Source organism: Notechis scutatus, chromosome 3 (genome assembly GCF_049901735.1).
Source record: "Notechis scutatus isolate UNSWTSFEM ecotype Mainland chromosome 3, rNotScu1.2, whole genome shotgun sequence".
Lineage (NCBI taxonomy): Eukaryota > Metazoa > Chordata > Lepidosauria > Squamata > Elapidae > Notechis > Notechis scutatus.
The window spans coordinates 33,136-174,874 of NC_142011.1; the positions used below are offsets into that span (position 1 = coordinate 33,136).

A 141,739-nucleotide genomic window follows, 5' to 3' on the forward strand; every position below is an offset into this window, starting at 1 on the left:
TCATTCATGGAATCCTTCCTAAACTCTATTAGTTTGTTAGAAGTCAGCTCTCTTAAAGTCTAAGGCACTAGTTTGATTTTGTTGAATTGCTTGTGCCTGCATTATGTTGAATATGCCATGGTCACTTTCTCCCAAAGTTCCCACAACTTGGTCATTCTTTTTATTTATTTATTTAGAATAGAGTAGAATTCTTTGTTGGCCAAATATGATTGGACACACAAGGAATTTTGTCTTGTGCATATGCTCTCAGTGTACATAAAGAAAATATAAAATATATTCATCAAGAATCATAAGATACAACACTTAGTGATTGTCATAGGTTATTAGGGTACTAATAAGCAATCAAAGCATACTAGGAAACAAATAAAACAATATAAATTGTAAAGATAAACAACAAGGTTATACCGTCATAAGTGGGAAGAGATAGGTACTAGGAAGGATGAAAGGAATAATAGTAATACAGTCTTAGTAAATAAGTTGACAGTGTTGTGGGAATTAGTTGTTTAGCAGAGTGATGGCGTTCGGGGAAAAACTGTCCTTATGTCCAGTTGTTCTGGTGTGCAGTGCTCTATAGCCTCATTCTGAGGGTAGGAGTTGAACGCGGACTGACAGCTGGGAGCGAGTTCCTCTCGAGAAGACTGACTGTGCTTGTGCCTGCCGATTGGGGCGTGCTGGGCTAATTGGTTGTGGCAGATAATTGGGGCAGGGCACATCGGGTGCATAAAGGTGGTGGGCCAGGCTAGTGATTAGCCCCAACTTTAATCTCTGTTGACTTTCATTGTCTAGCAGCTGGTCAGTTAAGTACCGGCACACATTTCCCCTTCCCGCTTCCTCTTCCCTGCCTGGGGGGGCTGTCCGGCCTTCCTTTCCCGCTTCATAGTCTTGGATGTGGGGAATGAAGGTGCCAGGCTGCTACGTCCTTTCTGCCACTTTTGATTTTGGGGGGGAGGCTTTTATGCCCTTTTCATTGTTACTCTCGCAGTTTCTGCTATTGAGCTCCTGTGCCCAGCCATCCGGGGTCCAGCCCCCTCTTTTTCGGGCCTATTCCAACCTTTTCGCAGGTTCCCTATGGGTCAGCGTTAACCCTAATCCTTGAAAACAAGGCACTTCTATCCAGGGTCATAAACGTTGCTTGAGCTCAACGGGTTGCCCGTAGGAACAAAGGGGCCCCTGGCATGCTCCGAACTGCTTTTAGCTGGGACCGGCCGGCGACTAGAGAAGAAACCCCCGAAACGGGTCTCTTGATTAGAGATAAGCTGCACCCAAGGGGCAGAGGAAAAGGCCCTCCTTTCGGGCGCCTCGGGTAGACCGTGACGGCCGAGCGTCCTCAGCCAACGAGGCAAACCGGGCGACGGGGAACATGAAGGAAAACCTGGATGGGGCTTCGCAGGCGACCCTCCCTGGACCTGCGCGCGCTACGTTGAGCCGGGAAAAGGGCGATGGGCGCGCGCCGGACAAGGCCCCGCGGGAAACGAGTCTCTCGGCGGGAAAGGGGGAGGGCGCAAGGGAGGCCGCGAGAGGGCGGCGCGGGGGGAGGGCAGAAGCAGGAGGAACGACACTCGCCCGCACCTTCCCCGGCGGCTCTGGTATGGGGGCGGGGCGGAGGGGGAAGGAGCACCCGCCTAACGCCGGAGGGCCCAAATTTCCCTCCTCCGCAGGTCCCGCCCCTTCCGCTTCCGCTCGGCCCCGCCCCTCGCGCGCGCGTCTCTACGGAGCCTCGGCAGGACCTTCGCGGTCAAGATGGCGGCCCCGGCTGCTGCTATGACTCCCGCCGCCGGCGGCTCCTCTTTGGCCGGGACGGGCGGCGGCAGCGGCAGCAACGGGGCTGGCATGGAGGTGGACGCGGCGGGTAAGGAGAGGCCGGGCCCCGGCGGGGGCGGGGGCGCGATCACCCCTCTTGACTGCGCGCCCTCTTTCCTCCCCCCGCAGCGGCGCCGGCGGTGATGGCCTCGGGCGTGACGGGCAGCGTGTCGGTGGCGTTGCACCCGCTGGTCATCCTTAACATCAGCGACCACTGGATCCGGATGCGCTCGCAGGAGGGCCGCCCCGTCCAAGGTGAGCGGGGCTGGGAGTGGTCGGGGCGGAGGGAAGCCGGGCGGGCGGAGACTCCCCCCCCCCTGACGCCCCCCGGCCCCGCTTTCGCCAGTGATCGGGGCGCTGATCGGCTGCCAGGAGGGCCGCAACATCGAGGTGATGAACTCCTTTGAGCTGCTGTCCCACTCCGTGGAGGAGAATGTGGTGATCGACAAGGAGTACTACTACACCAAGGAGGAGCAGTGTAAGCCGGGCGGGTGAGGGGACGGGGCAGCTGCCGGTGGCGTTGGAGGCCCGTCTGAGCTGCCTTCCTCTCCCCCGCAGTTAAGCAAGTGTTCAAGGATCTGGAGTTCCTGGGCTGGTACACCACCGGAGGCCCCCCGGATCAGTCTGACATCCACGTCCACAAACAGGCGAGTCAGTCGGAGGGAGCGGGGGTGGGTGGGTGACAGGAGGGGTGGCCCTCCGTGTCGGGCAGGACCCTCACGCATGCCATTCTCTACCCAGGTTTGTGAGATCATTGAAAGCCCCCTGTTCCTCAAGCTGAACCCCATGACCAAGCACACGGACGTGAGTACTTACTTCTCTGTCCTGCCCATCGGAAACCTTCAGTGACTGCGTCTCCGTGCTGAGCTCAGTGGTGAGCTGTGTGCACTCTCTCTTCCCTTAGCTGCCTGTCAGTGTCTTTGAGTCTGTGATTGACATCATCAACGGAGAGGTAATATTCGCTGCAACTTCTACTGCCTGTCCCTTTTGGTGTTCCTGGAGCTCCGGAGTTCTGGGAAGCCACACATTGTGTTCTGTGAGCTGCTTTCAAGCTGAGGGATCCCGAGGGCATTCTTGTACAGCCCGACCATAAGTCGGCTTTTGTGTCATCATCTGGAAACCCTTCTTAATTCTTCTGTTTCAAGGCCACCATGTTATTTGCTGAGCTGACATACACGCTGGCCACAGAGGAGGCCGAGCGCATCGGAGTCGATCACGTGGCACGGATGACGGCAACAGGCAGCGGGGAAAACTCCACAGGTGATGTAGGGTGCTGAGGATTGGCGTGTGGGAATAAGCTTCCTGTAGTTGTTGCTGGATATGGATAAGGTTTGGCTGGGAGAGATGGGTATAACTTACCACCAATATCATGGCGTAGACATGGGCTGTCTCTACTGCATTTAAGCTCTTTGGACATTTCAGGTTTCCAGGTCTCTGTTAGGAGCAGAGCTCTGAGCTTTTCTACTTGTTTCTCCTTGATAGTTGCTGAGCACCTCATCGCACAGCACAGTGCCATAAAAATGCTTCACAGCCGTGTCAAACTTATTTTGGAATATGTTAAAGCTTCCGAAGCAGGTGAGGTGGAGCTGTAGAAATGTGACAGACAAGCCTAACTGTTAACCCCAGATCTGACCTGGCTAGTGTTTATCTCCCAATGCATTTCATTCCTGTGCAGGTGAGATACCATTCAACCATGAGATTCTGCGAGAAGCCTATGCCCTTTGCCACTGCCTACCTGTGCTGAGCACTGACAAATTCAAGACAGATTTTTACGATGTGAGTTCTCAGGAGGGGAAGAGCTACAGCTTGCAGCCGAATAAATGCGGAATGGAGTTGTTGCAGGGGAGGAAAGGGGACTGTTCTCCACACAGAAAAGCTGCCATGCTCAAGGCAGGCACACATGGTACACGGAGCAGCCAACCAAGTGAAACAGAGGCAGCAAAAAGGATTCCCAAATTTTCCTAAAGCAGATGGCGCCAGAATTTCCCACAGTGGTTTCAGGGCTGAGGGCAGTACCCACTCTGACCTCTCCCCACTTTCTGATGCCTATTTTGTCTCCCGTCTAGCAATGCAACGATGTGGGCCTCATGACCTATCTGGGCACCATCACCAAGACCTGCAACACCATGAACCAGTTTGTGAACAAGTTCAACATCCTCTATGACCGCCAGAGCATTGGGCGCCGCATGCGAGGACTTTTCTTCTAAGATTTGGTGCTCCCTAATAAAGTGATTGTGCTGTTTGTGTTTTCAGCACAATGCTGACTTGTGCTTTTTGTATCCCTTTTCTGTGCCTAGCGTTTCACAGCGAGGAAGAAACCAAATGCACAAGAATCAGATGAGAGAGAATGTTTCAGGTTTCATAAAATTTAGTGTGGCTTCCAAATCGTAGGTAATAATTGTTAGTCTGCTAGGATCCACTCAGGCTTAGTTCTGGATACTTTAAACAGCAAGAATCAGAAGCTGGAAGGACTCCAGAGGAAGCAGCAACAAGCAAAGGATTAAAAACTGGCCTTCGTGCAAAGGTTGAAGGAGCTGTGCTCTTTCCCAATTAAATATTAGGAAAATCTTCCTGTGTACAAGAGTGAACCTAGTTGTTCAAGTAAGCATGTGTATGCGTGTTCATTTCCTTCATTGGATGCACTAGGTGGAATCTATATAGCTGTCTGGCAAGGATAACGTGTACTGAGGCAGGATTAACTCAGCCCTTTCCAAATTTGATAATTTAATTGTATTTAACTTGAAAGCATATTCTCCCTTCGGAAAGACTTGGGGAGGGAAACTCATTGACTTCTGTTGCAAAAAAATAATTTATAAAGCTCGTGTATAAAATGTATAAACTTGCATGACTAGATTTGGTACCAAATCTACTTCTGTGGGTACCAGATGTACTTCTATAGCAATAGCACTTAGACTTATATACTGCTTCATAGTGCTTTACAGCCCCTCTCTAAGCAGCTTAGCATCTTGCCCCTCCACAAAACAACCTGGGTCCTCATTTTACCGACCTCGGAAGGATGGGAGGCCATCCTTGAGCCAGCCAGGAGCAAACTCTGGACAGTGGGCAGAATTAGCCTGCAATACTGCATTCTAACCACTGCACCACCCAGCTTGCTCAAGTTTAGTATTCTTTGCACTGCACAGCCCAGCAGTCTCTTTTGTAGCAATCCTATTTCCCAACACCTTGGTGGTTGTTGCTGGGCTAAGCATACCTCGCTTGGTGCACAATTTCCCAAGGGATCCATTTCACCTGGGTCACCCACTCACAGCTTTTGCTTTGCGTTCTCCCCTCCACCCACCCACCGAGGTTTTTTTGCAGGTCGCTGACATCAGACTCCACAGCACTTACAACACGGTGCAGTTACCAGTTTTATCACTTGTCACCCTGAGCGTATGCAACAGCTATCTTCCCTAAGCCACGGCTAAAGAAAAGATACCCCCCCAAACACAGTCAATTTATTGAAAACAACATTCCATAAAGTGTTTATTGAGGATAATAGCTTCAATATAAGAAGAGCCACAGCCGTTGCCACCACTGATCAAATAAAAGTCAGGCGGGTCTTTTTCTGGTTCACCTGCCAGATGTTGAGTTCCTCGTATTCGCTGAGAGCGGCCTGGAACTGGGCGGGGGTGAAGCCCTTCGACACGCAGTGCTGTTCGGCCTCCGCCAGCTGGACCGAGTGAGCCCCTCCAGGGGGAACCAGTTCTCGGATGGCTGCAAAAATCAATTCGGAGGGACGTTGCATCCTGTGGGAGTGAAAGAAAAAGGTGCTCTTGAATCCCCCTCCTCCCCAAGCAGCAGATGAGCAGGAATTTTAGAGAGCAAAGCCCACCCACCCCTCACCTGTTGGGTTGCCCCCTGTCTACCAACAGGGAATCTTTGGACATCTCCATCAGGCGCATTGCTTCGTTGACATCTTCCTTCTCAACCATGTCCACGCGCCTCAGGCGGGCCTAAGTGGGGGAAGGAATTGGAGCACTGTCCATCAGAGTCCAGTTTCACCAAGACGGCACCAATGGTTCAGATAAACACCTCATCATTGTCCCACTAGGGCACCAGGTCATTTCAGCTCACCACTAGGCATTATTCCATTATTCCCCAGGGCTGCTGCATCCCCACCGTTTCAGCCCACCATGGGTACTCCTTGAGATCCAGTCTGTCCACATCACCCCACAAGCTCTTTTCTGAAACGGAGAGCCCCCCCCTGCCCCTTCCTTTTCTCCACTTTGCTCACCAGGGCAGTGGCCAGGCGGAGGATCCCCAGCAAGGTGCGGGCTGAGGTGTAGGTGGTATCCTTGTTGGCCCGGGCCTCCTTCCGCATCTCCACATAGGCCGCCGTGATATAATCGGCCAGGGCTTCGGGCACCGCCGGCTGCTTTCGCTTGCAGGTGGCAATGTATCGCCTGTGGAGGGAGCAAGGGGAACGAACCTCACCTGCCTGGGGAAATGCCAGGCAGGCACAGTTCACCATTACGCCCCCAAGTCATCTGGCCACAAGAACCTCTGGGAAAGCAAGGCTTCCCCTGCTCACCTCATCAGGCCCATGTCGAGCTGGTATTGGCAAGGCGGCTGCCGGCTGTGCTGGTGTACATAAGTGATGTGCTGGGCCAGGCTGTGGGAAACACACCCCTTAGCAAAGCAGAGGGATTGGGGGGTGGGGGGGATCCACCCTCACCCCCACCAAGAGCCGCAAGGGTTGCTGGAGTGGCTAGCAACTCCCTCCTTTCTCTCACCGTAGGTCGTTGTCCCTGTCAGGCCTATCCTGGATCAGCCAAAGTAGGTCAAAGCGGGAGAGCAGCGCTGCAGGCAGCTGGATATTCTGCTCCAAGCTGCGCTTGGGGTTATACCGCCCGTAGGCAGGGTTAGCAGCTGCCAAGATGGCACAACGGGCATTCAGTGTGGTCAGGATGCCTGCCTTGGCGATGGAAAGGGTTTGCTGCTCCATTACTTCGTGGATAGCTGTGCGGTCTGATTCCAGCATCTTATCGAACTCATCGATGCAACAGACCCCCTGGTCAGCCAACACCAAGGCTCCACCTTCCAGGGTCAGCTCCCCCGTCAGCGGGTCGCGCAGGACAGCAGCAGTCAGTCCCACCCCGGAGGACCCTCGGCCGGTGGTATATTGACCTGCAGCAATGGGGCAGAGAGATTTTCACAACAGCCCTGCCCAGGGAGGGAATCACCTCAGTTCCTCCCACTCCTGCTGCAGCCATGAGGCTGAGCAAGGTTGCTTTCTTTTTAGCCCCTCTCCCCCCAGGGACCTCCAAAGGGACCTGGCTGGCCACTTGAGGCATCTGGGTCCTGGATACGCATGTGCACTTGATGATTTGGGTTCATTTTCCTTCAAAATTCCCCCAGTGGCCCTTCCTCCCTGACCGAAGCGAAGCGGCTGGCTCCTGATAACCCTAGTGGGTAGCCACCCAGGGGCCGCAGTCGCCAGCAGGCCAGCTTTGCCACAGAAGGCAATCAGCCAGCAGATCCCCTCTCCTCATCAGACTCACTGCGTGGGGCTAGGCGGGTGATATAAGACAGCAGCTGAGATTTGGCCACGCCAGGATCTCCCATGAGGCAAATGTTGATGTTCCCTAGGTAAAGCACAGAGGGACCCCGTTATTGGACCCAAGCCTCCGTCACGTTTTGGGAACGCTAACCCTGATGACAAAGCTAAAGGTCATCAGGGGTGGGAAAGACAGGAAAGGTGCCGGAGGGCAGTGAAGCAGGGTGGGCTCCCTAGGCACAGAACCTACCCCGGATCTTCATGCCCCGTGGATTCTGGTCCACGCCGCCCACCAGCAGCAGGAGCAGGGCCTTTTTCACGTCCTCGTGGCCATAGATCTCAGGGGCGATGGAACCTGCCAGCTTGTCGTAAAAATCCTCCTCTGTAAGAAGCAGATGGCCGTGTGTGGAGGAGGTGCACACAGCCACCGACACAAGAGGGAGAAATTACTCTTCCGGAGGATCGGCCTTGCAAAAGCAGCTCAGCAGGTGACGAAGCAACGAGGGTCCGACCTCCGGGGAAGGCAAACACCCCAGACACTCCCAAAGCAGCCGTTACAAGAGCACAGCTCCCGGCTGGGGCTGGAAGTCTTCAGGATGCGACGAAGACTATTCCTAGCAGTGCGACTCGCTCAAGGACAATAGGCAGACCGCAGGCCACCAAAGGCACCGCCTCTCCTTTGGGAGGCTTTCAAAGTCCAGCCTTCACAGCGCAAGCAGTGCTCAATTTACAACTATTTGGTTAGGGACTGTTCAAAGTTACACCATCACTGCAAAAATGAACTTACGACCGTTTTTCACAGGTCCCTGTGGTTGCGTGGTCCCCCTTTGCCAGCTCCTGACCAGCAAAGTCAATGGAGAAGCCAGATTTATTTAACATGTTTTACTAACTTAGTGATAGTGATTCACTTAACAACCGTGGCAAGAAAGGTTGTAAATGCACTTAACAGCCGTGTCACTTAGTAACAGAAATTTTGGGCTCAACTGTGGTCATAAACTGAGGACTGCCTGTATGGCCAAGCAGACAATAGAAGAGTTCAGGAGACAAAATGTGGATATACTTCAACAGTTCATTCAGTTGGGATCAAAAGCAGAAACAAGGTTCCCTCAGGTGCTACACGGCAGGGCTAGATATTGGGCTACGCTAGCCAAGATGTTAGGCTATGACCCGGGAAGACCACGGTCAGCCCCCGAAGCCAGCCAGCCTCTGTCAGCCCAACCAATCTCACAAGGTTAGTTGTTATTGCGGCAGAAAATTGTATGTATGCATAGTGAAATGGGTTCTTCCTGAAAGGAAGAATATGCAACTAGCAAGCATGTATAAAAAACATCAGTTTGAACTACAGAAGAAGTGAGAGCCACACACCTTTTCTTCTTTGGGAGAAAAAAGGTTTTCGTTTCTTTTTCTTCTCGGGGAGGAAGAAATAACAAAACACAACAACCTACCTGTAATCTGCCGCAATTCTTCTTCGGTGAGTTCTGCTTCTCCCAACTCCTCCTGATCACTCTTGCTCATGCAAATTATGTGGTGGGCCTCCAAGTACGTGTCGGAGAGAAGGCCCTGGGGCACACAGCAAGTGACACGCTTAGCTCGGAGCCTGGACCCCTGCGCTGTCCCCCCGAGTCCCAACTGAGCTCCCACCTGCAAGAGCTGCCGGAAGCCAGTCTGCCGCACAGGAAGAAAGATGCCGGTGACGCTAACATGGTCCCCTGGCTGCACAAGGCGTGTGTTCTCGCCTTGCGCACTAACACTGATGGAGCGTGGCAAGTTCCCCACTGGCACTTGGTCACTCTGTAAGCAATAAACCCCGCAAAAAGCATAAGGTCCCCATCCCTGAAATTTATTCACCCCCCAAAATCTCCCATCGATGTCCGTTGCCATCGTGGTAAATGAAAAGCAAAGAAAGGAGCAACCCAGAAAAAAACCACCCAACTAGTCTGGCCATCCATCCTCTCCCGACTCACATGCTCCTGGATTTTCAGCTCCTGATATCTGATGAACTTGGACCCTCTGCTCTGCAGGTAGAGGCGGCCGCCAGCTCGGTTGGTCTGGCACTCCCGGCTGGGGCACATCAGCAGAGGCATGAAGCTGGAGGACTGGATCTGGGGGGAGAGCAAAGTAGAGGAGGAGGGGGAGCAGGCGGAGGGAAACCCCCGGGATCCCCCAAGGCAAAGGCCGGGCCTCCCACTCACCGGCTGGTAGGTCTCGGCACCGCACTGGTCGCAGCTGTAGGTGGCCACCACCATGCGAGGCTTCACTTCGGAGACTCGGGTGACAATGCCCCGGACTGTCACCAGCTTCCCGATGGAATCCGCCTTCACTTCCCGGATCACGCGGGGCTTGGCGGCCGACGGCGCTTTGAAGTACAGCTCGCTGCCAGACCAAGCGGACGGCGGGGAGTCTCGCGCCCTCCTTCTCCCCGCTCCCCACCCGGAGTCCCACGGGGGCGCCCCTCCCCCTCCCTCCGGGGCAGGCGGCCACTCACAATCGGCGCAGAAGCTCCGCCGGGAAGCGGTTCTGCGGGTCGCGCTGCTGCCCGGGCTCCTCCCGCGCCCGCCCCTCCATCAGCAGCCGGTGCTCCAGGTAGACGTCCAGCGCGTCCCGCGGCGCCACCTGCCAGAAGCGGGGGAAGGTTAGCGGGGAGGGGCCCATCGGGGCCGGACCTCCCCGCCTCCCCCCGTCCCTCTCCCGACCTGGCGCCGGCGGAAGCGCGGTAGGAGCTCCCAGACGGCATCGGCGAAGAGGCGCTCGTAGCGCTTGGCATTCTCGCAGGCGGCGTCCAGCAGCGCCGGGTCCTCCTCGGCCACGTCGTCCAGCTCCACGTAGAGGGCCACCTGCTCGCGGTGCGCCAGTCGCTCCTGCGGGGACCCAGCCCGTGAGGGAGGAAGGTACGGGGGCCGCTGCCCCCGCTCCCCCGGCGGCCGCCCTCCTCCCCGCCGCTCACCAGCTGCTCCCGGTAGGGGAAGGCCTTGCCCGGGCCCTGCCGCCGGAAGCCCTCCAGGAACGCCTGCGCCCTCGCTGCGGGGAAAGGGGAGAGCGGTCAGCCAGGCCGGCGGAGGGAGGGAGGCCGCCCCCGTCGCCCGCTCCACTTCCCTCCGTCCCTCACCGAGCTCCTCTGCGTAGTCCCGGCCTTTGCCCGCCATGGCGCTTCCCGCTCGACTTCCCGCCGCCTCAGAAATGGCGCCAAAGCGGCTCGCCCCGCCCCGCGAGCCCGCCCGCCCAATCCCCGCTCCCGCCGCCCCCGCCCTCCCGGATGTCCGGATGCGGGGGAGGGAAGAAGAGAAGGGGCGCGTGCGCAGTGCCGAGGCGGCTTCCCGGGAAGATGCTGCGGCAGCTGTTCGTGCTCTCGTCCAAGGGCGACCGGCTCCTCTACAAGGACCGTATCCGACGGAGTGGGAGGAGGGAGCGGGGGGGCTTGGGTCGGCTGCACCGGGTGGCCCTTAACCGACTCCCCGCAGTCCGCGGCGACGGGAGCGCCGACCTGGTGGAGACCTTCGCGCGGAGGATCGCGGCGCTGCCAGCCGACCAAGCGCCGGTCTTCATGGTACGGGGCTGGGCGAGGCTGGGGGTCCCTCCGCCACACACACCCCGCGCCTCCCCGCTCACCGCCCGTGTCTCGCCCTGTAGGAGGCCTGCCCGGGGCTCCACTTCGCCCACGTGCGCCACGCGGGGCTGTACTTCGTGGGCACCCTCCGGCCCGACGCCTCCCCTTCGTGGCCGTGGAGTTCCTCGCCAGGTAGGCGCGCCAGGTGGGCGGGCGGGCGGGGGGGCGGGCGGAGGCTGAGTCCTTCTGCGGCCCTTGCAGGCTGGTGGCGCTCCTGCGGGACTACTGCGGCCGCCTGGACGAGAAGACCGTCGGCCTCAACTTCGCCCTCATCTCCGAAGTGCTGGACGAGCTGCTGGTGGGTCGCCAGGGCGGTGTAGGGGGATTGGGCGCTGCGTCTCACCCCCACGCGGCTGACCCTCCCCGCCGCCCCTCTAGGATTACGGTTACATCCAGACCACCGCCCCGGACGTCCTGAAGAGCTTCATCCAGATGGACCCGGTGCTCAGCCAGCCCTTCAGCCTCTTTGACCTCAGCACGGTGGGCTTGGTGAGTGGGAATCCAGGGATGGGTCACACTCAGTCTGCCATCCGCTAGCTCTAGTCTCACTGGTTCGGTTAAGTGAGTGGCATAGGCTCCTCCCAGCAGGGAACACTTGTTCGAACCTGATCGGGTGCGCTAGCTTTTTTGCTCTGATCCTCAGTTTTAGGACCATGGTTAGGTTGATCAGGTACCTGGTGCAGCCGGAATCTATCAGGGCTTGGAAAGTTCCATTGTTTCCTGTTTTGGGGGCTGTAAGCCATATTGGGAAGACAAAAGGGGGAATCGGTCCACTCACCATTGGGTCGTTTTCGCCCTTGTCCTCGCTGTCATAAGAATCCGGCAACTGGTCATCATTGTCCAGGGTTCCTCCCCCTTCAGCTGGATGGAGAGGTACCTCTGCAGCCTGAAGGGCCTTCTGGGATGCGTTGGTGGCACGTCTGGGGCCTCGTTCAGGAACTGGCCTGGGTGGTGGTTTCGGCCTTGGTTTTAAATCTGGGGTTGCACACACTGCTGCCATGTGCCCTACCCCCCACATCGGTAGCATTTAACGGGCTTCAGGAGAGGGTTGGTTTTGGGGCAGATCGTGGTGCTGTGTTGTGTCATCGGCTTGGTGGCCCCTGGTCTGGTTGCCCTCTGTAAACCTGTGCTTGAGGTGGCTGACCTTCCTCCGGGCTCTAGTTCCCACAGGAGGAGGGGGCTGCCTGCTGTGTGGGAGAGGCACCGGTTGCTGCTGTGGGCTCTTTTTTCTTCTGCTGGGTAGAGAAGGAGGGCTGTGATCTTGCCTGCTTCTCACTTCAGAAGGCTCTGTGGAAACTCCTCTCTGTGGGAACTAGAGCGCTAGATGTCAGGGCTCCGGCAGTTACCCCCCCATTTAAATCATGACTCTCGAGCCAAGCTTCCAAAACTTCAAAAGGATTTATTGGGAGTTAAAATGTCCGGCACTGCCTGGGTGTAGCTGACTCTGAGACACATAATTCATCATCACCCTTGACCTTGGTTTTCCCCCGCCCCTCTGGATGTTTCATAATTCATATTCCCCAATGGGACACATCCATAGCCCAGAGTCATCAATCATGCCCTCTAGTTAGAATTTTGCACAGCAGAAACTTCAGTCACCTAGTTAGTATCTTTGAAAACATTTATGGAATGCAGTTTTGGTTTGCAAGCTGCCGCACTGCTCCCCCCTCCCTTTCTGTTGGCAACTCTAAAAAGACCATAGAAATATTTTTATGAGTTGACAGGAGGCTTCCTGCTCAAACTACCGATTTTCCCTGGGAGGAAGCAAATTGGGGGTGCAAGTCCAGCCTTGGCTTTTGGCCGGTGTGACCTTGTTTTGTCTGGAGTGACCCTCCTCCATTTATGCACACACAAACTTGGAGGTACAGTCATGTGAAAAAAGAAAGCATGCCTGCTTTGAGTTTTATGGTTTTAGTATCCAAGACATACTAGCCAAAATCACCTGGTCCTTAACCATTCTTAAAAGTATGCAAAAAACCTCGGGTGAACAATACATGACACATTACACCATGCCATCGTTTATTTTACAAAAAAAAAAAAAAAGCCAAAATGGAGAAGCCGTGTGGGAAACTTAAGTACACCCCATACTTCTTCCATAGGTATGTTAAAGAGGCTAAGTAGCTACTAATCAAGTACCTTGATCATCTGATCGCCAGCCAGTGTGACTCCCTCTATAAAAACCAAAGTTTTAGGAGTTTGTTGATCTCCAGCATTAAGGTCTGTCTTAACGCAGTGCCAAAGAGAAAGGACATCAACAATGACCTCAGAAAAGCAATTTTGGCTGCCCATCAACCTGGGAAGGATTATAAGGCCATTTCCAAACAATTTAAAGTTCTTCATTTTACAGCGAGGAAGATTATTCTCAAGTGGAAAACATTCAAGATAGTTGCCAGTCTTCCCTGGAGTGTATGTCCCAGCAAGTTCACCCCAAGGTCAGACTGTGCAATCAGAGAAATTGCAAAAAAAATCCTAGAGTTACTCTACAGACTGCAATTCGCATGTTAAATGTTGAAGTTGATGATAGTACAATTAGAACAAGACTGAGCAAATATGGTTTGTTTGGAAGGAAGCCTTGCCAGGAGAAAGCCGCCTCTTTCTGGAAAGAACATGGTAGCACGGCTTAGATTTGCAAAGTTGCATCTGAACACATCACAAGACTGTCCTTTGGACAGACAAGATCAAACTGGAAATATTTGGCCATAATGCACATTGCCACACAGCATATCAGCACAAACATCTCGTGCAGAGGACTGCTGATTTGGCCTTGTTTTGCAGCCACAGGACCTGGGCATCTTGCAGTCATTGAGTAATGAAGAGTCAAAATGCGAGGCTGTTTGTCCGACAGCTTAAGCTTGGCTGACATTGGATCATGCAAAAAGACGATGATCCCAAGCACACCAGCAAATCTACAACAGTTGGACTGAAAAAGAATCAAAGTGTTGCAATGACCCGGACGCATCGCAATTGAAATGCTGTGGTGGGCCTCAAGAGAGCTGTGATTGAACCAATACCCACAAACCTCTGACATGAAGCCATGTTGTAAAGAGGAGGCCAAAATTCTCCCGATGATGTGGGAGGTTGATAAAATCATACCAAAAACGATTACTTTAAAGTATTGCTGATAAAGGTGGATCTACAAACTATTGAATCATAAGGTGCATTTAGTTTTTCCACACATGGCTTCTGCATTTTGGCTTTCTTTTTGTAAAATAAATCATGACATGTTGTAATATGCGTTCTTCATTTGAAGTTGTATTTACCTACTTCTAAAAACTCCTATGCCAGACAATTTTTTCTATGCCCCAATATGTAAAACCATAGTAGTCAAAAGGGGGGAAAGGGGTGTGTGCTTTCTTTTTCACGTGACTAGGTGTGAAGAGGGTCCCACTTCGTCAGACAACCTTCTCGGGTTCTTCAGACGGTCAGCAAACATGCTGCTCAAGGCACCTGCGTTGTTTTCATACTGTCCCATTGAAGGCAGAGGTTGGACCTGGTCTTACCTTGTGCTCTTGCTCATTGATCCCAAGCTGTGGAAATGCACTTCCTTAGTAGTTACGTAGACCCATGTTTTCCTGCTCTCAGTAAGGAAGCCAGCAGTTTCTTCAGTCAAGCCATTGGAGGCATTCTGATTAACTACGTTCCTTCTATTGTGAGTGATTTATAGTTTTAGATTGGCAGCTGTTTTGGTAGGTAGAAGAAAGGGGTGGCTACTTCGGAACACACCGGACTCTTAAGTTGCCTTCTCAGGCTTCCTGTTACAGGTAGTCTTCAACTTATAACCACAATTGAGCCCAAAATTTCTGTTGCCAAGTGAGTCATTTGTTAACTGAGTTCTGCTCCATTTTACAACCTTTCTTGCCACAGTATTAAGTGAATCACTGTGGTTGTTAAGTTAGTTACACGGTTGTTGACTCTAGCTTTGCTCGTCAGAAGGTTGCAAGAGGTCATCACGTAACCCCCAGGACTCGGCAACCTTCATAAAGGGGTCAATTGCCAAGCTTCTGAATTTTGATCATGTGACCGTGGGGGTGGGGATGCTGCAACATTGTGGCCATAAGTCACTTTTTTCAATGCAGTTATAACTTTGGCTGGTCATTAAATGAACTGTTGTATGTCAAGGACTACCTGCAATTCTTCTTCCTCCCAAAGCCCATCTCTGAGATGCTGATTATAGAGTGTACGATGCAGTTTTTCCAGTTCATTCATAGTACCGTTTAAGGAAACAGGTTTGTTTTTCATTCTAGGATCCAGGGAAGTCCCATCATAAATTCGATACGCTTGGCCCTATCAACTTTAGATATTCTTTGTATGCTGCCCCCATTCTTAATATTTTTTCTGTCTCATGACCACATTTCTATTGTTTTATATGGTTGCAGTTTGGGGCAGATACGCAACAGAGCAGAGTGGCACCCAGTTGTGCAGCTGCTCGTCCAATCCTGTCACTGCGGGGAGAGCAGGTAAGATTACTCCACCCTTGATCTTCCAGTTCCCAGTCTGTGGTCAGCTCCATGAAGCCCCCAAAGGAGTTGATTGAAGGTGGCCCTGGCCAGTCTGTGTGGTGGGTTAGGGTGGAAGAGAAAAAGTTGAATCCAAGTCCCCAAAGGCCCACAAAAAGGGTGAAAAGGTGAACTTATTTCATTTATTTTTAAACTAATTTGGAGGCATCTTTGCCTCATCTCGGATGTCTCAACAATGCCGAATGTGGCCCTTGTCCTGTAAGTGCTTCACAGAATCAGAAGTTCTTCAGAAAAGAATGACTCCATCATCAGATCTCCTGATGAGAGATGGTGATCCATGCGATCGGTTTAGAGACCAAACCCAAAATCACCAGAAATGGATTCACCCACTCTGTTGGATCAATGCATCCTTGAGCAGCAATTTTGGTGACGGCAGCTTCATAGTTTGCCTCACGTGGGCAGAGCAACGAGTCCCCTGGAAATGGTGGTGGTGACCTGGCCTTGGGCCCCTAAATGCGAAAGGGTTGCTGCCCTGGTTTGGAGAATTATTGGAACAGTGCCTTTCTCTGCCCCCAGGTTTCACAGCCTGAAGTTTTCCTGGATGTGGTGGAACGACTCACAGTCATCATCGCTGCCAATGTGAGTCAAAGTGCCGGAGAGTACCTGGTTTCCTTTAAAATTTGAGGTCCCACTCAGGACAGAGAGGTTGAGGTGCTCATTTTTTTCCTTTTCTAGGGCACTCCCATGAAAACTGACGTCCAAGGGGAAATACGGCTCAAGAGCTTCTTTCCTGGTTGCTCTGGTGGGTGGAGGCCGCTCGTATGTATGAACTGCCTTCTGGAGGCCCAACGCAAAACAGGGAAATCGTTGCTTTTGGTCCCGGGTGGTGCCTCAGTAAGCGCAGAAGGAAGCACCGGATTCCAGGGCATTGGCACCTGGTTTAGAATTTCTGGATCAGATAATCGAAGAGGGCGTACACGGGAAAGATGCCAGGATAATTACAATAATTGGAATTTGTTAATGAAAATCCAGTACTTTCAGTACTGGGACTAAGAGAAAAGAGGGAAATCGGGCTTAAAGCAGGGAGTTTGTTACCTCGTAGCTTGTGATGGTAAATAGAAAAAAAACCACCCAGTTTGTCTATACAGCTAATAGACCCCCTTCCTAATCTTTGGGGGCATTCTTGAGAAAGATGGGGAGCCTCCTGGAGGAACACAAGTAGCCCCCCGGCAGCTTAGGGCATTGCACAAAAGAGGTCTCTAGAGATGCTGCCTGGCAAGGAAGGGCTTGGAGGAAGGCCTGGGATGAGGAGAGAGTCGGAAGGGTGGCAGAGCTCATTGGGCCACTCTTTCCCTTTCCAGAGATGCGGATTGGCCTGCCGGAGGAGTTCTGCGTGGGCAAGAAGGAGCTTCGAGGTGTGTACCCCCTTCGTTGTGGCCAAATTGCAATGACACAAGTTATTCCCTCATCAGCATCAGGGTGAATCTTTGCCCTGAAGGGTCCTGGCTATTTTGGGTGAAACTAATCTTCCCAAGGTGGCGGCATCAGCATCAGCACCTCTGTGAGATGCAACTTTGCAATGGGCTACAAAAGGAGGCTCTCCTCCTGGGAGCCGTTGCCCATTCTTCCTCCCTCTTGCCTGAGCTGTGGTGGCAGCATTCCTCCCCCCCTCCCCCAAAGCCACTCAGGCAACCTGCCGCAGTTGTGGTCAGCCAGCCGCTCTTGCTCTCCAGTTGAGGCATAACGCTGCTGCTGCTGAGGTGCCTCCCCCAGGTGACTGGACGGCTGGCTATCAGCCATCTTACCCAAAGGGGCCTTGCGCCCACCCACCTTGACTGGTCTTTCACTTCCAGGTTATGGCACGGCTGTCCGCGTGGATGAGTGTTCCTTCCACAGTTCCGTTAAACTGGATGAATTTGAGGGCAGCCGCATCCTCCGTGTCAGCCCCAGCCAAGGGGAGGTAATTGGGCCGTTGGTCTGAGCTCCGAGCTTGGCAGTTTGTTGCAAACGTTTCATCACCATTCGAGGAGACATCCTCCTCAGTGCGTTTTGAATTGTGCCAGCCTGTCAGTCAGAGCACTCTGTCTTTAAGTACCTTTTTATGTGATGTACATTAGTGTGGATGTTGTTTGCTACTTCTGAGTCAAGGGTCTGACTTCGGACTGTTTGATTGGCTGGCTGTTGTTACTGAGGAGGCATGGTCTGGTTTTAAGTACCTTCTATGTGATGTAAACTAGTGGTGTACTTATATTCAAATACATTTCAAGGGGAGATAAAGGCAGGGTAGGGACAGGTCTGCACGGCTGAAAGAGTAGATAGTATCATGAGTTAATCCTGAGTATCTCTGATCTGGCTGGGTGAAAGTATCTACCTACTGGGCGTTTTGTTGGGTTATGTCTCATGGGCCAACTCCAGATGGGGACACCCATACCTTTCCAGGTGCCCCTCATCTTTAGCCTTGCTGGCTGGAGCAGTTGTGCAGCTGTGTGCACCTTCATTGCAACCCTGTAATAGTCTGATCGGTTTCCTCAGCCGATCATCCACCAGTCACCCATCCTGGCTGTTTTGGCGCTTGGCGGGTAAGCCAGGACTTGAGTTCTAATCCTCTACTGGAAAACAAAAACCAACAAGTGATTTTAAAAAAATTTATCACATTTTTGAACCGCCCATCTCCCTCAGAGAGAGACTCCGGGCTGTGTACAATGCTAAAATATAAAAATATATAAGAATTAAAATTGAGAAGGAAGCGAGGATGCTTTAAACACTGTTAAAATTAGTTAAAAGAGCTAAGGAAGCGCTCTTGGGAAAGGAATAGGATTATTCTCATTCAAGGCCACTGTTGAGATCAGTACAGGAGATGAAGGGTGGGCTGTTAGCAATCGGCCTGCACCAGGGACTGGCGGTGAGGCAAAAGCCACCAGAACCAGAACGAGCCTGGTCAACCGTGTCACAGAGACACCACCGTGGCTGCCTTCCCCAGGATACGGCATTCTGGGGGAGATCCAGTCTGGGCCACTCGCTGCAGTCCCAAAGGTGCCTTTCAAAAGGCAACTGGACTTACAAAGGAGAACGTTCGTAGCTCAGAGTTGAAATGAGAGGCCCCCAGTGCTTGGTGGTTTTCTTGCAGGTGTTTCATTACCTAAACTAGGTAATGCCATCAACACTGAGGATGCTACCTAGTTTGGGTAATGAAACACCTGCTAGAACACAGCCAAGCACAGAGAGCACCGAAGACCCTCCCACCCCCCCAGCTGGACATTCTTGGTTTTTCCTTGAAGACGTTTTGCTTCTCATCCAAGAAGCTTCTTCAGTGAGGCCACTTGGGGATTTATCGGCATCCTCGGGGCACCTGAACCAAAGTGCCAGTGGGCATGGAGCTTTCCTGGGGCTGCTGACAGGACAGTGTTGTAGACAGGAGATACAGGGACGGCCATATCCCTCCCCCTCTGTTGAGAGGGGGCTGCTCAGTCTTAACATAGGTGGCCTCTTTGACCCCTCTTTCAAGCTTGATGGCTGGCAAAAAATCTACTACTTAACTATTTCGTTTGAATGTTAAGTAGCAAGCTCGTCTGGTGTTTTTCTGGCTCTAATCTCCAGAAGATAGTTCTTGACCTGCACAGCGGCTCCTCTGTACACCGACCTCCCCTGCCTTTCTTCCTAGACTGCATGTCCCAGGCTCCTTCAGGTGGCCTCCAAGGCCCAAGGCTGCTGTCCTCTGAGCTGCCCCCCCCCCACCTGGCAACAGGCTTTTGGAAATGGGGTGCTCAGAATTGTACGTACCTGCTACATATCCACGGGGGTCAAAGTCTCCCGCAAAAATGTGAAATTCCACAAAAACCTGTCCCATTGTGCAGCTGGGCCCAGAGGTTCTCTGTGCTCCCGAGGTGCCTTGGCCATCCTGCTGGGATGAGACTGCCAAGGCCAAACACAAGCGCTCTACCGTCTCCCACAGCAAACGCAGGAACAGCAGCAGCAGCAAAAGTCTTAATGTCATTTTTGCAACCACCCCCATGAAGCCTAAATCGACCAATGTTAAAACCCGCCTGTATTCCGTCATGTAGACATTGGGGTTTCGTGGATGTCTTTATACAGTCTTACTTTCCATGCAATCCACGGCTGGGTTAACTCTCCTGGCGGGCGTCTCCCACTGTTTAACTTGTGTTCAGCCTTTCTCAAGGCTTACTAGTTGCAGTTTTAGTGTTGAAATACCACATGAACTGGATGGCTGGTAAAATTCAAATAGCAGCCATGCTTGTCCCAAGGTGTTTTTCCAAGAGGCAACCGAACTTCCTGGTTTTTCTTTGAAGAAGCTTCTTGGATGAGAAGCGAAACGTCTTCAAAGAAAAACCAGAAAGTCCAATTGCCTCTTGAAAAGCACCTCTGGGACAGCCATCACCTGGAGGACAGAGAAGCTCCACAGACCATTATCATGCTTGCTTTTTAAACATTCCTTGGGAACTGTCTTAAATTACCTTAGGTCCTTAAAATCTTTAAAAAAAAATTTTTTTTTGAGCAGCTGACTCTGATGCAATACCAGCTGGCCGATGACAGCCCTGCAGCCCTGCCCTTCCACCTGTTTCCCACCATTCAGCACGGCTCCTGTGGCCGGTGAGTGGGCAGCATGCTCTCTCATCTGCAGGGCTTCTTCTCAAAAGGCCACGCCAGTGGGGGGCTCATCACACCTACTCATCCTTTTCTTTCCCCCCCTTGGCAGGGTGCAGGTTTATCTCAAGCTTCGCTGTGACTTGTTTCCCAAAAGGTGAGAAGCCCTTTATTGCCTTCTGAGTGGGGAGCAGACTTAAGCCTCTTCCTCTCAGCTTAACCGCCTCAATTTTTATAGCCATGCGGTCAACCTTCATATCCACCTGCCTGTGCCCAAAACTACGCTAAGGTGAGTTAGCCATCGGCCTGCTGTTCTGCAAGGGGGTTGGTGGGGGAGAGGGGAGACTCTGCCGGATCTTCTGGTCTTCCTTTACAGCTTTTCTCAAGAGTTGAGCAGTCCTGAGCAGACGGCCATCTTGCAGCCCGCCACCAAGTCTATTGAGTGGATTGTCCCCGAATGCAAGGTGGCTCCCAACTCTCTGCCCTGTTTAAGGTAAAGAGCAGCACAAGCCTCTGTCCCATGGGGGGGAGGGGAGGAGGTGCTGCAGCCACGGTTCTGAGGCTTCCTTGGCCGGGCACCCCCTCCTTGTCCTGAGGCCGTCCAATCTCTCCTTCGGCAGCTGGAGGTTCCAGGGCTCACCCAGGCAGGGCTACGTGAGCTCGGCCCTGTCAACCTGTCTTTTGAGATGCCAGCCCACACCTGCTCTGGGCTGCAGATCCGCTTCCTGCGCTTCACAGGACCAGAGCCTACTCTTCCTCACCGGTGGGTGAGGTACGTGACTCACAGTGAGTCCTATGTGATCCGACTCAGTGCAGAATAGACTACCTCCTTGTTACTCCAAATTAAACAGCTTTATTTTTTAACTAGCAAGTTTTAACAGTCAAAGCCACAAAAACCAGGGAGCATCCTGCGTGCCCCCCACTAAACAGAGTGCAAACCAAGGAAGGAAGCAAATTCCGCACAGCAGGAGCGAAACCGGCCCCAAACCTTCTCCTCTGGGAATGTGCAGCGCACCCCACGCTCTCCCAGGGCTGGGCGGGAGGGAGACCTCTGGGAAAGAAGAGCTTCAGGAAACCTGCAGGGGGGAGAGGAAGACCAATAAGAGCCTTTCCATGCCACTAAATTCCGAGGCTCTGAGGAGGCCTCAAGGATGCTCTGGGCAGCACCCAAACTCCCCCTTGGCCACCAGTGCTGGAAAGCAGCCTCCTCTCCACCATCCGGGCCGGCCTTTTATGACAGACGGACAAGAAACGCTGCCTTGACCTAGCCAAGTTACCCCTGGAAAAGGATCCCATCGCCCACTTCTCAGATTTATGCACATTTCGTATCTGTTCTGTAGTCAGCCACACGGGTGGCCATCACGATATCCTGCAGACGATGAGTTCCACAGGTTAATCGTGATGCATTGAAAGGATTGCTGTTTTTCTGCCAGTTTTAAAATCCTTTCCCCACAGCTGCTCTGCATGCTGCTTATGTACCTTCACAGGGAGCTCCTATTGTAACCTTTTCTCACGGAAGAACAAACTCCCACTCCTGGCTGTTCTCTGGCTCTACGATCAGCTGCAGCCTGTGAAGACAAAAATCCAAGGCAGGCTTGAGGACCAGGCCTCCAATGGCCGGAGAGGACCAGCCCCCCCCCAGGCCAAATTTTTCCCCTCTCGGTGGCTGTTCTGCAGTTGCCCCAACCCCACCGATTGGCTTGGCAGCACAAAAAGCACACCGGGCTTTGGGTGCCGCAGCCTCGGCAGCTGGGCTCTTTCCCACAGAAGCGTGCTGCTCTCCAGCTCCGTGCCCTTATTTTCTGTGGCCGGGAACCTTCCTCTTTTGTTTCTTTTGGGGTGGGGTGGGGTGGGCGAGGGCTAGGACTGTGCACAGGCAGTACCTCTGAGGGCAAAATTAGCCTTGTTTTATTGGGGGGGCTGCTGGGAGAAAAGCCACCACTAGAACCTCAGAGAGATCAGAGTGTCACTTCCTAAGCCTGAATGGAAGTGCAACTGTGCACATGCCCTCTTTATCCAAGGAGCTGGAAGGAGCAGCCAAAACCCGCCACCCCCTTTCATCAAGAGCCCACCCAGAAAACTGGGCCAAGCACCTCCCAGCATTTTCAGCGTTTTAAACGTTCTCTGGAGTTTCAGCAAGCCAGAAGGCAGAAGCTCTAAAAATCAACCAGCGGTTCCTTGCTTTCCAAAAGTAGTTACTGAGGGTGTTATTTTTTTTTGGGGGGGGGGGGGATGCGCTCTCAGTGGGCTCACCTACAAACTTCTCTATAAAATGCTCTCTTCTTTTGGTACAAGCTGCTCATCTGCTCAGGGCTGCACCCATGCTGGCAGTTTCCTAGTAGTCAGTCTACAAGCTCCGTGCACAAGTTAAAGGGGGAGGGGGGGCTAGCTAGGCCAGTGTCCCCCGTCCCCCCTCAGCACTGGCTGGGACTGGCCACACAGAAGGGAGCAAAGCAGTGCCTCCCAATCCCCCACACCTGCTCCAGCAAGACAGCCATGGTCGGGCATGAAAAAACGCCAGGATGGATCCCCCAGGCCTGCTAGAGGTCATCCATGAGAGTCACCAGGGTCCTGAATACTTTCTGCATGCACTGTACATGGCCGCCCCGCTTAGCATCTTCCCCGAAGGAAGGAAGGTGGCCTGGAGGACTGCAGGGCCTGGGGCTGGGAGGGGGAGGGACTGGGAGCCCACCTTCCTCTGCTCTGGGAGGTGGGGGGTGTCCAATGAGTCAGAGCTCCAAGGGAAGAGGCTTGGGAGGGGGGCGGCAACAACAAAGGCTGCTGTTCAAGCAGGAATTGTGAGTCCAGGAGGAGCTCCCTCCACAACCCCACATGCTGTGACAGGAATCGGACCACTAGCCAGGTACTAAGCTGCTTAGCGGGGCTGATGTGGGCAGGAAGGGCAAAATCAGCCTGCAGCAGCACATAGCAAAGCCTCCACCTCTGTCCTCACAGGACGGAGGTCTACTCTCGCGCCCTTGGGGAGGGAAGCCCCCCCCCCCGGCCCCACACAGAGGTCAAAAATGCTGCCAAGGGCCCTCTGTTTGAGCCCCAGGAGAGAGCAACCTCACTGCCTGGGTGAGGTCACCGGGGCAGCTTGAGCCCCAGGAGTCCCTCTCAGCCGCTGGCACCTCACCTCTGGGCAAACTCAGCTTCACTGCCTGAGCTCTCCTCTCCCAGGGGAGGCCCCATCAGCTGGCGCTTGGCCCTCAGGGTGGTAGACGTCAGCAGGGGGGTCTGCAGGCGGCTTCCGGAGGCGAGGCTGCTGCTGCTGCTGCTGTGCTCGGAGGATCCTGGCAAAGCAGGACGAGAGACTTACTGGTTTCCGCCCTCAGCTCTCCAGGGGTGCAATGGATTCTCTTCCCTACAGAGCATTTGCTGCCCAGCCAGCGTATGGGAATTGGATAGAATGCATCATGGTAAATGTAGTCAAGGTATCCTGGGAAATGTAGTCCATGTCATGTGACCACATCTGTAATCCTAACTGGTCACTAAATTGACCCTCGATGGGTTGGGGGAGTTTTCCTCACTCTTGGCTGAGCCCACGGACTCGTGGTAACTGTTCTACTTCTATCGTTACAAGATGGGAGAAAAAAGGATAGGAGATAAACCATCTTTTTACCTTCAAGACAGATATACAAAGGATTGGTCATAAAGAACTTTGTCACAAATGTGAGTTATGAGGGTACCTGATGAACCAATAAATGTACTTTGTTACGGATGTCTTGTTGAGTTTATCTATCTGCTTCTGTACAGAAGACAAATCCACCACTGTACAGAATACAGAACAGTAAAAAGATTTAATTTGAAGTCCCGAAGCCATCAGTATAAAGACAGTTAATTTGAATTTGTGATAAAGCAAAGTAATATTGAAGCCAGGAGTGAATATGCAATGTTAATCTAAGCCTGCTTTTCTCATCGTCTCTCTCTCTGTGAGCATTGGAACTCTATGTGCTGGTTGGATGGTGGGAGGGGTTGGAATTCCCCACATGCTAGAAACAGAGAACTTTCTGAACGCAGAGTTGAAAACCAGTCATGCACCCACCCACCCTCGTCTCTGCTCAATTTGTCTTCCTGTTATCTCAAAGACTCCATTTGCATAACAAGGAGTCAGATATTTCCCAGCTTTCAAAGGAAAATTGAACCTCTGTCTTTAAACCTTCTACAAATGCAGTGAGAGACTGAGAAATCATTCCTCTGCTCATCTGGAAGGTGGGCAAAGCAATAAAGAGGCCAGGGTTATAAAAATTCCTCCGGCCAGAGCCATCTCCAGAGCAATGGTCACATTCCAGGGGGTTGTTCAAGGCACCAGCACCACAGGCTCATCCCATTTACTTTTGCACCAGAGCGGGGCAAGGGGCTCAATGGCGCTGAATGCAGTGGCGGCAGCACATTGGGAAAGTCACTCTGGCTTTGCTCTACTTTCCCAAAGTGCTGCCACTGTCGCAGTCTGTCTGCCTGCCTGCCTTTCTGTCTACCTACCTATCCATCCATCCAAAAGGTCTATGTCTGTCTGTCTGCCTGCCTACCTGCCTGCCTGCCTTTCTGTCTACCTACCTATCCATCCAAAAGGTCTCTGTCTGTCTGTCCTCCTGTCTGCCTGCCTACCTACCAATATACGAGGCTATCCACAAAATAGATTACGTTTTCATCTGTAGCAAGAAGGGGCGGAGCTAGCGTGGCTATCTTTGGTCTGTGCGTCCGCCATTTCTCAGTCTGCATCTAGTTGTGCTAGTGGGAGGTTCGTATCGTTTCCCGTTATTTCACAGCAAACGTTTGAAATGTGTGCTGAAATTGAAAATCCCTTTTTGCTACAGACGAAAACGTAATCTATTTTGTGGATAGCCCTCCTATCTACCTACCTACCTACCTACCTGTATCTGTCTATCTATCTATCCATCCATCCATCCATCCATGTTTGAAGCGTCGGCCCCGCAGGCACTTTGGGAAAATAGAGTAAAGCCAGTCTGGGAGGGAGGGAGGGGGAGGAGGGAGAGAGAGAGAGAGAGAGAGAGAGAAACCTGATGCATCTGATTGAAATGAGGCCTAGTTTAGAATGAGGCCCTTTTCCACACTGAAACATCTTTGGCTTCTATTAAAGGTTTTGTGGACAAAACATGGTCAAGACTATCAGGAAACTCTCACATTTTGTTGAGGCTTTAAACAGGATACATTGGATCAGATCTCTAAAAACCCTAAAAATTACTTTTCCCCAATGTATTACAGTGCCAATTCTGAAGGCAAAACCAAAATGTACTGGTAAATTACAAGGAGAACATACGCACACACACACACACCCTCCCTTCTAACCCTGCTGGAGCAGGTGATTGGACTAGAATAGATAACTCATTATCTTTCTCCTCCCTCCCTCCTCCTTTATTTCTTTTTCTTTCTGTCCCTTCCTTCCATCCCCCCCTTTCTTTATCCCCTTTTCTTTCTTTCCCCTTTCTCTTTCTTTTCTTCTCTCTCTCTCTCTCTCTCTCTCCCTCTCCCTCCCTCTCTCTCTTTCCCTCTCTCAGGCTCACCCAATTGACTTGACTTGCTTGGGCAGGTCCCTCCAATGCAGTGGGCTCAATGGGGTGGACCTGTGGGGCCGGCACCTAGAACGCGGCAGTGTCGGCATGTTTGAAAAGTAGAGCAAAGCCAGAGGTCAGTAATTTTTGCTGCAAAGAATCACAAAAGCTTCTGGGCTGTGCACAAGAAGGGACACACATGTCAAAGCAATTCAGTGACATAAAATAATGAGATACAAATAAAACAGATCAATAAGAATCGGCAAAGCATCTCTGATTAGATTTTATTCACTGTTAGAATCTAATCAGAGATGCTTTGCCGATTCTAGTGCAATGACGTGCTCCAGCAGGGTTAGAAGGGAGTGTGTCACGTGTATGTGTGTGCATGGCTGTCAAAACTCAGCAATATGTTCCAACGGATCAGAACCCTGCAGATCATGCGACAAGGTCTATTCCTGCATCCCAGTTATCAACTTCTACCTGGCTCAGGGCCCCCGAGTTCTTGTGGCGTACAGACGCTTTGAAGCCAGAAAAATCCAATTTGTATTAACTCCTAGATCCAGATAATGATGGCAACATTCGACCCTTAACCAAGAAGGTAGGACCAATCGTCCCTCCGGTTGTCTGCCTAGCAACGACCTTCCAACGCGAGAAGATAGGCCCCTTAAAACCCACTTGCTTTGAACGCTTCTCCTGATGGAAACCTCTCGTACCGGGAATAACCCTGCTCATCCGCATAGCCGTCCAGCTCCTCGGTCATCGGAAAGGCTTCAAGTCATACTTCCCAGACCACTGCACTCATGCTGAGAGACGAATATTGAGAAATGTGCAACAAGACACATATCCATCGGAATACAGATGCCTGGGTGCAGGGAAGCCCATACCACAATCCAGTCCACTTCTGAGACTGAACCCTTACCTCGATGAACAGGAGGTACTGTGAGTAGGAGGTCGCCTACACAAAGCAGAAATGGACTCACCCAGTAAGCACCCCATCATCCTTTTGGCTAACCATCATGTAACTAGGCCAGGGGTGGGCAAACTTTTGGCTCGGGGCCGCATTGACTTTTAAAATTTGACAGACGGGCCAGGTCAGCACAAGATTTTTGGGAATCGCCCCCCACCCTTCCCCCTTCTCCTCCTTCCCCTCCCCTCGGAGGCCCCCTGAGTCAGGAGTTGCTACCACCAGCGCGGCTCCAGTCCCGCGTGCCTCGGGAAGGGAAAGGCAAAAAGGAAGAGCCGCGGCAGTGCTTTGCAATGGGAGCAGCGGCACCGGAGGCTCAGGCTCAGCGGCTCCTGGTTTTGCCTTTTCCTTCCCAAGGCAACGGGACTGGAGCTGCGCGGAGCTGCGCCGGCGGTAGCAACTCCTGACAGCCCCAGCCGGACACCTGAGCGGAGCCGGGCGAAACTGCCTGTTGCTGCTGCCGGAGCACCGCGGTCGCCTCCTCCAAGCAGCCCGCCCGCCTGCCGGGCTTCCCCCTACGCCGCGCGGCTCGGGGCCAGGCGCGGCGCCCGCGGAGTTAAAGGAAGCCGAAAGTTGCTGGGAAGTTGCTCGGGTGCTGGGAGCAGGCTTTTAAAGTGCCGCCGAGCAGGACCGCCCGAGCCGGGAAACGGGGCACCAAGGCAGGGCAAGGCTCCACCAGCAGCGGCCTAGCTTTAGGTGGCTCCAAGCAGCCCGCCCGCCCACCGGGTGGAACCCTTCCCGCTCCTTGGCGGGAAGACGCTCCAGCCTGCAAGCTTTGCCTTTGCAAAGTTTAAGCCTGGAAGCCCCGGAAAAAAAGGGGATCGGCGGGGACTCACCTTCGGAGAGGTCGCACTTGAAGGTGATTTGAACTCCCAGCCGAGGCCTTTGCAAATTTCTTTTCTTTCCTACCCCTAGATCGCTCCGCACTGTTTTGCAGCTTTGGGGGCCCACGCGGCACAGGGCAATACGCCACGCCCAGCGACTTTTTTTCAGGGCGGGCTGGATTGGACAGACCAATGGCAGCGATTTTTTTTGCAGGGGCGGGCCGCATTGGACAGACCAACGGGCCGGATGTGGCCCCGGGCCGTGGTTGCCCACCCCTGAACTAGGCTGTTAGTACACCACCACCACGAACTAATCCATCATGAAGGTCGCCATTTCACAGAAGGTGCCCTCAGAGCGAGTGGACTCTGGATCGTAGGCACCAAACGATGTATTACAACTGTTCTGCAGTCTTGCTTCCATTGTTGCAAGCAACGAGGCCAGACTCAACAACAGATGAAGGCTGACCTACCACCCGAGTGCCTGAGCTCCGAACCACCGTTCACCAATGTAGGCCTCGATGTATTTGGCCCTTGGTCTGTGTATGCCTGATGGACCAGGGGCAGTCAAGCTAACAGCAAACGATGGGCAGTACTCTTCACATGCCTCAGTATTTGAGCGGTCCATATTGAAGTTGTTAGGGATAACATTGTTTTACCCTAACTGTTTTGGGTAAAGATAATAAAATGATGAATCATGGTTTGTCAGATAAAGTGTATGTGACTTTAAGCTAAAGGAATGTAATTAAGGGTGCAGCTGTAAAAGTACTATATAAGCAGCAAGGCACTCTCTGGCTCTTACTGGCTGGCTTATTGAAGACTGCGTTCTTGCTGGATCAGGGAGGAGAAGAAGTGTTGGATTACTTTGAAGATATTTCTCAACGGAGAGAAGATAAGTTTTGGACAGATTTATTATATGTGTACTGACACTGGCTATTCGACACGGACTTTGCAATTAGAGTATCCTCGACAAGACTTGACTGAATTTGGTATTTGACTAATGGACTGTTTATAATGACTATGCTATAATTCTTAAATGGAATAAATTATAATTTTTGATAGCACAAGCGTATCTGTATTTTTACTGCGTGTTAACTAGAAAACTTATCTCACACATTTACCTGTCTTCCTATCTGACTTCGCTGCACGTTCTGTTTAGTTTGTTTTCCTTAACACCCGTTGGGGAATCCAGGCTTAACACTGGTTATGGGCCCAGAGAGACTGCAAAGTCAGTTTAACTAGGATAAAAACAGGTTTATGTAAAAAGTGAGATTTTGTGTTGTTACACGTTACAGTAAACAGACAGCTGTGTTTTATCAATTATAGTTTTATATCCATATAGTGAAACATGGCACAAGTCAGTCTACAAAGTTTGTCCCTTATATCCAAGCTGGATGGAACAAACTATGTTTCATGGTCTATGAAATGTAGTCTACTTCTACGAAGAGAAGGTCTGTGGAACATAATTGAAAACCCACCAAACGTAGAAGAATGGGATCCTGAAGATGAGGAAGATAGTCAAAAGATAAAAGAATTTAAAGAGAAAAATGAACAAGCACTTTGTATCATAGGTCTAACTTTAACTGATCAGCAGCTTGTTCATATACACGGAGAGCAAACTGCAGTTGGGTGTTGGCAAAAACTGAGGAGGATTTATGTTCGAGATAACGTTGGTGCTCACATAAATCTAACACGGAAGCTTTTCCACACGTATCTCCAAAAGAATGGTGATATGCTGAGTCATTTGAACACTATGAAAAGCATTTTTCAAGAACTTCATGAGAAGGAGTTAATTTTCTCTGAGCTACACCAGGTCTACATAATTCTATCTTCATTAGACGAAAGTTTTGATGACTACGTAACTTCCCTTGAAATATTGCCTAAAGAAAGCCTAACTTTAACTGATATCACTGGCAGATTGATTGAAGAGGCCAGAAGAAGGCTTGAAAGAGATCAGTTAAGGAGGGAGCAACCTCAAAAGGAAAATAATGAATCTCCTACTGCATACACAATTAAAAAGTGTTTTAATTGTGGGGGGAGAGGACATTTTGCAAGATTTTGTAAGAAGCCAAAGCGCCAGAATGCAAGCCAGAATGCTGTAAGCCATCAAAGAAGAAATAAGAATTATGAATTAGCAATGTATAGTAATGGAGTTGTAAAAAATAATTTATGGGTGGTTGACAGTGGTGCGTCCCACTGTATTACAAATGATAACAAAATATTTGTAAAAATGTCCATGAGTTCACAACATATCTCATTAGCAAACGGATGGAAAATGAAGGCAAAAGGTCAAGGTATAGCTCATTGTTCTAGTATAAATGAGAACATAAAAATGTTATATGTACCTCAACTTAAATTTAATTTGCTTTCAGTTAGAATGTTGGTTAGATTAGGATACATAATTACCTTTAAGGGAGATACTTGTTTAATTGAAAAAGAAGGTAAGAAAATTACTGCATCTTTAAGAGGTGACTTATATGTGTTAAATGATAATGGTTTAGAGGTGGCTAACACAATTTATGATAATAAGAAAACTCATAATGAATGTATTCACTTGTTACACCGAAGGTTAGGTCATTTAAATTTTAAAATGATTAAGAGAACTGTTCAACTATCTAAAGGAATAAATTTGAAACCTTGTAATAAGTATTTGCAATGTTCTGCTTGTAATCAAAACAAAAGCAAAGTTATACCGGCAAATAGAGTTGATGGATTTACTACCAAAGAGCCTTTAGAGGTAGTATTTGCCGATATAATAGGTCCTAAAAAGCCAAGTGTAGGTGGTGCTAGATACATATTAAGCATAATGGACCACTATTCTAGGTATGGTTTCTGTTTTCTAATGAAGAGAAAAACTGAAACGTATACAAATTTCTTTAATTGGTTAAAATTTGCAGAGAGGAAAACTAAAAAGAAATTAGTAACTCTTATAACAGATAATGGTGCGGAATTTACAAATAATAAATTCCAGAGTAGACTTAGAATGGCAGGTATTCAACATAAAAAGTCTGCACCATATAGGCCTCAACATAATGCATTTATAGAGAGACGAGGCCAAACACTGCAATCAATGGGAAGGACAATGTTATCTGATTCTGGATTACCTGACAATTTGTGGGGAGAAGCTATAATGTGTGGGAACCATATATTAAACAATGTTGTTAATTCAACAAAAGGTGAATTACCATTCACTCTGTGGCATGGTAGGAAACCTGATTTGAGTTATATTCACACATTTGTTGCACCAGCATGGGTGCATATCCCTACACAACTCAGGCACAAAGGACAACATAGAGCTAAAAGATTAATTTTTGTTGGATATCAAGCAAACCATAGATCTTATAGATTCTGGGAACCAGGTACATCTAGAGTATACTGCAGTGCTAGTGCACAATTCCTAGAACATATAGGATGGAATAGATTAGAGCAAGATTCAGATAATGATGTTATTATAGAACCCTATAAGAGGCAGAAAGAAAATACTAGTTATAAGAAAAGTCCAATTAAAGAAGAAGTCCATGAAGAGCAAATAGAACCAGATCAAGAGGAAATAAGTGATCAAGAAGAGATAGATAGTCAAGAACAGGAAATAAAGGAAAGCCCACCTGTAAGTCCTGTTATACCTAGACGTACAACGCGTATAACTAAACCACCTGATAGATATCAGGCAAGTATTGTTTGCCAAGTAAATAAAGTTCCTACTAGCATAGATGAACTTAAGATGTATCCTGCTAAGGATCAGGAGAATTGGCAAAAGGCAATGGAAAAAGAGTTAAATTCATTAAAGGAAATGAAGGTTTATGAAGAAACCAAATTACCTCCAGGAGAAAAATCCATTGGATGAAAATGGATATTTAAAGTAAAGACTGGAAATAATGGGAAAGTAATTTATAAAGCTAGATTAGTAGCACAAGGATTTAACCAAAATGTATTTGATTATGATGAGGTATTTGCACCAAATCTTAAGGCTACAACTTTAAGAGCAGCTTTAGTATGGGCAGCTAAGAATAATTATATTGTTAACCATTTAGACGTAGAAACTGCATATCTGCATGCACCATTGCAGCATACAATATATTTGAAAAAACCAGTTGGTATAAAAGATAATAAAGTAAATAGCAATGATTGTTGGAAACTCAAGAAGAGTTTATATGGATTGAAACAATCTGGCTATGAATGGAACCAATATATTGTGAAAGAATTGAACAATATAGGGTTTAAATCTGGTTTAGCAGATCCATGTTTGTTTAAAAGAGAAAATAATGGAACGGTGTCATTATTGTTATTATTTACAGATGATATTGCTTTGATTACTAAGACCAATAATGAAGCTACTGAGATTATTTCATTATTAGCCAAAAGGATAAAATTAAAGCATTTAGGTGAAATTAAAAAGTATCTAGGATTGACAATTAATAAAACCACAAAAGGATTTAAGATATCTCAAGAGGATAAAATTTGCCAATTAATTAAATTGTATAAAATGGAACTTTGTAAGCCTGCAAAGACTCCAATGAGTCAGGAAATTTGAAAAATTGATGCTCAAAGTCCCAAATTTGATAAGACCATATATCAATCTTTGATTGGTAGCTTATCATATATAAGCAATTGGTCTAGGCCAGATATAGCTTATAGTATTAATCAGCTGGCACGATTTAATAATGATCCACATCAATGTCATTGGCAAGCATTAAAGAGAATTTTTAAGATATCTTAAAGGAACAATGCACCATGCATTGTATCTAGAGCCAAAAGGTGATTTGAATCTTAGTGCCTATGCAGATGCAAGTTTTGCAACTGACATAAACACTAGAAAATCAACATCTGGGATGGTTATATTATTTGGTAAAACTTTAATAGGGTGGAGGTCAATCGGACAACAGCATATTAGCTTGTCAACTATGGAAGCAGAATTTTCATGTCTGTCATTACTATGCACTGACTTAATTCTGTACAAACAGTTATTATTAGACATGGGTATAACTGTTAAAGATTCTATTATTGTGTACGAGGACAACCAGGCAGCTATACAATTAGCTACTAATATTGCTGTAAAGACTAGATCAAAGCATACTGATTTAAGATACTTAAATGTTAGAGAATCTGTTAAAAATGGTCTAATTAAACTAGAGTACTGCATGACGGAAGAAAATATTGCAGACCAGTTTACAAAAGCTCAAGGTGTTGTAAAATTTAAAGAGAGTTGTGACAATTATGATTTGAAAGTGTAAATGGATATATTATTGTAATATTTATTATTATTACCCAAAAGGGAGAATGTTAGGGATAACATTGTTTTACCCTAACTGTTTTGGGTAAAGATAATAAAATGATGAATCATGGTTTGTCAGATAAAGTGTATGTGACTTTAAGCTAAAGGAATGTAATTAAGGGTGCAGCTGTAAAAGTACTATATAAGCAGCAAGGCACTCTCTGGCTCTTACTGGCTGGCTTATTGAAGACTGCATTCTTGCTGGATCGGGGAGGAGAAGAAGTGTTGGATTACTTTGAAGATATTTCTCAACGGAGAGAAAATAAGTTTTGGACAGATTTATTATATGTGTACTGACACTGGCTATTCGACACGGACTTTGCAATTAGAGTATCCTCGACAAGACTTGACTGAAATTGATATATGACTACTGGACTGTTTACATGACTATGCTATAATTCTTAAATGGAATAAATTATAATTTTGATAGCACAAGCATATCTGTATTTTTACTGCGTGTTAACGAGAAGGCTTATCTCACACATTTACCTGTCTTCCTATCTGACTTCGCTGCACATTCTGTTTAGTTTGTTTTCCTTAACACCCGTTGGGGAATCCAAGCTTAACAGAAGTCATTGAATCTATGGATGCCTCTTGCTTCATCAACGTCCTGAGAAGGTTTCAAGCCTACAGAGGCCCAGTCAAGGTATTCAGATCTGACTGCGGAACAAACTTTGTAGGCGCTTGTAAAGAACTACAAATTGAAGATGGCATTCGCCCTGACTCGCCACTCAATAGCTACCTTAAAGCCAATTTATGCACATGGATATTTAATCCTCCCCACGCATCTCACATGGGAGGAGCGTGGGAATGCATGATTGGAATAGCTAGTCGGATCCTTGATTCGATGCTGGCGAAAGCACCTAAACTGACACATGAGACTCTATCTACCATTATGGCAGAATTCGCGGCCACCATAAATGGTCGACCTTTAGTTCCAGTCTCTTCAGATCCTGAGAATCCGACCATTCTCACTCCAGCTGCCTTGCTAACTCAAAGACGGGTGATTGGCCTGTGCCGTTAGGGAACTTTGATTCTAAGGACTTGTACAAACAACAATGGAGACCAGTTCAACAGCTTGCCAACACCTTTTGGAACCGTTGGAAGCAAGAGTACCTGTGTATCCTACAAGACTGCCGTAAATGGAAGACCAAAGAACCAAACTCGAGGAGGGAAGCCTTGTCTTGCTGAAAGACAAGGATGTGCATCATAACACGTGGCCTATGGGACTTGTGTCTCAAACCATGCCCAGCTCTGATGGACGCAAAGTCAAGGTCCTGATGATGAGGTCACTGGATTCCTCCTGTGACCATCAGACCTTTACCAAGGTCACCGACCTTGTGCTACTGCGGAGAAGGGCCGAACTTGAAGATTGAACCTCAAGCTTTGCATGCTTTGCTTTGTTTGATGCTTTATTAATGGCTACTGTTTTTCTTAGTTATCTAGCTAACTATCTTAGTTATATAGTTATCTGCTATTCAGTTAGTATTACTGTCTACTGCTTATCTTAGTTTATAGGTAATTGTTTTCCTTCTTTTAATAGTGGAATTTACAATTCCAGGCGGGGAGTGTGCTGTCCAGCCAGTGTATGGGAATTGGATAGTTAGGTAGCAATTGTGAGCTGTTCCCTTAAGGGAATGCATCATGGTAAATGTAGTTAAGGTATCCTTAAGGTGTCCATGTCACGTGACCACATCTGTAATCCTAACTGGTCACTAAATTGACCCTCGATGGGTTGGGGGAGTTTTCCTCACTCTTGGCTGAACTCATGGACTCGTGGTAACTGTTCTACTTCTATCGTTACAAGATGGGAGAAAAAGAATAGGAGATAAACCATCTTTTTACCTACAAGACAGATATACAAAGGATTGGTCATTAAAGAACTTCGTCACAAATGTGAGTTATGAGGGTACCTGATGAACCAATAAATGTACTTTGTTATGGACGTCTTGTTGAGTTTATCTATCTGCTTCTGTACAGAAGACAAATCCACCACTGTACAGAATACAGAACAGAGCATCTCCCGCTCCCCACCAGCTCAGGGCCCCAGACCCACCGTTCAAATGTCTCCTCTTGGAGGCTGTCACGTGCGGTTGGAGGGCCGCCTCCTGCTGAGGGCTCAGGGAGTGCTGATAGAGCAGGAGGGAGGGCCAGAAGGGCTCATCTCCACTCCCTGAGAAATGAGCCTGCCCCATCGTCTTCAAGTAGGCGAGGCTGTGGGTGGGAGGAAAAAAGGTGGTTTCAGTGGGCAGGGAGGCTTTTCTGGAGGCTCCCCAGCCACATAGTACTCACAGCAGAGCCTTATCTGGGGCCAACAGCCTCGGGGAGAATTCACTCAGCAGCTCCAGGAAGGGCAGGTTGATGAGACCCAGGCCAGGGCTGGGGGATGCTGGCTCCTCAAAGGCAAACCTTATGCCATCCCTGGAATGAAGACGCCGTGAGGATGGCCCAGCTACCTCCCCTTCTCTCCCCCCCATCCCTGAACCGGTCTTCCCACTGGACCCAAGCCCTGCTTTCCCTGGACGCCTCCGGAGCGTCCTCACTTGTGCAGAGCCACCAGGGCTGAGCGGTTCTGTAGCTGGTGCAGCCCAAACATCAGGGAGAACTGCCGTGCCAAGTCCCGGATCTCCAGGAAGGCGGCCGAGTCTGTGGCCCCTGGTCCCTCTTCCAAGAAGAGCTGGGTCATCAACTGGGAGCAAAGAGAGAGACCGGCTGGGCAGGCGTCCCATTCTCCGGCAGCCGCCACCGTCACGATGCTCCCCCCCCCCCCGCTTACCTGCTGCAGGCTGAGTAGCAGCGTGCAAGCCCACTCAATTCGGTCAATTTGGCGGGTCTGATTCAGAGTTTCCTTGATAATGTCCCCATAGTCATCGTAGAACTGGCAGGAAAAATGGAGCACTGGATTCTCCTTTGTTTATAGCTTTTTAAAATTAGTTTCATAAAACAGCAAAACCAGAGTAGGGAAAGGAATGTATTTATGTACAGTACATAATAAGTTTTATACTAAAAACAAAATGATTTCCCCGTGTAGTCGAAGGGGCGGTTTGTACTCTGTGCTTCCTCTAGACAACAGCTGTGCTTTCCACACAAGACTGCCAGACGCTAACCTTCCTGGTCTGGCGGGGGTGGTTCTCGGCTTCAGACCCCCAAGTGGGATCAGAGTTGCTGTTGCTAAGCAACGCAGTCGTTAAGGGAGTCATGCCCGATTTTGTGACGGCTTTTTTGCCAGAGTTGTTATGCACACAGTGACGTGGTGGTGCAGGGTTTCCTGCCTGAGCAGGGCAGGGCTGGCCTGCAAGACCTCCATGGTTCTTTCCGGCTCTGTCCCGGCAACTGGTTCAGTTAGGATCCTGCAACCACTCCACAAACCCAGCTCCCCCCGACTTTGCATGTCGGCTGGGAAGGTCGCACATGGCTGAGTGGCCCAGGGGCCCCGCAACAGCCGTAAATACATGCCAGCTGCCAAGCACCCACATTTTGGTCACATCATTCTGGTGATGCTGTGACAGTCGTAAATGTGAGGACGATACATCTGATATGGACTTTGAAGTTAAAATTTAACTTTAAAAGTAAATTTTCTTATTTAAAGGTTTGACTTTTATACTTGCATCATGTTTTCTGGGTCAGCAGAAAATAGCCTACAGTGAAGGAAGTTACTAGGGTTCAGGATACCGCACATCGTATGCCTGCCTCTGGTAATCGCCGTCTTCCTTTCTAAGTGCCTGCAGACACCCCCCCGCTTGCTTTTTTCTGCCTAGGGACTCCCGAGGTGCTGATCGCCACCTGCCCAAGTCCATGTTTTTCCTTTACAGTTAGGAACACCAGCAGTTCTTCTTCAATCTTCTGGTGCTTCCCTTAAGCTCCAGGATAGTGCCAACGTTTCAGTCAGCCCCTGAAATTCCATCCATCCTTTCCTGGGAACTCAAATTCTGTGCAGCCATGGAAAACAAGCCCTTTCTCCTCCTCCTCTTTGGGTGTTGTCTGAGAAGCTCTAGAAATGGCCACGGCGACTCTTGAGGCAAGGCAGGGAACAGCTAAACTGGAACGACGATGGGCGTCGAATATGTCCAGGGCAAATTCCCGGCTACTCCTTCCCAGCCATCCTCGCATACCTTGGAGTAATACTTGAAGACATCTGAAGCAGCGCTCAGTTCCAGCACTCCGTAGACAACCAGTTTGCAGAATCCAGACAGCAAATTACGCCGCTGGTGCAGCTGCTCAACCTGAAGCTCCCCGTTTTCACTATCTTGAGTTCAGCAGCCAATTGAAAAGAAGGGAGGGGGTTATTAGTGCAGTTGCTTAAAAATTGTGCTCCTACTCCAAACCTCTCCAATTCCAACTTCAAGGATTAAGTATACCATCATCCTGGGCTTGGCTGTGGTTGAAAACGTGGTCTATTAGAAAGCCAGCCATCTGCGACTGCAGAGCAGACTCCGGCTGATACACCAATTCCTCCTGCCCTCTGTCAGCCAGGTGTGGACCGAAGAACAGGAGCAAATCACTCAACAGCACAAAGGCCTGCAAAGAAGGGGGACAAAAGAGAATCACACACTGAAAACGGCAACTCCACACACACACACCCCAAGATGGACATAACAAAGTGCGGGCAGGGTCCTGGGCGCTCTCTGAGCTTGGTGGTTTTCTTGCAGATGTCTCATTACTGAACTATGTATCATCATCAGTGCTAGTAGGTTTTGCTCTCAATTTATATCCTGGTGGCTTGCTCCGTCAGTGTGGGTGGGAGTGGCCTTGGTGGTTCCTGGGTTGGGACCTTTACTGTTCACTTGCTTGGAGTATTGTTTGCTTCTTGATTCTGGTCTAATGTTAACCTTGGTGTTTAATCTCTGCTCATCTGGGTGTTGATCGCTAGTGAGGCATTTTTGGTCTCTTTGTTCCCTTTTTGGTTTGTTGATCGTCTCTGTTGAATGGTATGTAGATATTGTCTATGTGTCTCTTGAGGGCCAATCTGTCAGAGTGCCAGGAATTCTCTGGCATTTTTGGACTTGGCTTGGTCTAGGAGGGAGACTGTTTCCCAGTTGAAACTATAGTTGAATCTGCCCTTGTGCTATGAAGTTAAGGCATTTTCATCATAATGTACACATTTTGGAGAATCATAAAATGGAAACCAGGCAGCTATCTCTTCTAAATACCCATTTTCCAAAAAGCAAGTTGAGGAAGATGCTCCTTAAAATCTTTGTTCCAGGTTATTTATTTATTTATTAATTAAATAAATAAAATGTATTGGCCGCCTGTATTACCTTAAGGTAACTCTGGGCTGCTTACAGACATAAAAATACATCTACATTCAAACCTGAATAAATTAAAACTAAAGATTAAAATCAAGGACATGTGGTGATGGTGGGGACCGAAATGGGGGGAAGGAGGGATCAGTACTCGATCAGCCCCCCCCCCCATGGTTCCCCCCATTGGGGCCCCGGGCCAACTGGCAGATCCAGGTTTTTAGGCCCTTGTGAAAGGATAGGAAGTTTGGGGCCAACTTCACATCGTGGGGGGTGGATGTTTCAGAGGGCAGGAGCCACAGCAGAAAAGGCCCTCCTCCTCCGGGACCCTGCCAGCCAGGATAATCGGGCTGAAGGGACCCACAGCAGGCCTCCTCTGTGGAAACAAACCCGTCAGGACTAGACTCAGCAATCCACCTGCATTTAGACGACAAGGCCATTCTTTTGAAGACAACAAAATCCACGTTTTGGACAGAGAGGACCGCTGGTTTGAAAGAGGGGCCAAAGAGGCCCTCTGTGTCCAAATTGAACAGTCCTCTCCCTCTCTCTCTCAACAGAGGGGGAGGGATACTACTTAGGTGACCCCAACGACACAGATAAACCTCCAAGTGGCCTCAACGACTCTCTAAAAGGATGCAAATGACCAGCTGTCTGCAAGGAGCATAAATCCTTCCACACCATCCAGTCAGAACTGAAGAAGTTTCTTGGAGGAGAAGCAAAATGTCTTCAAAGAAAAACAAGAAAGTCCAGTTGCCTTCTGAAAAAAGCACCTTTGGGACAACCATAAGCTGGATGACAGAGAAGCTCCACAGAGTGGGGTGGGCCAATCCCAGTGGGGTGAGACAGTCTCCTAAGTAACCTGGACCCATGCCATGAAGGAATTAAATGGGGATCACCAACGCCTTGAATTGCACCTGGAAGCAGACTGGCAACTAATGCAGCTCACGGAGCAGTGGTTTTACTGGGGCCATTCTAGCCCCCCCCAAAGCTGCCTACACTGCTGCACTCTGCACCAGCTGCAGCTTCTGAATGCTCTTCAAGGGAAGCCCCACATAGAGCTCATTACAATAGTCCAGTCGGGAGATGACCAGGGACTGAATGACTGAACGCTGGGAATTCTGCTCTAGGAAAGGCCACAACTGGGGCATAATAGTGCAAAGGCTCTCCTAGCAACGACTGCAAACACCTGTTGGTTGAGCAGGAGTCCAGGAGAAGCCACAAGTTGGGGACCGTATCTTTTCTGAGCAGGGCCACCCCCCCTCCCCACACCCACCCAGAATCAAAGATAACAAAACCCCAAATCCTGAAGTCCTGCGCACCCATTCGGTCTTGCCAGGTTTCAGCCAAAGCCTGCGTCCCCTATCCAGGCCCCCATAGCCTCCAGGCATCGCAAGAGGACAACCACAGCATCACTTGGGCCACCAAGTGTGGAAATAGAGTTGGGCATCATCCTTATATTTTCAGGATCTTCAAATAAAGAGCTGCCCTTTTGATTTTCCAAGAGGCCACCTTGGAAACAAAGTTGATCTGAGAAAACGGTGCTTTGCAAAAAAGTCAGCTTCTTATTTAACTGAAATAATGTACTTTTTAAAGTGAGGCAGAGAATTTAATCAAGGAAAGCCTCCCACATATGTTTGAGTTCTTTACACATGAGGAAACAGTCTGAACTCGATGAACTCTTCCTGGCGTTAATGCCTCCTGCAGTGGCTCCATCGCTGGAGGTTTTCGAGAAGACGTTGGACAGCCATTTGACTGTGATGGTCTAAGGACTCCTGCCTTGGGCAAGGGGCTGGACTACAAGACTCCCAAAGTCCCTTCAGTTCTAGGATTCTACGAATCCAAATTGTTGGAAGGGCATCTTTATTTGAATCAGTGCCATAATGTCTTACCTGTTGACAACAGCTACCTCGGGGGGAATTAGGGTGAGGGGACTGTGACCGAAGCCCTACCTCTTGGTGAATCTGCCAAAGAGGCATGAAGGCAACCCGCAAAGAAATACTTTTATTTATTCAATTTTTATTCTCCTCCCTTCTCAAGCAAGCAATTCTGCACACAACTACGAACATCACATACACACACCCTTGTGAAAAAAATATAATTATAGGTATCAATATAACCAAGAAACAGGGCCAGGGTCCTTCATAGACTCAGGCACATAACCAGGTCTTTGTGGCAAAAAGGGCAACAGGGCTGGACACATCCTAACCTCTGGTCCCACAGGGGCTATGGCTGAGGAGGCAGGTCTCCGGAGCCCTTGCCAGCTGATATATTTCCTGGCTGACGGGACTCATGGCATGCCCAACCCACCAAACAACGGGGAGGAGATGGAGGTTAAGCAGAAATCGGAGGGGAAGAAACTGCTTCTCCTTTTCCCACAGGGAGGTTCTTCCAGACTAGGGAGAAAGGGGTGCTGCTGAGCTTGGAAATGAAATAAGTATTTAAATATGCCCAATTTGGAGGCAAAGGGAGGGAGATTAGAGGCTATGCTTACGGGCCAGCCATGTTAATGGTTGTAGTATAAATGCAATAAGTAAATAAAAATAAATAAACCTCATGCCAGAATTCTTAAAGTCAGCAACAACTTAATGGCACATAATCAGCTAATCACTCAATAGCAAGTAGTACATACTAAAGTTTCGGCCAGACAGTTAAGTGAGTTTTGCGACTGGTGGTTTTTTTTCAATTGGGGTTTGCTTATCTGTTTTAACTTTGGGCGATATGGGTCATAGGTGGATGCTGTGGCTCTGGTTTAGTCCCTGTCCACAGTCCCTGTTGTGAGACTGACAGCTACACAAATTATTTCAATAAACGATAACGGATATTTTAGCACCATCACTGCTGATTTTCATAGCAAAAAGTACTGAACAGGGCAGTTACCTTTAGAAGCATCCTCAATATTTTTAAGCATTCAGTTTTGTAGAAATACACTCAAAAAGCATCTGCTCATTTCAAAAAGTAATTAATTTCATTTAACTACTGCTAATAAATGTCCTTTTACATTAGTCTTCTGCAAACAATCTCTCCCACAGTTCATTCTTGCAAGTCTTCCAGGTAGTTGAGTTAGGGTGGCGATTGGGGCTGGAATTTCCATCACTAAGCAAGGCGATCGTAAAGTGTGACATCATGTGATCACATCGCTTAGCGACAACAATCCCAGCAATTCCCCTTGCCATCTTCAATGAGGTTACAAGAGGACCTCAGCGGAAAGAAGCGCTGAAACCGTGGTCCAGGCACGCAGGCACCATGGAGGACCAGTGCCCCAAAGAGGGGCTACGCAGCAGGCATTGCAAAGCACAGAAGGGCACTGTGGGCGGGCGCTACAGGATACCAACAGCCACGCTGCTGGGGCCCCTCAGGAGAAAACCCGGCAGGGCTGTAGGAGCGAGCTGAGATCTCCTTCTGGCTTCCCTGTTGACTTTGCTTGTGGGAAACAGGCAGGTCAGGTCAGATAGGATGACTGTGGGATTGTGCAATGGCCGCAACTCCTGAGGATCGGTCATAAGTTCTCTCTGCCCCCCCCTTCTATGATGCTGTAATTTGGAACTGTCTCTGCACGAGAGGTCCTCACTTTAGGATCACCTGCACTAATTATCTCACTTCCTCCTTTTTACACACACATACTTGGTTTCATCACTTGGAAACCTCACACACACACACAGAGCCCTCTTAAAGTTACTGTTTAAGGCCTAGGATGAGGTACACTGCCGCTCACAAGCCCCCCCCCCTTCTCCCACCTTGTATTCACTTGACCCATTGCCCTGTAGAGGTAGATGGGAAATGCCAAAGACCGGCCCAGCAAGCCCCTGCTCCTGCCCAAGTGGGCGGCTCTCCTCATTCCCTCCACGGCTCAGACGCCCCTCACCTGCTCCTGGACACAGGGCTCCATGTCCATGAGGCAGCTCTGGCAGAGGGAGCAAAAGGCAGCCACTTTGTCCCTGAGGCTGAGCAGCTGCTGCTAGAGAGGAAAAGGCAATCGTGAAGGCCTGGCAGGAAGGGCCATGGCAAAAGATCCCCAAAACCCGCTCACCTGGTCAGGGATGTCCCCGGATGAGCAGCGGGACAGTTCCCAGAGCAGCGAGAAGTGGGCACAAGTCATGGCAGGAATCACCACCTGCAAGGAGAAGAGGGAGGCAGCAGGCAGGCATGGGACCCCTGTGGGTGCAAGAAAAACGCCCCCTCGGAGGGTGGAAGAGCAGCTGAGCAAGAATGTGGCCCAAGAGGAGAGGTCCCCAACTGTTCCTGGCCCAGGTCAGTTGGCCCAGTACCTGCTCGCAGGCCTCGCCTGTATTCAGCAGGTGGCGCAGGAGACGGACACAGGGCTCAAAGAACCTCCAGGGAGTCAGGTCGTGGGCACTGCAGATGAAAAGGACACAAGGAGCAAGGGACAGTACCTGGACGTTCCCCAGGGACACCATACCTCTATTGAGGACTGGTGCGGAGGAGGAAGGCATTTAAAGGCAGAGATCTTGGGACAAGACAGCAAGGAAACGGCCAGACTGAATAATTTCCACTCACCTGTGAAAGGCGGCAATGCGTCTCAAAGTGGCAGCCATGCTGTACACCTCCTCCTTCTCAAAAAACGAGGACTGCAGAGAAAAGACACAGACACGATGCAAGGTGCTTCTCCTCCACCCGAGAGGACTATCCAGAGACAGAGAATCATAGATGTGGAAGGGACGGGGAGGCCCAGCCCGATGCTTAGAGTAGGAACCCTCACACTATCGCTGACAAAAACTGCTCAATCTTTCCCTGAAAGCCTCTACTGACTGAGCACCCACCACTTCAGAAGGCAGCCTGTCCTACTGCTTGACAGACTCTCAGGCGGGTAAATCCTCCTTATTTCAAGTCTGGATCTCCTTTGGGAGGCTGCTACCTGCTGGTTCTCATCTTGCCCTCAGGCATTACAAGGAATAAATTCACAGTGTCCACCCTATGACTTCCCTTCATGGACTGGAGGACTGCTGTTACGTCTCTGCTCGGCTGTCCCTTCTTTAGGCTAAACATACCAAGTTCAATTGCTCTCGGTAGGATTCCAAGCCTTTTACTATCCTTGTCACTACTCTTTGTACTCTTTCCAGTTCCACAGCCCAAAATTGTTTGTTGGCTCTTTTGGCAGCTGTGGCCCATTGCTGGGTCAGCCTGAGCTCAGCCTGAGATCTACCACAACACCCAGATTCTTCTCACAAGTACTAGGGTGGAGCCAAGGATCCCTCTATCTTCTCTCTGTGCATCTGATTTTTTATTTCTCACCCATGAACACCTTGCTGCCTAAGGGCCAGTGTTCTAAACCAGTGGTCCCCAACCTTTTTTGTACCAGGGACCGGTTTCAAGCAGAAACATTTTTCAAGGACCGGGGGAGAGAGAATCCGACTTTGGTAGTTTGCTTGCAGACGTTTCATTACCTGACTAGGTAACATCTGATGTTGTTACCTAGTCGGGTAATAAAACGTCTGCCAGCAAACCACCAAGTTCAGGGAGCGCCTTGGTCCTGCCTCCCTCAGCCCCATCCCTCAGGTGTCTCCCTCCCTCCCTCCCTCAGGTGTCTGCCTCGTTCCTCTCTCAGTCACTCTATCGCTCCTACAGCAGCCCAGGAAGAAACTGCTTCAAAGAAGCCGGGGGTGGGGGTGGGGTGGCTTTTCCTGTCGCCACAGCTTCCCGAAGCGCCCGTTTCACCCCCACCCCGCCCGCCCGCCCGCTCGCGGTTCAATCCACAGTGCTCCGTTCTACCTGCCTGCCTGCCTGCCTTCTTCGTTTCGGAGCAGCTTCGGCTGATAAAAAGAGGCGAATAGTTATTATTCTCAGCCGAAGCTGCTCCCAAACAACCAGACAGGCAGGCAGGCAGAACGGAGCACTGTGGATTGAACCGCGAGCGAGCGGCGATGGGGGTGGGTGAAACGGGCGCTTCGGGGAAGCTGCGGCGACAGGAAAAGCCACCCCCCCGGCTTCTTTGAAGCAGTTTCTTCCTGGGCTGGTGGAGGAGCGAGAAAGCGACTGAGAGAGCTGAGCCAGAGAGCAGGACAGGCTTCGGTTGCTTCCTCCCTCCCCTTCTTTCATTTGTGTCCTTGATCCCCGATCCCAGCAGCATTCACCGAAGGCGAAGAAAGCCGCCATTTTTTAAAAAATTTTTTTCTTTGCGGCCCGGTAAAGAGTGCTCCACGGCCCGGTACCGGTCCGCGGCCCGGTGGTTGGGGACCCCTGTTCTAAACAACCTGGACGTAGCAAAGGCAACGGAAGAAACCAGCCGTTTCTCTGGCCACTCTCTCTCGGCTTTCCCAAACATCCCTGGCACAGCTTCATCACGACCGTCCGGTCCTGCTACAGAACATTCCATGCACCCCTGGTGCTCCGCATAGTCCTTGTCAGCCAGGTCACCTCTAGTCCTTCTGTTTGTTAGGCTAGATGTATCCAGTTCTTACAACCTTTCATCGTATGTTTTAGCCCCCAGTCCCCTAACCAGTTCCTCTTCTCTGTAGTCTTTGTAGAGGCACCGCATCTTTTGTATATTGTGGTGACCACAACTGGACACAGTATTCCAGGTGTGATCCTACTGAAGCAGTATATAGTGGCACTAACACTTCGCGTCTTGAACCTGTCCCTCTGTTAAGGCACCACACATTGGCCTTTTGGGCAGCTGCAGCACACTTGCTGGCTCATGCTTAAGAGGTTGCTCACTAGGTCTCCAAGGTCCCTCTTATAGTTTCTGTTGTCAAGCGTAAAACCTGAGTTTTTCTTGACAATGAATTACATTTTGTTGGATAGGTCCCAGTGTACAAGTCCGCCTAGTGACTAAATCAGTGGGACCAATTAAATATTTGGGAGTTTAGTAAGGCCACAACCAATTGCTCCTTTACTTTGATCATGTCAATTGCAACTAATAAATGGGAGCTTAAAGCTTCTGGAAGGCACCATAATCCTTCTGTCTGAGATAGGCACCCACCCTCCCAGGTCCACATTTCAAGGTAGCTCTTCATGTACACCAGATCAGAATCCTATCATCAAACTGCTCCCACTCTGAAAATTCATCCATGCCTAAACACCTGTCACAGGGTGAAGTTCTTCTACCTGGAGGAGTTCAGTAGCCTCGTGTTGGAATTTATCCGCCAGATAGTCCATAATGCAGCTTCGAGCAAAATCCACACGGTTGTAGAAAGCAAATTCTGTGCTGCAGAGCAGCTGGAGAGTCTGGGAAGCCAGCTCCAGCACTTCACTGCTGGTGTGCTTTTCCACCACTTCCTTTAGCTGGCTCAGCAGCAAGTCTAAGTACTGGGAGGAGGAGGAGGAGACAGAGAGAGTCACCCCAGCAGTGTCCAAGGGCAAGTTTTTTTTGGGGGGAAGGAATGGATTTGGAATATTGGGGGAAGCAGGAGGAAGAGCCCGCTTAGGAGGAAAAACAAGGTACAGGGGGAGAGAGGCAGAGTAACGAAAAGGGCCTCCTACCTTCTCCAGGCGGCCTGAGCTGTAATGAGTTAGGTCAAAATAACGCAAAGCCTCCAGCAGGGGTCCTACTTTCTCAGCGTCAGCAGAGAACTGCCAGGATGGAGCAGAGCAGAGAAGGGAAGAATGAGGGCACTAATAGAACGTGCTGCTCTTGGCAAGGAAAGCCAAGTGCATCGACCACCCAGGACTCTGAGGGGGACAGATAAACACCCCCCCCCAAGTGGCCTCAATGACTTTCAGAGAGTGCTAGAGACCAGATGACTGCAAAGAATACAAATCCTTCCATGCCCCAACATTCGGTCAGAACAGAAGAAACCCCTCAAGATGATAAGCAAAATGTTTTCGGGGGGAGGAGGAGGATGAAAAGCAATTTTGGAACAACCACATAGAACCGACAGGCAGGGCCAAATCCCAACAAGAACAGGATGCTTCTTCTTTGGTTTCTCCTCCCATTTAGTAGTAAGAGACGGAGGCATTCACCTTAGCTAACAGCTGGGGCAGTAGAGGGACAAAGTGGTGCGTGAGCCTCAGACGCTCTTCAGACTGCCCTTTGCGCTCCCGAGCAGAAAACACCTGACAAAGCAGAAAGAAGAGGAGGAGGAGATGGCAGGGATTGGGGTCCTTGTGAAAGGAGAGGGAGAACCAAGGCCGTTACCTTCTTTCCAGAGAACCTGCCGGTGGGTGGGTGCCCTTCTGTGGCTTGCCGCATGCTGGCCACCATGATCAAGATGAGGCTGCTCTCCCTTAGATCGCCCAAACCTGCAGAGCAACACAGCACTTTAGCTGTGGAGCATCTCACACAGAGAATGAATCCATATTACGCAACTATCACAATCTCTCATCCTAAATGTGTGGCTACTGTTCCCTAAATTTGCAGAATTATACTGCAGTATCCATAAAGAATCACCAATTTAACTTACTTCTAATGCAATAAGCAGAATTTTTAAATATTAACTGCCAAGCCTTCCTGGATAATTCCCTCAGGTATTTCTCCTAAATACGTTTAACAAATAAGGGACCGTCACATATCCTTGCCTTCAGGGATGACCCACTTGTTGCCAAGCACTCTGCTTATTCTCGCACATGATTTACTACTGTTCGCACCACATTTAATATCAAACATTCCATAATTCAGTTTCCTGTTTACTTTCACAATATGCTTTTGCTAAAATTACAAACGCAGAATAAACTTCTTACAATCATGTTTCTCAATGACCCGAAGAGCAAATACGCAGCACGCACAATTTCTTCCCAGCATGAAGAGGAACATAACTAAAGAACATAAAGTACTTCCAGTAGCTACAGCAATTGTGTCAGAAAAGCTAGAGCTCAGAATGAACGAAGGCTTGCATAAGAGACAATATCGAAGAGCCCTTGGTACTCTCTGAGCCTAGTGGTTTGCTTGCAGACATTTCATCACCCAAAAAGGTAATACCATCAGTGAGTGCGGGGTTCTCTCCCCATTTATATACAGTAGCTTGCCCTGCCAGTGTTGGCGGGGGTGTGGGGGTGTGTAGTTTTCTCCTTGGTGATTCCTTGATTACTGTTTTCTGTTTGTCTGGTGTTAATCCTTGCTTATCGGGCTGCTGGCTGCTGCAAAGCATGTCTTTATCTTAGTTTCTTTCTTAGATTTTCTATTATCTCTGATGTATAAATCTGGTTTATCTTCTATGTTATTGATGGCTGATTTGTCTAAGTGCCAAGTTTCCGGGAATTCCCTGGCATTATTGGATTTGGCTTGGCCTAGGATGCTTTCTTCTCCTGGGTGATAATGTGGCTGAGGCTGTCCATATGCATGGTGGGATTAAGGAGTTTTCATCATGTCTCCCGATTGCTGGCTTTTGCTCACGGATATGCTTTGCCCGTCTTCTGCCTGCCTGTCCTATATAGTGGCCGTTATACAGTCCTTACACTGCATGTTGCAAGGCTACTGGGACCATTGGTTTAGTTACGGTGTTTTGGAGGGCTTTAATTGGAGCAAAACTCAATACTCACCAGCACTAATATTAGTTGGTGGTGACAAAATGTCTGCAAGTAAACAACCAAGTTCTGAGAGCACCAAGGACTCCACACAGTTCAATCCTGAGCTACAACATAAGTCTCTTCCGTTGAAGCACAAGTTCTTTGGGAAGTGAGAAATGAACAGAAAGCCATGTATAGATGCAGCCCAAAGAGAGCAGTCTTGGTGCAAGAATGATACAAGAAACACCGTCTTAACGTCCTTGTGTCGGTCTTCTCTCAGGGAAGGGAAACGGAGCTGTAGCTGGTCATCCTTCTAAGAAAAATCACTTGAACTCCCCCACCCCCAAAGATCAGATTCAACTGGAAAGTACAGAAGGAATAGGAGGAGGACGGCAGGTCTGCTTTAAGCAGTCATGCGATTACTTTCATGAGGAAAGTTCTTGGCAAATACATGGGCAGATCAGGGTATCCCGGCCAATCACATTCAACATGAATCCAGTGTAGTATAGTTGCTAGGAAGGCCAATACTACCTTGAGAGGTATTACAGGTAGTCCTTGCTTAATAACTGTCCCGTTTAGCAACTGTTCAAAGTTACAACAAGACTTTACAACCAGTCCTCATAGTCACACCTGTCACAGTATCCCCACAATAATGTGACCAAAATTTGGGTGTTTATAATCGTCATGGCATCCCACAGCGGCAGAACAGCCACTTGCGCACGTCACAGTCGACCTCTGGCTACGTCCATGGGCAGATATCCTCAGGGAGGGATCCCTGGTATTCCACATGGGTTTTAAGGAAGTCGGAGGGCACATTTCCCCCATTCGTTTAGCAGCCAAAAGCTGACATGAGCCAAAGCCCACCCACTTCCGCTCACCTTCTGTGGAGGATTCCTCCAGCAGGAGGCCTGTCAGCATCGGCCAGTCCTTCAGCAGGGCAGATGCACAGTCCCACAGGCTATCGACCAAGTAAGCGGCATGGTCATGGAACTGTGGGTGGAGAACAAAGCACTGCACTAAAACCAGCCTGGCTAAGGGCCGCCAGGACTCTTCACCTTCTCCTTGTGGCTCAAACGTTTCACTCACCTCACTTTCAATAAAGAACACCAAAAGCAACTGGAGGAAGACACGAGTGCCCTCATGGAGGTCCCCTGATTTCCTCCCGGCATCTACCTTGGGTGCCAACAACCTACAAGCCAAGCCACCAACATTAGGAAACAGAGCCCAAGTCAGAAATCTTTGGGAAGAAACAGGATATTGTATTCCTACACACAACTGAGTGCTTGCTCAGAATGCTGAGGTGCCGGGGGGTGGGGGTGGGGGGGAGGACCATACTCACTTTCTGTATAAAAATCCACCTGCAGCAGCAGCTACAGGACGACTGGAAGCATAAACCAGTGGGAAGACCCTTTCACAGTCAGCACCTGTGAGTGCGCCGTCCATATTCCTGCAGAGACCAATCTTCAGTGCACGTGAAAAATGCCAACCCCCAACCCCCTCTAAGTGAGGGGTAGAAAGGACAGACTCAAAACACAGGAGACCCTCTGGCAGCCTGGCCAGAGAACATGGACTTTGACGAGCAATTCGAATGCTAGCAGTGCCTTCGGATTACTCTGGCATCACTTACTGAAGGATGAGAGTAAGCAGCCTCACAGCTTCCGTTGCCACTTGGGGCTCTTTATCCAGAACCATGGCCACAATCCGTTCCTGCAGAAAAACAGGAGGTGCTGGAGGGAGCGGGGACCACCCACTTTTTAGAAATGGTTCCCTATCTCCCTGAAAATGCATCAAATGTATTTTTCAGTACTTAACAAATATGTTTCAGCTTCCTGGCTTATTCTTTTATATGATCATTCCACGTCTTTGTGGTTAACATTTTGTAATTTATGAAAGCTGCCACAGGGGCACTGAACCTCCACTAGGTACATATATGATGCTGGGAACCTGCCTCCAAGTCAAGCCTCCTCTCCACTCCTCTGCTAGGACATGGAGGACGACAAATAATACATTTCACTTGTACATATTTGATTGCTATCAGGGGCCCTGAGCCTTGAAAGAGCTGGCAACCCCGAAACTGCTGGAGGGGAAGGAGCTAGATTACAAGAAACGGGTTGCTATCCTTTCCTCAGTGTGAAGGTGTAATAAAGGATGCTTTTGTTGAAAGAGGCTAATATGGGTGGAAAGGCAGGCTTGGAGCCTCTTCAGAAATACAGAATGGAGACACACCAGGCCTGCTGGTAGTAAGGTCAGGTCTTGCTCTTTCTCAAATGCTACATTTCAACTGAAATTCCTGCCTACCATTTCAGAAGGCACATGACCTGTAACCACTTTGTGGGCTTTGAGACTCTGGTGTTCTTCTGGGGAAGAGCCCAGTGACCACTGTAGTTGTGCTTGAGCATTACTTTTTGGCAGCTTTGAGGGTGTAAAGTGTACTTCATTTTGGTATCTCAAAAACAGGGCTCTCCTGAGCATTTCTGGAAGTCTTCTGCAGCCACTATACCAACTTCAGAATAATTAAACTACAAGAATGGATTTCCCCACAAATAATTTAGCCACAGTGCTCTGTGCCCATTGTCTTCAAAGACAACCCGACTAACTCTATATTGCTGTAGCAGCATACAGTAATTGTGTTTGGTGATCGCAACATGCAAGTTACAAAAATTAAAGTTGCTAAGTGACACTTGTGCAATGAAAAAAGAGGAAGCTTAGAAAACTTCCAGATAAGGGTCACAAAAGTTCAGCAGGTGTAACCCGTCACCCCAACAATTCCTATCTCTGACCGAGACAGGCGGCCGAGGTGAGGCTTCTCCTCTTAAAACGAGACCGACCCCGGAGAGACATTAAGAGGACGGCACCCTGGAAGAGAAGTTCTGTGCTGTAAAAACCAACCCATGCAAAGTCTTATTGTTCCCCTCCCATGCGATCCCTATACGCTTGCTACCATAATGGTACTACTCAGTTACTATTACCACAATGTTTATACTATACAAGTAGTCCTCGGCTTAGAACCACAACTGAGCCCAACATTTCTGTTGTTACATGAGACGTTTGTTGAGTTCTACACTCTTTCTTGCCACAATTGTGAAGTGAATCACTGCAGTTGATTAGTTAGTAACCTGGTTAAGTGAATCTGGCTTCCCCATTGACTTTGTTCCTCAGAAGGTTGCAAAAGGGGATCACGTGACACACACACACACACACACTACGACCGTCATAAATATGAGCCAGTTGCGCCTGGATTTTGATCATGTTTCTGGGGGTGCTGCAAGGATCATAACTGAAATACAGCCAAAAGTCACTTGTTTCAGTACCGATGTAACGTTGAACAGTCACTAGTACCGATGTAACGTTGAACAGTCACTAAAAGAACTGTAATAAGGACTACCTGTACTCCATACTACTCGCATCCGAGTGTGCTCTCTTTGACCATTACCTGTTGCACATGGCTGTGCTCTATGCCACGGTTACAGGCGCCTCCAAGATACAGGCAGTCCTCAGGGCTGGTTTGTTTTTAACAATGGCTCAAAGTTATGACGGCCTGTCCTTGCAGTTACAACCACCATAGCAACCCTGCAATCACATGATGGCAATTTGGGCATTTGGCAACTTGCTCAACTTCACAACCAGTTGCAACCTCTTGCGGCCACAGGAGCATTCGTGACCTTCCGACAACTGGTTTCTGACAACGAATCGCAATTGGGTAAGCCGAGCGATCCATCGTGCCGATTTGCTGCATTTACTACAGTAAAAATGGTCATAAAATCGGACTGCCACGTGGTGACTTGTTTTAGGACCACACCAACGTACAGTGGAAGTCCCCGTCCCAATTGTGATCCTAAACCCGATCTCTGGCTACAACTTTTTCAAAAGCCTTAAGAAGCCTGGCTCTAAGTGCTGACACTCTGACCAACCACAGGCTTCTTTGAAATGACGGTGCAGCCGATTGAGCACACCTGTGTTATTTTAAAAGATACACCTACAAGGAAAGCTATTTATATGGAGCGGTTAGTTGTAATAAAATAAGCACATGAAGGAGGGATTGCTCTATATACAGGCTTATTTTTCTTTACCAAAACTATGTGGCTACCTATCTCCTGCAGTGATTCTAGGAGGGTTGCCGAGAGGCCATGTGAGGAAAACTAAGTACACCTTATGATTCACGAGGTGATTCGCCTTATGATCCGCCTTTAGCAGCCATACCTCGAAATCATCGTTTCCTCTATGACTTTATTCGTCCCTCACATGTAGAGTGCAGCTGGTCAGCCAGTTATGAATCTATCTGGTGTGGCTGATGCTGTCTATCCCACATTTCTCTAACTTACCCAGAAGTAGATTGGGGTTTACTTTGTCAAATGCCTCACTGGCCCAAGTGCTATACTTAAATTACATCTGTAATTGTACATGTTTGAGTTTTTGCAACCCGATCCACGCTTTAGACCTGGGTGGTAGATAATGGGAGTATGCCTATCACAGAACTGTTTCATTCAAGATTAGGTTGGCTCCAACCCAATTAAAACTTCTTTGCTCTCTCTCACTCAGCTATGGTCACTTGCCTGTCTGCTAGAAAGGGGGGGGGACGAACCCCCCCATACCCTTCCCAGCCCATGCCAATCCCCCCACACACACTCTCCCCACCTGTGCTGCTCCCCCACATATCTTCTCCCCTTGCGTGCCTTCCCCAATCCATCTCTTGCACACCACACCACTCCCTCCCCAATCCATGCCTTTCCTGACCCATGCAGCACCTTTGGAGTGCGCGCGCACACACACACACCCTTCCCAATCCACACCATCCCTGGCCTTCATGGCACCTCTTGCACCCTACTAAGCACCCCATTTTGGGGATCTTTTACAACCTACGCAGTCCCTCCCCCGTGCATTCTTCTTGCCCTATGCTGGCCCCCCCAGCTGCTCCCCCAACCTGTCCTGCATAGCATCTCTCGCACCTCCCAAGACATTCTTCCCCTCTATGGCATCCCTTGTGCACCTCCAAATATCTTTCCTGACTTGAACCGCACACCCCTTCTCTCCCTCCCACTCAGCTGCAGCCACTTACCTGCCTGTTGGTCTTGGACTTCCTGCCAGCTTCCCCACTGACCCTCCCTGCAAGCTTCCCACAAGCAAAGTAAATAGGGATGTTGGCAGGAATTTGAGGAGCGAAGGAAAGGGAGGATGGGGAAGGAAGGATGAGGGAGAGAGGGGAAATAATGACAGAATGGAGGGAGAGAAGGAAGAAGGCAAGGAAGGAAGGAGGGGGGGGGGGAGGAAAGAAAGAAAAATTTCTGAAGTTCTGTGCCAGCCCCCCATAAGGAAACTCAATAAGAATCTGGAAGGAAGATCAGAAGTAGCTCCTCACCCCCACCTGTGGCCATTCTGATTCTGTTTAAGTAAGGAAATATCTCTGAAATGGTGACCCAGGAGGTTATAGGTTGTCTGGTTTATTTCTGAAAGCTTTTGTTAGTTAGTTACTTCATATACATGTTGCCCAACCCCCAGCAGCTTTTTGAGGATTTTCGTTCATGAACTCGGGATGAGATAGCAGCAAAGAGAAAATTGGACATTTACAGAGTATGCAAGAGAGACCGAGGACAGAGTGACCTATCCCATTAATAAAACTCTTGCCACCTTTTCAAGGTGGATCTGCTAGTCAAAGCCAGTGGGAAATATTACGGCTGTTTACCTTAAAGCGACTGGTGAAAAGCTCCATCTGCGAGGCAGTTTCTGGGCTGCAATACAAGCCTTGCAGTGCAAGTAGGCACCTGAGTCGGACCTCCCACTGCTGCAAGACAAAGCCCATCATCAGGCTATTTGATTTCTCAAAGCCCAAAATCAAATAATGTCTAAAAACTGCAAAGAGTGATGAGTAACCCCAAGTCTTTTCCTTTGTACTGAATTTGCATTTGTCAGCTCTGACAAATAACCCAACCAGTATCAGGTTCAGAAAATGGCAACAAAAATGGTCACAAATTGGGAACAGACCAATCGAGAGACATTTGACCCTTAAACAGCAAAGATTGAGACAACATGATAACCTAAACGGGCATGCTGTTCTTTACTACCATACAATGCACAACACAGAATAACAGCCCTGTTACTGCAAGACCAGGAAAAGGGAGAATAATGGGCAGGTGATGATAAGACAGTTCTCTACCAGGGGCAATGACATTTGGATCCCTGCATTCAATCCTGAAGGAGATTGAACTCAGGGGTTTTAATTTTAGGAAAAGTCCTCATCTGTTTGAACTTCATTCTTCTCTTAATCACCATAATCAATAGATAAAATGGGTGCGTTAGTGGAAGGGTTTTGTTGTATAACAAGCCCAATACACAAATCAATACACAGTAAAAAGACCCACAGAACTGGAACAACCTATATAGGCCATCAAGCCTGGTCCTCTGCTCAGTACAGGGATTCAAATTAAAGCCCCTCACACAATTGGATACCTGGCTTTTTCCCAAACAGACCGAATAATATTATGATCCAGAATCCTGGTAAATAGAATTGTGCTTTCTTCTAAGTACGAATAGGAAGGAGGTCACCCTTACTCTAATCTATGGGATACACCGTGCCTTAAGAATGAGACTGCAACAGGAAAGATGTACTTCTAAGACGCTACCCGTATCACTTCGAGATGGGGGGAATGGGATACAAAGCGTTCCTTGCTGGCTCAAAGATGAGGAAGACAGCTTTAAGGCCACCAGGACCAAGACACGAACAGCTTCAGAATGAGAAAGAGAACAGAATTGTGCTGTACAGGTAGTCCTCCACTTATGACCATGATCGGGCCCAGAATCTGTTGCTGAGCAAAGTGGTTGTTAAAGTGAGATGTCATGTAATCGCTTTGCTCAGTGACTGCAATCTCAGATCTCCCACATGGTCATTAAAGACCACATGGGTCATTAAGGTAACAACAATGCTAACTCATCCTTCCTACATCAGTTATTAATACAACTAGGATACTTGGTGGCATCACTTCCCTCCATGTGCAAAAGGCATAGCCGCTCCTGTTGAAGAGCTGCACAGGTGTCTGGGAAAACGGGCAAGGAAGAATAACTACTGCTGCCAATTACAAGAATTTCTTCTAGTCGGTGTAAAAAGGAGTTGGCATCAATGCCACTATGACACATCCCGCTGTATTGAATTAGCACCAACAATCTTAAATAGGATGGCGACCATATAGCTGTTTAGACCATCTGAAAAAGACCCTTCACAATGTGCAAAAGAGCACATGCAAAACACCCTTTCAAAAGATTAAAGCAGCCATGTCTTTTGCAAAGCAGAGACAGCTGGGAGCATCTTTTGAAGAAGTGTGTGTATTGAAAGAAGTTGTGGGTGTTTTAACACTTCAAAAGCAACTGCTATTCACCTTTGATTCAATTGTTGAATATAAAGACAGATAGATAACTCTACAAATTCTTTCATACAAAGTTTCTTTTATTGGATTATATTAGGTATCCTCAAGGTAACTCAGTTATGTCGAGATGCATCTAATGTCCAATTCTTTGCATAATCTTTCCCCATTTCATCCCATAGTAGTAGAGCCAAAGGAGAGACGCTAGCACGATGCTAGGGTCTGAGCAAGAGTGAAGAAACCTCCCCCAACCCAAGGGTCAATTCAGTGACCAATCAGGATTACAGATGTGACCACATGACATGGACTACATTTCCCAGGATATCTTAACTACATTTACCATGATGCATTCCCTTAAGGGGACAGCTCCCAATTCCTAACTAACTATTCCAATTTCCATATACTGGTTGGGCAGCACAACAATAAAATACAAGCTGAATAGTCAAGATCTTGTCGATGATCCAAGCTCTATAAAGGACCTTGGAATACTCATCTCTATCTAATGATCTAAATGCTAGAGCCCACTGTAACTACATAGCCAAAAAGGCATTAAGAGTTGTTAACCTAATCCAATGTAGCTTTTTCTCTGGTAATATCACACTACTAACTAGAGCATACAAAACATTTGCTAGACCAATACTCGAATACAGCTGATCAGTCTGGAACCCACATTACGTATCTGATATTAGCACAGTTGAGAAAGTCCAGAAATATTTCACAAGAAGAGTTCTCCACTCCTCTACTCGTTGCAGAATACCTTATGCCACCAGACTTGAAATTCTAGACCTAGAAAACCTTGAATTATGCCATCTTCGGTCTGATCTAAGTATGGTATATAAAATCATACATTGCAATGTCCTACCTGTCAAAGAATACTTCAGCTTCAACCATTATAACACAAGAGCAAACAATAGATACAAACTCAAGGTTAACCGCACCAAACTTGATTGTCCTATTGTTTCTTTTATTTTTCTTATATGTACCCATTTCATGTATTCATAACTATGTATATACTTATAGCTATTATCTTATAAGCGATTGATAAATCAAAATAAATAAAAACTGCTATGGACATGCTCTTATGTTACAAAGCATCTTGTTCAAATGTTTTGCATAGTTCTATTCAGATGGGCTCATGATTCTGGAAACACGAATTAAGTAACGAGGGTGCTTTAAATATCTTGCATAAACTTTTAATTCCTGAACGCCCTACAAATACGTTTTCTGCCCTGGCAACCCACCTTGTCATGCAGAGTCCAGCCAATGTACTTGAGGTAACCATCAGTTAGGAAGGAAGTGGTGTAATGTTGTATCCACTGACCCATCTCTCCAATGCAAATAGCACGGATATCAGGTAAGAGGTCCCTTGGAAAGCAAACAACCGGGACAGCGATCAGAGTCCTGATCTTGAGCTTGCTCTTTTCACGTGTGCCCTGATGTCACTCACCGATAGCGGTGAACAAAGACTCCCTTGAAGAGAGCGTTCATCAAGGCCTCCAGCTCTTCTTGCTTCTCCTGGAACTAAAAACAGGTGAACTGCTGGCAGAGAGATAATAGCCATCAACGGTTGTCTTGCTTATAATTATTAGAAAGATTCAGATAAAATAATGTATGAACGCTGTAAGACTGAGTTCAAGAGAGACTCAATTGCAGAAAATACGATTTCAGCAACAGCGGTCAATGTCTGGAATACACTACCTGACTCTGGTTTCTTCCCCAAACCCCAAAACTTTAATCTCAGACGGTCTACTGTTGGCCTCACCCCATTCCTAAGAGGTCTGTAAGGGGCATGTATAAGCACCAACATGCCTACCATCCCTGTCCTAATGTTCCTTTTTATTCGTATTCATTTCGTGTATTCATAATCATGTTTATACTTGTATAAGTTAAAATTAGATATATGTTATCTAATACATGCTTGACAAAATAAATAAATAGAATTGGGTATCAATGCTGAACATACAATTGCTAAAACATAAACATATTGGGATTTGAAACAGAAAAGGAACAAGTGAAAAAATGTAGGATAAAATGTGCTGAACATTTTGCTTCTAATATACAGATGAAACAATGGGAAATATATGGCTAAAATAATTGAAATTTATACTAAAACCTCCCTTTTTATGACCCTATAATCCTTTAATTCAGGGTAGAGTCGGGTCAACTGGATGGAAGTGAGCGTTTACTGACTGGATGCCCTTCCTGTAGCCTATGTAAAGTTAACAGATTTTTTTTCCCTCTGAGCCCTAGGAGAAACATCTGCCGCTACCTAGGATTGAACTTTCAACCTTCCGAGTGGGAGGCGAGCGTCTTCACAAGGTCACCACACTGCTCAGTTGAAATTTACGCTATAATCTTAAAAATATTTTTTATAAAATGATGTATTGTTGATATATGTCACCAGATAAATTATCCAGAATGTATCAAGGCACTTCAAATTTAGGTTGGAAATGTGAACAAGACACATTTTGTTTGCTGGATGTATAAAAAAACTAGAAATTTTTTATTGCAAATGCAGACACTGATTTATAGGATGTTAAAGATTTATATACAATTGAGACCAGAGGTTTTTATTTGGAGATTGGACAAAGTCACGGAACTGTTTCTGTACATAACTGCAACGAGATTATTATATGGAACAATGTGGCATAATCCACAATGGAGGAATGGTGATTGGTGAAAATTATGGAATTTGCTAAGATAGCTAAAATTGACTTTTTTTGATCGAAGAAGGCAATATCTGTATTTATTGCTGTCTGGAAACTCTTTATGAGCTTTATGAGAAAAAAGTAGATTCATGATGTTTTTGATGATTAGACAAAATAGTTTAGTGAAAGGGAATCATGTAACTTTACGGAAAGAAGTAAATTTAGAATTGTATTTAAATACAATTTAAAGCTACTGTAAAGAATATTAGAAGCTACCTCTTTGTTTCTTTTTATTTCCTTTTCCTTTTTTTTGCACTTTTAGCTTTCTTTTTAATTTTTTCCTCTCTATTTATTGTATTTTCTATCTTCCCTTTAAAAATATTATATAATAAAAAGTGAAGGGTTATGCTCCCAGCTACAAAATTCTGATTAAAGAGATTGGAGATGCAAAGTGGTGGCCTGGTGCCTCTGACCAGCCCTGACCTATCCCTTGGGGATCTGCACTCCAGATGCACAGGTGGCGAGGAGCCCTGACCTCGGGGGTAGGGATCTTCCAGGGCAGTTCGACTGTCTGCAGTGGCTCTGCGGTGAAGGTGCCTGGATGTGTTTTTCCTAAGCTCTTCCTCAAATCACGGATTCTACTGTTGGAGCACCCATCCAGCTGCCTAGCAGCATCGCCTATTAAGAGGGTTGGTGCTGGGGTCCTCTGGGCAATTAATGCTAGGGAGATTTCATTCTCTGTGCCCTTGGGATGTGATTGGTTACTCAGAAGACTACAATCTGAGGTGTCAGATTGTGGTGAAAGAGAAATAACTGTAAATAAGCATTTAAACTATCAGATTCCAGATGGATAACCAATCACCAATCTGGATGGTGTTGGAACAGATTATTCAGCAGTAGGTTTGCAAGCATGTAGAAAAGAATGTATTACTTGACAGGAACTTGTGTGTGTTCATGAACAGGTGCAAAAGCAATTTGATTTCCTCTTTTGAGGGAGAGAATGTGAGTGACTATTTTAATTGAAGTGAATGAGTTCAACACTGTATCAAGAGCTTAGCAAAGCATTTGATAAAAGTTTTCCCTGAGATCCAAACAGAGAAGATTTGGCTTGGGAAAGAAAGTTATATTTGAGGGAGCAATCAGCTGCCAACAGCGAGTCCTGATCCCAAGCAGCCACTGCATAGCAGGAGCTGCTGCTGCTGCTGCTCCTAATCAGTCCCATTAACTGCTTCTCCACTGAGGCTTCCTTCTTCTCCGAAACCCCTTTCTTCCCTGATATTCATAGTATGCAGGGGATTTCCCTCCCTTCACACACTTGTGCAGTTTATACTCTCCACACCTTCAGTAACCATCTCCTCCTATTCCTCCATCCTCTCAAATCTTCTTTGCACCCGAAGACTTAGTTTCTCCAGCCATACTGTATCCTACCATTCTATTCCGTTTTCTCTGCCCCTAACGTTCTCCTTCAGTTACAGCATTTCCCTTCCTTTCTCGTATTCTTTCACACCCACTCATTTCCACAGAAACTCTTTTTTCCCTTGCTTCAGTTTCTACTTTCTCTTCATTTAAAACTGCCCACCTTCCAAAACAAGTTTCCTGGCCATCATTGATTCCCAGGGGAAAAGAAACCAACCTTTAAGGGAACATCCTTTCCCCATTCCGACTTTAGAGACTATGTTGCCCATATTATGACTATATTATGCTATTTGTCTCCCAAGGATTTTATTTTAAAAAATTCACATAACTGCCCCAACTGGGAAGAAACTTGTGAACCCGGAACAGGCAATAATTTGGGGAGCTAGACACCAAGGAGTAATAGTCTATGCACACAAAAAGAAATACACTTTTCTAACATCTTATCCTTCAAATCTCACATGAGATTTTCAAAGCAGACAGAAGAAGTGAGTAATTTTAATTCCTACAACTGGCAATTGCACTGACAGTTTGCCCAGTGAGTTTGCTCAGGACCTCTGATCAGAGCACTGTTTTTGCTGGCCTACTTGTGGTAGCTCAAGGATAGTTTTAAAAATCCAGTTTCCAGAGAATGACTTCAGTGATGAAACAAAAATTTGGCAGGGAGACGGCAAATATTACAGAGTTGATTAAAATACCAAAGTAAAAAAAACATCACGTGCAGAAAATGGAAGGAGAGGAATGTAACCAAAGAATACAAGACAACCTCTAGGGATTACAGGCGGCCCTCAGGTGACAACACTTCAGGGACCATTCAAACTTGCGACTCCACTGAAATAGAAGTTGCGATCGGTCCCCAAAGTTCTGGCTGTCACAGTCCCATGGCTGTGATCCAGGTTCTTGGGGTTAGCTCACAATTACAAAGTTGCAATGAGCCACAATCACATGGTCCTGATTTCCAAGATTCCCTGCCAACTTCCTCAAAGCAAAGTAAATGAGGAAGCTGGCTAAGTCAGAATTCAGTCATGTGAGATCCTCACTTAATGACCTGCATGGTCCTTGCTTTTAACCATGGCAATGCAGACTGCCAGAATTGCCATCACATTCACTGAAAAACCATGTTGCTTAACAAGGACAATTCTGGTCCCTTTTGTCATAGTAATTACCTGTGCAGGAATTCTTGTCACAAAAATTGAAGCTCATAATGACACAAGGCTTACAGCAGATGCTAAGCAATAATCCAAAGGGGGTTCTTTGGATAGGTTAGAAATCAGAAGAAAGCCACGGAGTGCAAATCCATCTGAGAGGAGAAACCACTGAAATGGTAAAGGGCAATGATGAGAAGGCAATTTTTTTTTTGGGGGGGTCTCACAGAAGGGGTGCAGGACCCTAAGTGATTATTCCATCAGGACAATTGGAACTTGGGGTACCCAGTGCAGGAGAGCTGCATCTGAGCAGCCAAAACTTCTGAGGAGTCCAGTAGCATTTTTTCAAACTAATAGGTACTCTGAGATATGACTGTGATGGAGTCTTCCCATGATGGAGCCATGTCATGATGGCCATTAAGACGACCCACTTAATGACCCCCACCCCCTGCTCTCCCTAATGTGGTTCTTAAACCAACCAGCAGGCTGTTCAACAGAACACAGGATGCCCTAGGGGTTGGGGTGGGGCTTGAAGGTCTCAAATCTGCAGGTGTCCAGACCCCTCACATCCTGGACAAAAATTGTTTCAACTCCTACCCTCAAAACGACACTGTAGAGCACTGCACACCAGAAAAACTAGACATAGGAACCGTTTTTCCCTGAACACCATTTCTCTGCTAAACAAATAATTCCCTCAACACTGCCCAACTATTTACGAAGTCTGCATTACAATTAATCTTATCACTCCTATCACCCCTCCCCTCCCACTTGTGACTGTAACTTTGTTGTTTGTATCCTTACTGTTTATATTGACTGTTTCATAGTATGCTTGCTTATTTGTACCCTGTGTTGCACTTTGATTCTTGACAAATGTTTTTTTTTTAATTTATGCTGAGAGGATATGCATCAAGACAAGTTCCTTGTGTGTCTAATCACACTTGGCCAATAAATTAATCCATACATTCATGATACAAGCTGGAGGGAAGGGCCATCTCTTTAATAGACAGGCTCAGAATTCGGAAGGATCTCAACAGACTTGAACACTGGGCCTTATCCAACAAAGGGCAATTCAGTGGTGAGAAAAGTTAAGGTTTCTCACTTAGGCAAGAAAAGCCCAAAGCTAGCAGTCACTGCAAGGGAGTCTTGGGAGTCCTAATGGTCAACCACTCAAATAGGGATCAGCAGTGTCTGGCGGCTGCCCAAAAACCCAATGCAGTCCTAGGCTGCATTAACAGAGGGATAAGATCAAGATCACGTCAAATGACGGTACTACTTTATACGGCAGCAGTACGACCACACCTGGAATACTGCATCCGGTTTAGGTCAGCACAACAGAAAAAGATGTTGAGACTCTAGAAAGAGTGCAGAGAAGAGCAACCAGGATGATTAAGGAGCTGGAGGCTAAAACATATGATGGACGGTTGCAGGAACTGGGCATGGCTAGTCTAGTGAAGAGAAGGACCAGGGGAGACATGTCAGCAGTCTTCCAATATTTAAGGGGCTACCACAGAGAGGAGGGGGTTGATATTTTCTCCAAAGCACCTGAGGGCAGGACAAGAAGCAACTTATCATGGAGAGATCCAACAGAGAACTCAGGAGAAAATTTCTTAAAAGTGAGAACAATTAACCAGTGGAACAGCTTGCCTCCAGAAATTGGGCGTGCTCCCATCTTCTGGAGGTCTTTAAGAGATTGGACAACCATTTATCTAGAATGATATAGGCTTTTTTGCTTGAGCAGGGGGTTGGACTAGAAGATCTCCAACATCCCTTCCAATTGTTATACTGTTACTATAGAAGGCTTCTGTAGCAATGTGTAGACTGTCAAGGCAGGGGGAAAAAGGAGTAGCTTGTCCCACAGCTGATATTTTGGCACGTCCGCATGGCCTGCTCTACTTCCACAAGATGAGGTCCGGAAATCTGCAAAATGTGAAGGGTGACAGGCAGGGGGCAGCATCCCTGTGATTGGTCATAAGGGCAAATGACTGGTGCAGAGGCCATAACTTCAAAACAGGGTCCTATGTAGCTTTTGGGGAGGTCAGTCATAACAGCCATTAAGTGAAAGGTCCTATCTCAGGACTGCCCTTAGTCAAATTTGTTACCTTGAAAACATGCTAACAGACTCATCCTGAATGTTAGGATAGACCAGAAAAGGATAGGAGTGGCTTAGTTAATTCATACTTCAGGACAAGATGGATTGCCTCCCAATGCACAGGAGGAACCAGCAGCAGTGATCATTACTGAGTATTCTCAGTACTTATCGAGAACTCCCGAAGGACCAGTGAGGTCCCAGGTCAGAGCAGAACAAAACCATCCCCTTAAGAATAAGCTATACCCTTCCGGAGCAAGATATAGAGAAACAGGACCTATTTAGAGATAATGGGTGAAAATCTAACTGGAAAAGGGATTCTGTAAAGGTACATAAGATTGTATTGTTATATTAGTAATAGAAATAACTTTAGAAAATTGGAAACAACGTATGATTAAAATGAGGGATAAAATAGTTAGTGTAATTTAGTGAAATGTTTGTGAATAAAATAAATGAAATAAAATAAATGAGAAAATTGAATTAGGAAGGAACGGGAACATTTTAATTAGTTAATGTTTTACAAAATATAAGTGAAAAGGGAGGGGGGAATTAATTATGGAAAGCTTATAATTGTCCCCATAGAAGTATGATATTTAATTGAAAAGTAATGTTAAAGATGTTAAGACTTTAATGAATATTTATATTGATAGAATTGAATTGGAATGGAATGTTGTTTTAATTATATATATTTATAATTTTTTCTTTTTTTAAGAATAGTGTGTATTTTAAGAATGTACCAAGCAGAATCCAAATGGAAGTTATGTATTATATTGAATGTTACAACTTTAGGGAAAAGATATAAAGGCATCATACTCCAATCAGTATCTACAGGAAAAATTTTGTTTAAGGAGAAAAGATAATAGATAATTGGAACAGGACAGACAAAAAATATAAATACAATGATCTGAATTGAGATGAGATAATTAAAATAAAATTGAGAAAATTAAGAGAGGGGAGAAGCTATGCAGAAAATGTAAAATAGTAATAAGATATGGAATAGAATATAAAAATGAGCATGAACCTGAATTTGTGTCCGTACGAAGAAATGTAACCCGGGATTACACTACTTTCAAAAAAGATGTTTTATTTGTATTTTTTTTCTCTTTGTGAAAACTCAAATAAAATTTACAAAAAAAAAAAAAAAGCTATACCCTTCAGGACTACCTAGTCTGGCAGTCTGTTCTCAGAGTGGCCAAACAACCGCACAAGCCCACTAATCTCCCAGCAGATGGGCTTCAGAGGCAGTCCCACCACTACCAAGATTAGGACTGATCCTCGTGACTTCCATGAATTGGTCCAACCTTTTATAAAACCAAAATAGGGAGGAGCGCGCAGAAAGCTACAGATCCTGTCATCATGATGCGTATATTTGGCAAAGCCCTCAAAACAGGTGATGAAATGCTTGGATGGCCATGCTACAATTAACAGCAGCCAGCAGGGGCTCTCACAAATTGTGCAAGATGAACTCTGGTAGAGAATATTTGTAGTTCAGGGTTGAAATGGGAGGTCCTTGGTGCCCAGCTTGTTTTCTTGCAGACGTTTCACTACATCTCTAGTGCTACCAAGAAGTGAGGTTTGCCCTTCTTTTATATTCTGCTGGCTTGCTCTGTCCGTGTGGTGGGAGTGGTCTCACTGGTTCCTTGGTTGGACAGTTTATTATTAGCTTGATTAGGGTGTTTACTTCTTAATATTAATCTTGGTGTTAATTGCTGTTTGTCTGGATGTTGATTGCTGGTGAAATGTTTTTGGTCTTTTTTGATGGTCTTGATAAGACTCTTGATCTTCTTAATGTCCCCTTAATGCATGTCCTTTTCATGGTTTGTATTAGTTGGGCTATAGTGGGTTGGGTGTTCAGGCACTTTCTGATGAACTTGCATGGATATCCAATTTTTAGAAGATGTTGTGTAGATGGTTTTTCTGATGTTCATGGTTGCTAGTGTGTTTCTGCTCATCCAAATGCAGGCAGTCCCTGATTTATAACCATTTGTTTAGTGACTAAAGTTAGAACAGCATTGAAGAAACTGGCTTATGACCATTTTTTCACACTTACGATTATTGCAGCCTCCCCATGGTCACAGGATCAAAATTGGGTCGCTTTGCAACTGGCATGTATTTCTGACGGTTGCAATGTCCCGGGATCATGTGATCCTTTTGCGGCATTCTAATAAGCAAAGTCAATGGGGAAGCCAGATTCACTTAACAACCATGTTGCTGACTTAATCACTTCAATGATTCACTTAACTACCTTGTTGTTTAGCAATGGAAATTTTGCGCTCAATAGCAGTCATAATTTGGGGATTATCTGTAGCGCTCTGACACAGCTTCTCTTGTGGGAGGTTGGGTTGTTGTTCTGGTAATTGAACACTCAGTTGGCGTGGGTGGTTTTGCGATAAGACTTGGGGTTCCTTGTTTGGCATCACTGTCTCTGCTGATGAGGATATCCAAGAACAGGAGCCTGTGGTTGTTTTCTTGTGAATTTTTTTTCCTTTGAAGCATGTTTTCTTTTAACTATTATTTATATTTTTAATACAATCATTCCATCTTCAGTTGAACTGTGTGTTGTCGTCTGGGTACAAATATCTTCATTAAACAATAATCAAAGTCACATCATCCTTCTTTGCACATTAATTCTGCAATATTTAACATAGTAATGTCCACCTGTTAATTATACAATGTTAACGTAGTAATATTCAACATTAGTCGTCAGGTTAACTTGTCTCTTTTAGTATATCATCTTTATTTTGTTTCCCTATTTTTAACTTCCATTTTTATTATTTAATCATTGATAAAATAAATCCTATACCATATAGTATTCTATTTGCTCTTTCTCCTTAATTGCCAATGTTAATCTATTCATTCTCGCACATTCTAGTATTTTCCTAATCACATTCTCATCTGTAATCTCTTCACTCTTCCAATTTTGGGCAAATACAATTCTAGCAGCAGTTAAAATATGAAACTGAAATATGAATAACTAAATACGCATTTTCCTTACGATATTTTTCAGGTAGGATCCCCAACAGAAATATTTCTTGTTTTAAATCAATATGTTTTATCATTTTTTCCAATCACATATTTTGGTCCAATATATTTTTGCTTTTGAGGAAGTCCACCACATACGATATGACCCAGGTATCTGGTGGCACTTCCAACATTTAGACGATTTGTCTTTAAACATCCTTGCCAACCACACTGGCGCAAAATGCCATCTATGAAACATCTTGTATAAATTTTCTTTATATGCGGTATATTGTTAATTTGTAATTCCTGTCCCACAATTTTTGCCATTTATCTAGTTCAATTGTGTAACCAAATTTTTTTGCCCATGTGTTCCTCTTCCAATTTAATGTATAGTAAATTATACATTTTTAAATCAATTTTTCTTCTCCTCCTGTTAATATTTTATCTAATTCTGTTGGTTCTGTGTAAAAGCCTAATAGTTTTGCATCTTTCTCGTATCTAGAATGTATCTGCAGTTGTGAATACTGTGTCAAGTATTAGCATATTCAATAAATTCAAGTATTCAATGAATCAGTGAACACCTGAAAGCAAATAAAGTAATAACCAAAAGCCAACATGTTTTTGTTAAAAACAGATCATGCCAGACTAATCTTATTGCATTCTTTGACAAAGTGACAAATTAGTTGACCAGAGGAATGCTGTCGATATAATTTACTTGGACTTCAGCAAGGCATTTTAAAAAGTAGACCATAACCTACTTGTTAGGAATGTAAGTCACCTAACAGGTATTTGGGTTGGACAATATATAAACCAGGATAGACATTTTAATACTGTCTTTTTAAGAGAATCCTAAAAGTGTAATTGGGTGTGGTTTCTCAAACGGCCATAAGATGGAGCCAGAAACTTGGGTTGTCTAACCTTTAATCTCAGAAGAGTCTCAGTGAAGTGAGTGAGTCTCTGTTTCCTTCTGTTGGAAAGTATTGCTGTTCCTCCATTTTTCCTAATTGACTGATATTCCTGGATTTGATGTAAGTCTGTTACTGAACTGTTTTTTGACACTGGAATTTGTTATTGGATTATCCCTGGATTGAAAACTGACTGATTTACCTGTGAATGACTTTGGACTGCTTGTTTTGAACTTTGCTTAAACCTTTATTGAAAGTAAAACCTTACATTTACTGTACAGTGTATCTGTGTGCTGTGTGTGTGTATTATTCAAACACTACTCTCAAATACGTCTCCCTGTATGCGCTCATTCTCCTAACGGGGAATTACCTCAACACTACTGCCAGATAAAGTAGAAAAATGTGGGTTACACAGCATCACTACCAGATGGATTCGTATCTGGCTGACCAAACGCACTCAACGTGTAGTCCTCAATGGAACTGCATATACATGGAGGGAAGTATGCAGTGGAGTACCCCAAGGCTCCGTTTTAGGCCCAGTACTCTTCAACATTTTCATCAATGACTTGGACAAGGGGACAGATGGGGAACTCATCCAATTTGCAGATGACACCAAGCTGGCAGGAATAATAAACACTCCAGATGATAGGCTTAAGATACAGAAGGATCTTTAGAGACTTGAACATTGGGCGCTATCTAACAAAATGAAATTCAATTGTGAAAAAAGTAAGGTTCTACATTTAGGCAAGAAAAATCAAATGCAAAGGTACAGTATATGTGATACTTTGCTCAATAGTAGTAACTGTGAGAGGGATTTCGGAGTCCTAGTGGACAACCATTTAAATATGAGCCAGCAGCGTGCAGCAGCTGCCCCCAAAGCCAACACAATTCTAAGTTGCATTAACAGAGGGATAGAATCAAGAGATGTTTTCAACTGGATTAAGGTCTAGAAGAACCTGAAGATTTTGAACTCCTCAAAATGAGTAGGAAATTAACAGCTCCTGGTTCTTCAACTTCCACTTCTTCCTCTCCACCATCTGAAGGACAACGTTCAATACAGACAATATTAAGGCAAGAAAAAGAACAAGAAAAAGTGACCCTGCAGATGATTATGCAAGGAATCCAAAATATTCAAACAAGATCAGAGAATATTGAAAAGAGAAGAGAACATTGAACAAAGAACGGAGAACATTGAACAAAGAACAGGGAAAACCGATGAAAAAGTGGAGAACATCCAACAAATGATGATGAAGTATGATGAGAGACTCCAAAAAATTGAAGAAGATAAACAAAGAGACAAGAAGATTGGAGACATTGATAACAGATTAACTGTGGTTGAACAAGATAAAAGTGGTATGCTGAGATGGGAGATGGACAGATCAGAATTTTATCTTAGATTCCAAAACATAGAGGAAGAAAAAGGACAAAATCTAGCTGAGATAATGATAGAAATATTGGCTGAAGCTTTGGAAATAACTGAAGAGAAGATGATGGATGGAATAGATGAGGTTTATCGAGTCTTCACAAGATATGCGATGAGAAATAGCTTACCAAGAGAAGTTCACATCAGATTTACAAAGAAAGCCATTAAAACGCAAATATTGCAAGTGGCAAGAGAGAAAACATTGAAATAGAAAGGAGATTGTGGTCTTGAAACAAGTACCCAGAAGAGTGAGAGAGATGAGAAGGGAATACCGATTCTTGACCAAATTATTACTTAAAAAAGAGGTGAATTATAGATGGCTGATTCCAGAGAACAGAGATATAGAATTGACTCAATTGAGAAAGCTGAATCATTTTATACAGAATTTTTCAGAGGGGAGGAAGAAGCAGAAAAAGAAATTTCACTAATTGAATTCCAAGAGGACTCCCAAATGACGACTGAAAAAGAAGGTGCAGTAGGTGGAAAGGAGGAAGCCAAAGAACAACGTGAACCAAGATCCACGAGAGCTGTCAAACCTAATTATAAAATATAACCATGGAAGAGAAAAAATTGATTACAATAACTCAGTTAATAACTTAACTCAGCCGTTAAAAGGAAAATCTTTCATAAATTAGAGAAATTAAAATTTGATATAATCTGCCTACAAGAAGTACATATTAAAAAACAATATGAACAATTGTTGATACAGCCAAAATTAGGGAAAATATTCACTTCCTTGACACAATGTAAGAAAAGAGGAGTGGTTTTATATATTAAAGAGACCATCTCAGCGAAATTTATTTATACTGATGACGGAAGAATATTAATGGTGGAAATAATGGACAATAATACAAAAACACTCCTGATTGCAATTTATGCCCTGAATGACAATCAAGAATAATTAATTTTAAATTAATTACATATGAAAATAGTTGAACTGGACTATGTTAATATACCATATTTGCCGGCGTATAAGACTGGGCGTATAAGACAAGCCCCCAACATTTCCACTCAAAATATAGAGTTTGTTATATACTCGCCGTATAAGACGACCCTCCCCACTTGAAGGCATGTTTTTCAGGGCAAAAAAGTTGTCTTATACGCCGGCAAATACGGTAAGTTGTAACACTTGGGGTATTCTGGATATAATTCTTGATTGACACCCCCGCCCCTTTCCCCCAAACTTACAAAGCCAACAAAATGCTTTAGAGAGGCAGCTTTGCCTTTCTCAGGCTGGCACTCAATTCCTCTCCCTTTCTTTGTGACACCGTTGAGCGATCTGCTTTTTTCAGGGGAAAAAATAAATAAAAATAAAACTGGACGAAAAACAGTCGAGTTGTTTCTTAATATCTTTCCACCTCCCCAACCAATTTGTCTCCAAGGGTGCACCACACTGATTGCGACATTAATTATTTCAGAGAGAGAGGGTGGGAGGGGGGAGAAATCTTTACTTCCTACTGTGGCTTTTTCCTGCGCATTGTTCTGGCTGCTCTTGGATGGCGAGCTGGCCGGAGCAGTCTGGCGCATGTGCAGCTCACTGTTGGGGGCTGGGGGGCGCGGCGGGGGGGGGGAGAGAAGGCCTCATTTCCCCGCGGGGAGGCTCGGTCGCTGGACCGTGGACGAGCGCAAAGGAGAGAGTTCTGAGTGCGAAAGGGCCGCCACTGATCAGGCACAAGAAACTGGTCCTTTTTTCCCTTGGCTTTGTGGTTGTTACTTCTTACAGGGAGGGATAATGAGATACCCACGCTGGGAGAAAGCGGAAAGGGTGTCTATTTTCCTGCTCACTAACTTTCCAGAAAGCATCGAGTTCCTACCCCGAGACTTGCCAAAAGTCCAGTTCATTCATTTGCTACCTTTCTCCAACGAGATCCAGATCTGTTTCCACAACGCGCTTAGGATCTTATCTTATTATCTTATTATTATCTTATTAGCCTTGCTCAGTCTGTCCAAGAGAGAAGAAGGCAGACGGTTTTGCGCTCAGGGAGAAAGGAAAGGAGCCTCTCGCTCACGCTGCACACTGCCCCCCCACCTCCACCCCAGCAACGCTTAGGAAAAGAGTTACACAAGCATAAACCAGGTAGGTGGTTAGCATATAAATTGAGAAAGGAGAAAGAATCAAGGAAAATATCGCAATTAATAGATGACCAAGGCTAAGTTTGCTATGGTAGTAAAGAGAAGAAGGAAATTATTCGAGATTATTATGGGAAACTATACACACAAGAGAATATTGATGAGGAAAGAGTTAAACAGTGTTAGGTATAACATTGATACCAAATATGGTTTGGGTGAATAAATATATAAAACTTAGATATCATGGTTTAAGTGCTTATCACTTTAAGCACAATGCAGCAGGCAATTAGCCGATTAAGGTGCGGTTAGAAGTTACAATATAAGGAAGCATTAGAAGCTGGAAAGCTTACTGTGAGCTTACTGTCTGGCTGTAACTGTAACTGTGTGCTGCTGCGAGTAACTGTGTGTTACTGTGACTAACTGTGATTACTGACTGTGAGTGCCTGAGACTGAACTGTTCTTGTTTGCTACTGTTTGCTGAATATCCAGCGTTTGTTTCTCTGGAGAGTGAAACCGGAGGAGGAGAAGATATCTTTATCGGCTGATAAAGATATTGCAAGACTCTTGACTTGAACTATACTAGTGAGTCTTACTGGATGGAAATACTGTGAATGACTTAATGGACTGAATGACAATGCTTAAATTCTAACTGGATTAAAACTATTTAAACTACAAACAGTGTTTGTCTTCAGTGTGTGTATACTCTGGGGCCCTTCCGCTCTCCTTTGGTTGCCTGGCTTGACTACTGCTGCAATACTCTTCTAGGGGTTAATTCCCAAAACCCTAACATTGGTTATGGGCCCAGCAGCATAGTCTAACTAACCAGGATATAGCAGAGAGAGTTGGTGTGAGTTGCACATTACTGTAAAAACAAACTGTTTTAATTAGTTTAAAATAGTCAAAATATCTGAAGAGTAATGGCACAAGTAAATTTGTCACAACTGTCCATGATATCCAGGCTGGATGGAACAAACTATGTTTCATGGTCAATGAAATGTAGTTTACTTCTACGCAGAGAAGGTTTGTGGGACATTATAGCAAACCCACCAGATGTGAGTAGCTGGGATCCTGCTAATGATGATGATAAAGAAAAGTTACAAGACTTTAAACTACAGAATGAGCAGGCTTTATGCATCATAGGACTGACTCTCTGTGATCAGCAGCTTGTCCATATTCGTGGAGAAGAAAATGCTGCAAACTGCTGGGAGAACCTCAGGAAGATTTATGTTCGGGACAGTGTAGGAGCACATATAAATCTTACACGGAAGCTTTTTCGAACGCATCTTCAGAGGAATGGAGATATGTTAGTTCATTTAAACTGTATGAAGAGCATTTTTCAAGATTTGCAAGAAAAAGAGCTTATATTTAATGAACTGCAACAAGTCTACATAATATTATCTTCATTAGATCAAAGCTATGATGACTATGTGACTTCGTTGGAAGTATTGCCTAAGGATAGCCTCTCATTAACCGACATAACAGGCAGGCTACTAGAAGAAGCCAGAAGAAGGCGTGAGCGTGACGAGCTGAGAGAAGATAAGAAAGAAGAGAAATTATCTTCAAAGCTTGAAAGAAACCAGCAAGAAGAGAATTTATCTTCACGGCATACACAATTAAAAAGTGTTTTAATTGTGGAGGCAGAGGACATTTGGCAAGATTCTGCAAAAAGAGAAAAGCCAGAATGTAAAAAAGCCAAAGAAAGCATTTGAACTAGCCATGTTTAGCAACTCTGATGTGAAGAATAATCTATGGGTGGTTGACAGTGGCGCATCCCACTGCATCACAAGAGATAAGACAAAATTTATAAAAATGTCTACAAGTTCTCAACATATATCACTTGCCAATGGCTGGAACCTGAAAGCGAAAGGTCAAGGTTTTGCACGTTGTCCGTACATAAACCAGGATATAAAATGTTGTATGTACCGCAACTAAAGTTTAATTTGCTTTCAGTAAGGGTATTAGATAAATTAGGTTATGTAATTACTTTTAAAGATAATAATTGCATAATTGAAAAAGATAACAAAAGGGTAACTGCAGCTTTAAATGGAACATTATATGTCTTAGATAATAGTAAGAAAGGGGAGGCTCAGACTGTATTTAATAATATAAAGCCTCATGAAGAATGTATCCATTTATTGCATAGGCGTTTGGGGCATGTAAATTTTAAAATGCTAAAACGTACAGTTGAGTTATCTGAAGGAATAAGGTTAAAACCTTGTGATAAATATTTGCGTTGTAATGTTTGCTGTGAAGATAAGAGCAAAGTATTGCCTGCAAATAGGCTAAATGGTTTCAAAACAAAAGAACCTTTAGAAGTAGTATTTGCAGACATAATAGGTCCAAAGAAACCCAGTATGGGGGTGCTAGATATATACTGAGCATTATGGACCATTATTCTAGATATGGGTTTTGCTATTTAATGAAAAGCAAAACTGAAACATATCAACATTTTTCAATTGGCTTAGGTTTGCTGAAAGAAAGTCTAAACGACAACTGATAACCCTGGTGACAGATAATGGTACGAATTTATTAATAACAAATTCCAGAACAGAATTAAGGTATCTGAATAGAGCATAAGAAGTCTGCTCCATACAGGCCAGAACATAACGCTTTTATTGAAAGAAGAGGCCAAACACTACAGGCAATGGTTAGAACAATGTTAAATGATTCTGGGTTACCTGATTCTTTGTGGGGAGGCTACAATGTGTGCTAATAACATATTGAACAACGTTGTTAATACAACAACAGGTGAAATACCATTCACCAGGTGGCATGGCAGGAAACCTGATCTAAGTTACCTGCACACATTTGGTGCACCAGCATGGGTGCATATTCCTGCACAACTCAGAAAAAAAAGGGCAACATAGAGCTAAAAGATTTTTCTTCGTTGGTTATCAGGCAAACCATAGGGCATATAGATTTTGGGAGAAAGGCACATCTAAAGTGTTATGTAGTGCTAGTGCCCAATTTCTAGAACATGAGGGATGGGAGAAATTAGAACAGGATCCCAATAAAGATGTAATTATTGAATCCTATAGAAATCCCATTAGTTATCCCTGTAACTTTAAAAATAAAGTAAAGAGACAAATACAGGATGAAATAGTGCCCATAAAGGAAGAAACAGATTCAATAGCTGAACAGGATGAGGAAGATGAACAGGTAGTAGTTCAACAAAGTCCTCCTGTAAGCCCTGTGATTCCCAGAAGAACTACACGTGTATCTAGACCGCCTGATAGGTACCAGGCTAACACAGTGTGCCAGATTAATCAAGTTCCTAATTCTGTTGAAGAAATTAATAAGTATCCTAATAAGGAAAAAGAAAAATGGTATGCAGCAATGAATAAGGAACTGAATTCATTAAGTGATATGAAGGTATATGAAAATGCCAAATTACCTGTAGGAAAAGAAATCCATTGGCTGCAAATGGATATTTAAGGTAAAAACAGATAAGGATGGTAATTTAATCCATAAGGCAAGGTTAGTAGCCCAAGGTTTTAGGCAGAATGCTAATGACTACGATGAGGTGTTTGCACCTAGTCTTAAGGCAGCAACCTTGAGGGCAGCTTTAGTGTGGGCAGCTAGTAAAAACTATATAGTTAACCATCTAGATGTGGAAACTGCTTACTTGCACGCCCCATTAAAACATACTATTTATATGAAAAACCTGTTGGTATTAAAAGTGATAATAAGGATAATAATGATTGTTGGTTGTTAAAGAAAAGCCTCTATGGCCTAAAACAATCAGGCTATGAATGGAACCAGTATATTGTAAAGGAACTAGACAATATAGGATTTAAAGCTGGTTTAGCCGATCCATGTATGTTTAAGAGGGAGAAAAATGGGAAAGTATCATTATTATTACTATTCACAGATGACATTGCATTGATAACTGAAACTAATGATGAGGCAAATAAAATAATAGCATCATTAGGAAGGAGAATAAAGATCAAGCAATTAGGGAGATAAAGAAGTATCTCGGTTTGAATATAAAGAAAACACGGAAAGGTTTTAAGATATCTCAGGAAGATAAGATAAGCAAATTGCTAAAAGATTACAAGATGGAGCTTTGTAAGCCAGCTAAGACTCCAATGAGTCAGGAGTTTAGCAACACTGATGAACAAAGCCCTGAGTTTGATAAGGTGATTTATCAATCTTTAATTGGTAGTTTGAGTTATATTAGTAATTGGTCTAGACCAGATATTTCGTACTGCGTGAATCAGTTGGCTAGATTCAATTCTGCACCATGTGAAAGACACTGGATTGCAGCTAAGAGGATATTAAGATATCTTAAAAAGACAATGAATTATTCATTGTATTTAGAACCAAAGGGTGATTTAATTTTGAGTGCTTATGCAGATGCTAGCTTTGCATCAGAAAGAGACACTAGAAAGTCGACTTCAGGAACAGCCATAATGCTGGGTAAGACATTAATAGGCTGGAAGTCAATAAGACAACAGCATATAAGTTTGTCTACTATGGAGGCAGAATTCTCCTGTTTATCATTGTTATGTACAGAATTAATAATGTATAAACAAATGTTAATTGATATAGGTATAACTGTAGATTATCCTATAATTATACATGAAGATAATCAGGCAGCAATTCAAATGGCCACAAATATTGGAGTAAAAACAAGGAGCAAGCATACAGATCTAAGATACCTAAACGTGAGACAATCTGTAAGAAGTAAGATGATTCAGCTAGAGTACTGTATGTCGGAGGACAATTTAGCTGATAATTTTACTAAAGCCCAAGGTGCCAGTAAGCACCAGGAGAGTTGTGAAAAATATGGGATAAGATTGTAAAGGTATTATATATTTATTTCACCCAAAAGGGAGTATGTTAGGTATAACATTGATACCAAATATGGTTTGGGTGAATAAATATATAAAACTTAGATATCATGGTTTAAGTGCTTATCACTTTAAGCACAATGCAGCAGGCAATTAGCCGATTAAGGGTGCGGTTAGAAGTTACAATATAAGGAAGCATTAGAAGCTGGAAAGCTTACTGTGAGCTTACTGTCTGGCTGTAACTGTAACTGTGTGCTGCTGAGTAACTGTGTGTTACTGTGACTAACTGTGATTACTGACTGTGAGTGCCTGAGACTGAACTGTTCTTGTTTGCTACTGTTTGCTGAATATCCAGCGTTTGTTTCTCTGGAGAGTGAAACCGGAGGAGGAGAAGATATCTTTATCGGCTGATAAAGATATTGCAAGGACTCTTGACTTGAACTATACTAGTGAGTCTTACTGGATGGAAATACTGTGAATGACTTAATGGACTGAATGACAATGCTTAAATTCTAACTGGATTAAAAACTATTTAAACTACAAACAGTGTTTGTCTTCAGTGTGTGTATACTCTGGGGCCCTTCCGCTCTCCTTTGGTTGCCTGGCTTGACTACTGCTGCAATACTCTTCTAGGGGTTAATTCCCAAACCCTAACAAACAGTATTTACAGAATGCTAATTTACCCCAGATACCTAAAAAGATTGAAACAATGTTAGAAAGCAATATAACGATGATGGAGTTAACTGAAGCACTTAAGAAACAAAATAATGGAAAGGCACCAGGCCCAGATGGACTTCCAGCAGAATTTTACAAAACATTACAAGAATCATTGAATTTTCCATTGCTAGAAGTTATGAATAAAGTTATGTTAAAGAAGAGGATACCTAAATCATGGTCAGAAGCTTATATCACACTTGTTCCAAAAAAGGAGACCAATCCATTACAAATCAAGAACTATAGACCTATCTCCCTACTAAACGCAGATTATAAAATATTTTCTTCAATATTGGCAGAAAAAAAATATTTAAATAATTTTATCCATCCTGACCAAAATGGATTTCTGCCAAAGAGACAAATCAAAGACAATATGAGAGTAATCTTGGACACTTTGGAATACTACCAGGCACATCCCGAAAAACAAATGGCTTTGATATTTCTAGATGCACAGAAGGCATTTGATAATGTGAATTGGCAATTTATGTTATTACTGCTGGAACAGATGGGCTTTGCTAGAAAATTTATTCAAGCAATAGAAGCTATATATCATAAGCGGACGGCAAAGGTAATGATAGAGGGAGAACTGACAGAATCTATCGGTATAAGAAAAAGAACAAGACAAGGGTGCCCACTATCACCTCTGTTGTTTGTGTTAACTTTGGAAGTGCTAAACAGAAATATTAGAGTTGAAAAGAATATAAAAGGGATGAAAATTAAAAAGGAAGAATTTAAGTTGCAAGCATTTGCAGATGATCTGGTTTTTATCTTAGAAGACCCACTAGAAACAGCATCAAAATTGATAGAAAAGATAGAGACATATGGAAAGGTGGCTGGTTTGAAAATAAATAAAGATAAGACAACGATCTTGACAAAGAATATGCTATCAAGACAAAAGGAAGAATTGGCAGAACTATTGAAAATTCAGGTCACAAATAAGATCAAGTACTTGGGGATATACTTGACAGCAAGATGCAGTACACTAAAAGAGAATAATTATATCAAACTTAAACAGCAGATAGCGCTAGATTTGGCGAAATGGGAAAATTTACAACTGTCATTAATAGGGAGAATATCAACAATCAAGACGAATATATTACCCAGAATTTTATATTTGTTTCAAACAATTCCAATTAGGCTTGGAAAAGACTACTTTGAAGATTTAAATAAAATTGTGCTGAAATATATATGGCAAGGTAAGAAAGTGAGAATAAAGTTAAAACTTTTGCAAGATGCTAGAATAAGAGGAGAATTTGGTTTGCCTAATTGGGAGTTGTATTACCAAGCTACAACTTTGATGTGGGTTAAGGAATGGATAACATTAAGAAATACTAGATTGTTGACATTAGAAGGACATGACCTGTTGCTGGGGTGGCATGCTTTTTTATGGTATAAAGGAACTAAAACACAGGGGTACTTTAGAAGACATTATATACGGGAGTCTCTGTGGTTAAATTGGGAGAAGATTAAAAGACAATGTTATTTGAAAATTCCAGTCTGGCTATCGACTATTGAAGCATTTTATCCTATAATATACAAAAAGGAACAAACAGTTAGATATGGTGAAATATTGAATGAAAAGGGTGAATATTGAATGAAAAAGGGGGCGTGCATAAGCGCACCAACGTGCCTACCGTCCCTGTCCTATTGTTTCTCTTATATGTACCCATTTCATGTATTCACAACTATGTATACATTTATACTTATTATCTTGTAAACAATTGGCAAATCAAATAAATAAATAAATAAATAAATAAACTTAAATCTATACAAAAACTAGAGGAACAAGGTATAAAGATGAATTGGTTTTCATATGCGCAAATACATTCAAGGTATGATAAAGATTCTAAAACAGAAGGTTTCTATGATAAACTGATTGACTTAGATAAGATTTTGACAGGTGCTGATGAAAAGGTGATTAAAAAATTGTATGGATATTTATTAGAAATTAAACTAGAAGAAGAACAAGTTAAAGAAACTATGATTGCTTGGGGGAAGAATTTTGGATATGGGATTGATCTAGAGAAATGGCAAAAATTGTGGTCTCAAAATTATAAAATGACAATGTCAACAGCATATAAAGAAAATTTGTATAAGATGTTTTACAGGTGGCACTTTCCCCCGACAAGAATAGCAAGAATGTTCAAGAATAAATCCGAAAAATGTTGGAAATGTCATCAAATACCTGGCTCATATTACTATATGTGGTGGACTTGTGCGGATGCTAAAAAATACTGGACTAAAATCCACACATGGTTGGAAAAAAATGACAAAAAAGCATATAGATTTGAAACCAGAAATATTTTTATTGGGAATTTTACCTGAAATATATAGTAAAGACTTGAAATACCTGATTGTAAATGTATTAACAGCGGCTAGGATTGTATTTGCTAAAAACTGGAAAAAAGAGAAAATACCATCACAGGAGGAAATCATTAAGAAAATATTGGAATGTGCTGAAATGAGTAGATTGACATTTGAAATTAGAGAACAGGATGATAAACAATTTTATAAAATTTGGGATCTATTCTATCAATGGTTAGACAATAAAATGTAGTAATGAAATATGTAGACTTTTAGAAAATAATAAATCTATAAAGATGTATTCTTTTTTTATTATATCTACAAAATGATTCTAGGATAGATCTGGGATGATAATACGAGTTGTCATAAAACTTAGTAAGTAAAATATGACCATTTTGGAAAACGTGAATGAATAAAAGTATAGTCAAATGATTAATGATATTAATGTATTTAATATATTGATTAAAAATACGAGATTATATACAATGTAATTATAATTGAAGACTATGAAATGGAAGCACAAAACAATTTGTAAACCAACCGGCACACTGTATGTACATATATGGAAAATGATTTGATGTTTTTATGTTTTGTTTGTTTGTTTGTTTTAAAAACCATTAAAAAATATTTTTAAAAAACCCAGATCACATGATGTTTTAATGCCTTGGTAAGGCCACACTTTGAATACTGCATTCAGTTTTGGTCACTACAGTATAAAAAAGATGTTGAGATTCTAGAGTGCAGAGAAGAGCAACAAATATTAGGGGACTGGAGGCTAAAACATATGAAGAATGGTTGCAGGAACTGGGTATGTCTAGTTTAATGAAAAGAAGGACTAGGGGAGACATGATAGCAGTGTTTCAATAACTCAGGGGCTGCCATAAAGAAGAGAGAGTCAAGCTATTCTCCAAAGCACCTGAGGGCAGGACAAGAAGCAATGGGTGGAAACTAATCAAGGACAAAAACAACTTAGAACTAAGGAGAAATTTCCTGACAGAACAATTAACCAGTGGAACAGCTTGCCTCCAGAAGTTGTGAATGCTACAACACTGGAAGTTTTTAAAAAGACGTTGGATAACCATTTGTCGGAAGTGATGTAGGGTTTCCTGCCTAAGCAGAGGGTTGGACTAGAAGACCTCCAAGGTCTATTCTATTCTATTCTATTCTATTCTATTGTCAATCCCTTGATCACTCAGCTTATGTTTAAGTTCCCCCTTCTCATTTAATATATCTTTATATCTAACAATATTTTCTATGTTAACATTTGGATGAACCAGTGCTTCCCTTATCGAGAGCCAGACTGGTATCCTCAAATAGTGATGTTCTCCGATTTTCTTCCATACTAACAATAATGCATTCCTAATATAGTGCCTTTGAAAGTAACCTATATCTTGTTTTTCCCATACAAGAAGGCGTGCCAGCCAAGTTGCAAATCATGTCCCTCCAAAGTCAAGTCTTGTTTCTCAATACAATCCATTCTTTCACCCAAGTACCACTGCCTGATAGTATAGTCCTGAAAGTGAGGATCCCACAGGAGTTCCTTTTACTTGATGATATTTACCCATCGAAAATGTGAGTGGTTGAGCAGAGGTTGGCAAGATTCATGATTCTGGGTGCTTCAATCTTGGTGCATTTCGTTAGGCTGGGGGTGCTGCGGAGCAGAACTTTCATGGATTCCTTTGCTCACTGTGGGTTGGTGGATATGAAAAGGGCTGTGACATCAAATGAAACCACAAGTTCATCCTCATCTACTGTCTCATCTTTGATTCTTTGGAGACATTGAGTGGGAAGCTGACTGAGTATTTGCTTCCCTTCAGATGGTTTATTTACTTTATTGTCACTGCACCTTGTACAACGAAATCAACCACCTTCAGTGCACATCATGACCATGAAAATAAACACAAACACTCCACACGTTGAATTGAAAGCAACAACACTGCACTATACAGTGGAATTCAACAGATCTACTGCCCTGGGATAAAAGCTGTTTTTCAGCCTATTTGTCCTTGTTTTTATTATCCTGTACCATCTGCCAGATGGTAGTAGTTCAAAAAAAGGGGGTGCCCAGGATGAGATGGATCTTTGAGAATGTTTTGAACTTTCTTAAGGCAGTGGGAGCTATAAAGCTCTTCCAAAAAGGGGAGAGGGCAACCAATGATCCTCTGAGCAATGATGTTAACCCTCTGGAGCGCTGTCCTATCTGCCCCTGTGCAATTGGCAAACCATACAGAGGTGCAGTAAATTAAGATGCTCTCTACGGTGCAGCGGTAGGTCACTTCCCCCTGTGCAGTGCCCCCCGCCATTTGTTAATTCTTTTGTGATACTGTTGAGATTCCCATTAATGATACAATTGAACAGAGAGATCTGCCCAGTTTGTGTGTTTGGGGACATCCACGAAAGGGTGGAAGGATGGGCCCGCTGCTTTTCAGCTCCCTCTGCTCCTCTTTGATAATTTGACCTTTCAAGATGAGGTGACTTAAGAGTTCTCTTGCTTCGGTTGTCCTGTTTCTGTATTGGATTGGTGTTCACTGGGATATTCAGTGCATCTTCTGGTAATTCTTTCATTTTTGCATATATTGTGATCTGTCCATAACCATAATTTGACCTTTGTCGATTGGTAGGATGATACTCTGGTCCTTTTTTAGGTTTTTGAGGGCTGCTCTACCTCTGCTGCTTTTGTTCTTATCTTCTTCTGGCCTGTGGGATGATAGTTTGTCATCTGCTTTTGGGTCTCTGTGGGAAATCCTGTGGTTCTAAATGTTCCGTCTAAGGATGCAAAGAATTCTAGCTGAATAGCATCATCTACGTCAGGGGGTTCAAACTTGATTTCATTGAGGGCCGCATCAGGGTTGTGTTTGACTTTGGGGGGAGCGGGTAGGAGGATGCCAGGGCGAGAGCGGCCAGTTTGATGTTACTCATCAAGGCTTTATTTTCAGCCACATCAGCCCTCCCGGGTTCCAAGTTTGGCCACAACGACCTCCTGCAGCCCTCTGCCAGCAAAAACAAGAGTTTGGGGAGGTTGCAGACGCCCCCCCACAAGCTCCCTTTTTGCTGGCAGAGGCACCATGGGCCGGTCCTTTGCTGTTTCCAGAGTGGGCCCCCGGCCAGATCTAAGCACCCCATAGGCTGGATCCAGGCCCCAGGCCTCGAGTTTGATACCCTGATCTATGTTATAGTTGAGGCTTTCTGTGGGATATTGGGTACTACAGTGGATATGACCAACCATTCGGGTTCTGCTTTTGCTGCCTCTTTGATTCTAAGGTTTGAGTAGTTTGATTTATATTTTGATTTTCCTTTTTTCCGGCATGCCGCTGAGAAATAGTCTTGGTGGTGGCGGCCAGCCTTTCCATGTGAAGGTCTGTTCCAGCTGTTCCTTGAGGTTTGCCATGGTATGCTGGTATTTGTTTAGTCTTAAGGTTTGCATCTGTGATCATAAGTCGCATCATTTTTCACCCTCTCTCTTGGGCTATTTTCCATCCAGCTGTGCAGCTTATTGGAGGTTTGTGTTTGACACTGGTGGGAAGAGTATGCTGCTGTTGGCATTCATGCAGGAAGAACAGTTGCTCCTTTGTGAAGTACATAGCGCCTACATGCAGATTTCTCCCATCTGCGTACATTCTGAAGCACCTGACGCCAATACACAGTACCGATGGACAATACTTATAGCTCAGGGTTGAAAAGAGGACTCCTTAGTGCTCTGAATCTGGTGGTTTTCTTGCAAATGTCTCATCACTGAACTATGTAACATCATCAGCGCTAGTAGAGTGGGTTTTGCTCTCAATTTATATCCTGGTGGCTTGCTCCGTCAGTGTGGGTGGGAGTGGCCTTGGTGGTTCCTGGGTTGGGACCTTTACTGTTCACTTGCTTGGAGTATTGTTTGCTTCTTGATTCTGGTCTAATGTTAACCTTGGTGTTAATCTCTGCTCATCTGGGTGTTGATTGCTGGTAATACATTTTTGGTCTTTTTGTGATAATGTTGATAAGATGAACTCTTCTTAATGTCCCCTTAATGCATGAAGATCATTTTTGGAGAACCTCTATCCTTGGCTCTGTGGTATTGAATACTAATTATTAGTAATTTGGTGGAGGAATCTGATTTATGGAGTCTGTAGCCAACACAAAGCTGGGAAATATGGCTAATTTAGATGGAAGATTGAAAAAAGCACCACAGACTTGAGCAACAGCACTGAACATGGAGAAATATTCTGCATCTAAGTAGGAAAAATGGTGTAGTTATTTAATGGGGGGGGGATCGTGGCTTGGCAGTAGAACATGGGAAAGGGATTTAGAGTCCTTGTCTACTGCATATCAAACATGAGATGGCAGTGTGATGTAACTTCTAAACAGGTAAATCTACCTTGGGACACGTTAATAGGTACACAAAGCCGAGACAATGGGAAGAACTCTTCTACTCTATCTTGCCCCAAATAGTCACACCCTGTTTGCAGGCCTATGTCCAGTTCTAGGCACCAATGTTTTAAAAAGTAGAGTTACCAAGATTGTGAATGAACCAAGAGCCAAGTCTTTTGAGGGTATGTATAGCTTATTGAAGAGAGCCATCTGACAGCAGTCTTCAAACACCTGAAAAGTTTCAGAGATGACGGAACTGACATGTTCTTTACTGGCCTGGAAGGCAGGACCAGGACCAATGAGTTAACACTACGAATAAAAAGTTAAATATCAGAACAGGCTGCCATATGTAGCAATGAGATGCTGGATGGTCATCTGAGAGAATTTAGGGGATCCTGCACAAAAATTAGGGATTAATGGCCCCAGGGATCTTTTGAGGCTAAGCAACAAGATGCAGCTGAACAAGTTATTTAATAAATTGTTAAAGGAACTGGGCATTTTATCTCGCATAAAAAAAAAAAATAAGAGCAGTCTTCAAATACCTGAAAAGTTGACATTCAAAAGAGGCAGTACACACACTTTTTACTCAGGGGGTAGGATTAAAACCCATGAATTAAAAATTGCAAGTTCCAAATTAAACATTAGGTATAACTATTTGACTATACAAAATGTAAGCCAGCTAACCAGACTGCCACATGACAGCATTTTTCCTTTGCCAAAAATCATCAAACATAGGCATTGTTATATGTTTATCTATCAGAAAGGCTATAGTGGATACTGTACTGAAAAGGGGGTTAGACTGGATGGTCTTTGAGGCATTCCTTAACTTTATGATTCTGTGACCAAACAAGGTACAGCTAAAAAGTTTCCTTTTTATCAGGCACCCTGTCAGATACTCACCTCTTTATGTTTCTCCAACAGCCTTTCCAGCTTCCCTGGGGCCCAGCAGCCCAGATCTTTGGCCCGCTCAGTCTCATATTGTCGCTGAGCATTGTCTTTCTGCAAGCTTACACTCAATGCCACGTGCACCAAGGCCGTCATCAGCTTCATAGCTGGAATGGAAGGACCACACATCACAGGCACTCCCAAGCTCCAGGAAAGCCAAAGTGGCCTCTCTTTTGCCCCAATTACTGTCCTACCTGCCAGAGTGCTGGTATGACGGAAGGCACGCACTTGAGAATCAGACAGGCCAGTCAGGAAGGCAATGAGACCGTCCATCAAGTATTCATCATAAACAACATTATGCTGGGCACGGCGCACAAGCACCGCTATGAACTCACAGAATCCTGTACGGAAACGTAGCCACGTGGGAGTGTTCAGCATCAACGGGTACTCAGCTGAATCCTGGCATTAGGGGGTTACGTGGGAAGAGAGGAAGATCCATTAGAGTCAACTGGAGTATGTGTCTGCCACCCCCCCCTCACGGGGAGCCTCGCATTCATCTCCTCCACACACACACACACACACACCCAGATCCCCGGGGCTCTCTCTCACCTCCTCAAGGGCTTCGGTCAGGCCTTGGATGATCTCCGAGTTCTGCAGGCGGCCGAGCATCTCCAGAGTCACGGTGCCTGCCCAGACAAAGGCAGCCGGGGAAGAGGAGGAGGAAGCCGACCCAGCCCCCCCATCGCAGGCCCGGTTCCCCTTACCTCTGCAGCCGCAGGCGCGCACCACGAAGTTCATCAGCTCCACGAAGCCCCCGGCCTGGTCCTGCAGGTAGCCTTCCAGCCACTCGTCCACCACGGGCTGCGGGGGAAGGGGCGACGGGAGGCCAAGGTCGGGGGGCGGGGGGGGGCGGAACCACCACCACCCCAGCCACCCGCCGGGTGGGGGGAGAGGGGGCGGGCGGGGCCTCGTCTCACCTCCAGGGCGCTCCTGCCCGCCTTCACCGCCTCGAAGAGGCCCTGGCCGCCGGCAGATCCGGCCTCGCCCTCCGCTCGCGGCCTCGCCCGCTTCGGCACCTGCGCCGAGCGAGAGGAAGCAGAGCCGCCGTCAGTCACCCCGGGTGGTCACCGCCGCCCTCGCCCTGCCACCAGCCTGCCTACCGGGGAGCCGCGGCGGCGGGCCGGCCGCTTGGCTCGCCGTCCGACCGCCGCCTCCGCCTCGACGTCGCTGCCCGAGTCCCAGCCCGCGCCTCGCCCCGGCTCGCCCGACTCCGCCGCGGACTCCGCCGCGCTCCCAGCAGAGGACGACAAGGAGGCGGCCGGGGAGCGAGGTGGGGCTTGCCGGCGCCTCAGCACCATCGACGGCGACGACATGGCGGGAACCCGCCTGAGGAAAGCGCCAACCCGACGGCCGCGTCACGTGACTCCGGCGCGCGCGCGAGACCGAGGCCGCCACCTGCCCGGCACGCGGCCCCCGCCCGACTTGCGCATGCGCTGCCTGGGGCTGGAGGGGGTGGGACGGGGCTTCCCTCGAGCGCCGGCAAAGGAGCGCGGGGGGGGGGGGGTGCAAGGTGGGAAGGGCTCCAAAGGCGAGGAGGAGAGGTTTCCCTTCGGAGGGCAGCCCCGCCACAGGGAAGCCTCCTCCCTCCCCGCCGCCTCTTTCCTTGGGTGGGTGGGTGGGGGCTGCTCTGAAGGAGCGGCCGCCAGAGGGGCGGCTTCGCTGCCGGGAAAGCCTCTGCTCGGCTGGAGCCCTGCGAGGGCAGCCGGCCCGGCAAATCCATGGAAGAAAAGGCGAACGACGCAGCCGTCCCCGGAACCGGCCGGCAAGACGGTCACGGAGACTCCCGGCCCTCCCGACGGAAAAAGGGGGCTTCCTTGGGGGGGGTGGGGGGGTGTTTTTTTTTCCTCTTGGGCGGCGGCGGGGGGTGTGCCTCGCCTCTCCTGCAGGAAGCAGCTTGTTCGGCTCCTGAGCGGGCGGTGCTTTTTGCCTTGTGAAGAATAAACGGCGCCTGGAGCTGCCTTTTGAAAAAGCCCCCTCGGGGTGCCAGCAGGTGGCTTCCTTCTGACCTGATGGGAAACGTAAAAATAAGAAATGAAAAGACCGGGAAAAGGAAAAGAAGCGGGGGGAGAGAGAAAGAAAATTATGACTTCCGCTTCTCTTTCCACCAGCTAATTGCCATTTTATTTTCCCCTTCCCCTTTAATTCTTTTTAATCCCCAAATGCTTAAATCATCAATTGAGTCATTTCTTCTTTTAATAAAAAAAACTTTTTAAAAAAGCTTCCGGTCTTTTAAAAAAGCTTTGTTTTTTCCCTGAGATTTTGTGAGGGAAACTCCTTAGGGAACTCCTGAGTTTGCGGAGAAAATAATTACTTGGGAATTTTATTTGGGAATCCCTGGGACGTCATGTTGCTGCATCAAATTATTTTACTACATTTTGTGAAGCATACACATGAACATAAATCAACGTGCTGTCCAGCCAGTGAATGGGAATTGGATAGTTAGCAATTGTGAGCTGTCCCCTTAAGGGAATGCATCATGGTAAATGTAGTTAAGGTATCCTGGGAAATGTACTCCATGTCACGTGACCACATCCACTGGCTGGACAGCACACAAGAGAAACTAGAATAGAATAGAATAGAATAGAATAGAATAGAATAGAATACTTTATTGGCCAAGTGTGATTTTACACACAAGGAATTTGTCTTGGTGTAAATACTCAGTATACATAAGGAAAAGCTACATTAGTTAGGAATCAAGAATCATAACATACAACACTTAATGATAGTCATAGGGTACAATCAACAATCAAATCATACTAGGAAACAGTCAATATAAATCATACGAATACAAGCAACAAAGTTATAGTCCTACAATCACAAGTGGGAGGGGATGAGTGATAAGGAGTGGTGAGAAGATTAACAGTAATAGTAGTGTACACTTTGTAAATAGTTGAACAGTGTTGAGGGAATTATTTGTTTAGCAGTGATGGTTTTCGGGAAAAAGCTGTTCTTGTTTCTAGTTGTTCTGGTGCACAATGCTCTGTAGCGTCATTTTGAGGGAAGGAGTTGAAATAGTTTATGTCCGGGATGTGAGGGGTCTGTAAATATTTTCACAGCCCTCTTTCTGACTCATGCAGTAGACAAGTCCTCGATTGAAGGCAGGTGGGTAGTAATTGTTTTTTCTGCAGTCCTAATTATCCTCTGAAGTCTGTGTCTGTCCTGTTGGGTTGCAGAACCAAACCAGACAGTTGTAGAGGTGCAGATGATAGACTCCATCATTCCCCTGTAGAACTGTATCAGCAGCTCCTTGGGCAGTTTGAGCTTCCTGAGTTGGCGCAGAAAGAACATTCTTATTTATTTATTTATTTATTTGATTTGCCAATTGTTTACAAGATAATAAGTATAAGTGTATACATAGTTGTGAATACATGAAATGGGTACATATAAGAAAAATAAAAGAATAAGAGAAACAATAGGACAGGGACGGTAGGCACGTTGGTGCGCTTATGCACGCCCCCTACAGACCTCTTAGGAAAGGGGTGAGGTCAATAGTAGACAGTCTAAGGTTAAAGTTTTTGGGGTTTGGGGAAGAAACTACAGAGTCGGGTAGAGTATTCCAGACATTGACCACTCTATTGCTGAAGTCGTATTTCCTGCAATCAAGTTTGGTGCGGTTTACTTTGAGTTTGTATCTATTGTGTGCTCTTGTGTTGTTATGGTTGAAGCTGAAGTATTCATTGACAGGTAGGACATTGCAATGTATGATTTTATATACCATGCTTAAGTCAGACCGAAGACGGCGTAATTCAAGGTTTTCAAGTTCTAGAATTTCAAGTCTGGTGGCATAAGGTATTCTACAACGAGTAGAGGAGTGGAGAACTCTTCTTGTGAAATATTTCTGGACTTTGTGGTTTTTTTTTTTTTTTTGTCTTTGTGGTGCTTTTTTGATGACGTTTTTGATGTTAGGTGTCTATTTTAGGTCATGTGATATAGTAGAACCTAGAAATTTGAAGGTCTCTACTGTTGATATTGTGTTGTCTAGTATTGTAAGAGGTGGTAGTATAGGAGGGTTTCTTCTAAAGTCTACCACCATTTCTACGGTTTTGAGTGTGTTCAGTTCCAGATTGTTCCGGTTACACCACGAGGCAAGTTGTATAACCTCCTGTCTGTAATGCAGATTCATCATTGTCTCGAATGAGACCAATCACTGTTGTGTCATCAGCAAACTTCAGTATTTTAACAGATGGATCGTTTGAGATGCAGTCATTGGTATATAGGGAGAAGAGAAGTGGAGATAGCACACAGCCTTGGGGGGGCCCTGTGCTGATTGTACAGGTGCCGGATGTGATTCCGCCTAGCTTCACCTGCTGCTTCCTGTCTGTTAGGAAGCTTATGATCCACTTACAAGTGTGTTCAGGTACCTCTAGTGGGTTTAATTTACTTAGAAGAGTGTCTGGAATGATGGTATTGAATGCTGAACTGAAGTCTACAAAGAGGATCCTTGCATAGGCATTCAAGGTGTTGTAGGATGTAATGCAGAGCCATGTTAACAGCATCGATCTATTTGCTCGGTATGCAAACTGCATGGGATCTAACAGCGGATCCGTGATGGTTTTCAGGTGGGACAGCACAAGCCTTTCAAAGATTTTCATAACTACAGATGTTAGAGCAACTGGTCTGTAGTCATTCAGTTCCTTGGTGGAGGGCTTCTTTGGCACTGGGATGATGGTAGAACGTTTGAAGCAGGAAGGAACATAGCACAAAGAGTAAAAAGAAGATAGTAAAAGAAGCATGAAAAGGTGTAACAAAAAAGAAAACAGAAATGTATATAAAGAATGACAAGACTTCTTTTTCCAAGGGTACAAAGAATACTTAATTTCAACTATTTGTTTAAGACTATAATAAAAAGTCCATTTCCCTCCCCCCCAGGGGAAACAAAGTTCTTTTTCCCCTTTTTAAATTTTAATAATAATCAAATCCATATGTCAAAATTGGATTTTTTGTCGTCTTCTTGCAAAATGAGCTTCTAATTATACATTAATATTTAATTTTGCATTAGTAGAGGGGTATTTTCCTCTTGATCAATTGATGTGTTACATTTTTTTAAAAAATGCCCAGCTTATTATACAATTTTTTAACAAATTAGTTTCCATTTTCAATTTTAACAAGAGTTTATATATTTTAGAAATAAGGTATTCATCGCTTGTACACAGTTTTGTTTTAAAAATAGTTTAACAGAATAATAGCTGGAAGGGACCTTGAAGATCTTGTAGTCCAGGGGTCGCCAACCTTTTGGACCTCGGGGACCACCAAACTCATACTTTTAAATCCTGAGGCCCACTACTATGAATTTTTAAAAAAAGATAATATATTTAATATAAAAATTTTATTTTTTATATTAAACATAAACATAAATGGGAATTGTGGGGCAGAGTGAAGGGAAAGGAAGGGCTTCTCTCATCCTTTGGGTTTGTGGGGATCCAAAGTCCTGGTGTTTTGTCCTTTGTTAAGAGTAATGTGTAACTAGTATTATAGAAATACCCATTTCCACTCCATTTTCATTCCAGTCATTCCAGGACAAACATTTGAATGCACAGTACTATCTAACATTTTCCTGATATAGGTCACTCTGTAGCAGTCAAGCCATGCAAATCCACCCCCCATGAATTTAATTCCCCAGCAGCTATGGATCTCTCTCTCTCTCTCTCTCTCTCTCTCTCTCACACACACACACACACACACACACACACACATCACACAGATCCTCACACACACACAGATCCCCCCTCTCTCTCTCTCACACACACACACCCTTCACGGCAGCCCCATTCCTAGCCTGCTTTGAGCTCCATTCCTAGAGGGAGGAGGGAGGGAGATTGATCTAACCTGAAGGCTGGTAATTTTCTTTCTCTCTCTCCCTCACACACCCCCACCCCCTCCAAGGCAGCCCCATTCCTAGCCTGCTTTGAGTTTGGTTCTCAGGCTGCACGCAAGGAAAGCAGCCGAAGTCTTTCTTTCTCTCCCCCAAACTCTGCCAGAAATGAGTCTTTGGGACCCTGCAAGGCCTCCTGCTCCAAGAGGCTGCAAAGACTCATTTCTGGCAGAGTTTGGGGGAGAGAAAGAAAGACTTTGGCTGCTTTCCTTGCGTGCAGCCAAAAGCAGAAGAAGAAAGAAGCAACCCTATGGCCAGGCAAGTTCCCCCCTCGTCCCTTTCCCCCCTCCCCTCACTACCTCGTGTTGTTCCTAATACAAGCGATGCCAGCCTTGTGTTCCCATGTGGGCGGCACAGCCATGTGTTCCCCGCAGCCTGGATTAATTGCTTTGGGGGATGCTTTGGGGTGGCATTTCTCTCTGGACCACCAAAATTTTCTTGTGGACCAGTGGGCTGCAGCCCACCGGTTGGCGACCGCTGTTCTAGTCCATCCCGCAGCTCCAGCAAGAGACTCTATATCAATCTCAATAAATGGTTGTCCAGGCTGTTCTTAAAAGCCTCCAGTGATGGAGCCCCCACAATTTGGGGGCAATTCATTCCACTGATTAATTGTTCTAACTGTTAGGAAATTTTTCGTTAGTTCCAGGTTGCTTCTCTCCTTGACTGGTTTCTATCCATTGCTTCCTGTCCTGCCTTCAGGGGCTTTGGAGAGTAGGTGGGCCCCCCGTCTTCTTTGGGGCAGCCCCTCAAATATTGGAAGGCGGCTATCGTGTCACCCCTAGTCCTTCTCTAGACGAGACACACCCAATTCTTGCCACTGTTCTTCATATCTTTTAGTCTCCAGCCCCCTAATCATCTTTGTTGCTCTTCTCTGTGCTTTTTCCAGTCTTTTTTTTTTTTTTTTAATAACGTGTCGACCAAAGGTTTTATCGTGACTGAAGTCTACTTCTCAGCTTTTCTTATTGGCTTTAAATCTCTGTGAGTTGCAAATACAAAAAATCCTTCGTCCTCAGCTTGGGTTGTCAAAAGGCTGGGTTTGCACAACACACTGGACCACACACCGGTCGTGGTCCCCTTTTACTCTTCCTCTCCTGGGAACGATGTGTTTTGATTGACGGGTGAGGTGTTATTGTTCTGTATGAGCCACTGGTTTTGAAGGGTTGGAAGACCAGCACTTCTTGTGAGTAAGAGCCGGAGGATTAGCGCCTGCAGACTCAGCGCTTACTAAGCACCAGGGCTGCTCTGAAGAAGGGGCAGGGGTGGGGGCTGGAGAAGAGGGCTGAGGGAGGAGAGGCCTTCCCAAGAAAAACCTGGGCTGGATTTCCCTGGATTACCTAATCAGACTGTCTAAACTGCCCCCACCCTCCCGCAGGAGTAATCTCACTGCCCCGGCAGAGAAGAGGGCTGGTTCCTCACCCTGGGAAGTCTTAGGCAGGGCCGGAGGAAGAGGGCAGAGCTGGCCCGAGGGGGTGGGGCACGTGCGCACAGCTGAGGCTTATGGAGGCTTTGTGGGGTGGGGGGGACTCCCAGGGCCAGCTCTCTCTGGGCGGAGTTCTTGGCTTGGTCTGCTGAAGCACCAAGAAGTCTCTTTTGGCCGTCATCACTCCCTGCCCTGGATGCTCCACGGGCAGCGGAATAAACGACTTCAGCAGATCTTCTACCTCTTTGGAGAGTCCGGGGTTTGCTCTTGGCTATAAGTCGGTCCGCAAGGTCTCTGCCGCAGCCACTAAGAACCGCTTTCTATTGTGGCAGCTTGCCCATGTTTCAGAAAGCCATAATATAAAGCGAGGTGCCTAACACGTTTTAGTCTAATTAGCGTTCTGTCCATGCCCGGTCTTGTTGGATGGGTAGACGGGTGAGTCTCCAGGGTGCAGGGAGTGCGAGGAGGACCCGGGACCTCTCCCCAACTGCCATCCCTTCTCTTCACAATGCCTTGCCGGCTCTTTCTCTGGCAGAGCCAGAGCTAGTTTGTAAGCAGGTAAATGTTCGGCGGAGTTGGCACTTCAGGGAAGGCTGCCAAAACGCACAGGGGCCCTGTGAGCAAAGCAGGAGGATCGGAACAAACCCAAGGAGGGATCCGACTAAACAACGTCCTCCATCTAGGGCATCAGAGAGCTCTGGAAGGAGGGGAGCTTGTTGCAGGGGGGCGCCAGGCAGAGGCACACACACACACACCCCAATGTTAGGCAGCTGTGTTGAGCCAGGCAGAGCAGAGCTGTAGCCACACTGGTCTGGTCACTTTTGAGAAGTCCTTGGGAAAGAGGAAATCCCTGGTGCTGGCAAAACCTTTTGGTTGCTGCAACACAAGACTTTGCCTGCAAGATATCCAGGTGAAACAACATTTCCTTCATGTTCTTCTCCTTAATGATGATTTGTGTGGAGGATCCGAGGCATGGGACAGTCGGTCTCCCTGCAAACTTCTTGTGTTTTCGACGTGATTGCCACTAGCTGGAAGGGAGCCTCCTCCCTCTTGCAAGGTGTGGGTTCATTTGGGCCCCGGTTGTCTTGACCCAAGACCTACAGGTAATCTTGCCAGCACAGGCAGTGGGGCGTCAGCTCTGCAAAGTCTGCCTGAGGCCCATGGCCCCCCAGGTGCCAGTCCTGGACAAGCTGAAGGAATGTGTGATGTGCCTGCCAGGAGAGAAGTCAGACGAGTGACCTGAGGCCACCGGCCACAATCGCTGGGCAGCATTCCAACCAGCAGCAGCCCTGCAGGGCCCTGGATGCCTTGGCCTCCCCCCCCCGCCTGCAACGCAGCCCTACTCGGAGTCAGCTTGGCTGAAGCAGCACCTGGCGCCCCCCCCCACATCTGCTGCCTGAGCCCGCTGGCCTGGGAAGCTCCACGGAGCAGGACTGGGGATGAGGGTAATGCCTCCCACAGGAGGTGGCTGGCGCAGCATGGCCAGCCCAGAAGGATCCCTCGATGGAGAAGGCGGGGAAGGGGGGGACGTGGCTGGCAGGCTCAGATCTCCAGACCCAGGCTGTGGTTGGGGTGACCCCTATCTGGTCTCTCTGCCATCTTTCCAGGAGAGCCTCCTAAGAACCCCGGGGCTTTCATCCCTGGGGCCACAGCGCACCTTAGCCCACCAGGGAGCCTTTCGTTCACGGGTCATGGCAACCTAGGGGGGTAGGACGGGGCCACTGGAGTAGGCCGGGGCGCACCTTCAATTCCCTCCACAGAGGCAGGTGAGCCAGCTCAGCCCCCGAAGGACAAAGAGAAGGCTGGCGCTCCTGGGGCCACCACACGCAGGGGAGCGAAGGTCCTGGAGAGACGCTTAGCAGGTCACCCGCAGAGAGCGGCCCCGAAGGGGATCGGGGGGCAGGTGCCCTTCTGCAGAGCTTGGTGGGGGCTCCCCCGCTGGCTGAGGGGGCATCTGGCGGAGTTGGGTTAAATGCACAGGCACACGAAAAAACACCCACGATCCACGTATATTATCGGTGGATTTGAGCTGGCAGCCTTTAACCAAGGGGAGCATCTCAGAATCCTAGCGAGCCCCGCAACCCCTTTGTGGGGCAGGTGGGAGACAGCCGCTCCTCATGCCCACCTGGGGAGAGGACCGGGCCTGCTGCTTCTGCTCCCTCCTGCCTTCCCGCAGGTGTTCCTCCTGGTTCCGCTCCACTCCTGCTGGGCGCTGGGCGGCTCTTCCATGCCTGGCTAGCCTTGGAATCCGAACAGCCCCTGAAGCCAGAACTTTCCATGGGGAGAACCTGGGCCAGGAGGCTGGGAAGAGCTTCCCTTGAAGGGAAGATGAGCCCAGCCCCTCGTCAGGCACTTTCCACCGGGGGTGGGGGTGGGGTGGGGTCCCTCCTTCCTTGGCTCCTCCCTCAGTGGCCCCAGGCGGCAGTTTACCTCCTCTCCGTCAGTCACCAGCCCCCCAAAGGTCATCCCACCATGCAGCCTTCCCGAGAAAGAAAAGATTGAAAATCACACAAAAAGAACCCTCAGCCAGATTTCCTGCATGGCCCTTGAGCATGCACAGAGTTGCAGCCTGACCAAAGCTTGGAGGAGGCTTCAGAGCAACGCATTGAGGGCCCCTCCGGCCAGCATCTTCCCACACAGGCCCAGGCCCAGGCCCAAGAGTCAAGGCTGAGAGCAGGGCCTTTCCTACGGCCTCCCCAGCGCCGCCCCCCCCGAGCTCAGCCTCCATGGCCGGCCAGCTGAGCCAGGTGGGGGGTTGGGGAAAGTGGGCAAGGTCTGAAAGGGCAGCCTGAGAAGGGGAGGGGGAGTCTCCTGGCCTGTGATGCTGCCGCCTCCCACCGCCCTTGACTGATCGCTGGAGCATTGGCAGCCCCCCCCACACACACACAGACGCTGCCCTTCCTCCCCTTGGTGGCCTCAAAATCTGCCTGGCTGGAGGAGCTGAGGCCTGACCTGATTGTGGGGAGGGGCAGACACGTGTCTTGCTGCTTCAGCCAGGTTATTCCAGGGGAAAAGCCAGCCCCTCCAAGGCCCCCTTGCTCCAGAGGAGGCAAGCACCCCTCGCCCAACATGGGGGTTGGGGGAAGGGGAGCGAGGGAGAAGATCCGTTTTCATTGGGTGGGGGAGGGTTGGTTGAGGTGTGTCTGGCGTTGCAGTGATCCAGGGATGGGGCTGCCAGAGCAATTCAGGCTCCCCCCAGGGGAGAGCAGGGCCAGCGGCCCTTACGGCTCCCCAGGCTGACTGCCTAGGTAGGTCACTGGTCCCCCTCCATCATCCCCAGCCACGCAGCCCCAGCTTTGCCTTGAAGCCTTGAGCCCATCTTGGAGCAGCCCTTGAGCCAGGGGTTTCTGCAGCGGCCCTCAGGCTGAGGGTCAAGGAAGGCCACACATATCCCCTGGGGCTTCCCCTTCCCCCTTTCATTCCCCTTCCTTCCTTCCTTCCTTTTTTTTTTTTTCTCTCTTTCCCTCTTTCTTTCTTTCCCTCTTTCTTTCCCTCTTTCTTTTTCTTTCTCTCTTTCCCTCTTTCTTTCTTTCCCTTTCTTTCTTTCTCTTTCTCTTTCCCTCTTTCCCTCTTTCTTTCTTTCTTTTTCTTTCTTTCCCTCTTTCTTTCTTTCCTCTTTCTTTCCCTCTTTTCTTTCTCTCTTTCCCTCTTTCTTTCTTTCCCTTTCTTTCTTTCTCTTTCTCTTTCCCTCTTTCCCTCTTTCTTTCTTTCCCTCTTTCTTTCCCTCTTTTTCTTTCTCTCTTTCCCTCTTTCTTTCTTTCTTTCTTTCTTTCTCTTTCTTTCTTTCTTTCCCTCTTTCTTTCTTTCCCTCTTTCTTTCTTTCCCTTTCTTTCTTTCTCTTTCTTTCTTTCTCTTTCTTTCTTTCTTTCTTTCTTTCTTTCTTTCTTTCTTTCTTTCTTTCTTTCTTTCTTTCTTTCTTCTTTCTCTTTCTCTCTTTCCCTCTTTCTTTCTTTCTTTTCTGCTGATTCTTCAGAAAGGCCAGGCTGAAGGAGAGGCCCGGTCTTCCCAGAAGTCTTCTGAGCTGCTGAAGGAGGGGAAAGGGTCAGGCCTCCTTGCACAACCCACCAGGAAGCCACAAGCAGCAGCAGCAGCAGCAGCAGCAGCAGCAGCAGCAGCAGCAGCAGCAGCAGCAGCAGCAGCAGCAGCAGCAGCAGCAGCAGCAGCAGCAGCACAGGAGCATCTGGCAGCCGCTCGGCATGGCTGCTCCGTGGCACTGGGGCAGGGAAGAAAAGCGAGGCAGGGAGGGGCGGCTGAGGAGGGGGCGTGTCCTCACTGGCTGACTGCTTTCCTCACCGGAGGTCTTGCTACAGGCGAGGGGAAGCCGCGCGGGAGGAGAAAGGGGAGGGCGGGGAGGGCTGTCACGAAGGGCTGGCCTTTGTTTTGCCAACCTCAATGCCTCCAAGAAAGGACCTTGCTACCAGCGGGGGAGGGGTGGGGTGGGGGGCTCTCCATCACCCCAGGTGGGAGACGTACCTGGAGGTGGGGCCACTAAGAAAGAGGCAGCTCAGGGTTATAGTTAAAGGTGCTGGGCCAGGAGATTCACTGGGATCCGTCTGCCTCTCTCTATCCCCCCTCTCCTCCCACCCCCTCCCTCTCTCTCTCTCTCACACACACACACACACGCTCTCCGTCTCTCCTTCTCTCCCTCTCTCCCTGATGGGAAGCCAAAGCCTCCCCGGAAGATGGCAGCAGCAACCGGCAAAGCGCTCTGGGAAGGGTGGCCAGGGAAGTGGCATGGCCGGCAAGGGTCACAGCAAGGATGACCAACGGAGCAGGTCAACCACGGAGCAGAGCAAAATGCCTAGCGCCGGGTCCAGCTGCAATAAAAGTTAACAAACGAAAGAAGTGAATAGGAGATAGAATTACACCGAAGGAAGGAAGCCAATATATTTTCAGTGGGGATGAAGGCAACGTTTACAGGGTGCCTCCATCCTTCTGACGCCACTGCATAAAACACCCCAGCACATGCTGCTAGTTAGGACCCCAATGGAGGCCCAGAATTGTCGTGGCCAAACAAGGCAGGGTTAAGTGAATTTTGCCCCATTCTACACCCTTTTTTGCCACAGTTGTCAAGCGAATCCCTAAAGTCGTTACCTGTATTAAGACTGGAGTGGGGCCTGGCAGAGGGAAGGGGAGACCAGTGTCCTGTTCCCAGGGCAGCCTTCGGTCTGTGGGGCAGCTGTCCAGAGTGGAATCCCGGGCTGCCCTCTTTAGGAAACGCACCTTGGGGAGGGAGGGGGGAATCCCTAAGGGTTGGAAGATGCCCGGGGCCCATTAATCCTACTAGAGTGTGGGAATTATTCAGAGTTGGTGTCACATCTGAACGTCCTGATGTGATGAGGCCTTGGAGAAAAGCTACAGCCTTAAAGTCCTGAATTGATTGGGATCGTTACTGGGAACTGTGTTCCGGTCCTTCGTGGGATTAAAACTCAGAACTCCTGGCCATCCTCTTCTCTGGGCTCTTTCTGGTTCTCATTCCCCTTTTTGGATTGTGGAGACCAGACCTGGACACCGTATTTCAGCAACAGAGAGCAAAACAACCACTTCCTCTGAACCCGGCATTATGACGTCTCTTGACACAACCCAAGGTGACACTGGCTTTTTGGCCGTTGAAGCTGATGGCTGGCTCATGCTTAATTTGTGGCCTATCCAGACATCCAGATCCTTCTCACAGGTGCTGCCGCTAAACCATTTGTTGTTGTCTTCCACCTGGTGCATTTGCTTTTCCCGCCCCCATTAAGAGCAGAACTTACGTTTCCCAATGACAAGCAGAATTTGGTGGCTGAGACCTAACCTGACCAGATTCTTTCGAGCCTTGAGCCCATTTCCTGAGGCGCCGGCAGTTCCTCCCAGCTTTGTGTCGTCCGTGAATTGTGTAAGCGTGCCTCCTATTCTCTGAGTCCCTTGTGAAGATGCTGAAGGAAGGCTGGTGAGCCCAGGGCAGAACTCTGAGGAACCCCACCGCAGAGCTCCCTTGCAGGCGGCTCTTCTTCAGCAATGGCCAATGCATCGAGAAATGAGACCCTCCATTCCGCACTCCTCCAGTTTATCAAGAAGCGGGGCGGGGTGTATCTATTTTATCAAATGCCTTGCAGGTGGTTCTCATTTACCAACTACCTTCTTTAGTGACCGTTCAAAGTTACGGCAGCGTGAAAAAAAAAAGCTCTATGACCAATTCCTGCGTTTGCAACCGATGCAGAGTCCCGGGGTCACAAAGTTGCCATAGGCGGCTTCACAACTGGCTTCTGGCAAGCAGAGTGAATGGAAAATGCTCAAGTCAGATCACAAGCCACGGGCTTTGGATCTGGTCATTAATCAAGGACTACTGTTACTGAAGAGTAAAGAACCTACTTCCACCCCATTCCCTTGCTCCACCAATCACCTCGTTTTGTCAAGGAATGCAATTGGCCGCATGACCCCTTTGTAATTCCGCATCCAGGTGGCTTCCCAGAAAACCCCTTGTGCCTTTCTAAGGCTTGCAAACCCTTTGCCAAATTTTCCAGGATTTCCCAGGTATTGAGGTTGAGCTGTAAAAGGGCGAAGAAGTAAAAGGTGATGGGGGAAGGAGTAAAAATCATCAGTTCAGAATCATGAATTAAATATTGGCACAGCGGCTGGCCTTCTAGCTTTCAATCCCAGACCTGTGGCGGAATAGGGAATGTTCCTGAACACCTTTTGGGTACGGCTGTTTCGGTTGAGAGATTGCACACTCGCTAGTTCTGTGCTTGTGTACCCAAGCGAAGTGCGGTGGGCTGATGACAACCTGCCCTTTGGGAAGGAGGAAATGTGTGGTTGTTAGGTTGCCTGAGCAAAGTCACCAAAGGCAGGTCAGTTCTTGACTTTGGGCCTCTTCCTGCCTCAGGGATGTCGGCTGAGATGGGCTCCTGACCGAGACCGGTGGGAAGGAAAGGGGCTGAGGCCACTTCTGAAGGGTGTCCTGGCAGGGATGGGAGGTGGGAGCTGCAGGTGACGAGTCAGGTTCTGGTATTGCCTTCTGACTTTACGGCGCCATTTTCTCCCCTTTCCCCTCATGCTTATTCCTGAAAGCCGGAGGGCCCCTGATGATGTGACGGGTGTTCCAGTCTGGACAATCTAATTGTGGGAGCAGCTTGAGTGCGTGTGGCTGTGACACGGGGGCTTGCCTAGAAACAGTCTGCCTGGACGAAAGCTTATGCTGGGTCCCTGGGTGTGAACTGGGTGCGTAAGCATGGGGGAACGTCGGTTTCCGACAGAGAGCAGCGCTTGTGTGTCCATCGGGCAATTTCAAAAGAGCGGCCAGGAAACGAACCTTTGGCACCGACCAGGTGGCCAGGCACCCGTGAGCCACAAGGGACCGTTCCTGATGGAAGGCGCTTGCAGAACCAGCCGCGGAGGAACAGAGGGCAAGAGGGGTTATCCACGCCAGTCGTAAGGGAATGTGCTTGGCAATGCGGTATTGAACACAGGAGCTAAAATAAGTTGGAAAAACAGCATTGTTTTTAGGGTTAACTGTTGCCCACCCTATAGATAGACTGTTTGCTTATTGACAGAGCTCTTGTGGCTGCCTACCTCACAGAGCGATTCTAAGCCACTCAGAACCATCAGTGCAGCTCACACAGTAGTGGTACAACTCAGTGAATGGCACAGGTGCCAGCTGCAGCTTCCAGGGGGGGAGGTCTTGCAGGAGGAAATCGCATGCAGAGCACATCACAGAAGTCCAAACAGGAGAAGACTAAGGATGAGTAACCAACCCTCGGGCCTCCTAGTCCAGGCAGGGGTCCAGGCATGAATTTGTGCAAGGGAACCCCTGGAAACAGGTGCCACCTACTCTTCCAGAAGAAGCCGCAAGCCTCAAGGACCTCCAGGTGGTTCTGAGAGTCCCTATTCAGAGTCAAAGATGTCAACTCTCCTGGCTCGGGGTGGGGGGTGGGGTGGGGGTGGGGGTGGGCAAAAGCCCAGAGCCACTCTTGTCTTGCTAGGATTGAGTTGAAGCTGGTTCTTGCCAACCTGTCCTGCCCCCCCCCGCCCCCCGAAATCTTCTTTAGAAGGGGAAGGCTGGAGACTGGAGAAAAGTTATTCAGCAGGGCTGCTCTGCTGCCTCCCTCGAGACCCATGTTACCATCGCCTTCCATCCAGAGGCATTAGCCCCTGCTTGAACCCCACCCTGGGCCACTTCTCAGGGCGGGGGTGGGGGGGCTTGATGGAGCAGGAGGAGCCTGGGCCCAGAGGCTCGGCTCACAGCACCTCTTCCTCAGGGCTCAACCTCCCCCCAGATATAACCAAGATGGGATGTGCCTCGGCCACTTCCAGAGTAACAGAAGGTATTTTAGTATTTTTATTTTTTAGTATTTATTTTGATTTGTCAATCGCTTACAAGGTATAAGAATAAACATAGTTTTGAATACACGAGATAGATACTTATAAGAAAAATAAAAAGAAACAATAGGACAGGGACGGTAGGCACTATTGGTGCACTTATGCACGCCCCCTACAGGCCTCTAAGGAAGGGGGGAGGTCAATAGTAGACAGTCTAAGGTTAAAGTTTTGGGGGTTTGGGGAAGAAACCACAGAATCGGAGAGAGAATTCCAGACATTGACCACTCTGTTGCTGAAGTCGTATTTCCTGAAATCAAGTTTGGTGTGGTTAACCTTGAGTTTGTATCTATTGTGTGCTCTTGTGTTGTTATGATTGAAGCTGAAGTATTCATTGACAGGTAGGACATTGCAATATATGATTTTATATACTACATTTAGATCGGACCGGAGGCGGCGTAGTTCTAGGTTGTCTAGGTCTAGAGTTTCAAGTCTGGTGGCATAAGGTATTCTACAACGAGGAGAGATGTGGAGAACTCTTCTTGTGAAATATTTCTGGACTTTTTCAATTGTGTTAATATCAGATACGTAATGCGGGTTCCAGACTGATGAGCTGTATTCAAGTATTGGTCTAGCAAATGTTTTGTATGCTCTAGTTAGTAGTGTGATATTACCAGAGAAAAAACTACGTAGGATTAGATTAACAACTCTTAATGCCTTTTTGGGTATGTAGTTGCAGTGGGCTCTAGCACTCAGATCATTTGAGATGAGTACTCCAAGATCCATGACAGAGTTTGGATCATCAACAAGGTCTTGACTATTCAGCCTGTATTTTATTTTCTGATATATTTTTTTTGCCAGTATGTAGGACAAAGCATTTATTTGTTGAGATTTGAAGTTGCCATTTGTTTGACCATTCTGATACATAGTTGAGGTCTTTTTGAAGGGTAGCAGTACTGTCTGTGGTGTTGAATAGCTTTACATCATCAGCGAAGAGAACGCAGTTGCTCTTAATATGATCACAGAGGTCATTTATGTAGAGTATGAAGAGAGTTGGTCCTAGAACACTGCCTTGGGGGACACCACTGTTGACAGGTACAGAATTTGATAGGACGCTCCCAATTTTGACCATTTGTTGTCTGTTTGACAGGAATGCTTCTATCCATTTATGCAGGTGTCCAGAGATACCATAAGATTTTAGTTTTAGTAGTAGTTTGTCGTGTACCACTGAATCAAAGGCTTTACAGAAGTCTATGTAAATAGGGTCTATTGCTTTGCCCTGATTGAGTTGTGTAGTCCATATGTTTTTGCAGTGTAAGAGTTGCAGATTACAGGATAGGTTTTTTCTGAAACCAAATTGTTTATTAGAGAGTAGGTTGTTTGTCTCTAAGTGGAGGATGATGGATTGGTTAATAATTGATTCCATGACTTTACAGGTGACGCAGCATAAGGAGATTGGTCTGTAATTTTCAACTAGGCTGGGGTCTCCTTTTTTGAAGCTGGGAATGATCGTGGCTTGTGACCATAGTTTTGGCAAAGAACTGGTCCTGAAATATTTTTCAAAGATTATGCTTAGAGGTTCGGCTATGGCAGTGGATAGCTTTTTAAAGAAGTAGGCACATATTCCGTCCGGTCCAATAGATAGGGATGGTTTTAGATTGTGCAGTGCTTTTTCAACAATGTATTCTGTAAAATCGATATGTATTTGATTGTTGCAGTTGTCTGTGGTTCAACGTGCATAAGCGCACCAACGTGCCTACCGTCCCTGTCCTATTGTTTCTCCTATTCTTTTATTTTTCTTATATGTACCCATTTCATGTATTCACAACTATGTATACATTTATACTTATTATCTTGTAAACAATTGGCAAATCAAATAAATAAAATAAATAAATAAATAATAAACTAGGAAGTACTGGGCTTGATCCATTGCTGTTTACAAATACTGAGCCAAAGAATGTGTTAAAGAGGTTTGCTTTTTGAAAGAAAGAAGGAGACATGGGCAGCATCTATCCATAGAGGTTCAGCCCCAGGTTAATAGACAGCTTGTTTATTTGTTTGTTTGCTTGCTTGTTTAGTTAGTTAGTTAGTTTGTAAAGCATGTATGACAAAAATAAGTATAAGTATGGAATAACATATAAACATATAAATATAAACAGGTATAAGTATATACATAATAACTGAGTACGAATAAATGGGAAGAGTAGGACAGGGACGGTAGGCACACTGCTGCGCTTATGCACGTCCCCTTACCCGCCTCTTAGGAACAGAGTGAGGTCCACGGTAGACAGTGTAAGGTTAAAGTTTTAGGGGTTTGAGAATGTAACAACAGAGTCAGGTAGTGAGTTCCAGGCATTGACCGCTCTGTTGCTGAAGTTGTATTTTCTGCAGTAGAGTTTGGAGCAGTTTACTTTGAGTTTGTATCTATTGTTTGCCCGTGTGTAATTGTGGTTGAAGCTGAAGTGGTCATTGACAGGTAGGATGTTGTACTAGACAATTTTGTGTACTAATCGTAGGCGGTGTAGTTCTAGGTTGTCTAGGTCCAATATTTCAAATCTGGTGGCATAAGGTATTCTATTGTGAGCAGAGGAGTGGAGTCCTCTTCTCGTGAAATACCTTTGGACTCATCTGATTGTATTAATGTCCGTTATACAGTGTAGATTCCAGGTAGATGAGCTGTATTCAAGAATTGGTCTGGCGAAGGTTTTGTCTGTCCTGGTTTGCAGTTCAATGTTACCGGAGAAGAAACAAAATTAGGTTAACAACTTTTAATGCCTTTTTGGCAATGCTGTTACAGTGGGCTCTGGGGCTTAGATCCTTTGAAATGAGTACCCCTAAGTCCTTGACAGAGTGAGGGTCATCTACAAGGTCATATCCTCCCAGTTTGTATTTGGTGTCCTGATTATTTTTTGCCAATATGTAAGACAGAGCATTTGTTGATTGAGATTTGAAGTTGCCAATTGTTCAACCATTCTGACAAACAGTCAAGGACTCTTTGTAGGGCAGCAGTTGTCAGCGTTCCAGCAAACCTCCATTCCAGCCAATAACTCTGAGACAGACATCTCTCAAAAGTTCCTTTTATTTGGATAGTAACTGGCACAACTGTGGAATCCCAAATCTGAAAGTTCCGGGCTTCCTTACAATAAGTAAAAACTACAAATCCACCCCCTGCACCCATCTCCACATCACATGGCCCAATCACTATCCCTCCCAAGTTAAGACTTCCTTTCACTATGCGCAACACGACCTGACCTTGAATCAGAAAAAGAATGTTATTATGTCTAACTAGATATACTCCAGTGAATTCCCCCCTCCCACTTTCCCAGGCTCAACTGTGGCTGCGTGGGAACATCGGATCTCAATATGGCTTCCAAAGCTGACAGCAGTATTGTCAGTGGTGTTAAATAGTTTTATGTCATCAGCAAATTAGCATGATTGCAAAGGTCATTTATGTAAATTAGAAAGAGAGTGGGTCCTAGAACGCTGCCTTGGGGGACACCGTTGTTAACTGGTGCAGGGCACCCCTTATTTTGACTACTTGTTGCCTGTTTGACAGAAATGCAGCTTTCCATTTGTGCAGTGATCCAGAAATGCTGTAAGAGCATAGTTTTAACAGTAGCTTGTCATGTATCACTGAATCAAAGGCTTTGCAGAAGTCTATGTAAATTGAATCTATTGCTTTATCCTGGTCGAGTTGTATAGTCCAAATGTTTTTGCAGTGTAGGAGTTGTAGATTACAGGACAATTTTTTTTCTGAAACCAAACTGTTCGTTAGAGAGTAGGTTGTTTGTCTTTAAGTGGAGGTAGTGGATTGGTTGATGACTGATTCCAAGACTTTGCAGGTGATACAACATAATGAGATTGGTCTGTAATTTTCAACTAGGCTGGGGTCTACCTTTTTGAAGATAGGAATGACCGTGGCTAGATAACATAGGTAACAGATAACAGATAATCAGAGTTGGAAGGGACCTTGTAGGTCATCTAGTCCAACCCCCGCCCAAGCGGGAGACCCTACACCATTTCTGACAAATGGCAGTCCGATCTCTTCTTGAAAGTTTCAAGTGATGGAGCTCCCACAACTTCTGAGGGCAACTTCTGTTCCATTGGTTGATTGTTCTCACTGTCAGAAAGTTTCTCCTTATTTCCAGGTTAAATTTCTACCTGTTCAGTTTCCATCCATTATTCCTTGTCTGGCCTACAGGAGCTTTAGAAAATAGCCTGACCCCCTCCTCTCTGTGGCAGCCCTCAGATATTGGAAGACTGCTATCATGTCTCCCCTGGTCCTTCTCTTTACTAGACTAGCCAAGCCCAGTTTCTGCAACTGTTTGTTGTATGTTTTAGCCTCCAGTCCCCTCATCATCCTGCACTCTTTCTAGAGTCTCAACGTCTTTTTTGTAATTGTGGTGACCAAAACTGGATGCTGTATTCTAGGTGTGGCCCTACTAAGGTTTTAGTCTCCAGTCCCCTCATCATCCTGGTTGCTCTTCTCTGCACTTTTTCTAGGTCAGGCAAAGTGCTGGATCTAAAAGGTATCTCGTAGATTGTACTTAGTGGTTCAGCTATGGCAGTGGAAAGCTTTTTTAAGAAGGCACATAATCCATCAGAGCCAATAGATAGAGGTGGTTTTAGTTTGCGTAGTGCCCTTTCAACATTATCTTCTGTAAAATCAATATGTAGTAGATCATTGCAACTAGTTGTGGTACGATTAGGAAATGTGGGGCATGAGCCATTGCTGTTGACAAAGACTGAACAGAAGAATGTGTTGAAAATATTGGCCTTAACGGCTTCATCATTACAGTCTTTCCCGTTAGGCCCTTTTAGGGTAGCATGGTTTTTGAGTCTTTAAGTTTGGAGTTTACAAAATAGTTGGCACCCATAGTTGGTTTGTTGGCTTTGCCATTTCAGAAAGAGGCTCGAAGAGGCAGCCCATCAGTCCTCCTGGAAAGGTCAGTGGCCTGTGATTGTGGCTTTGCTCTCTTCTTCCCCCTGCAGAGTTCGCTCCGCTCCATCCAGCCGACTACACTGCCTGGGTGTAACAGATAACAGATAATCAGAATTGGAAGGGACCTTGTAGGTCATCTTGTCCAACCCCCCCGCCAAGTGGGAGACCCTGCACCATTTCTGACAAATGGCAGTCTAGTCTCTTCTTGAAAGCCTCCAATGATGAAGCTCCCACAACTTCTGAAGCCAACTTCTGTTCCATTGCTCTCCCTGTCAGAAAGTTTCTCCTTGTTTCCAGGTTGGATCTTTCCTTTTTCAGTTTCCATCCATTGTTCCTTCTCTGGCCTTCGGGTGCCTTGGAGAATAGCTTGACCCCTTCCTCTTCTCTGGGGCAGCCCCTCAAATATTGGAAGATGCCCTCCTGTCTCCCCTGGTCCTTCTCTGCAGTAAACTAGCCAGGCCCAGTTCCTGCAACCGTTCATCATATGTTTTAGTCTCCAGTCCCCTCATCATCCTGGTTGCTGTTCTCTGCACTTTTTCTAGAGTCTCAACATCTTTTTGGTAATGTGGTGAACAAAACTGGATGCAGTACTCTAGGTGTGGCCTTACTAAGGCTTTATAGAGTGGTATTAGTACCTCCTTTGATCTCGATTGTATCCCTCGGTTGATGCAACTTAGGATTGCATTAGCTTTTTTGGCAGCTGCTGCACACGGCTGGCTCCTATTTAGCTGGTTGTCCACTAAGACTCCAAGATCCCTCTCCCAGTTCCTGCTATTGAGCCTGGTTTCACCCAGTCTATAGGTGTCCTTTGGGTTTTTCTTGCCTAAGACTTTACTTTTCTCTACATGGATGTCTATGTTTCTCTACATTGGTGTGATGTCCTACGGAGGCCTGTGACCCACGTGGGCCTTTAACAGCTGCCCAAATGCCTCTCGGCTCCCAGCCCTCAGCAGCAGTACTGGAAAGCCCCACGGAGGAGCCCCGAGGGGGAAGTCGGGGGGGGGGAGGGGCGGCAGCAGAGCCAGCAGCAGCAGCAGCAGCAGCAGCAGCAGCAGCGAGACTCAAAGCCCACCCCTGCAGGAGGCGCCCTTGGCTCCCCCTTCCCACTGCGGCCACAAAATAGTCTGCTCTGAAGCAAGACAAGAGCGTTGGGGACTGGGCTGCCAGCGTAGGATGGGGGGGTGGCCCCAGGCTGGGCTCCCTCAGCCTGGAGTGCTAGCAAATCTTGGAACCTGATGTGGTGAAGGACAGCCACCCCTGGCATGCCGGCTTCTCCCTGCTTCTGGAGAAGGGAGTCCACCCGTCGCGGGGGTCTCCCAGCCCAGAGTGCTCAGGTTGTGCTGCCAAAGAGCCTCTCAGTGGCAGCCGGCCACTACGTGATCCGGTGTCTTCCAGGCCCCCCCCAGTGCCCTTTGGGGGGGGGATCCTCTGCCCCATCTCTACAGAGAGCCTTGGCAGATGCCATGTAAGGTGTGAACCCCATTCAAAGTTTTCCAGCACTGGTTTTGAGTCAGTTATATTTTCCCCAGAGTTTGGTTGTTCGATGATCCAGTTTTCTTTCCACTGGATTTTTACTGTTATGCAACTGCTGTGCAGACATCGGGTGGTGGGGAGAGGGGGGGCGTGTTTCCTGAATTCAACCCTTCCAGTTGATGTCTGTGGAGACTCTCCGTCCTCCAGGTCATGGTTGTCCCAAAGGTGCCTTTTTTCCAAGAGGCAACTGAACTTTCTGGTTTTTCTTTTTTTTGAAGACGTTTTTGAAGCTTTCTGGTTTTTCTTTGAAGACGTTTCGCTTCTCATCCAAGAAGCTTCTTCAGCTCTGATTGAATGGGGGGGGGGGAAGGGAAGGATTCCATCCAGTCAGAGCTGATGAAGCTTCTTGGATGAGAAGCGAAACGTCTTCAAAGAAAAACCAGAAAGCCTCTTGGAAAAGCCTTGGGGACTTCCAGTTGATAGGTATGGCATGCCGGAGTGCACCGGCAGCTGCAGATTATTGACAATTATTTTGTACACTCTGAGAAGCTCACTTCGTTGTGGTGAGCCCAGTGGGGCAGGTGGGTTCATGCCCTGCCCTGCATGGCTTTTATGGGTGGCAGCTGCTCCCCCGGGCAGGGCCCAATCTTCAGCTGCAGAGCACAGCCGCCGGGATGCCGAGAACCTGACTGGAGGGCAAAGGCTCCGTATCGTTCATGGATTCTCTGTGCTTCTCCTACGAGTTTCTGCCGGTGTGTTTCCAGTGTTACACTGAGACCTTTTGGAAAAGGGCTGTAAGACAGCAGGACCAACAGCGCCTGGCTTCCGCTCTGCTCCTGCTTGACATGAGCCTCTGGTCAGCGTTGGCCAGAGCGGGGAGCACTCAGCACCCTCCCTACGTCTCTCTGGGACTGCCAGGCCAGGTGGTCTTAAGCCTGGGCAAACCTCCATCCTTTGGCATCTGGCATGCCAGGTATTGACCATGTGGGAGCCAGCACAGAGCCCTGAGCCAGGCCATTATTTAACCTTCTCACCTTGTTTGGCCGCTCCTGCCATTCAACGTAAGATTAATAAGATGGACGGCCGTTTGGCATGGGAAAATCGCCCGCAGTTTGTACAATAAGCCCTCCTTCTGGGCAATAGCCACAGAAACTATGCTGAGTGCCTGGGCAATTCCCTGCCGTTCTCTTGTCCAGGGTTTCTGGAGGCGAGTTGCCTCCCTCGGGCTGGGAGAGAGGCGCTGCCCCAAGGACACCCATCTGGCATTCATGCCCAAGGCAGAACTCGTCTCCTGGCTCCTAGCCTGTTAGAACCGGCTCTCCAACCAGGATGAGGGCCCTGGAAATCCCCAGGTAAGGCAGGAAGGGAAGCATCCGCTCCCTTCACACACACACACACACACACACACACACACACACACACACACACACACACACACACAGAGGAGACCTTCCCTGCAGGGCTGTTGCCTGCTGACAGGCCTCCACTGCCTCTCTCTTTAGGGCCACGTGCCCCAGAGACCAAGGAAGGTGCACGGTGGGCAGCAGCTCTGGGGAGACTCACCCCTGGGAGGGGGGCCCTCCAGCCAGGCACGCGCTCCATCAGCTTTTTCGCAACTGAAGCTCTCTTGTGGTTGAAGATTGCATCAAAGCAGCGCTGGTGGTTACGGCAGAGGCTCCTATAGATCCCTGGGTGGGGGGAATCCTGGGCCAAGCAGGCTCTCCTGAGGGGGGGGTGTGCATATGGCTGGCTGGCTGGCTGAACCAGGAACCAGAAGGTTGGCAAATACCCCGCGTTGACCCAGCCCTTCCTGCCTGGCTCTTGCTCACTTTGTGGGCCGGATTGCTCCAGCACTTCCCCGACTTTCCCAACTCTTGTGTCACGGTCACAGGGCACCCAACGTGCAGCAAGGCTGGGGTCCTTCGTCTCCCTGGCAGACCCCCAAGCTGCTCTTCCTTGGCGGGGGGAAGCGGGGGGGTGGGGGGTGGATCCAGGAGAGGAGCCAGCAGGGGAAGCAATAGCTAAGAGACTGTCCCCCCCCCCACCACCACCCGGTTCCTCCTTTGAGTCCAGGGCAGTGGAGGCGGTTCAGGCCAGCCACTCGGCAGGCAGGCAGGCAGGCTGGGGGTGGGGTGGGGGCGCTCTTGCAAGGTGGGAAGCCAAGGCCGGGCGGGTGGCCCAGGAAAGCAGCTTCCTCCGAGGCTGCCAGAGGCATGGCGGGCGAGGCTGGCAGTCCAAGGGGAGCCCTTGCCCTCCCCACCCCTCAGCCACACTGAGGGGGGGTGGGGGGTGATCCCCTTCCCCAGGCAGCCCTGACCAGCTGTTGGACACGCAGGGCCTGGAGGTGGTTTCCTCCTGGGCAAGAGAGCCACCAGACCAGGGTGGGACCTTCGGCTGAGCCCCCACATTCCGTGGCTGAGGGAGACCTGCCAGGAAGACTCAGCCCCGCGCCCCCAAAAGCCAGTGGACGAGAGAGAGAGAGAGAGAGAGAGAGAGAGAGAGAGAGAGAGAGAATGAGAGAGATGGAATTAAGGACGGCTTGCAGGCTGAGGGGTGGGGGAACCACCCCCAAATTGGGAGCGATGCCACTGGGGCACCTTTCCAGAGGAGCCATCCTCCGAGAGCTACCAGCCCAACAAGTTATGCCGCTGGCAAGAGCTTGCGGAAATTGTGATCCAAAGGATCTCACCACCTAACTCTGCCCCACGGGGCCCCAGAGTCACAGGCTTTCTCTGCAAGTGGTGTTGCAATTGCCTGCCTGAATTCCTCACAAGCTTAGGCTATCTAAAAGCCATCGTGGCTCCGGGCTGTTTCACCGTGTGGCAAAGAAGCCGAGAGACACAGAGACACAGGAGGCATCTGGGGGACACCTTTGCAGGAGGGGATAGCCAGAGAGAGGGGAGGCAGGGAAAGAAGCCCCCTCCCCCAGCACCCACTCTGACCCTCGAGGCTCAGCCTCGGCCTCCTGGCTCGGGAGGGGCTCCCTGACTCAGTGGCTAAAGGCAGCCTTGGCCCCCCTTGACGGCCAATGGCACGCTGGACTGAACCTGGTTCTGGGGGATGTTAGACCAGCAGAGGGTTGGGCAGATCAGGTAATGTGTGTGTTGGGGGGGGAATGATGTCTCCCACTCTTGGAAATCTGGCCACCTGAAATCAGAGGCTGCTTCCCATTGCCTAAGCAGGTGGAAAGGAAGGAAACGGAGGAGAGACACTGACCTGGGTGGGTGATGGTGGGGAACGGCACCTGCGCAGGTTTTGCATTTCTTCGCCTCAGCCCCCCCCCGCACCTTAGAAAAGTGCTCGACTTCTGGCGGAGGGAAATGGAGAGCCAAAAGTGAAACCGAAAGTCTCCCTTAGGGGATCCCCCCACCCCTGAATTGCAGCTGGGATTCCGTCTGTCCGTCTGACCGCAGAAAAGCCACAACGGAGCGCAGGGAACCGTCCCTGGCAGACATGAAGCTGTGCTGAATCTCGCCCGCTTGCACCCAGTTCAGCTTCTGCTCGGCTAGAAGACTCTTGGGAAGAGTTTGGACGGGGAGTCCGTGTGGTGTTGTCATGGTCAAGGGGCTGGCATGGAAACTGGCAGGCCATCCATTCTAGTCCCACTTAGGAACTAAGCCAGCTGGGCGACCGTGGGCCAGTCACTCTCTCCCAGCCCTGGGCAGGGGGCAATGGCCAACCACTTTGGAAAAACCTTGCCCGGAAGACTGCAGGGACTTGTCCAGGCAGTCACCAGGAGTTGACACACACGCACACACACACACACACACGCACACACACACACACACACACACACACACACACCCATAACTGGCTGAAATATTAAATGGATTTCTTCATCCCTCAGAGGAAACCAAATGATACTGGGGTGGGGGGTTGTGATACAGCCAAATCCGAGGGTGGATTCCTCTCCCAGATTGGCCTACGGTTGTGGTTGGCCGCTGGCTGATCCACCTCACAAGGCTGTTGGGTGGCTCTGTCGCTTGGCCTGCAAACGGCTGCTGCCCCTGCTGGCTTGCCTGGCTTGCTGGGGGACTGCAGAGGCACCGCCCTGGGGCCAGGAACTGGGCAGGGGGCCTTTCCCAGAAGCTGGGACTTCAGATTCGGAAGGGGGCCCTCGCGCACCCCTCGCCTGCCCCGCACAGCAGCAGCAGCAGCAGCAGCAGCTGCCAGGGGGAGAGCAGGATGCCCCTGGGTCAGGCTGGCCGTGCAGCACCCTCTGGGAGCCCGGGTGGCCCCTTCTGCCTCAAGGGCCGGTAAGGCTGCCCGGAGCCTCCTCCAGGGAGGCAGGCCAGGGCGATCAGTGCAGCTGGCTGAGTCACCCTCCCCATTTCTCCTTGGCAAGTGACTCCCTGCTTGCACCCTTTCTCAGCCTCTCACTCATCAGTGAGAAGAGCCGCCCGTGTCTCCCCTGCCCTCCTCTTGCATCAGGGCAAGACAGCCGGGGAACATTGCGGCACCACTGAGGTGACCCAGGAGCCTCACCCCCCCGGGGGGAGGGGGAGGGACTGCCGGTTGGCCCTATATAAGCTTCTTCTCAGGTCCCTTGAGCTTTATCTGATCCCAGAACATTGTCCAGAGACGTCCTGAGAGCAGCTGGGAGAGCGCCAGAGACCATGGCAGGTGAGGAGCAGGCAGGCTCAGGGCTCCTAGGAGGCAAGGCCTCCTTCCGGGGGAGCTCCGAGGACTGGAGGGCCCCTCACCCAGCAGACCTGATGCCAGGGTCGTCCACCCCATCCCTGGCACCTCCCTCCCCTGGCCTTTTCCCACCCGGGGGCCTGGGGGGGCCTTTCCTATTGCCCCTGCACTGCCGGCACAGAAGGCAAAGGGGCAGGGGGGGCCCTTTGGGGAAGCACAGCCCACCAGGGAAGGAGGGCAGCAGGTGGCCGAGCATGGCAGGAGGAGCGGTTTCAGCATCTACCTGTATTCCCTGAGCCCTGCTGTGCCAGGGCTGCCAGCCAGCCTAGGCGCTCACAGGCAGTGAAGGAAAGGAGCCCCCAGCCCCACTCCCTGCAGGGCTTTGACCCGGGGCTGCTCCTGGGTGCAGGTGCAGAGGGAGATGCTCACCGAGCTGGGAAGAAGGGGACACCCGTGGAAGACCCACAACTGGGAGGGGAGGCAGTGGCAGCAGGGCAAAGCGCCGGCAAGCAAGCCAGCGCTTGCAGGATGGGTTGGGCTCGGCTCTCAAGACTCCCTCCTTGAGGGCGCCTTCCTGGCCCAGAACACGCCCTCAAGGAGTCTGGAACGGGGTGGTGGTAAAGGCTCCTGCCTCGGCAGCGCTTGGGGGACCTGGGGACCTGCCGCCCCCTCCCCCGCCCCTTGGATTTATTTCCAGCTTTTAGTGGGCGGGTCCAGAGGAAGCTCAACGAGGACCTAAGGATTCTCCGGAGCCTTAATGAGGCCTGGGGATATGTGACTGATGGTGCTGGAGAGAGAGGGGGGGCTCCTAGGTTTGGCTCCCAGCATCAGCAGCAGCCAGTGCAGAGGGAAATGACAGACGAGTCCCGTCACCAGATCCGTGTGTGTGTGTGTGTGTGTGTGTGTGTGTGTGTGTGTGTGTGTGTGCTGGTGTTTGTCTGTGGATCTCCTCCTCCTCCTCCTCCTCCTGCGTGGAAAGGTGTTTCTCTTCCACGGCTGGCCCAGGAATGTCCCTGGGCTCCTGGGTGGCCCTTCCGGGCTCCTGCGATGCTGGTCACCACCCGCTTCCCCAGGTTTGCTTTGGGGCCACTGCCTGCCTTTCTCTAGCTAGGATTTCTTCACAACCATCCTGAGCATCACCACAACTCTGGAGGTGACCCAGATCCGATAGCCAGCAGTGCCCAGAGCAAGGTCCATGGGGCTCCTGTGACCCCCCGCCCCAAGGCTCGGGCAGCCAGGACCCTCAGGGTTCACACAAGCCCCTAAGCAACCCAGGCTCCGATTCTTCCAGAGAGGTGAGGGGGGGGGCGCTTGACCTCTGGCTGGGGAGCTGCAGCTTTCTGTGCAGAAGCGTCACGCGGGACCGGAGCAGGAGCCAGCTCAACCCCCAACTGCCCCCCGCCCCAGCCCCATCGGTGGTCCCTCGGGGAAGGAGGGAGGAGGCGCTGCTGCCGCCGCCGCCGCCGCTCTTGCTCCCTGAAGGAGCCGCAGGGGAGCCGCAGTCCCGGCCATCTCTCTCCTTCTTGGCAGCACCGAGCAACATCGACTGGAGGCGGAGCGAGAACGCCCGCGAGCATCGCACCAACTCCTACTCTGGCACCGAGCTGGTGGTGCGGCGGGGCCAGAGCTTCTCGGTGTCGCTGAATTTCTCTCGAGCCGCCACCGGCGTCACCTTCACCGTGGACAGAGGTAGGGAGCCTCCTCTTTCCCCGGCTCTGCCTAGAGACGCGCTTCATCCTCCGTGGCCCCCCTCACCAGGCCGACGGGGCTCCCGGAGAATGCCTGCCCGGCCAGGCGACTCCCTCTCAGGCTCTGCGGGCCCCCAGACGCCCGCGGCGGCCCCTCCCCAGCAACTGCCGCCGCCTTCCGCGGGATCGCGCTCCCCGGCAGCTGCCGCCTCCCCTGAGCGGTGGCCGCTTTCCCTCCCAGGCTCGACCGCTGCCCTGCAGGCCAAGACCCGCGTGGACTTCGCGCTCTCCGGCGCCCCCAACAAAGGCTCGTGGAGCGCGGTGCAGACCTCCGGCTCGTCTTCCTTCTCCATCACCAGCCCTGCGAATGCCGCCATCGGGCGCTACCGGCTGGGCATCAAGAGCAGCTCCGGCGTCTCCGTCCTGGGCACTTTTGTGCTGCTTTTCAACCCTTGGCTGCCAGGTACCCGCGCAGCCTGGCGAGGGGCAGAGAGGGCCAAGCCCAAAGCGCTAGCAGCCTGGGGGCCTGGCCACGGGGCCGCCTCTTTTCCAACGGGCACAGCAAAGATGGAAAATTCCCCTGCGCCCTTTCTCAAACTCTCCCCCCTTTAGAAGAGAGGGGCGGCTGTCCCCTCAGGCACCCCCTGAATGCCCCAGTCCTGCCTCCCTATCAGTGGGGTGTCTCTCGATGCTTCTGTGCCATTTGGGGGCAGGGTTTGACCTCGGGGTGTCGGGGTGCTATCCGAAGGGTTCTCAGCACCCAGCTGCTCCCTGGGGGAGAAAGCCCCCCCTCACTGTGTCTGCCTGGTGCTTTGTTTTCAGAGGATGAAGTGTTCATGCCAGACAACGCGCATCGTCAGGAATATGTCCTCTCGGAGTTCGGGGTTCTCTTTGCAGGCAGCGCGAATCGCATCTCTCAGTTCGGGTGGAACTATGGCCAGGTAAAGAGAAATGATGCGTCATTCGGCTGTAAATTCAACTGGGATCCTGGCATCCTTTCCTGAATGGCGCCATTCGGTTATTTCCCCTGGCTTGGTTGGTCATCAGCAGCCCTTCTGCACTGGCTGCCCTCCCCATAGCCCCCCCGGGGCCCCCCAGTCTAGGGCTGGAGGGAATCTTACAGCAGCTGAGAAGCACTGTGGAAAAACAGGCCTCATCCTGCTCCCCTCCCCCACGGACTAGGAAAAGAGGAACCCCACCCCAAGCCACACCATCCCAAGGGAGCTGGCGGAGGGTGGGGTGGGGAAGAGATGCAGGCTTGGGTGACAGGAATTTCTGACAAGATGCCCCCCCGGCACCAAAAGGAAGGCCAAGCTGAAATGAGGACCCTGCCCATCAAAGCCAGGCCCTCGGGACACTGGAACTCCTTCCTTCCTGGTGGCACCTGAAGGAGGTTCCAGGTGACCTTCCCCACCTCAGGAATCAGCCCGTGGCACCTGAGCCACTGCAGCCACTAATCATGTCTGTGTGTATGGGGGAGGGGGGGGGGTTGCCCGCCTGATCGCCTCCTCTGCCAACAGTTCCAAGATGAGATCCTGGACATTTCCCTCTTGGTGCTGGACCGGAGCTTGAGCCACCGCAAGGACCCCACGGCTGATCTTCGTCGCCGGAATGACCCCAAATACATTGGGCGGGTGCTCAGCGCCATGGTAGGATCGTAAGGAAGCCCCTTCATCCCCCCCTCCCCTGCAGCCCAGGGGACAGGGCAAAAACGACGCCTCCTGGGGGGGGGGCAAACTGGGTGCTTTGCAGGGGGGGGGGGGCGCATTCTCTCCCTCCTCATCTCCCAATTTCTCCAGCTGGGATTTTAGCAGAATACCGTGGGCATGTTGGGCCGACTTAAGATACCCTTTCCCCCAAAGCGAAGATGGGAACATGTGACCCGCAGGGCCTCTGGCAGTAGCATGCAAAGCCATTCGGCTGGCATCTCCCCGTGCTGAACTGGGGGTGAGCCGGCTGGATGCCAAGATCCCTTTCGGCTCAGATCCCATGCTCAGATCCAGGGGGCCTTGCTTGGCATTGAACTGCAACTCCTCCCCCCTCCATTTGCCACCCTGAAAACAGGCCGCCTGCCAACCCAGCACTTTGGAGCCCCCTATTGAGGCCCTGCTTGCTGTGGGCTTCCTCTGAGTCCGTTTGGATGTCCACATTGGGACCAAAGGGCCGACTTCTGAATCTGCCCCCTGGGACATCCCTAGGGAACCCAGAGAGGAGGAAGTCAGTCTCTCACACTCCCTCGGGGGGGGGGGGCTCCTTTGAGACCCCCCTCCAACCCCCAATGCCAGCCAAGGAAAGCTGGAAAGACCCAGAGTCAGGCGGGGCTTCAAGCTTCAGGTCGTTCCGGTGGATCAGCTGCCAGGTCTCCACAGCGTGACTCCCGCCTGGTGGTGCCAGGAAAGAGCCCGTTTCCCTGTCTGTGCAATTCGTACGGCTGCCCGTCAGAAGGGAATTGGCTTCGGGTAGCAAGGAATGTTTGAGAAATATAGGAAAAGCAGAAAGGAGGAAACCCCAACCCTCCTCCCTCCCCCCAAAAAGGCCTCGCACATAAAATAGCAGCTGGGTAAAAACCCCAAAGTAGCCCATGGAAGGGGTCAACCACCCTCTCTGACCGCCAGGCCCAGTGACCAGGCCTTAAAGGACCAGCAGAGCTGTGAAGCCTGACGGAGGACAAGCAAGATGAGGGTGAATCTCCTTGGACGACTCCTCGCTTTGGATAACAAGATGGCAGAGTGTAGATGTCATTAATAAGTGAAATAAATACCCAGGGCCCTGCCAGACAGAACCCAGGATTTGCCTCCTCTGCCGGATCGCGCAGGCGATTGGGCGTAGCTGGACAGAGGCAGTCCCCCAAACGGCTCAGGGCCACGAAGGGCGGCTGCGCCCGGAGGCAGATGGGCCACCGATGCGGCTGGTGGGGCGGAGCGGCTTCCCCACAGCAGCTTCTCTTGGTTTCCCCCCACAGGTGAACAGCAATGATGACAACGGCGTCTTGCAGGGAAATTGGAGTGGGAACTACAGTGGTGGGGAGAGCCCCAGCAGCTGGACGGGCAGCGTGGACATCTTGCGCAAGTGGAAGAACTCTGGCTTCAGGCCCGTCCGCTACGGGCAGTGCTGGGTCTTTGCAGGGGTGCTGAACACAGGTGGGCCTCCTGAGAAGTGGGGAGACTCGCGGGGTCTCTCTGGCAGAGCCTGGATCTGGGGCGGCAGAAAAGCCACGTGTGCTGCCCTCAGACCCAGGGTGGTCTGAAGGGCTGAATCAGCCCCATGACCCTGCAGGCCCCGCTGGTCTGCCTCGGGGGGAGAAGAGCCTTTCCTCACCAGCTGTCCTTGTGGGGAGCTCGGGGGTGAGAAAGCTGCGGGTTCCGCCTCTGTGGTTCCCCCTTTGGGATGTACGGCTGGTGGGCCCTGCTGTGGAAAACCCGTCCCTCGTGGAGAGAAGGTGCAGAAGGGAAGCGGGCAGGGCAGGGCCTCCCCTGGCTTGGCCTAGCCTGACGGGCCAAGAGGGGCAAAGGAGACGGGCAGGAGGCCATGTCCAGAGAGGGCGTGAAGAGGAGCTGCGGAGGGACTGGGGGAAGGCTGCCTCCAGCCAGCCACAAGGGTGCCCTGTTCACGTCTTCTGATGCCCAGGCAGGAGCTGGGTGAGGGCGATGGGTGAACGATGGGAATACTGGGCCTTCCTTCCTTCCTGGTCCACCCCCTCCAGAGCCAAACCCTTTAGCCCTTGCCAGTCCATCGGCAGGTCCACCTCGGGAGCCCCGAAAGGTAGAAGCTGAGAGGCCCTAGCAAGGAGCACGTCCTCCGCCCGGCCTTGGCTCCGGGGCAGCAGAGGCTGCCCAAGAGATGTGCCTGCCATGGAGACAGTCTCCCTCTTGTCTCCCGCTGTCCACAGTCCTCCGATGCCTGGGAATCCCCAGCCGACCCATCTCCAATTTCAACTCTGCCCATGACACGGACATGACCCTGACGGTGGACGTCTACTACGATGCTCAGGGGAACCCTCTCAACATCGCCTCTGACAGCGTCTGGTAAAGAGCCCCTGCCCCGCCTGTGGGCTTCCCCCCTCCCCAGGCGGCCACAGCCAGCAAGGGAGACGCCCTCTCGGCCCCATCTGCCAGCCACCCACCTCCTCCCACGGCTTCCTTCCCACCTGCGGGGCAGCGCTGGAGGAGGGGCGCCTTGTGCTCTCTGCAACAGTTGGCACCCCGCTTCCCAGGAGTGTGATGGGCACAGGGTGGCAACAAGCCCTTTCCCAAAAGAAAGCAAGGGTACATTTGCTGGCCGTAAGCCGTGGTCCCGTGACGTGGCAGGGGTCTGCGGTGCATGAAGGCAAGGTATCCTGCAGCCAGCATTGGGGACAAACACAGCCGAGTGACTCGGGGCCATGGGGTCTTTCAAGGGCCTCCCCCCCCTCCTGGCAAGTCTCACTCACTGCGGTTCCTCCTGAGACTGCCTCCCTGATCAAAACCAGGCTGAGGCCTCCCCCCACCATCACTGTATCCCCAGAGAGCACCTCCCCTCCCCCTCCCCCTCCCCCTCTTCCTCCTCCTCATCCGACAACCATGGGAAAGAGGCAAGGCACCCACTTCAAAAAAGAATGACCACTAGGGGGCAGGAAAAGGAGACGGGGAGGGAGGGAGGGAGAGAGAGGGAGACCTCACCCCTCCCCGCCGTCCTTTGCCCAGGGGTCTTCAGTCTGTGTGGAAACAGCCTGGGCATGCCACCCCCCTTTCCTCACTTCTCCCCCCTTACAAACTTGTTTTCCTGTTTTCTACACCTGATGGGCGCCTGGCAAAGAAGGCTCCGGTTGGGGGCTGGCAGTCTCTTATCGGGGGAGGCAGCCCAGAGTGACCCTCTCAGGAAGCCCATCCTGCCCCCTGGAGAAAGGGGGCTGGAGGGGGAGGGGGGCGCCTGCGCTCACCTCCCCTCTCCCTCCTCTCTGCCGGCAGGAACTTCCACGTGTGGAACGAAGGCTGGTTTGCCCGCTCTGACCTCGGGGCCTCCTACAAGGGCTGGCAAATCCTGGACGCCACTCCCCAGGAGAGGAGCTCAGGTATGAGGGGGTGGGAGAATTGCCCCGCCTGGCTCTTCCTTGCGGGGGTCACCAGCAAGGACCCCGAGGGCAGGAGGGGACTTCGGAGGTCTTCTAGTCCAACCCCTCGCTCAAGGTGGCAGCAAGGGGAGACAGCGGCAGGTTAGCCGAGGGGAGGCCTAGGTGGGAGCAGGACCCACTGCCCCCCACCCAAGACTTCGTAATGTCCTAGAAGAGGGCCTGGGGTAGCTGGTCTGGCCAAGGGGGAATGGGCCAACCGGTCAGTCTGTGGGACACCCCTCCCCACTGGTTTCCTAGTCTCCCCCAACAACCAGCCCACATGCCATGGCACAAGTTCTCCTCAGTTGGTGGGGGTCCCCTAAGCCCCCTTTTCTGTAACCCTTTTTGTACTTTCTGACTCTGTAGAGCTGCAGAAGGCTTCCTTTGGTGGCGGCCCTGTCTTCTCAGGTGCCACACACAGAGCAACTTTTAGACGATGATTCCTCGGTTCTGCTTAGGCGCCTGCTTAGCTCCCCCTGGTGACGCTGCACAGCAAACAACTTTTAAAACCCTCCAGTTCAGGCACCGTAGCCTCTGGGTACCCATTGCAGCAGCCAAAGCCAAGGAAACCTCCGCTGCTGACCCAGGGCTTCCTGCAAAGCCAGGACTGGGGTGCCTTTAGGCTTTCATGCAGGGCTAAGAGCTGAGCGGCTGCAGGGAGTCGCTCCTTCCCATTCCTGTAAGGAGAGGCTACTCCAAGCCACCTAAGGGGTAGCCAGCAGCACCACCCCCCGGAGCTGCCGTGGGGCTCTCTGCTGCCCGGCTCCACCGTGGGCGTCCCTCCCTCTCCTAACCCTGATCGCCCCCTTCCCCAGGCATCTTCCAGTGCGGCCCAGCTTCCCTGACGGCCATCAAGGAGGGAGACGTGGACCTGTTGTACGACGGCCCGTTCGTCTTTGGAGAGGTCAATGCTGACCGTATCACCTGGCTCTACGACACCAGGACCGGAGAAAAAAAGATGATTTACTCAGAGACCAAATCCATCGGCCAGAACACCAGCACAAAGGCTATGGGTAGCTACTCCCGCCAGGACGTCACAGGCAACTACAAGTACCCGGAAGGTAAGGCCGGTGAAGTGGGCGCGACCCTCCCAGCTTCGCTGAATCTGGGGGACCGATCGCTTCCCGATTAATGCTGGGCATTGACCTCACACCTGCTACAGCCTATTCATTCACTTGTTACATTTATATGCTGCACCCTTCATTGACGAGGCCACTCCAGGTGGCTTACGCGGAGGAATTAATAAAGAGTGAGTAATTAAAAGAGTGATTAATGTTCTTGGTGAATCACCAAATCTTTGCATTGTGGATTTTGCCACTGAAGCTGATGAAGGGCCGATGGCCAAGCCAAAACCCAGCCAGTGGTGGCAGAAGCAGCCGCAGAGCAAAACCCGCCTCGGTCACGCTGGCTCCTACTCCCGAGAAGCTGGCCGGAGCTGCCAGGGCAGGAGGGCCTCCTTGGGCAGCTGCAGAAGCCAGAGCCGCCTTGTCTCACCCAGGAACAAGTGATCTTGGCCCCCACCCTTCCCCCCCATGGCCCCCAGAAACAGAGGCCTCTTGGCACAACGCGGCCTCCCCTGGCACACACGCACTCACACACAGAGACCCCACTGTGGTTCCCTCGCAGGCTCGGCCAAGGAGAGAGAGGTCTTCAGGAAGGCCCGTGGCAAGCTGAACCTCGACATCCTCTCGGCCACGTCCGCCAAGCTGCCCGAAGCAGAGAAGCCCATCTCGGGGAAGTTCAAGCTGGAGGGCCTCCCAGAGGTCGGCAAGGACGTCAGCTTGGTCTTGAAGCTGACCAACCTGGCTTCGGAGAAGAGGAAGCTGACCGCCAACTTGACCGCCTGGTCCATCATCTACACCGGGAAGCCCATTGGCGAGGTCTGGAAGAACAGCCTCAAGGTGGACCTTGGCCCCAAAGAAGGTGAGCCTTGCCCGCCCCAGGGAGAGCAGCTGGGCTGAGCCCTACCTGACCCCTTCCCTCACCCCCCCTCCCACCCCCGTAGTGCACTGAGCGAAGAGAGGGGCCCAAACTGTGTTGGTGAGGAAGGTGGCCAGAGGCATCCAATCCTCTGCCAAGGCCTTCAAGGGCTGGCACTTGTGCCCGGGTGGCAGCAGGTGGCTTGGTTGGCATCCAGCCCATGACCAGAAGGGAAGCAGCATCCCAGGCGGGACTGGGGCGGGGCATGGTGCTCTTTCCCTCTTCTCTCGGCTTGCCCCTCCCACCCAGGGACACAACGAGAAGGGCTGCCGAGCGCTTGTCCACCACCTGCTTTAGAGCTGCACGGGTCAGCGTGAGCCTTGCTGGGCCCGGCATTCCTCCTTTCGACAAGTGGCTGCCCTTGGCACACAAAGGCTCAAAGACTGCCCGGGGGCGGGCAGGATCTTAGGCCGCATCGTCCGGGAGGTTGGCGGCTGCTGGGCTTGAGATTCAGGGCTGCCCTCGGTGCTCCTTTGTGGGCGAGGCCCCTTTCCTGTAGGTGGGCAGCCAAGCATCCCCTTCTGCCCTGAAGGAGAAACGCACCAGGCCTGACCCAGAAGGAAACCTGGTTTGACCTCTGCGGCTTCAAGAATTGCAGCCAGAAAAGGAAAAGGACCTTATCCCTGAAGGGCTAAACCCTCCGAGGGGGGCTTCACGGATCCCAGCAGCCGCCTGGTGGTGGCTTTAATCAGCAGAGGCGGCACACAGGCGCACGCGCACACACAGAGCCCAGCGCCCCGTGCTCCTTTCCAAGGCAGCTCTGGGGCTCCCTGCACCTGGGCTCGGTCACTGGCAGAGGGGCACTGTGGTGGTGGTGGGGGGGTGGAGTGGGGGAGCCGGTCCAGCCCAGAATCAGACGCAGCTGGACTTTTCCTTTCAGAGAAATCCTTTCCTATCAAGATTTCCTACACCGAGTACCAGGAGCACCTCACCACAGACAATATGCTCCGTGCCACTGCCTTGTGCCAGATGGAAGAGGGGCAGGACACCGTGGTGGAAAGAGACATTACTTTGGACAACCCCTCCATTGCCATGAAGGTGGGCTGGCTGGGCGAGGGCCAAAGCAGGCCTCGGCCGGGGTGGGGGGGGGGTTGGGGGTTGGGCTGGCAGGGCCTCTGTGGCTCCTGCCAGGCCTTCAGGAAGCCTGGGCTCACCGGGGTCTCTGCTCTGGGGCAGGTGCTGGGCCAGGCCAAGGTGGGGCAGGCAACGAAAGTGGAAGCCAACTTCACCAACCCCCTGGATGAGGAGCTGAAGGAGTGCCTGCTGCAGGCGGAGGGCAGCGACCTGCTGGCAGAGAAGCTCAGGCTGGAGTAAGTGCCGGGAGGGGAGGGGTGGCTGCTCTGCCCTGCCAAAGAGGAGCTTACAGTTCCACCCACCCACCCACCCACCCCGGGAAGCAGAATTGGGGAGGGGGGCTGCATCTACAAGGGGATGGACCTTTGCTGCTCAAGGCCTGCCTTTGGGTCGAGGGTTTCTCTGACCCACACGCATGGAAGGGGGTCCCACTCGTTCAGGGGAACGTTTCAGAGCGCCCCAGCTGGGCCCAGGGCTTTAGAAGTTTGGCTTCGCTCGCCCACTGTTTCTGGCGCTGGTTTCGATGGCGATGAGCAAGAGTCCTTGGGCAGCTTCTGTGTGGCACCCATTGATGTGCCCCACTCCCTTCCCGGTCTCCCTTCTCCAGTCTGAGGCTTCCCCTCCTCCTCGTGTGGAACGGACCTCTTCTTTGCTGGAGGTGCCTTAACAGAGGTTCCTTGGAGCCCTTCCTTCAGGAGGCCCCCGAGGGGGAGCTTCCCAGCCAAGACCCACCGCTTTGGCTGCAGGGTTGAGGCTTGTGAAGAGCTGGGCCTGGCCTTCAGGTGGCTCTCCCCCTCCCCTACATCCTCCTTGCATCTGTGTGTGGATCCAGGCTGCTCAACCCACGCCCGACCCTCGGCCACCCCTGCCACCTTCTGTGGGGCCTCCTGGCCCTTCCTCAAGCGGTGGCACTTGCGATCCGGAGGGTAACCAGCTCCCAGGGAAGCCGCGGGTTGCCCAGCGGAGGGGGGAGTCCCCTTGCAGGCAGGGCCAGCGCAGCCCCGCCGGGTCCTCCCAGCTCTTGGATGCGCCTCGAGTCCAGCGCTCGGCCCAGGCCAGAAGTGACGGGTCCCCTTGCTCCTCCTCTTTCTCCTCCTCTGCAGGGTGCCCCCCTTGAAGGCCAAGCAGAGCTCCCAGATGTACTTTGAGGTCATTCCCAGCAAGAGCGGGATGAAGCAGCTGCTCATCAACTTCTCCTGCAACAAGTTCCAGGACGTCAAGGCCTTTGAGACCGTCACAGTGGCCCCCAACTGACCTGTGAGCGGGAAGGAGGAGGCGGCTGTGTGGCCAAGGGAGAGCCTTCTGGTGCAACAAAGCGCCATTTTGCCTGAATAGCATCCACCGAAGAATAAACGCGTTTTCTCCCTGTGCCTAAAATGTCTTGACTCCTCATTGCAGGGAAAAACTCATCGAGGGGCCACCCAGCTGGCCTTCCTTTTCTTCCCGGGAAGTTCCCCCGTCCGGCAGGCAGGGCATCACTCCGATGATGGTGGGGAGGAGGTGGGGAAGGCTTCTCTTCCCCCCACAGCTCCATCTTCAGGCCTGACCCTTTCATCCTGAGCCCCAAAGCGGCCCTCGTGGGGATCAGGCCTGCAGGCCGTCCAATGTTCCTGTTTTCTCCAAGGCTTCAGCTGCCCCCAACTCCGAGGCGCTTGGAGGACGTGATGCCCGTCCCTCCCTCTGAAGGACTGACCAAAGTGCAAGGAAAAGGCCACTCAACACGAGGGGCTGGAAATGAGCGGCCAATAAAGGACATTGGAACACGCAGACGTTAGGAGGCTGGTTGGCTACCCAAGTATCAACCCACTGCTACATTATTGATTAGATTTTTATCCCACTTTTATTACTGTCTATTATAAATTAATATATTATTTATTTATTTTTATTTATTTTTAACAAATTTTATTAATTTCAAAAACAAACAAATCATCATCAACCATTACATACTTGAACCTTTTTCCATTATAAGTTTTACAAGTCAGATAAAACCTTATTTTATACAATATAATTCTATTTTAAGCCATTTCCATATGAGCATAAAAATACCTCTTATCCAATTTCTCTTTACTTCTCTTTACTCTTATTCAATTTCACTATTATTATTTCATCTATTTCTTTCTGACTTGGTTACCATTATTCTCATTCTGTATTTTTACAAGGTTTTATTAATTCTTCCAACAACATAAACACACAACAAACAAACATATAAAAAATCTTTTAGGAAAGTAACTTGGCTCCAGGTACCTCTCTTTACATGGGCTTCAATTATATTCATGCTCATCTTACATATCATTACCTATTTTATTTACCACTCTGTATCTTCTATAAAAACTTCTCCACACATTTCACTCTTCTTAATTCTATCTTATTTAATCCATCTTAATTTAAATCATTATATTTGTATCTTTTGCCCATTCTTTATTATCCCTCTATCTCATTCCTTATAATAAAAAGAAAAAGAATTTCTCCTGAAATCACTACTCAGAGTATGATGACTTTCTATCCTCCCCCTAAATTAATTAGATTAACATTTAAAATAACACCTAATACTCAATCTGATTCTGCTTGGTACATTCTATCTACTTTTTTTTTTAAAATAATAATAAAAAAAGAGTAATAAATCCAAAATGATTGAATACATAGTTAAATAATAAATCTAAATATTAAATCTTATAGCTTTCCCATTGTCTTTTCAAAAAACAAATGCTACTATAATAGTTTTATAATAACATCAATACCATAGTCATATTAAACTCTTTAATTAAAACTTAATATTCTAAACATTCCCTTTAATATTTTATTAAATTTTAAAATCAATCATTATTAAACATTTCAACATTTTAATTTCTTATTAACTCTTAAGCCATTCTAATTTTCTATTTCTAATACAAGTGTTACAATACCATCTTATGTACCTTGCAAAATCTTTTTTTAAAGAAATTGTACTTTACCCTTTGTCCCTAAAAAAAATTCCTCTTTTCCCATCTAATTTCAAAACTTTGTGGCTTTTCTCCGCCTTTCCCCTTTCTTTCTTCCCCCACCAAATCTTCCTACCCCCCCTTCTTCTAGCCTCTGCCTTGCTAGCATCCCTTCTCTGTTGTGTTCCCTTTTTCTTTTGTTTACTATCATTATATTTATTATGCATCTTATTTTTCTCTTTCTTGAATGTTTTTTTAAATCTTAAGTCCTTCATTTTCCTCGCTTTCTTCCTTCCTTCTTTCTTAGTTAAATTTTGAAATTCATTAAAGATGGCTTCTTCGTCTTCTTCTTGTTGTTCTTCTGCCTCGATCTGTTGTATTGTCTGTTGATAGTTAACCAGCGCCATTTCTAAAAAAAGGAAGGCTTTTTCCATACCATCTTTACCGTCTGTTTTTGTTTGCTCATATTCTTCCCTCAGATCCTCAAAAGGAAAAGCCATTATAAATCTTTTCTTTTCTTTTCTTTTTTCCCTCTTTCTTCTTACACCAACCAAGATATTTCAAGAAAAAGATAGAACAATCCCAAAGTCCTCAATCAATCCAAGCCAAGACAAAGTTCTCCCTTTCTCTTCCAGGGGTAGTATCAGACAAAAGAAAAAAGAAAATCCAAATCTGTATTTTAAAGCCTTATTGAAATTATATTTCTGTCTTCAAATCCTTAAGGCATCTCCTCCAACAACATCAGACCAAATGAATATCTTTTTTGTCCTCTCCCTTCCGACTTATCACATAAAGCTAGTTTTACCTGAAAAAAAACAGGTTTCTCAATATCCACTTATTAATTCCGTCGGAAGGAAGAATAAACTTTCCTTTCAGCACCTCAAAATTGCCGCTTATTTTCTCTTGTGGAAAGAATCATCCAAAAAGCCATAATTTCCAGGAATTATATTAAATGTATCTTACAGTCCTGGATCAACCAAGAAAACTTTCACTCTCAAAGGCTTTCTCCTCCTCCTCCTGCGCATTTTTACCCAGCTGCCGGCTTCTTTGTGGCGGCCATTGCGGACCGCCGCTGCACCGTCTTGGGAAAAGGGGGTTCTGCCGGCCGAGGAGGGGGTCTGCAACACCCCCAAACCCCTCTCCGGACCCCCCCTATCTTCAGCTACCCCTGCAGGGTAGCCTAGCTCTGAACCCGTCCAGATCGGAGCACCAAAAACGGCTAGCGCGGCAGGGATCGCAGAGAGTCGCAAATCCCTGCCGCTCGCGAAGCCGACAAACCGGAAGTCCCCTATATATTATTTATTTTTATTTAATTTTTTTATCAGGAAAGGGCCTCAGGGCTGCACCAAGGGTTCCATAATGCCTCCAACTTCTTCCCTGGGTCTTTTAAAGATCCTGGAGGGGGAGGGGTTTCTTGGCCTCTGGTCAAGAGGGGAAATCGGGCAGGGCATAGTTAAGAGAAAGCAGAGGCGGGAAAGCTGCCGACTTCGGGCAGGGATGAATTGAGTGTGTTTGCACCAACACGGGTCTGCTGTGGGGGAGGTGGCGTGTGCGCAGGCGTGGGTACACACATAAAGAACATGGGTCAATTGTGGCATTTGCACAAAACTTGTGATAATGCACAGCTTGCACCAAGGCCTGACCAGGCTTCACATACACCCCGCACATCCCCAAGGGATTCTGAATGGTGTTTCCTTAATTTGCCAGCAGGGATGGGGAGGGGAGAAGGCGGCCCTTGCCACCAATTCCAAGGAGGAGATTCCCCCGAAAGGAGGGTTTACTTACTTGGCCTACTGACTCTGCAGAAGAAGCCAGGCACCCACCAACTCTGGCCCTCTGGCACAGCTGTCTGCCCCCCCCCGAGATACATACAGCCCCTCGCCTGCCCTTCTTCAAGGAGTCCTTAAGCATGTTTTCCTCGCCCACCTCCCCAGTTTCGACCAGGAGGAGGCATGGACCCCTTACAAGTGTAACCTTAGGTGGCAGGTATATGGCTCTGGCATCCCTCTTCTTTCTTCTACGGTTGGCTGGGCAGGTCTCCTTAGTGTGTGTCTTGCTCAGATTTGACATGGAATTTGGCAGCCTTATAAACCTGATAGATAAATGCTGGGAGCATCTTTTGAAGAAGTGTGTGTGTTGAAAGAAGTTGTGGGTGCGTTAACACTTCAAAAACAACTCCTATTCGCCTTTGATTCGATTGTTGAATATAAAGACAGATAGATAACTCTACAAATTCTTTCATACAAAGTTTCTTTTATTGGATTATATTAGGTATCCTCAAGGTAACTCAGTTATGTTGAGATGCATCTAATGTCCAATTCTTTGCATAATCTTTCCCCATTTCATCCCATAGTAGTAGAGCCAAAGGAGAGACGCTAGCACGATGCTAGGGTCCAAGCAAGAGTGAAGAAACCTCCCTCAACCCAAGGGTCAATTCAGTGACCAATCAGGATTACAGATGTGACCACATGACATGGACTACATTTCCCAGGATACCTTTATATTTACCATGATGCATTCCCTTAATGGGACAGCTCACAATTCCTAACTAACTATCCCAAATCCCATTAACTCTAAACTGTCTGGACAGCACAACCATTTTGAAAAGTATTTTATCTCTATCTATCATCTCTTGCTCTTTTTAAAAATTTCATCAGTTATTGTTTTTTTGGTAACTCATATTTCTCTCTTGGGATCTTTGATCTCTTTCTAACACTTTTACAAACTGAATATTCTCTCTGTCTTACCCCTTATCTCCTTCTGCTGAGTCATTTTAATACCCATCCATAATCCTTTCATTGTTTTGGGGAGATCTTTCTTTCTTTTCCTGCTCTATTGTACACTCTTAAAAGAATTATCTGTTTGGTTCATAGTACATATTGTTACTATATCTTCAATGTCTTTATCTTCTTGTAACTTATTCTCTTATTTCTCAGCCAGTTACGAATCCATCTGATGGTGATGGTTTTCTCTAGCTTACCAAGAAGTAGGTTGTGGTCTACTTTGTCGAATGCCTTGCTGAAGTCTGAGTATATTATGTCCACAGTATTTCGCTGGTCTACTGATTTAGTTGACTTTTGACATTCTGAGCTTTTGCTTTCCTGACTTGGTCTTTGCAGGGTTAGGGTTGATATAATCTGCTGATATTCTGCTTTATTTATATATCCTTCTTTTCATTTTTTTCTACTTGTCCTTTTTGTCTTTCAATTTGTCACAGAGATCTTTGTGCAGCCATGCTGGTTTCTTTTTGAATTTCTTGTTTTTCTTTCTCAGTGGTATTGTGCTGGTCTGGGCTTTTATGATCATACTTTTCAGTTTCCCAAGCTTCTTGAGTTGTTTTCGCCTTAAGGATTTTCATCCAAGGAATTTTTCCCAAGTTCTCTCTGAGTTTGTTAAAATCAGCTCTTTTAAAATCTAGGACTCTGGTATCATTGTGTTCTATTGGTTGTGTTTGTGTTATGTTGAATTCTAGTAGGACATCGTCACTCTCACCCAAGGTTCCTGAAGTTTCAACTCCCCCTATCACTTCTTCTCTGTTTGTGAGAATTAAGTCCAGTATGGCTGTCCCTCTAGTTCCCTCCTCTACCTTTTGGACAACAAAGTTGTCAGCTAGGTTGGTTAAGAACCTATTTGATTTCTCACTTGGTGAAGAATTAGTCTTCCAATTGATATCAGGGTAATTGAAGTCCCCCATCGCTATTGTAGTGTGTTTCCTACATATATTTGTTAGTTGGTTAGCAAAAAGGACACCTATTTTTTCTGCTTGGTTGGGGGGCCTGTAGTATACACCAATGGCCATATCATTCCTTTTTTTTCTTTTATATGTGTTCTAGCGGGTTTATAATCCTGAAGCAAGCTGGTGTGCTTCTATTATCCTGGTAGTGTTAGGAGGAAATTACACATTTTTATTGGAAAATAAATACCCACTCCCTAAAATTGGAGACAGATGAGCCAAACCCTCATTAAGTACCCGTCCCCTTAATCCATACCTCTCTTCCCCCTACCCACATGGCAGATTAGGGTTTGGGCACAAGACATTTCTTAGAAAACATCTATTTACCTGGTTTAACTCCAGTAACTTTGAGAGGGATTTAGGTATCCTAGTGAACACTCACTTAAATATGAGCCAGCAGTGTGTTGCAGCTACCAAAAAGGCCAATGCAATCCCAGGCTGCATTAAGAGAGGGATAGCATCAAGATCACCCAAAGAATTAGTACTCCTTTATACTGCAATAGTAAGACCACACTTGAAATGCTGTGTCCAGTTTTGGTCACCATGATACAAAAAAAAAGAAAAAGAAAAAAAGATGAGACCCTAAAAAGTGTGCAGAGGAGAGGAACGGAGATAATAAGGGGTCTGGGGGCTCAATAGAACAGTTGAGGGAACAAGGTCTGTCTAACCTATCAAATAGAAGAATGGAGGGGGGAACACAGGAGAACTGTCCCACAGTAACATGAGAGGCTCTCGTAAATAAGAGAGGGAGTTGATCTATTCTCCAAAGCACCAGAGGACAAGACAAGAAGCCATGGGTGGAAGCTTGCTCAAGAGAAATCCAACCTAGAAGAAGAAATTTTCTGACAGCGAGAACTAGTTATCAATGGGACAGCTCACCTCCTGGAGTTGTGGGTGCTCCATCGCTGGAGGTTTTCAAGAACAGAGTGGACAACCATTTGACCAGGATTGTACAAGGCCTTCTGCCTTGAGTTGGATTAAAGACCTCCAAGGTCCCTTCCAAACTCTAGGATTCTATGTTCTGTGCGCAAATGAAAACCCTTCTACATGTGCACCATCCACTGCCTAAAAAGTGGAGACAGGCACGCTAATAAAAACACAGAGACCACTTACAAAATGTAGCCTAACCCACTCCTTATCCCTCCCCATACGGCCCTCACAAAAGTCCATGCAAAACCAAACACAAAACTGAACACTTTTCTCAGAGTCTCCAAATCTCCAGATTACAAGCTGCGAGATGGAGCGCCCTATGCTGAGGGTGTCCAGTCCTGGATCACTTCTCCAGACAGCAAAGTCTGTAAACCCTCCGTGATCGGGGAGGCAGTTCTGGTTCCCAGGCATTCTTTCTGGGCATCAGACCTCGGCCGGAGGGAGACCTGTGGACAGAGGCGAAGGCCACGCCATACTGCTTCCAAAATCTGGAGGACAAGGAGCAGCTGGAGGTGAACCGTTGATCAGGAAGGGTCCAGTGTGGCTGTTGCTGGCCTCCCAGAGACCACTTTATTCTTCTGGGATGCTGAGGAACAGACTCAGCTGCTGCAGGCTTCCATCACCCACCTGGGTTGGGGGAAGGTGGAGGCAGGTGGGGACCCTCAGGGACCTGCCATTTTTACTGCCATGGCTCCAAGTGAGGGTGCTGTGGCTGAACTGGCTGCAGGGACCGAGGGTCAGAAAGTGGCCCAAAAGGTGCTGCGGAGTGACAAGGTTAGGGTTAGGACAAACCTGTTCCAGCTTCTCCATGTCCCCCTGAAAGCGGGGTGTCCAGAACTGGACCCGGGACTCAGGTTCAGCCAAATCGACGCAGACAAATGATATCCTGTGCAGCTCTCAGGTGCATCAGCCTTTTGAGCTGTAGCATGTCCAGGTTGTCCCAGGTTTGGCTGGTGGTCCGGGACCCTTCCATTGCACCCCTGGATTGGCATCCCCAGATCCTACCACAAAGCCTGGGCCCAATCCTAGACAGACCTACTGGTTTCTCATATCCAGAGGCAAAGACCTTTGGATGTGGCTTGTTTTGAATTTTCCCCCTAGAAGAAGCCTGCAGTTGATGTGTTTTCTGTGATCTGGAGCCTCCTGTTCTAACCTTGGGTGTCAGGGCTGGCCTGTTGCTGCTGGGCAGTGTGCAGGGAGTGCCGCCCACTGCTGGAAGCAACTCTTGCCCCCAGCTTCATGCTTTGTGTGCATTCTTACTTCCGACCCCTGCTACGGTTTTGACCTTGGCATGATCCTGACCACATCTCAGCTCTTTCCTCAAGCACCTTGTCAGATGTGGCGCGTTCTCTGATTATGGACTGACTGACCCAGCTCCATTTCTGCCACCTGTCTGCTGCTATCTCTCCAGCTCAGCTCTCCTGGCACCTTCACAAGTCTGACTGCAAGGCTCTCGCCCTCTTCCTCTCCTGGCGGTGTGTGGCACTGTCACAGTGTTTATTCTCTCCTCAGCACCTCCGCCAGTCTCACCCACCTCATGCCCACATCATGTTATGCTTGTTGGAAAAGACAGATCAGTAGAAAGAACCAGAAAGATAACAATATACTGTATTTAAGACCTAGTAAAACCACTGTTGTAAACCACATAAAAGAGAGATCAACACTTAACAAGGCTTAGCGATTGTTGGATTCAGCACCTGAATTCCCATTTGCAAAGACATTTAGTTTTACTGTTTTTCTTGTTGAAGAGAAAATAAAAAGGGCCCAACCCAATCTTAAACATGCTACAACTCACTTACTTTAGAATTCTCTGCCATTAAGATGGCTACTGGCTTCAGTTAGTTTACAACGAAAGAGAACGCATTCGTGGGGGATGGTACATGGAATGGGCCAAGTGAAATACATTGGACACATTGGTTAAATGGAACCTCTTGGGCCAAAGATTGTGGGCTACTGAATATTAATGGTTAGGAGACAATAGTGGAACAAAAAGAGAATCATTAATTGTAGGTTGGATTTTCAGAAATACGTTTTGGAAAACAAAATTCAGTTATAGACTTGTCCTTTGGTATCATTCATTAAGTTGTTCTGTTGCATCACAGAAGGATCAAACTCAGATACTCCAATTTTGATGGATTTTTTTTAAAAAAAGCTTTCCTAACAATGTGCAGGCCTCTTGTCCTTTGTGCTACCAATTCTGCAGCCTCTCCGTTGGCCATTTGCATGGGCTTTACCTCTTTGTTGAAGCCAGGTTCCCAACGTGCACAAATCAGGTAGGCGATGCATCTCCAGAGGAGATCCTTCACGCCTTCGGTCAGTGACGACTCTCTAGGAACTGCCTGTCGCATCCACTGGGTGTGTCACCAGTGAGAGTGTCCATTCCTGAGCAACCAGCCGGCACCCCTTCAGCTTCCTCTGGAAGGACTGCATATTGTGGTCACTTTCCAATTAAATACTGTGGACATAATATATTTAGACTTCAGCAAGGCATTCGACAAAGTAGACCATAACCTACTTCTTGGTAAGCTAGAAAAAGGTGGGATAGATAGCACCACCACTAGATGGACTCGCAACTGGCTGACAAACCATATTCAATGAATTGTCCTTAATGGGTCTACGTCTGCATGGAGGGAAGTGAGCAGTGGGATGCCACAAGGTTCTGTCTTAGGCCCAGCACTCTTCAATATCTTGATAAATGAGGGAATAGAAGGGGAACTTAGCAAATTTGCAACTGATACTAAGCTGGCAGGAATAGCTGACACCCTAGAAGATAGGCTCAGGATCCAGATGTTGAGATTCTAGAAAGAATGTGGAGGAGCAACCAGGATGATGAGGGGACTGGAGGCTAAAACATATGAAAAATGGTTAGAGGAACCGGGCATGGGAAGTCTAGGGAAGAGAAGGCCCTGGGGAGACAGGAGAGCAGTCTTCCAGTATTTGAGGGGCTGCCACAGAGAGGAGGAGGGGGTCAAGTTACTCTCCAAACCACCCGAAGGCCAGACAAGGAAGAATGGATGGAAACTGACCAAGGAGAGATTCGATCTGGAAATAAAGAGGAATTTCCTGACAGTGAGAACAATCAACCAACAGAAGTTGCCTTCGGAAGTTGTGGGAGCTTCATCCCTGAAGGCTTTCAAGAAGAGGCTGGATTGCCATCTGTCAGAAATGCTGTAGGGTCTCCTGCTTGGGTGGATGATTGAACTAGATGACGTATAAGGTCCCTTCTGTTAAGCCTGGATTCCCCAATGGGTGTTAAGGAAAACAAACTAAACAGAACGTGCAGCGAAGTCAGATAGGAAGACAGGTAAATGTGTGAGATAAGTTTTCTAGTTAACACGCAGTAAAAATACAGATACGCTTGTGCTATCAAAAAATATAGTTTATTCCATTTAAGAATTATAGCATAGTCAAATAAACGGTCCATTAGTCATATATCAATTTCAGTCAAGTCTTGTCGGGGATACTCTATTTGCAAAGTCCGTGTTGAATAGCCAATGTCAGTACACTTACAATAAATCAGTCCAATCTTATCTTCTCTCCGTTGAGAAAAAATCAACACTCCTACAAGAACGCAGTCATCAATCCATCCAGTAATTAGGGATCAGTAAGCCAGAGAGAGAGAGCTGCATTTGCCTCGCTTCTTATATAGTGCTTTTACAACCACACCCTTAATTACATTCTTGCTGTTAAAGTTACACACACTTTAACTAACAAACCATGATACCATATTTATTATTTTTACCCAAACCAGTTAGGGTAAACAATGTTATCCCTAACATTCTCCCCTTTTGGGTAATAATAATAATATTACAATAATATAACCATTTACACCTTTAAATCATAATTGTCACAACTCTCTTTAAATTTTACAACACCTTGTGCTTTTGTAAACTGGTCTGCAATATTTTCTTCCGTCATGCAGTACTCAAGTTTAATTAGACCATTTTTTACAGATTCTCTAACATTTAAGTATCTTAAATCAGTATGCTTTGATCTAGTCTTTACAGCAATATTAGTAGCTAATTGTATAGCTGCCTGGTTGTCCTCGTACACAATAATGGAATCTTTAACAATTATACCCATGTCTAATAATAACTGTTTGTACAGAATTAAGTCAGTGCATAGTAATGACAGACATGAAAATTCTGCTTCCATCGTTGACAAGCTAATATGCTGTTGTCTGATTGACCTCCACCCTATTAGTGTCTTACCAAATAATATAGCCATCCCAGATGTTGATTTTCTAGTGTTTATGTCAGTTGCAAAACTTGCATTTGCATAGGCACTAAGATTCAAATCACCTTTTGGCTCTAGATACAATGCATGGTGCATTGTTCCTTTAAGATATCTTAAAATTCTCTTTAATGCTTGCCAATGACATTGATGTGGATCAATGATGTGGATTGATGTGTTAAGCCTGGATTCCCCAACAGGTGTTAAGGAAAACAAACTAAACAGAACGTGCAGCGAAGGCAGATAGGAAGACAGGTAAATGTGTGAGATAAGCCTTCTCGTTAACACGCAGTAAAAATACAGATACGCTTGTGCTATCAAAATTATAATTTATTCCATTTAAGAATTATAGCATAGTCATGTAAACAGTCCAGTAGTCATATATCAATTTCAGTCAAGTCTTGTCAGGGATACTCTATTTGCAAAGTCCGTGTCGAATAGCCAGTGTCAGTACACATATAATAAATCTGTCCAAAACTTATCTTCTCTCCGTTGAGAAATATCTTCAAATTAATCCAACACTTTTTCTCCTCCCCGATCCAGCAAGAATGCAGTCTTCAATAAGCCAGCCAGTAAGAGCCAGAGAGTGCCTTGCTGCTTATATAGTACTTTTACAGCTGCACCCTTAATTACATTCCTTTAGCTTAAAGTCACATACACTTTATCTGACAAACCATGATTCATCATTTTATTATCTTTACCCAAAACAGTTAGGGTAAAACAATGTTATCCCTAACATTCTCCCCTTTTGGGTAATAATAATAAATATTACAATAATATATCCATTTACACTTTCAAATCATAATTGTCACAACTCTCTTTAAATTTTACAACACCTTGTGCTTTTGTAAACTGGTCTGCAATGTTTTCTTCCGTCATGCAGTACTCAAGTTTAATTAGACCATTTTTTACAGATTCTCTAACATTTAAGTATCTTAAATCAGTATGCTTTGATCTAGTCTTTACAGCAATATTAGTAGCTAATTGTATAGCTGCCTGGTTGTCCTCGTATACAATAATAGAATCTTTAACAGTTATACCCATGTCTAATAATAACTGTTTGTACAGAATTAAGTCAGTGCATAGTAATGACAGACATGAAAATTCTGCTTCCATCGTTGACAAGCTAATATGCTGTTGTCTGATTGACCTCCACCCTATTAGTGTCTTACCAAGTAATATAGCCATCCCAGATGTTGATTTTCTAGTGTTTATGTCAGTTGCAAAACTTGCATCTGCATAGGCACTAAGATTCAAATCACCTTTTGGCTCTAGATACAATGCATGATGCATTGTTCCTTTAAGATATCTTAAAATTCTCTTTAATGCTTGCCAATGACATTGATGTGGATCATTATTATATATTGCCAGCTGATTAATACTATAAGCTATATCTGGCCTTGACCAATTGCTTATATATGATAAGCTACCAATCAAAGATTGATATATGGTCTTATCAAATTTGGGACTTTGAGCATCCATTTTGCAAATTTCCTGACTCATTGGAGTCTTTGCAGGCTTACAAAGTTCCATTTTATATAATTTAATTAATTGGCAAATTTTATCCTCTTGAGATATCTTAAATCCTTTTGTGGTTTTGTTAATTGTCAATCCTAGATACTTTTTAATTTCACCTAAATGCTTTAATTTTATCCTTTTGGCTAATAATGAAATAATCTCAGTAGCTTCATTATTGGTCTTAGTAATCAAAGCAATATCATCTGTAAATAATAACAATAATGACACCGTTCCATTATTTTCTCTTTTAAACATACATGGATCTGCTAAACCAGATTTAAACCCTATATTGTTTAATTCTTTCACAATATATTGGTTCCATTCATAGCCAGATTGTTTCAATCCATATAAACTCTTCTTGAGTTTCCAACAATCATTGCTATTTACTTTATTATCATTTATACCAACCGGTTTTTTCAAATATATTGTATGCTGTAATGGTGCATGTAGATATGCAGTTTCTAGGTCTAAATGGTTAACTATATAATTATTCTTAGCTGCCCACACTAGAGCTGCTCTTAAAGTTGTAGCCTTAAGATTTGGTGCAAATACCTCATCATAATCAAATACATTTTGATTAAATCCTTGTGCTACTAGCCTAGCCTTATAAGTTACTTTCCCATTATTTCCAGTCTTTACTTTAAATATCCATTTGCACCCGATGGATTTTTCTCCTGGAGGTAATTTGGTTTCTTCATAAACCTTCATTTCCTTTAAAGAATTTAACTCTTTTTCCATTGCCTTTTGCCAATTCTCCTGATCCTTAGCAGGATACATCTTAAGTTCATCTATGCTAGTAGGAACTTTATTTACTTGGCAAACAATACTTGCCTGATATCTATCAGGTGGTTTAGTTATACGCGTTGTGCGTCTAGGTATAACAGGACTTACAGGTGGGCTTTCCTTTATTTCCTGTTCTTGACTATCTATCTCTTCTTGATTAATTATTTCCTCTTGATCTGGTTCTATCTGCTCTTCATGGACTTCTTCTTTAATTGGACTTTTCTTATAACTAGTCTTTTGTTTCTGCCTCTTATAGGGTTCTATAATAACATCATTATCTGAATCTTGTTCTAATCTATTCCATCCTATATGTTCTAGGAATTGTGCACTAGCACTGCAGTATACTCTAGATGTACCTGGTTCCCAGAATCTATAAGATCTATGGTTTGCTTGATATCCAACAAAAATTAATCTTTTAGCTCTATGTTGTCCTTTGTGCCTGAGTTGTGTAGGGATATGCACCCATGCTGGTGCACCAAATGTGTAAATATAACTCAAATCAGGTTTTCTACCATGCCACAGTGTGAATGGTAATTCACCTGTTGTTGAATTAACAACATTGTTTAATATGTGATTCCCACACATTATAGCTTCTCCCCACAAATTGTCAGGTAATCCAGAATCAGATAACATTGTTCTTCCCATTGATTGCAGTGTTTGGCCTCTTCTCTCTATAAATGCATTATGCTGAGGCCTATATGGTGCAGACTTTTTATGTTGAATATCTGCCATTCTAAGTCTATTCTGGAATTTATTATTTGTAAATTCCGCACCATTATCTGTTATAAGAGTTACTAATTTCTTTTTAGTTTTCCTCTCTGCAAATTTCAACCAATTAAAGAAATTTGTGTACGTTTCAGTTTTACTCTTCATTAAAAAACAGAAACCATAACTAGAATAGTGGTCCATTATGCTTAATATGTATCTAGCACCACCTACACTTGGCTTTTTAGGACCTATTATATCGGCAAATACTACCTCTAAAGGCTCTTTGGTAGTAAATCCATCAACTCTATTTGCCGGTATAACTTTGCTTTTGTTTTGATTACAAGCAGAACATTGCAAATACTTATTACAAGGTTTCAAACTTATTCCTTTAGATAGTTGAACAGTTCTCTTAATCATTTTAAAATTTAAATGACCTAACCTTCAGTGTAACAAGTGAATACATTCATTATGAGGTTTTTTATTTTCATAAACTGTGTTAGCCACTTCTAAACCATTATCATTTAACACATATAAGTCACCTCTTAACGTTGCAGTAATTTTCTTACCTTCTTTTTCAATTAAACAAGTATCTCCCCTAAAGGTAACTATGTATCCTAATTTAACCAACATTCTAACTGAAAGCAAATTAAATTTAAGTTGAGGTACATATAACATTTTTATGTTCTCATTTATACTAGAACAATGAGCTATACCTTGACCTTTTGCCTTCAGTTTCCATCCGTTTGCCAATGAGATATGCTGTGAACTCATGGACATTTTTACAAATTTTTTGTTATCATTTGTAATACAGTGGGACGCACCACTGTCAACCACCCATAAATTATTCTTTACAACTCCATTACTATACATTGCTAACTCATAATTCTTATTTCTTCTTTGATGGCTTATAGCATTCTGGCTTGCATTCTGGCGCTTTGGTTTCTTACAAAATCTTGATAAATGTCCTCTCCCTCCACAATTAAAGCACTTTTTAATTGCGAATGCAGTAGGAGATTCATTACTTTCCTTTTGAGGTTGCTCCCTCCTTAACTGATCTCTTTCAAGCCTTCTTCTGGCCTCTTCAATCAATCTGCCAGTGATATCAGTTAAAGTTAGACTTTCTTTAGGCAATATTTCAAGGGAAGTTACGTAGTCATCAAAACTTTCGTCTAATGAAGATAGAATTATGTAGACCTGGTGTAGCTCAGAGAAAATTAATTCCTTCTCATGAAGTTCTTGAAAAATGCTTTTCATAGTATTCAAATGACTCAGCATATCACCATTCTTTTGGAGATACGTGCGGAAAAGCTTCCGTGTTAGATTTATGTGAGCACCAACGTTATCTCTGACATAAATCCTCTTCAGTTTTTGCCAACACCCAACAGCTGTTTGCTCTCCGTGTATATGAACAAGCTGCTGATCAGTTAACGATAGTCCTATGATGCAAAGTGCTTGCTCATTTTTCTGTTTAAATTCTTCTATCTTTAGACTATCTTCCTCATCTTCAGGATCCCATTCTTCTACGTTTGGTGGATTCTCAATTATGTTCCACAGACCTTCTCTTCTTAGAAGTAGACTACATTTCATAGACCATGAAACATAGTTTGTTCCATCCAGCTTGGATATAAGGGACAAACTTTGTAGACTGTCTTGTGCCATATTTCACTATATGGATATAAAAATATAATTGATAAAACACAGCTGTCTGTTTACTGTAACGTGTAACAACACAAAATCTCACTTTTTACATAAACCTGTTTTTATCCTAGTTAAACTGACTTTGCAGTCTCTCTGGGCCCATAACCAGTGTTAAGCCTGGATTCCCCAACGGGTGTTAAGGAAAACAAACTAAACAGAACGTGCAGCGAAGTCAGATAGGAAGACAGGTAAATGTGTGAGATAAGTTTTCTAGTTAACACGCAGTAAAAATACAGATACGCTTGTGCTATCAAAATTATAATTTATTCCATTTAAGAATTATAGCATAGTCATGTAAACAGTCCAGTAGTCATATATCAATTTCAGTCAAGTCTTGTCAGGGATACTCTATTTGCAAAGTCCGTGTCGAATAGCCAGTGTCAGTACACATATAATAAATCTGTCCAAAACTTATCTTCTCTCCGTTGAGAAATATCTTCAAATTAATCCAACACTTTTTCTCCTCCCCGATCCAGCAAGAATGCAGTCTTCAATAAGCCAGCCAGTAAGAGCCAGAGAGTGCCTTGCTGCTTATATAGTACTTTTACAGCTGCACCCTTAATTACATTCCTTTAGCTTAAAGTCACATACACTTTATCTGACAAACCATGATTCATCATTTTATTATCTTTACCCAAAACAGTTAGGGTAAAACAATGTTATCCCTAACAATTATTATATCGTGCCAGCTGATTAATACTATAAGCTATATCTGGCCTTGACCAATTGCTTATATATGATAAGCTACCAATCAATGATTGATATATGGTCTTATCAAATTTTGGACTTTGAGCATCATTTTTGCAAATTTCCTGACTCATTGGAGTCTTTGCAGGCTTACAAAGTTCCATTTTATACAATGTAATTAATTGGCAAATTTTATCCTCTTGAGATATCTTAAATCCTTTTGTGGTTTTGTTAATTGTCAATCCTAGATACTTTTTAATTTCACCTAAATATTTTAAATTTATCCTTTTGGCTAATAATGAAATAATCTCAGTAGCTTCATTATTGGTCTTAGTAATCAAAGCAATATCATCTGTAAATAATAACAATAATGACACCTTTCCATTATTTTCTCTTTTAAACATACATGGATCTGCTAAACCAGATTTAAACCCTATATTGTTTAATTCTTTATTTATTTATTTTATTTATTTGATTTGTCAATTGTTTACAAGATAATAAGTACAAGTGTATACATAGTTGTGAATATATGAAATGGGTACATATAAGAAAAATAAAAGAATAAGAGAAACAATAGGACAGGGACGGTAGGCACGTTGGTGCGCTTATGCACGCCCCCTACAGACCTCTTAGGAAAGGGGTGAGGTCAATAGTAGACAGTCTAAGGTTAAAGTTTTTGGGGTTTGGGGAAGAGACTACAGAGTCGGGTAGAGTATTCCAGACATTGACCACTCTATTGCTGAAGTCGTATTTCCTGCAATCAAGTTTGGTGCAGTTTACTTTGAGTTTGTATCTGTTGTGTGCTCTTGTGTTGTTATGGTTAAAGCTGAAGTATTCATTGACAGGTAGGACATTGCAATGTATGATTTTATATACCATGCTTAAGTCGGACCGAAGACGGCGTAATTCAAGGTTTTCTAGTTTTAGAATTTCGAGTCTGGTGGCATAAGGTATTCTACAACGAGTAGAAGAGTGGAGAACTCTTCTTGTGAAATACTTCTGGACTTTCTCAATTGTGCTAATATCACAGACGTAATAAGGATTCCAGACTGATGAACTGTATTCGAGTATTGGTCTAGCAAATGTTTTGTATGCTCTGGTTAGTAGTGAGATATTACCAGAGAAAAAGCAACGTAGGATTAGGTTAACAACTCTTAATGCCTTTTTGGCTATGTAGTTGCAGTGGGCTCTAGCACTTAGATCAGGGGTGGGCAAACTTTTTGGCTCGGGGGCCGCATTGACTTTTAAAATTTGACAGACGGGCCAGGTCAGCACAAGATTTTTTGGGAATCGCCCCCCCCACCCTTCCCCCCTTCTCCTCCTTCCCCTCCCCTCGGAGGCCCCCTGAGTCAGGAGTTGCTACCACCAGCGCGGCTCCGCGCGGCTCCAGTCCCGCGTTGCCTCGGGAAGGGAAAGGCAAAAAGGAAGAGCCGCGGCAGTGCTTTGCAATGGGAGCAGCGGCACCGGAGGCTCAGGCTCAGCGGCTCCTGGTTTTGCCTTTTCCTTCCCAAGGCAACGCGGGACTGGAGCTGCGCGGAGCTGCGCCGGCGGTAGCAACTCCTGACAGCCCCAGCCGGACACCTGAGCGGAGCCCGGGCGAAACTGCCTGTTGCTGCTGCCGGAGCACCGCCGGGTCGCCTCCTCCAAGCAGCCCGCCCGCCTGCCGGGCTTCCCCTACGCCGCGCGGCTCGGGGCCAGGCGCGAGCGCCCGCGAGTTAAAAGGAAGCCGAAAGTTGCTGGGAAGTTGCTCGGGTGCTGGGAGCAGGCTTTTAAAGTGCCGCCCGAGCAGGACCGCCGAGCCGGGAAACGGGGCACCAAGGCAGGGCAAGGCTCCACCAGCAGCGGCCTAGCTTTAGGTGGCTCCAAGCAGCCCGCCCGCCCACCGGTGGAACCCTTCCCGCTCCTTGGCGGGAAGACGCTCCAGCCTGCAAGCTTTGCCTTTGCAAAGTTTAAGCCTGGAAGCCCCGGAAAAAAAAGGGGGATCGGCGGGGACTCACCTTCGGAGAGGTCGCACTTGAAGGTGATTTCGAACTCCCAGCCGAGGCCTTTGCAAATTTCTTTTCTTTCCTACCCCTAGATCGCTCCGCACTGTTTTGCAGCTTTGGGGGCCACGCGGCACAGGGCAATACGCCACGCCCAGCGACTTTTTTTCAGGGGCGGGCTGGATTGGACAGACCAATGGCAGCGATTTTTTTGCAGGGGCGGGCCGCATTGGACAGACCAACGGGCCGGATGTGGCCCCCGGGCCGTAGTTTGCCCACCCCTGACTTAGATCATTAGAGGTGAGTATTCCCAGGTCCTTTACAGAGCTTGGGTCATCAACAAGATCTTGACTATTCAGCTTGTATTTTATTTTCTGATTTTTTTACCAATATGTAAGACAGAGCATTTATTTGTTGAGATTTGAAGTTGCCATATGTTAGACCATTCAGATACATAGTCTAGGTCTTTTTGTAGGGTAGTAGTATTGTCTGTGGTATTGAACAGCTTTACATCATCAGCGAAGAGAACGCAATTGCTCTTGATATGATCACAAAGGTCGTTTATGTAGATTATGAAGAGAGTTGGTCCTAGAACACTGCCTTGGGGAACACCACTATTGACAGGTACTGGATTTGATAGGGCGTTCCCGATTTTGACCATTTGTTGTCTGTTTGACAGGAATGCTTTTATCCAGTTATTCAGTTGTCCAGAGATACCATAAGATTTTATTTTTAGGAGTAGTTTGTCGTGTACCACTGAATCAAAGGCTTTACAGAAGTCTATGTAGATTGCGTCTATTGCTTTGCCCTGGTCGAGTTGTGTAGTCCATATGTTTTTGCAGTGTAAGAGTTGCAGATTACAGGATAGTTTTTTTCTGAAACCAAATTGTTTATTGGAGAGTAGGTTGTTTGTCTCTAAATGGAGGATGATGGATTGGTTAATAATTGATTCCATGACTTTACAGGTGACGCAGCATAAGGAGATTGGTCTGTAATTTTCAACTAGGCTTGGGTCTCCCTTTTTGAAGATAGGGATGACTGTGGCTTGTAACCATAGGTTAGGCAAGGAGCTGGTCCTGAAAGATTTTTCAAAGATTATGCTTAGAGGTTTGGCTATGGCAGTGGATAGCTTTCTTAAGAAGTAGGCACATATTCCATCCGGTCCAATAGATAGAGATGGTTTTAGGTTGCGTAGTGTTTTTTCAACGTTGTCTACTGTAAAATCGATATGTATTAGATCATTGTTGTTATCTGTGGTACGGCTAGGAAACATTGGGCATGATCCATTACTGTTTACAAACACTGAGCCAAGAATGTGTTAAAGATGTTGGCTTTAATGGTGTCGCGCTGCAGTCTTTACCATCGGGTCCTATCAAGGGAGGGATGGACCTTGAGTCTTTTAGTTTGTTGTTTACAAAATTGTAAAAAGCACGGGTGGAATTGGTGCTTAGAAGGTTTTCCTCTTGTTTAATGTGATAATTGGTGCATTCGGTCTTTATCTGGTGGCATAAATTTTTGTATCGGTTTTTGAAATTAGCAACGTGACCAGATTTGTTTTTCCGCCAGAGTGATCTCTTTTTGGATTGAAGTTTCCTTATTGATATGGGTAATCTGCTTTTATGTTTTGTTTTTGGAGTTGTTGTTGGAACATATAGTTTGATGACTCTTTTGACTTCAAGTAAAAAAATGTTGTAATGGTCTTCAACAGTATTGCATCCAGTGAATAGAGATTGCCAATCGAGGGATGAGAGATCGTTATCTATAAGATCATAGTTGCCTTTTTTTGAAGTTACAATTAGGGATGACATCATTGTGGTGATTTTTGTGTAGACGTATGTTGAGGCAAAAGTCAATCATATTGTGGTCACTACTGGAAAAGGGTTCTTTGGTTTGTATTCCGTAAATTAAATTCAAACTATTGCAGAAGATGAGATCGAGGCAGTTGTTCAGTCTAGTGTTGTTGGTTACTAGTTGTTCAAGACCTAGATTTGTAATAGCATTATAGAAGGTTGTGTGTATGATTTCAGTTGTACAATTATTTAGGGTCCAGTCGATATGAGGTAGATTGAAATCTCCAAGAAAGATAAAAGGGTATGGGCAGGATGTAGCCCATGTTAGTAGTGTATTTAGCTTGTTTACATGTTCGATGTCATAATCAGGTGCTCTGTAACATAGTAAGAATCGAATTGTGATATTTAAGGATAGTTCACAGATGATGGTTTCAGGAAGGGCAAGCTCCTGGGTAACTTGGATATTTTTTAGATGTAAGGATTTTTATAGAATATAGCAACACCACCTCCTCGACGATTTTCACGATCTGATCGGTAAACATGATAGTCTCTTACTGTGGTAATGGAGTCGGGAGAGATGCATTGAGCCATGTTTCACAGACAAATATAATGTCGAAGTTAGCCATATTTAAGAGGATGAGAAATTCAGGTATTTTATTCACGAGGCTTCTTGCATTGAGTAGTTTGCATTTAAGTCCGGCAGCAGTTGGGATTGAGGTAGTTGGGGCGTGCGTGCCTAGTCTTGGGTGATGGTGGGTGATGGGTAGTTTTGGGTGATGGTGGGTGGTGGTAGGTGGTTGAGGTAGGGTGGTGGTTGAGGGTAAAAGTTGGGTATTGGGTTACGTGTCTTACTTTTGATACAGTCAGCATGGTAGTCAATGTACAGGTCCTTCTCTCCATTGTCTAGACGGGTTTTGAGTTCGATGCGGAGTGCACGGGAGCGGGCACGTTGCTGTATGGTTAAGTCAGGGCGGCAATCAAAAAATATATTGTGAAATTCTTTCACAATATATTGGTTCCATTCATAGCCAGATTGTTTCAATCCATATAAACTCTTATTGAGTTTCCAACAATCATTGCTATTTACTTTATTATCATTTATACCAACCGGTTTTTTCAAATATATTGTATGCTGCAATGGTGCATGCAGATATGCAGTTTCTACGTCTAAATGGTTAACTATATAATTATTCTTAGCTGCCCACACTAAAGCTGCTCTTAAAGTTGTAGCCTTAAGATTTGGTGCAAATACTTCATCATAATCAAATATATTTTGGTTAAATCCTTGTGCTACTAACCTAGCCTTATAAGTTACTTTCCCATTATTTCCAGTCTTTACTTTGAATATCCATTTGCACCCAATGGATTTTTCTCCTGGAGGTAATTTGGTTTCTTCATAAACCTTCATTTCTTTTAATGAATTTAACTCTTTATTCATTGCCTTTTGCCAATTCTCCTGATCCTTTGTAGGATACATCTTAAGTTCATCTATGCTAGTAGGAACTTTATTTACTTGGCAAACAATACTTGCCTGATACCTATCAGGTGGTCTGGTTATACGCGCTTGTGCGTCTAGGTATAACAGGACTTACAGGTGGACTTTCCTTTATTTCCTGTTCTTCACTATCTATCTCTTCTTGATCAATTATTTCCTCTTGATCTGGTTCTTTTTGCTCTTCATGGACTTCTTCTTTAATTGGACTTTTCTTATAACTAGTCTTTTCTTTCTGCCTCTTATAGGGTTCTATAATAACATCATTATCTGAATCTTGCTCTAATCTATTCCATCCTATATGTTCTAGGAATTGTGCACTAGCACTGCAGTATACTCTAGATGTACCTGGTTCCCAGAATCTATAAGGTCTATGGTTTGCTTGATATCCAACAAAAATTAATCTTTTAGCTCTATGTTGTCCTTTGTGCCTGAGTTGTGTAGGGATATGCACCCATGCTGGTGCACCAAATGTGTGAATATAACTCAAATCAGGTTTCCTACCATGCCACAGAGTGAAT

At 47.2% G+C, this 141,739-nt stretch overlaps 5 protein-coding genes across 5 annotated transcripts; 3 read left to right on the plus strand and 2 right to left on the minus strand.

Moving 5' to 3' along the window:
* The first annotated feature begins 1,711 nt into the window (after positions 1–1,711).
* COPS6 (COP9 signalosome subunit 6) lies at positions 1,712–4,040 on the plus strand. The gene is made up of 10 exons (XM_026687477.2): positions 1,712–1,849; positions 1,930–2,055; positions 2,147–2,278; positions 2,359–2,447; positions 2,542–2,604; positions 2,705–2,752; positions 2,946–3,060; positions 3,283–3,375; positions 3,476–3,576; positions 3,867–4,040. Exons 1-10 carry the CDS (start codon positions 1,741–1,743, stop codon positions 4,005–4,007), a joined length of 1,017 nt encoding a protein of 338 aa, XP_026543262.1. The 5' UTR covers positions 1,712–1,740; the 3' UTR covers positions 4,008–4,040.
* Positions 4,041–5,270: 1,230 nt separating this feature from the next.
* Positions 5,271–10,512, minus strand: MCM7 (minichromosome maintenance complex component 7). Its single transcript, XM_026687474.2, has 15 exons — positions 10,404–10,512; positions 10,242–10,315; positions 9,991–10,155; positions 9,783–9,910; positions 9,490–9,670; positions 9,262–9,399; positions 8,939–9,088; positions 8,743–8,857; positions 7,548–7,679; positions 7,302–7,385; positions 6,534–6,927; positions 6,332–6,412; positions 6,035–6,203; positions 5,644–5,753; positions 5,271–5,546 (listed from the first exon to the last, which is right to left on the minus strand). The coding sequence occupies exons 1-15, from the start codon at positions 10,438–10,440 to the stop codon at positions 5,339–5,341; spliced, it is 2,166 nt and encodes a 721-aa protein (XP_026543259.2). The 5' UTR covers positions 10,441–10,512; the 3' UTR covers positions 5,271–5,338.
* An 82-nt stretch (positions 10,513–10,594) lies between these two features.
* AP4M1 (adaptor related protein complex 4 subunit mu 1) lies at positions 10,595–20,824 on the plus strand. The gene is given in 17 exon segments (XM_026687475.2): positions 10,595–10,677; positions 10,756–10,841; positions 10,925–11,000; positions 11,003–11,033; positions 11,103–11,199; positions 11,280–11,390; positions 15,278–15,358; positions 15,935–15,997; positions 16,094–16,160; positions 16,720–16,773; positions 17,212–17,318; positions 19,875–19,966; positions 20,073–20,117; positions 20,199–20,249; positions 20,337–20,419; positions 20,422–20,453; positions 20,581–20,824. Coding segments are annotated over 17 exon segments (1,335 nt in total). The 5' UTR covers positions 10,595–10,619; the 3' UTR covers positions 20,782–20,824.
* A 58-nt stretch (positions 20,825–20,882) lies between these two features.
* On the minus strand, positions 20,883–83,591 carry STAG3 (STAG3 cohesin complex component). The gene is made up of 29 exons (XM_087962322.1): positions 83,379–83,591; positions 83,196–83,294; positions 82,983–83,079; positions 82,828–82,904; positions 82,473–82,677; positions 82,234–82,385; positions 55,969–56,042; positions 55,763–55,886; positions 52,850–52,948; positions 48,797–48,876; positions 48,509–48,616; positions 48,256–48,358; positions 48,048–48,159; positions 45,863–45,966; positions 45,688–45,780; positions 45,208–45,297; positions 44,833–45,033; positions 42,286–42,356; positions 42,036–42,123; positions 41,798–41,881; positions 41,633–41,725; positions 36,889–37,048; positions 36,643–36,776; positions 35,307–35,408; positions 35,074–35,219; positions 34,823–34,951; positions 34,587–34,744; positions 23,097–23,253; positions 20,883–21,036 (listed from the first exon to the last, which is right to left on the minus strand). The coding sequence occupies exons 1-29, from the start codon at positions 83,589–83,591 to the stop codon at positions 20,883–20,885; spliced, it is 3,507 nt and encodes a 1,168-aa protein (XP_087818448.1).
* A 25,186-nt stretch (positions 83,592–108,777) lies between these two features.
* Positions 108,778–120,123, plus strand: LOC113425350 (protein-glutamine gamma-glutamyltransferase E-like). Its single transcript, XM_026687478.2, has 13 exons — positions 108,778–108,900; positions 110,446–110,604; positions 110,845–111,066; positions 111,426–111,544; positions 112,124–112,252; positions 113,566–113,743; positions 114,493–114,628; positions 115,550–115,653; positions 116,508–116,753; positions 117,319–117,615; positions 118,553–118,710; positions 118,849–118,982; positions 119,850–120,123. The coding sequence occupies exons 1-13, from the start codon at positions 108,894–108,896 to the stop codon at positions 119,998–120,000; spliced, it is 2,040 nt and encodes a 679-aa protein (XP_026543263.1). The 5' UTR covers positions 108,778–108,893; the 3' UTR covers positions 120,001–120,123.
* Positions 120,124–141,739: the final 21,616 nt, after the last annotated feature.

What these genes read in the sequence shown, in the direction of transcription:
- COPS6 (XM_026687477.2), top strand. Translation starts at nt 1,741, where the DNA reads ATGGCGGCCCCGGCTGCTGCTATGACTCCCGCCGCCGGCGGCTCCTCT. An exon ending in ACATCCACGTCCACAAACAG is followed by an intron (nt 2,448 to 2,541) that starts GCGAGTCAGTCG and finishes TTCTCTACCCAG; the next exon opens with GTTTGTGAGATCATTGAAAG. An exon ending in TTGACATCATCAACGGAGAG is followed by an intron (nt 2,753 to 2,945) that starts GTAATATTCGCT and finishes TTCTGTTTCAAG; the next exon opens with GCCACCATGTTATTTGCTGA.
- MCM7 (XM_026687474.2), bottom strand. Translation starts at nt 10,440, where the DNA reads ATGGCGGGCAAAGGCCGGGACTACGCAGAGGAGCTCG. An exon ending in ACGGGGCATGAAGATCCGGG is followed by an intron (nt 7,386 to 7,547) that starts GTAGGTTCTGTG and finishes TGCTTTACCTAG; the next exon opens with GGAACATCAACATTTGCCTC. An exon ending in CACCCGCCTAGCCCCACGCA is followed by an intron (nt 6,928 to 7,301) that starts GTGAGTCTGATG and finishes CCATTGCTGCAG; the next exon opens with GTCAATATACCACCGGCCGA.
- STAG3 (XM_087962322.1), bottom strand. Translation starts at nt 83,591, where the DNA reads ATGTCGTCGCCGTCGATGGTGCTGAGGCGCCGGCAAGCCCCACCTCGC. An exon ending in TCTTCAAGTATTACTCCAAG is followed by an intron (nt 35,409 to 36,642) that starts GTATGCGAGGAT and finishes TTTTCCTGCCAG; the next exon opens with TTCTACGATGACTATGGGGA. An exon ending in GCCCCAGATAAGGCTCTGCT is followed by an intron (nt 34,745 to 34,822) that starts GTGAGTACTATG and finishes TCCCACCCACAG; the next exon opens with CCTCGCCTACTTGAAGACGA.
- LOC113425350 (XM_026687478.2), top strand. An exon ending in GGCGGGTGCTCAGCGCCATG is followed by an intron (nt 112,253 to 113,565) that starts GTAGGATCGTAA and finishes TTCCCCCCACAG; the next exon opens with GTGAACAGCAATGATGACAA. An exon ending in GGACCTTGGCCCCAAAGAAG is followed by an intron (nt 117,616 to 118,552) that starts GTGAGCCTTGCC and finishes TTTTCCTTTCAG; the next exon opens with AGAAATCCTTTCCTATCAAG.